Source organism: Tachypleus tridentatus, chromosome 10 (genome assembly GCF_004210375.1).
Source record: "Tachypleus tridentatus isolate NWPU-2018 chromosome 10, ASM421037v1, whole genome shotgun sequence".
NCBI lineage: Eukaryota > Metazoa > Arthropoda > Merostomata > Xiphosura > Limulidae > Tachypleus > Tachypleus tridentatus.
This window is the reverse complement of record NC_134834.1, coordinates 45,146,318-45,257,848: the sequence shown is the minus strand read 5'-3', so window position 1 is coordinate 45,257,848 and position 111,531 is coordinate 45,146,318. Positions and strand designations below refer to the sequence as shown.

General features: G+C 33.7%; 1 protein-coding gene across 16 annotated transcripts; it reads left to right on the top strand.

The window, feature by feature from the left end:
- The first annotated feature begins 3,089 nt into the window (after positions 1–3,089).
- Positions 3,090–111,047, top strand: Sms (spermine synthase). 16 transcript variants are annotated; one of them, XM_076461122.1, is made up of 14 exons: positions 3,485–3,632; positions 3,896–4,010; positions 17,872–17,975; positions 28,296–28,416; positions 60,310–60,397; positions 68,252–68,307; positions 68,643–68,818; positions 70,807–70,963; positions 79,265–79,352; positions 91,330–91,441; positions 98,094–98,173; positions 105,752–105,780; positions 107,070–107,187; positions 108,634–111,047. In XM_076461122.1, exons 3-13 carry the CDS (start codon positions 17,915–17,917, stop codon positions 107,167–107,169), a joined length of 1,068 nt encoding a protein of 355 aa, XP_076317237.1. In that variant the 5' UTR covers positions 3,485–3,632; positions 3,896–4,010; positions 17,872–17,914; the 3' UTR covers positions 107,170–107,187; positions 108,634–111,047. The 16 variants fall into 16 exon arrangements, with proteins under 16 accessions (XP_076317234.1, XP_076317231.1, XP_076317235.1 ...); XM_076461116.1 differs by lacking the exons at positions 3,485–3,632; positions 105,752–105,780 and adding an exon at positions 3,091–3,235; XM_076461114.1 differs by lacking the exon at positions 105,752–105,780.
- Positions 111,048–111,531: the final 484 nt, after the last annotated feature.

The window sequence follows — 111,531 nt, the reverse complement described above, 5'->3', positions numbered from 1 at the left end:
ATATTGGCATTAGGGCTTACAAAGGATATTCATTTTAAACATCGAAATCTAAGGAAAAAGATATAACATGCATACTATTGGGTCATTTCACGAATACGGAACAAATAACAACTAAACACAGTTCAACATTACGAACAACTGCTCTGCGGCATTGAAATCACCAAATTATATTAATAGCACATGAAAATCCAGAACATATATGTGAAATACTGTTAGAGAAAGTGTTTATCTTTAACCATATAGCACAACTATTTAATTAGAGGGTAATGATAATGTAAAATTACAGGGCTAATTAGAAAACACAGCTTTGATAGGGCATGTTGTAAAACTGTGAGCAGCTAGCTAATGGGAGTGAGCAGGGGGAGTGTGGCGTGCGGCTGGCATCTTGTTCTCAATCGGCCTGAGCCGTTCGTTAGCCGTACGCAGAGCGTACACCATGGTCAGCGGCTCGGTGATCATACGCTTAAGGCGTTCGAGGCGGGAATCGCGCACTCGAACAAAGCAAACCCGCGACCTGGATATTGAATGGTCATAGTAGCACCAAATCAAAATGTCTAAATTGCAGTTAACCTTCACAGAAAGGCTGGTTTCTTCATAAATTCACATTATTCATAAACACCAAAAAGTGATTGTGATATTGTTCTTATTATCATAAGTGTGACAAGCACCTGTTACAATAGTGTAACTACTACATGACATTAAATTAGGGTGGCCTGGCATGGCCAAGCGCGTAAGGCGTGCGACTCGTAATCCGAGGGTCGCGGGTTCGCGCCCGCGTTGCGCTAAACATGCTCGCCCTCCCAGCCGTGGGGGTGTATAATGTGACGGTCAATCCCACTATTCGTTGGTAAAAGAGTAGCCCAAGAGTTGGGGGTGGGTGGTGATGACTAGATGCCTTCCCTCTAGTCTTACACTGCTAAATTAGGGACTGCTAGCACAGATAGCCCTCGAGTAGCTTTGTGCGAAATTCCAAAAAAACAAACAAAACAAACAAAATTAAATTAGGCACTTCTAAATAGCCCAATGACAATTTCAAAATTCATTCAAGAATTGTTTAGAAATATTATTTGATCAGTTAACATGTAAGGTTATTATCTAATCATAAGTATAACATTAATTGGATTGTAAGTCGCAATTTTAAGTGTATGCCACAATCATCAGTACAATTTTGGATGGCTGATACACAATGGAAAATGATCTCACAGAGGACACAACACTGGCTAAATGCTTCATAGTTTTGACCTATACACAATACACTTATACATGGATGCTATGTTTTACTTTTCAATAAAAGACAAATGAAATTAATGGGTAAATACCTATGAAACCTTTGGTTTATCAAGTAAAATCCCTGATGATCTGTTGTAACTTGAAATCAACGTGGTTGTCTAATCTTCGTCAAAGCTCAAGATGGAATGGCATTACACATGGAGCGGCAATACAGTGCATGAGTTTCAGTGCATTCAGTACATTGCTATGGGACGCATAACACATACTTCCGTCTTAATGAAGACGTTGAGTTCTACAGATCTATGTCTCTTTGATGTTAATTGTTAAGCAACAACGACGATTGAGCTTTCCATATTTTATGAATAAATGTAGGTAACTATATTGGGGGTCTGAGGGGGACTCAAACCTTCCCTTGGCGCCGCCACTGGGGGTGTTATATGTACTCCAATGATAATTTCGTTTTTTGCAAATGTTCGTTCAAAGAATGTGAAAGGGTAGATATTTTTGGCAAAAATCTCACTGATTGATTCGAATTAAGTGCAAAGCTGCACAAAGGGCTATCTGTGTTCTGCCCACCTCGAGTATCAAAAATCGGTTTCTAGCAGCGTAAGTCAGCAAACATAACGCTGTGCCATGGAGAGCCAAATATGTGGAATAATATAAGACTATTCTGAGAAAGGGCAAACGTTACCTAATACGTATTGGTTGTCGAGCGTTCATAATTACTTTTACGTTATCACGTCATCAGCGTCGGTCGCATGTCTCAAATATTCAACACTGGATTGCATAATCTGACTTTTTCCAGGCTTAAGGTAAATACCGTAACGCTGTAGGTGTTTGAAAACGGACTACAGACGTTCTACGTGCTGATCACGCACTGATATGGTGACCATAATATTGTCAAGGTAATATAAGATGCCTTCGAGACTGGAGTATCAGCTCTACCTTATTCTGGAAAATTGCTGGGGTTGTTGGCGAGACCAAAGAGTGTTCGATTATACTGATAAAGCCTCCTATGCATGTTGATAGTTTATCATGTGCGAGAATCTTCATCGAAGGCTAATTGTTGACAAACGTAGCTCACACCCAGCTTGTAGAAAATTTTCCGCAAACCAAGGCGGCAAACAAATCTTCTGGATTGGGTAGTGGATATTTATTCGCATCTAAGCGTTGGTGCAAAGGCATAATAATAACCTAATGTCCCAATGTTGTCACCACATAGACGAATAGTTCTGCCTGATTTCAACACAAAGGTTGGAGCAACCTATTCTAAATGCATCGCTTTACTTATGATCTTTAATTTCTTTAGAAGTAAAGCTCATCATTAACACATGATTTCAGTGAATAAAGTAGTGAACGAGATTTGTAAATGCATCAGACTTCATGAAGAGTTTTGTTACGTGCCCTTTAGTTGTTTTTAGACCATCTCTGAATAAATATTCATATTTGTTCATCAAAACTTCACACAAAACATCTGTAACTTGAACAGTGTGTTTCAGTTCAGTTTGATGCTGCGGGGTCGTTATAATGTTATGATCAATCCCACTATTCGTTTATAAAAGAGTAACCCAAGAGTTGGCGTTGGGTGGTGATGCCTAGTTGCTTTCCTTCTAGTCCTACACTGCTAAATTAGGGACGGCTAGCGCAGATAGCTCTAGAGTAGCTTTGCGCAAAATTCAAAACAAACCAAGCTACAGAAAGTTTGATTTTTAAATTTTGGCCATTATCAAATATTGTTTTTAGATTTTGAACTTATTTTAAAATTTATTGCAAATCTATAACTGAAAACTACAACGCTAAAATCAGGGGTTCGATTCTCCTCTGTGGACTCGACGGGTAGTGCGATGTGACTTTACTATAAGAAAACACATACTCGACTGAAAACCTGTCTTGAGATCACTCTAGTTATACGTCATTCGGTAATTTAAAACTTTGTCTTTCTATTGGTTATAAATGATGTAATAGCAAACGTATGAAAGAAATGATGTAAAAGGAGTTGAGACAGGTAGGTCTAATTTGATTTTTCATATTTCGGTGTAAAAAGGAGATTGAACGCGATAAAAATAGGTTATTTCGTACTATACTACAAAAGTGTAATGTACTCAAAGAATTCTCATATTGAAGGGAACAAGTCACGTGATAAAGTTTGTTTTTATTTAAATCATTCATGTTAAGATTAAAAACAGATCTTATACAGTTATTAAAATGTAGTTTGAAATGTACATTTTAATACAAAGTTGATTAACATACATTGGAAATAAAGTTGTTGTATTAGAATTAAATATAACTTTGTGAAACGTCGTGACATGCGCTTTTGGCTCTACTACATCACAGGGCTAGAAGGATTATTTAATAAATAATTATAGGTTATGTTGGAAGATCAGTATTTTTGAGCGTGAAAGGTAAAAGTTGGATAGTTTTTAAAGGTCAGGATAGAAATTGGTTTTTATGACCTAGCAGAGTGAGAACTTAGTAATTTTAGTTTTATTGTAGCAAATACTCTACTGGTCTATAGTCTAGGCTGTTGCGTTGGTTATAGTTTACAATAAGTGAATTATAACAAATTGCAGTTTTACACTAATACATTAAAGTGCTATTTTTAAGTAAGAGTATGAGTTTTTAAGTTAATAGATTGTAATAGGATTACATTTTATCTTGTCTTTAGTTGGCTTTATACGGTTTCTGCAGTCTGAAGTTACCAGGTAAACTTTAAAGCAATAGTTTGATATCAAACGCTGACATTTTGTTAACGTTATTCCGATAGAAAGGCTGATTTACAGGTACGAATTTTAATTATTTTTCGTAACGTATTAACTGTGTGATTGAACTTGAGTAGAAATGTACTAACTTTTGTCTGTGGAAACCATTGTTGTGCGATCTTTTTTTTTAAATATTTTCATTGTTTAAAAGTCACTCAAGCTTCCTAGTACTACTAATACTTTTCTTTTTGTGTAATAGTTCTTAGTTGATGGAAATACATTTAATAATACGAATATGTACAGTAAATTAAGTAAATAAAACCAGTCACTTATGAAAATAAGTAATTTTTGTGTAATACTTTAAGTTATATAATTTTGCTGTCCATTCATATAAAAGGTACTGTTATGCCATTCCATTGCATTCCACAAGAAAAAAATATGGCTTTGTTTGTACTTTATTTCCTTGACAACGTTTGAAGCAGACATTTTAATCCAGAAATAAGCCTGTCAGTTAATTGCAATTACCAGAATGTTTAGAAAGGAAATAATATACAAGAATGCGTCTTGGAATGGCTGGTAGCCTAAAAATGACCTAGGAAGGTTGAAACGTTGTTCTCTGCTTATCAGTAAAAGTATCAATACTCATTGGTGCTATTCTAAGATCCATTTTTTCAAGTAGGCTTCTCATCATCAAGGAATAAACAAGAGTGGGATGCAACATGATATAGAACTATGAAAATTAAACAATTCAGTAAAGGTAGTATAAAAAGTTGACAAAAAGAACTGTTGATTAAAAATAAGGTAATAAAAATTATAAAATATATAACACAGCACTGAAAGAATAGTTTTAACAATTTTTAAGGTAGTGAATATAATTATATGAAATACTGAAACATTTGTTAACATCTGAAGGACTTAACCTTATTTACAAATTATGAAAATGGTTTTTTTTTTGTTTGTTTATGGTTCTGTTGATGTTGGAGGAGGTATGTTGTATATCATATACTTTAAAATGTTGGAGGAAATGAACAGCTTAAGTGCTGAGCTACAGAAAAGGCTTATTTGTATCTTTAATCTCTTTTTCACTTGAAAAAAAACTGTTTGCTTGAAATGTCTCTAAGGAAATAAAATATAACAAGTTTTTAAGGCAATTTATCTCCAAGAGTCTAATTTGTTTAGTACTACTAGTTCTTGTTTGTAGAAATGTAATGTTAAGCAAGAGCATCACTTTAGTTTTGGAGCTTTTCCAGGTGCTGTTTGAAATTTCAGTGAATTTGTTGGTTCCATAAAAACCATTTGAATCAGCAATAGTTCCATGTGCTAGGTCTTCACCAACAAAACAAAAGTATCAAGAAAACTAAAGCTTGCATATAGTTAAATTTTTATATATATTTTTAATACTTTATACTGTATACATTCATTTCACGTTTCTGAAAGTAACAAAAATATTGCTGTTTAACATTTAATGAATGCTATTGTGAGATGAAGGCATATATTCATCCTGGAGGTGTTTCTTCTGAGGTTTCTGAAATTGCTTTTCTTGATGATCCAGGACATTCTAGGAGGAATTTTAACTTGGTGTTTTTTTATGCTTCCTTTACTAAATAGCTTTTTCATGAGGCCAATTTGGAGCAACCACCTGCTTTTCCTTTTCACTTAGTCTCTCAGGTGTGCAGAATTTTTTTGCTTTCCTTTGTTGCTTTTCAATCTTCTCCTTCCTTGACAGTAGAATGGTTAGGAGGGAGTGCTAGTTAGAGTTTCCTTTTACACTTGATATTGCTTGTTCATGCAGGGTGATATACTGTTTTATGTGATAGAATAGATATACCTTGTACCTTCATTTGTATGTTTATGTATATGCTAGGTTTATGTATGTTTTGTTTCTATAAACTAGATTCACTTTTGGATGTGTGAGGTTTCAGACTGGATTCTGGAATCCCTTTTAACAGATCATAATTCTTTTGTTTGTTTTATCCTCTGAAATATTCCTCCACTCCATTCAAAAGAAAAAAAAAATTGTTGGAAACTTATCAAGGGTCCCCACATCAAGTTGAGGACGAATGATGTCTTCAACTGACCTTTACCTTGATCAAATTATTGGCTTCTGTTCTTTCTTTGCTTTCCTGGCTTGTAAGCAATGGGATTTATTGAGTAGAAATACCTTGTTAGAGGAAGCTTATCTATTTGCTATAGTTGTTTACAAGTTACATGAGGCTCCTTTTTGTCATTCCTTGATATTTGTGAGCTTCTTAGAGGCATTGGAATCCTGAAATGATGTCCCCCATTTGTTTTGTTTTCTCTATTATTGCTAGCCTCTAGACTATCTTTGACTCCTATTGGTAGTCAGACCATAACTATGGCTTATGTGTCCCAACCCCTGATCTCTGTTCCTTTCTTCATGAATACTTAGAATAGATTCTGTCCTTAGTTTCAAAGCTTCTTCACTTGGGCCAGCTATTGCCAACGGAGTTGGTATTTACCATAGGTGGTGGGGTTTTGTAGGAGTGAGGTTACAACAGTTGATAAACATGTTATTTCTTCACTGCAATTCTATCTGTACTTGAGGTTGTGATGTTGGGGTTGGTCTTTTCAATAACTTCTCCACCTCCTTTATCTTCCCAACCTGTGATATTTCCATTCCCAACTGATTAGGGAAGTGTGAATTTTTGTTCCAAGGTTATCAGAGTTATTGTTCATGGGAGTGGAAGTGCAAGTCAGTCTTTTCTTCTGGAAATTTATTCCACTTTGTTTGTGCCAGAGATGACAGGAGGCTTGTTTGTTTTTTGAATTTTGCACAAAGCTACTCAAGGGCTATCTGTGCTAGCCATCCCTAATTTAGCAGTGTAGGACTAGAGGGAAGGCAGCTAGTCATCACCACCCACTGCCAACTCTTGGGCTACTCTTTTACCAATGAATAGTGGGATTGGCTGTAACATTATAATGCTTCCACAGCTGAAAGGGTGAGCATGTTTGGCGCGATGGTGATGTGAACCCGCAACCCTCAGATTACGAGTTGCACGCCTTAACATGCTGGGCCAACAAGAGGCAGGGGAACAATTTTTAATCTTTCTTGTCTCATCCAATCCTTTGAGCTTCCCAGGTTCATAATGGAGTCCTTTTCTCACCCTTTGTTGGCATCTTCACTAGGTTTTTGGATGATAAAGATTGATGTTACTGATGCATTGCTAGTAAATTTGTCCTGCTGCTATTTATGATTCATTCATAGGAATCAGGTTCTGCTATTCAGTGATCTGTCCTTCAGCCTAGCATCTGTACCATATCTTTTCTGCAGGGTCATTCAAGTTTTCTGACAGGTTTTAAGCAGGTCTCATCAAATGCCCATCTGGCTTCAAGCTGTTGAATGGGCATTCAAGCTCTTAATTATGTAGATGGTTCTGTTTCTTTTGGGAATCCCTAATTCCTTTGGGATGAACACATATGGAATCCCTTAAGTGTTCTTCTCAAGTGATGGTTAGATTGGTTCAACACTACCATTGGTATACCTATGCTACCCCTGTGTCTTGAGTTTCATGTTTTTACAGATTCATCACTTCAGGGATAACGTGTATGTGTATTGAAGATCGGGAATTCCAAGGTTTATGGATAAAGGTAAATCTTTACACATCACTAATTTAGAACATCTTACTGTCCAACATATTATGGTTGAATGGGAAGCTGCATGTAATTCCAGCTCAGATTTTATACAAAGCTGTCTGGTTAGGGAGTGTATGTCCTTTCTCTTTGATCAGTGTTGGTTTCATAACCTATTCATAGAAGGTGGTCCACTATATTTCCATAATTCTAGAGGTAAAGTGGTCCCATCCTGGTTCTTTCAGTTGAGCACAGGTTCCATGTCCCCACCATAATTTCAAGGACAAGTGGAATACTCTTTGCCCACTTGGTATGGGAGTAAGGATGAATGTTTATAAGTCCAGACTGTATAAGTTCTGATCCTTTGATTGCATGTGGCATACACAATCCTGTCATTCTGAGACTGGCACATTGCATTTTGGACTTCTTCAGGGAGAGGAAAAGTTTGTTCAATTCAGTGATGCTTACTTTTTTGTGTTGATTCTAGTGATGCACAACACATCACTCTATGGCTACAGTTTGGGATCCACTCAAATGTGTGTGTGTGTATGTGCATGTCTATGAGATCCACCCCAAGTCACCAAAGTCAGATATATAGACCAAGACCACTAAATTTTAAGTGTGCAGGTTTGCTTTTAGGTTTACACTTTAGTAGGTATTGTAAAAACTAGTGTAAAACAAATAGCAATTCCCAAGAAACAGATTGAATGAAACAAAAACAATTGGTAAAATAAGTTTGCAAACTGTAAAAAAATTACTACTGGTGGTAACTTAAGTTTTTCATTTTGTTGGTAAAATGAAATATTACTGTACCTTAGAATCCTCTCTGAATTTTAACTTTGCATATGGAGGGTAAGGGACTGTTTAGTCTTAAAGGAACATCCTTCCACACCCACCCTACTGTCAAAGGAACTTTTTGCATAAATCAGTCATCACATTAGTCTTTTAGACATAAAAATTTCTTAACCAGGAGTGAATTCTCTTACTTGAAATTATTTGTGACCAAAATTGTCCCACAGTCATTTACTACATTTATTGGTAAGTGCTCATATATTAAAGCTAAAACATTGCATTGAGGGTAAAATGATAGCTTATTTCATTAATGGGAATTTAATCTGCAAACACCACACACAGTTTATTGAAGACATTTATAAAATTGAAGAAATGACTGAAAGGTAAAATATATTTTAAGATTATTTTGGTTTGGCTATCATCATATGTTCTTGAAGACAAAATTTGTTTCTTTGGAAAGGACTCAATTTCCTCTACTATTCAAGAAATTTTATATACAGTGGAGGAAATATTTGGCCCAAGAAATCAATTTCCTCTTTTCATGAAGAAACTTGTTTTTTGAAGAAGTTTAAAATGATGTTTTAAGAAAGTGGCTCTTTTGGTCCATATATTTTCTCTGTATCATGAGGAACTTTTATTTGCCTCTTCTATATGAAGACATTTAAGTTGGAAAAAACTTTCTCTTCAGAAGAAATTTTTAAAGGAAACTGAGGAACTGTTTGGTTCTTGGAATAACAAAAAATATTTTCATTTACTTTACTCCTAGACAAACATACTCATTATTAGGATATAAGAATACACAGTTTCTTACCTCTTTATCTTAGCCAGTATCATCCCAAAATTAAACTTGTGTTCTGTAATCCTGTTATCTTCACAATATAATGCAGAAAAATTGGATGCTTTTAGCTTATCAATGCCTTGGATAATTCTGTAAACTTCAGAAAGGTCACTAACCTGTTTACATCTCTAAATAGTCGTAGTAACTTTCTCTGAACACTTTTTAGTAAATCAGTATCATATCTTAGATACGAAGACCAGAAATATACACATTATTCCAAGGGAAAACTATCTAAATAATTTGTAGAGAATGTCTGGTTTTTACTTTTATTGAGAATATTTATACAATTATTAGTATATAAATGGGAATCAACTTGTGTCTTTGTTCTGTGGCTTCAGAAAAATGTCTTTGCTTAGTGGTGAATAAGTTTCGTAAGTCATTGAAGTGGTGCTTCATTTCTAGTAGTAAAGCTAATATAATTTGCATCTTATTTATGAATATATTAAATAAATATCAAAAGAGCTAATTTATAATTATCTCTGCAATTCACTTGTTTAAGAAAGAATAGTAACTTATTCAGAATGGTTCAAAGGAGGGTTACAAGGATGGTTCATGGTTGGAAAGGCTATCTTAAATGGGTAAGATCTCTAAATTCTTTCATCTTGAAAGAAATAAAGTATATTCAGATTGTCTTGGAGGGTGATGGTAATATGAGAATACCCAGTCATAATGTAAAAATGAAGTTTAAGGGATGAGAGGACACATTTTAAGATTTGAAAAAAGAGATCTGCATTTTTATTAACAAGGTAGTTGACTTGTTGAAAGAGTTGCTATTGGACTTAGTGGAGATCAACATTTTAGATGAGTTTAAGATAGAAATTGGTGATTTCCCAAAAGTAAAGGATATTGAATAACTTTTTGCTTTTTTGTTATCCAACCACACCATATTTCAGTTTGCTAGTCACTTCTCATTCAGTGTGACTCCTTTACTAATGGTCTGTGAACCACCATGAACCCCCACTAAATCTATGATCTTTGCAACTCTCCTTGCAGTATGCTGCTGAACTATGTTTTTTGCCCCAGTACTGCTCAGTTCTTAGTGGGTTGTTATGTTCAGTGAAATACTATCAATTATTCCATCTTTTGGCTTCTGTATTTGTGCATACATGACCAACTTGGGTCTGGCATTGGACAACATTTCCAAATCTATTGTTCAGCCCATTCATCCATGGCATTTTACCATTTCTATGTATAATCTTTCTCTGAGTCACCTGAATAAGGATGATACTCCAGGCTGGAAATACCACCTTCTCTTTGCTGAACATTTGAATCATCTCTCTGTAGTTATTTATACAAATTGTTTGAGGTGCCTCTGTAGGTTCTGCTATGGTTTGTAATGGCTCTGTGGTTGCACACAGATTCCACTTTGCATTTTCTGTGTTCACTACTAAGTTGTATGCCATCTCTCTTATCCTGTATCATGTATTTGCTAACTAGTACTTTAATACTTTTGCTAACTACCAAGGCACATTGGCATATGAGGGAATGAACTTGCCAGTTATAAGTGTGGCTCTGTCTGCTTTCTTGGCTTACATATGCCAGTTTTTTAAAATTAATTTTCTCACCAATTTATTGCATTTTCTCCAGTAAAAGACTTTTACACCAGTATGGGGTTAATTGATCTGGCACTTCTCCAGTATTTCTTCAATGCAGATTTTCATCCCTCCTCATTCAGGTGGAACACAAGACTTATGACATTTCTAATTGTGCAATTTATGTTCAAGAATTTGAGTTGGCAGCACAATGCAATGAGAAGTAGGTCATGAGTGTCCATTTCAGTGTAATGCAGGTCAACCTGATTGTATATGTCAATTGTCTAGTGGTTTGGTCAACTGGATGGGATAAAATATTCTCCTTGCATGACAGGAAGGAACTTGCCTATTTTTCTCTATTTAAGGTTAGTAAATTCTACAACATATACCAAACCACAAGTCTGATTGCTATAGTCACACTACACCTCATGTTAAGAGATAACTTGTTTGCAAGTAGTTTGTTGGTCATGTTTTGTACCCATCCTGCAGTATATTAGCTTATTTGCCTTTTGCCCAAGTAAAAAGCATACTCTGCTGAGATGGATTCAGTTTCCCTCTTACCTGTAAAGATCTACTGCTTCATGGTCATTATAGTTTGCACTTGTGTAGTTTTGTTATACCACATACCTTAGGTTGGAGATAGCTCAAGGCTAGTGGCATACACAAGATCTGAGGCAGACTTTTAAGGAATAAGAAGTGTGTGGATAGAAGTAAGTTTCTGTAGAAAGTATATTTTCAGGTAAAAATAAAATATTAACTTTGACCTCTTGAGTTGATCTTGATTAAGCATAATTTTTCTTTCAAATACAGTTCTCTGAAAAATATCCTGTTTAGCTTTCAGAGGTGCATATCAATCCATTAATAGAAAGTTGTGAAACTGATATGATTTGCCTGACCTTCTGTTTAAGTTACATGTCTAACAAATTCTGTTGGACCATCAGCAAGGGTTGAAATTAACCTTAGCATAAAGTTGTTCTCCATCCACAAAAATCAAACATTTCTATTGAGTGTCACAGAATAATTTTTTATACATCAGTTATAAGCATGTTCATCAACCAAGTAAATTTGATTTACTCAATGTGAAAAGTAGATCCAAGACAATGTCTTGCCTCCATGGTTACTGACTCTCACTTTAAAACAAACTTTTGATATTGCATTCCTATTCATAAATACATATTACAGAAATTTAGTACTTTGTTGCAAAAAATTTGGCATTACTTTGATAAAACATAAGTTGCATACCTTGTGAAAAATTATAAAACTTGAATGCGATAATCAAGTGAAGTCAATCGCTAAAATTTCTAATTTTTATAAATATTCAAGAAGTCTTTTGAACAGTGTTTCAATTATAGGCAATTACTCTAAATTTTTCTTTCAGTATTGTCATATGTTTTGTTTTGTGTTCTGTCAAAATTGTTTCTTTTGTAATTTCCAATCATTTTTTGAAAATTTTTAGTCTTGTATTTGACTGACAAATGTATTTGACAGTTGTTTTATTGAAATAGAACCATTTCTTTCTAATGAGATGCTAACTTTGTGCAACAAAGTGCTGAATTTTTTGCAACAATGTGTAATGTCTCATCTTGAAAAATACAAGCTGTAATTACCAAAAGATAGATTATATAAAAAAAATATTTGGGTGAGACATTGTCCATATATCATGAAAAGTGAGAAAAAGCATGGATTTGGCTAGTTTATTGATATCTTAAATTCAAATTCCATAGTTCATGTTTCCAGTTGGTTTAAAAAATACAGAAACCTGTTTCAAAAGTTATATTCTGTAATGAAAATTTGGAGCTTTATATTGTGACGTAGAAAAATGAGGATTGAAAATTTTCTAAAATATATTTTGTTTTTTAGCTTAAGGCACTAAAACATAGGAATTATGAAAATTGATTATAAACTAGTTTTGATGTCAAGTTTATTGAAAAATCATTATTAAAATTGTTTAATTAAATTTTGAATATTACACTAAAAAAGTCAAGACAATGCATACCTTGGTCTGTCTGTTATGGTAGAGCTAAATACATTGATATTCATAAAACATTTTCTTGATTTGGTCATGAAAAAATAAACTAATTTGCTCATTGAAAAAGTAGTATTTTCATTTACTCAGTGTATGCTATTTTACCGTCTAATAAATAGTCAACATTTTATATTTACACAAGTTTAAAATTTTATTGAAATCATCAGTGACTTCCACTTTAAAAGCACACAATACATACATGTTTCAATGTTTCCTATGTCACCTTCAGGAGCTATTTATAAGACACAATAATTTATATTTTTCCCATCTCATATTACACTTATTGTTATTTACATTAATTTTTACATGAGCTGCTTTAGCTTTTAAGAAGCAACAAAACTTTTATCCAATCTTTAAACTAATGAGATTAAAGAAATGTTAGGCAATATTAATGATAAAGTTCAATTGGAAGATAGTGTTTTACAAAATAGAATGTGAGTGTTTGAATACATATATTGTCAAACTAAAGGAATTTTTAATACATATTATAAGAAAATAAAGTGTAAATAATAAAATGGAAAACTTTGCTACAGCAGAACTCAAGCAAAAGAACACAATTTTATGGGGGTAAAAATACAATTTTAGCACAATCTTGCAGAATTAGCTTTAACAAAATCACTAAAAATAATGAAATAAAAAAAACAGTATCGTACAGTGATGAAAGGTCATAAAGTCAGTGCTTTCATATCTAGTGTGATGTATTATGAAGGTTGAACAAGGAATTATTTAAATAACAATGCAGTTTAATATAATATAGTGTGTGGGGGAAGAAGTATAAATTATTGTCTTGTAAATAACTCTTAAGGGTGACAGAAAACATCAAAATGTACTACTGTGCTTTTAAAGTTAGCTATTGATGGTCCAATGAAATTTTAAATTTGTGTAAGTATAAAATGTTGATTTTAATCATTTATTAAATTTAAAATATTATAGAAGTGTTGATCATTAATATTTTATTAGTTTTTAACAGTTTATTTTTCCAAGACAAAACCAAAATTACAGAACATATAATATTGTTTGCACACAACATCCATGTGCAACTTTACATTTGTATGTACACGTGACAGAAACAAATTGTGAACAGCACATAAAAACATAATTAGTTAAGTTTTATTCTGTAAATTTAAATTTAATTACCATCTGCAGTAATACATTTTTCAATCAATTTCTAACTCTCCAAAATCATTATCCAGCTGTGCCTTATCACTGAGTTGTGGTCTTTCTGATAGTGACTTATCATTTTCAGATTCTATTTCTTTAAATTTTTTCCATTATAGTGTTAAGTGAGTTGTAGTGTGGTGCATCTGTATTGTAATAAGTTCTTAATTGTTTTCTCACTGCTGTTATTAGTTTCAATTAATTTTTTCTTCTATCATAACTTAGAGATCTGAAATAATAATGTTGCATTTTAGTAAAAGTTTATGAAATGTGCTTTTGTGTACTATTACTTTTTATTTCTGTTGTGTGCATCAAAAGTTATTGGGGTTTAAAGTTGCACTAGGACTTTATGAACATCTTATATATATATACATCTCCCTAACCAACTTCTCCAGATACACTGTATTGAACAGAGAAAAAAAACATCAGTGTTTTAAGACAGGATAAATATTATATTCTGATCTAGATTTTTTTGTTCTGGATTTTGGTCATAATTATACTCACATCCAAAAGATGTCATTTCTCTGCAGTGGTTTTATGTTATCTCTTTATGCATTAACAGGCATTGTAAACTTTTCACAATTTTATTGTATTCTTTTATCATGTGTCCATTTATTCTGTTTGAGCCAACTTAGGATCTAGATCAGTGGTTCTTAACCTTGTTGGAGGTACTGAACCCCAGAAGTTTTGCACTTGCATTCACTGAACCCTTTGTAATTGGAAAAATAAAATGATTTTTTTTTCAAATTCAAACATAAGTAGATATTTTATTAGTGCACAAAATGAACCATGCATCAGTTGCACACAATATCACTGTGTTCAAAGAACAAAACCAACAAAACAAGAATTTCGCACAAAAACATAACTCTGTGAATATTTACTGCAAATCAATGTGACTTTTGCTGTTGCCTTTCAGAGACAAGTTCAGAAATGCGTGGCTTCACCTTGGCAAGTGCCACTCTCGTATCATTTTTGCAACAAAGTCTGTTCCTTTTCTTCATTTTTATATCTACCATCCTCAAAGGATTGCTCGCAAAGATACGTTGTAACAAAGGGTATGAGTATCTCAAGGGCTTTCTTAGCAATAAGAGGGTACGCTACGATTTGGTGACACCAAAACGTTGAGAGTGTTGTTCAGAAAAGTTACTGTTGAACCTGGCTCTGCTGAAGTTCAATGATTTTGTCAAGGTATTCATCGTTGACATCTGCTGTCACAACACTAAACATGGACGGCTGTCTCACCCATGCTGAATATGATTCTCTGGTGGGGAAATATCCGTCGAGAGACTTTGCGAGCTTATCTAAGTGCATGGCAATTGCTTGCTTCAGTTCCCCGGGTACAGAAATGTCTCCAATTTCAGACACATCTTCGATTTTACTTACACAGTCGTCCAGCAGGGGAAAGTTTGTGAAGTTTTCATTCTCTGTTTGTCGTTTACATAACGGTAGCTTTTTCTGAAAAGCCTTCAGGTTTTCTACCGCTTCGATGATGTTGACTCCACCACCCTGCCTCTGTTGATTGAGAGCATTGAAGATATCAGCCATGTACGCCAAAATAAGAATGAACTCAGATTTTTCGAAGCAATCTGCATGACAATGTTAATGCTCTCGCAAAAACAGGGCTAATTCCACACGCATGGCAAAAACACGATTCAGCACCTTTCCCTGGGATAACCTCCAAACATTAGAATGGTACAGAAGTACCTGGAATTCAGAGCACATTTTATTACACAGCTCTTTGAAGATGCAGTGCTTTAGGGCACTATTTTGTACAAAGTTCACGCATTCCACTACAATTTTTAATACTTCTGCCAATTTTGAAGGCAAGGTTTTTGTTGCCAATGCATGCCTATGCATAACACAGTGCGTTACAATGATGTGTACTGCATCGGCTTTCACCAGCACACTAAAACCAGAGTTTCGTCTCAACATGACTGTTAACTTCGTCCGAACAAACTGCAGAAACCATATCCCATGAAAGATCATGGTCTCTGAAGAAGTCATCCACAAGTTTCTTCACGTCAGCTGCCTTAGTTGTTGTTGTAAGAGGTTAACAAAATAAATCTTTTATCTTGTTCTTCACATAGCGCACGAATACAACAAGCTGGCTCAGATTGGAAACATTGGTGGTCTTGTCGAGTTGAAGACTGAATTTTGCTGGGCTTGAAATCAGATCTGTAACTACTTGAGCCAAGATGTCATCACTCATGTCATCTATTCTGCTGCTGATGGGGTCATTTGTAAGAGGAATTTGGGATAACTTATTTTCAGCAGCTTTTCCCAGCAAGATATTTGCCATCTTCAATGCAGCTGGTTGTACAAGTGCTTCACTGATGGTGTGTGGTTTGCTCTGCTTTGTGATCAAGTATGCAACTTCATACGATGCTGTGAGGATTGGTTTGTCAATGGGTACAAAGCTGAGAACGGGCAAAGTAGCCTTTTCATTGAACATGGCTCCCTTTACCTTGAATTCAGCAAGCGTTGTGTTCTTGTATTTCCCATCTCCATGCAGCTTTAGGGAGTGTTCTTTTAGTTTGCTGGTGATAGACTAGAATTGCTTAACTTGGCATTGCAAATCATGCATTGAAGATGCTGACTCCCATCATGTTCTTTTTTACACGTGAATCCATAATGTACGTATTTGTCCAACCACTTTCTGTTAGTATGACATAGTTAGTATGAAGGGATTGAAAGATTAGGAAAAAATTTACAAATGACGCACGATTACTACAGTCACAAGTCGACTGCTAAGCACACGAAGTTCCCTGCAGCACAGATATTAAGGCCAAGTGATGTGATATGATCAGCCGCAGCCAATGATGGCCAAGTGGAACATAGTCATGAATCATACGAGTGGGGTGAACAGAAGAGACGCACACACACACACACACACACACACACACAGTGTGTGTGTATTGACCTCTGCCGAACTCCTGAGACTTAACCCAGGTTAAGAACCACTGGTCTAGATAGACCAAATTCAGTCCTTCAGCATTTGTTAAGTCATGTCAAATACATCCCTTGATGGGTAAAATGGTCATGGAAAGTTATATAATCCTGCATTTACATGATTCAAGTCAGTTACAACATTCCTACAGAATGCTCAGGGTGAGATCTATTAATATTTTCTTTTGTAAACAGATATAAAAGAGAACATTTATCTTCAACCATTTATCTTCATTATTTAAAGACCCAGTGACTGTTCTAAGAATTTTCTTTTGTTTAATATCCTTAAAAATATATACTTTTCTAATATTATAAACTAGTTGCTTCTTGTCAGCAAATTTTTATTTTCTAATGTACTTTTTTAACAAAATTCTACTTTCCTGTAGTTTTAAATCATTCATATCATCTGTTAGCTGAAATCCCTTAAATTACGGTGTTTATCCTTTCCTTAGACTTTTTCATCTTTTTTAAACAGATGTTTATCTTGGATAAAAGCTTTTATAGATTAGTTCTTTTTTACAAGTATCACTTTGAATAAGGGAGTTGTTGCCCTTTTTGCCTTTTGTACCTGTATATCATAGTTGCATTTTCAGAAATCTTTTTCCTTTATTGTTGAAATGGTGGGCTACTAACTTTGAAAGTGTCTTCTTTTACCTAAAAATTTGTCAAATGAAAGATTACACAATACTGAGTATTTATTGGCATTAGGGATATTGAAGCTTCTACATTGCGAAGAAATAAACTCTTTAGGTTGTTTTCTGATAAATAAATATTAGATGTTATGTGTATCATTAACTTGATGTAACTTGAGATTGATAGTAGAATATTCCTATAGCAACATCAGATCTTTCATTCAGTTGTAAAATTACATAACTTTATTACAAAAGGGAGTACAAATTATACTTTTTTGCTAGGTGTGCTTTGGAAAATTGTTTCTGTGGATGAAAATATTCATTAACTTTTGAATTTGTGCAATTTAGTATGTTGAAAATGGCTTACTGTTTAAAGTAAAGAACTTTTAATAAATTACTACAAAGTTTCATTTATAATTGTTTATAGGTATACCCTGTACTGTGATAAGAAAAGAGAATAGGGATGCAAAATGTCTGCTAACACTTCTCTCTTGGATTTATATTTGGATGCTTCCATAATTGCTAACCCAGGTGATTTGATTTTTATTGTATTTCAAATTTGACATTATATTGTTGATAAAACTTAAAGAAATTAGTGTTAGTTGCTGATACAATATTGAAATTAGGATAAACTTTTGTTGAAACCATAGCTATTTTGCAAACATTACCAAAAAGTGTGAAAATCCATGACTATAAGGGGATTGGTTAAATTATTCCCACATGTAAAGAAGTTTAAAAAACAACTGGGACACTGAAAAATTAGAAGCTTAAACAAATACCTATGACCTTGTGTTTTTGTAGTTTGCTTTTTTAAGACATGTAATTCCAGAAACAGAAACCAGAGTTTTTAATAAATTCTAGTCACATTCATGACGTAAGTTTTGTTTTTATGAACTGTTTTTGCATTTCCGAATGAGAGTTAACATTGTAGATCTTATTTTCACAAGACCTCATACATTTTTTTAGTAAATTGTTATTTGCATTTTCAGGGCATAGTTGAGAAGATTAAGAGGTGAATGAAAGATTTGTTTAGTGTTAGGGAATTGGGCAGTAAATAAGCAGTGTTTGTTGTGCTTAGTGTAATTTTATAGGGAAAATGTTTTGTACAGTTGGCCATTATTTTACTGGGCTGACAGTTATATGGATTGTAAGTTATCTTAAATTATATACAATATGTAAAATAACTGGAGAGATACTGGACTGTCGAGGGTCAGCTAGTGCAGATAGCCCTCGTGTAGCTTTGCAGGATATTCAAACCAAACCAAATTTAATTAAACTACTTTGTTTTATTGTAACGATGATAATCCATGTTTTAATAGTATATAAGTTTTAAGTTCTTATTTTTATGAGGCAGTATAAAACAAATCTAGAATTTCCCCTAGTGTGAAAAATTTGGCATTCCCTCATGTCTAGTTTGTATATCATCCTTTTAATAAGTATGAAATTTAACTGAAATCATTTGTTATAATATTTTCCTGGCTTTCATTCCTACTAGGTTATATAGCTATGTAAAATGTTCATAGTTATCTGACAGTCAGTACTATATTATAAACTACCAGAAAGCCAAGGTTTTTCATCTACCAAATGCTCTATGATATTATGCTGTTTTCTGTAAAGAGAATTGTCAGATTCATTTTCCATTCAAGATTGTTTCCCACATGAAACACATCAACAAGCTCAGATTAAGTTTTGATAGCTCTTGTCACATAAATACAAATTGTGATAGTTATTGGAATTTGTTAGCTTTTTGCACATTATAATTGTGTTTTTTGCTGGACTATTTAATTAAATAAAATTTAGTGATGTTTAAACATTAGTATATAAAAGAATATAGTTTCAAGTGTTATTGTCAGTTTATAGCAAAAAACAAACCCAGGAAGGTACCTTATTTCTTGTTTTTCATGTGTATTCTTTATTTATTACTATACAATTAACTAACATATAAAAATAGAATAGGTGAAATAGATAATAAAATTTTCTCAGAGGTACGCTTGCAAGTACCTCTGGCATAAGGCAGCTATACACATTTGTCAAGTGATTTATAACTTGTAATGGCAGAAGTAGCAGTTAGTGTTTTAAAGGTCAATAAAACAATACAATTTAAGTATAAATACATTTGTACTGTTATTAGTTTAATACTATTTATAATAAGGAAATATAGTTTCATATTACAATTTGAAGTCATTCTAGAAAGAAAATAAAAAGATAATTTGAAATATTTATTTTTTTGGGGTGTGTGATGAGGTCAGTCAAATTAATGAACCATAAATACAGTTAGGATAGAAAAACATAACAGAAAAAATAGTTTTACTGAAAAAAAACATTTAAAATTTATTTAGGAAGTTTTAAAGATTATGCAAATAAAATGAGATTTTTGTGTCAAAAAAAGTATTTTTAATCTAAATGTGGAAATCACTTTGCACATTAACTGATGTATGAAAATTCTACATATATTCATGGACAAATCGTTTTGTGGACAATTCAACTTATAGCAAGAGAGTTAAAAAGACCAGAACATCATATGCAGTGTAATATTCAGTTTAAATATATTCTAAAGATAGCTAGTATGGATATTAAAATTTAAAGTACAGAACAGTGTTATGACTTTTTAGGTAATATTCAGATTAATAAAAAGAGTTTATAACTATCTGTTGCTGGGTGCATGACTTAGGGAAGAGAGTGTAAACGGGTATGAGATTATAGGGGACATTGCATAAAGCAGCAACACAGTCCACAACAAACAATAATAAATTCAAAGAAATAACAAACTCTAAAACCTTACACTTCTGCATACAATGTATTCCCAATATCAGCTAAAAATTACAAGACATAACATTCCAGTAAATGCTAAATTTATTCAAGAACTAAAATCCATGGTATACAGAAACTACATGGATAAACATAACTCAAATATTATTTATAAAATACAATGCAATAACTGTCATGATTTTTATATCTGAGAAACGAGCAGAAAAATGGAAACCAGATTCATAGGACTAAAAAAACAAACACCACACATTTTTAACACTGCAAATCAAATATGCACAACATAACCATAGAAAATGCCAAAATACTAAGTGGAGAAACAAATGTAAAATTAAAGAAACCCTACTTACACAAGAACTCAAACCAAAATTGAACCAATATAAAGGAACATCTTTATACCTATATTAATTAATAACCTAACATCTAACTGCAACACCCCCTACAATGTGATACCCATTTACACTCTTGTCCCTAAGCTGTGTGCCCAGCAATGGTCAGTTGCAAACTCTATTCGTTAGTGTTAGATGACCTAAGAATGTTAAAATTTTGTTCTGTACTTAATTTTAATACTCCTACCAGCCATCTGTAGAACACATTTTTACTTCAAGTGGGTTTCTTGTCATCATGAATATTTAGTTTTCTTTATTGGAAGGATACAAATTACTTTGAAATGAGAACTACAAACATACTTAACTAAATAAAAGTTTCACAATGTGAAAAAGCCTAATTGTTGCATTTATTTTTTTTTTTATTCCATAGAATTAAGAGTGATTTTGGCACCATTTGGTGTGGATTCCTGTACGTGGTGAGGGGACCTCCCAGGGAAGGTTCTGTTCTGTCTGGTTACCTTCTCTGGGATCTAAACATCCACCCACGTGTTTGCCGTGCGTGGCGACCCGTGAAGGGGAGGAGAGGATCTTGGTGGTTGAGGGTCCAGCCCTAACATACCACTTTGGCCTCGTATTCCTGTAGACGGGCGGCCTTTGGGTGGCCCCCCTTGGGTCAATCGGCTGGTCTACTTGGGCGAGAGTCAACCAAGTACCAGTGTTGGAAGTTCTCAACAGGTGTTGTGGACATTGTACCTGATGCTGGTGTTTGGGTATAGTGCTCGCAAAACCCTGGCGTTGCTGCATTGTCCTTGCATGACTTTGTAGTGTGTCCCCTTGTAGGGCTCCATGGTGGGTGTGGTCAGTGGGTACCGAAATCTTTCCTTTTTTCTATGGATCATCCAAAAAATTTAAATAAAATTGTGAAAAAACAGTCAATGGGTAAGCGACCACGTCTTGAAGACTCTGAACAGCATTCTTCAACATCAGTAACACACGTACCTCATTTTCTTTAGGGCAAATGTCCCCTTTTTTTATTCAGGAGGGACGAGAGGGACTTGCTGGCTCTCCAAAGTCAGTAAAGAAGCTTCGATCTGGTGACATATTGGTTGAAACATCCACATCCCAACACAGTGAACTCCTCTTGAATTCAAAGGCAATTGGGGATATACCTATTGAGGTTACACCTCATGCTACTTTTAATTCTTCACGAGGAGTTATTGTTGAAAGGGATTTGAAGAACGTTCCCAAGTCAGAGATTCTCGCTGGTCTCTCCACTTAAGGAGTTTCTGCAGTGAGGTGCATCTCCACTCGCAAAGATGGAGTTACACTGCCAACAAATACCCTCGTCTTAACATTTACTTCACCACGTGCACCTGTCACCATCAAGGCAGGTTATCTCATTTGCAGGGTTCGGCCATACATTCCAAACCCTCTTGATGTTTCCAATGTCAGAGATTCGGCCACTCGAAGACATCTTGTCGTGGTTCCCTGACATGTGCTTGTTGTGGAGGCAAGGACCACGATGCCTATGACTGTGACATGAACCCACATTGTGTCAACTGCAATGGTTCTCACCCCTCTTATTTTCATTCTTGCCCAAAATGGTTTGAGGAAAAAGAGGTGCAGCGTTTGAAAACGATACATAACATTAATTATCCTGAGGCTCGGAAATTGCTGTCCACCACTCCATCTTGGACATATGCTGCTGCACTTCATTCCACAACTACAGTGGGAGTGCAGACAGATCTCTCTGTGCCTCCAAGAGAATCGTTTTTAAAACAAATTAAAAGCCTTTTGACCTCCGTGGTTAAAAAGGTTGATGAATCGACTTCCACACCCATCTCTGTTCCTCCCATACCTTTCAACAAACCTCAAGATCCACGTCCTTCAGTTTCAAATACAGGCATTTCTTCTGATACATCTTTTCTTCCACCACAAGAGACAAAACAATTATTCGTTCGCGTCCTGGATTCCCCTTCCAATAACAAAAACCCGCCCACTCGACCCAGGGCAGGATCCATGGAGGTTGACAGACCTTCTCCGACTAAAGACAGAAAAGAAAAAAGACGTGGTCGAAAACCGAAGGGTTCCCCAGCCACTTCACCTACCCGTTCTTAAAAATGGCCACCTTGATACAATGGAACTGTCGAGGTTTACGTTCTAATCTGGATGATATCAAAACGCTGATTGCTTCCTACCATCCTGTTTGTCTTTCTTTACAAGAAACATTTCTCAAATCTGCTGATAGTCTCCATTCGGCAGTTTTCTCTGTACAGAAATGACGGGTTGTGTGATGGTTGAGTACATGGAGGGGTGGCACTGTTGGTTGATCAGCATGTGCCCACCCTGTCTTTGTCACTCAACACACCCTTGGAGGCCGTAGCCATCCGTGTTTTCTTGGGTCATACCATCACTGTTTGTTCTCTGTACCTGTCCCCTGGAGAGACATATGATCAATCAGACCTTGATGCTCTCGTTGAACAGTTGCCATCTCCATTTCTAATCCTGGGGGATTTTAATGGACATCATCCCCTCTGGGGAAGTGCTGTTATTGATGGGAGAGGTCGATCTGTAGAGCGGATGCTCTCTGATCACAATCTTTCTCTTTTCAATACTGGTTCTTCCACTTACTTTCATGCACCTAGTCAGTCCTTTACTGCTATTGATCTCTCGGTTTGCTCCCCTTCATTATTCTCCCATTTTTCATGGAGGGTTGACAGTAATCCACTAGGCAGTGATCATTTTCTGATCCTTTTGAGAGAGACTGGCCATGGTCGATGCCACCCTACCCGCGTGCCCCAGTGGAAGCTAAATCAGGCAGACTGGTCTACTTTCACTGCTCTCGCAGAACTTGATCCTGCCATCGTAAATCAGCCATCAATAGACGACTGTATAGCAGTGGTAACTGACTGTATTATACAAGCAGCTGCTCAGTGTATTCCTAAAACCTCAACACATTTTCTACGGTATCCTCGTTCGTGGTGGAATCCTGCTTGCCACTTAGCACGGAAGGCTCAAAAATGGGCCTGGGATACTTTTCGTAGATATCCCACACTTTCAAACCGTGTTGCTTTCCAACGGGCCCGTGCACATGCTAGGTGGGTAAGACATCAAAGCCAGAAGGAATCTTGGATTAAGTTCACAACTAGCATATCTTCTACCACCAGTTCCAAGATCATATGGGACAGGATTCAAAAGGTTAATGGGCACTACAATTCTGTCCCCCTCTTGATCTTACTCTCTGATGGTCAAGAGGTGACTGATGTCCAGAGCATCGCTGACACTAGGTGAAAGCTTTTGCCGGGTATCTAGCACTTCTGCTTGTTCCTCCACCTTCCTGGCCATCAAGACTCGGGCAGAGCAATCACCTCTTTCCTTTCGAACTGACTGTTTCTTTGACTATAATTGTCCCTTTACCCTGGTGGAACTGAAAATGGCCCTTCATCGGTCTGCCAGTACATCTGTTGGACCTGATGATATTCATTATGACATGATGCACCATCTATCTCCTGCTTCTCTTGATGTCCTACTGATGGTCTTCAACTAGATCTGGCAGGAGAATGTCTTTCCTGATGCCTGGCGCCAGGCTATTATTTTACCTTTCTCTAAGCCAGGGAAAGATCCCAAGATTCCTTCAAACTACTGTCTAATTGCTTTGATGAGCTGTCTCTGTAAGACCTTAGAAAGGATGGTTAATGCTTGTCTTGTTTGGTTCCTAGAATCAAACAACCTCCTCTTGCCCACCCAGTGTGGGTTCCGTTGACAGCACTCCACCGCAGACCACCTAATTCGTCTTGAAACATCTATCAGAAAAGCCTTTCTCAACTGCCAACATCTTGTATCAATATTCTTTGACATAGAGAAGGCTTACAACACAACATGGAGGTATGGCATTTTGCGAGACCTCCATACATATGGATTACGTGGCCATCTACCCATGTTTATAAAAAAAATTTTTAATGGACAGGAGATTCCAAGTTCGTGTGGGTTCAACACTTTCCCGTTCTTTTGTACAGGAACTTGGAGTCCCTCAAGGCTGTGTATTGAGTGTCACACTTTTCAGTATAAAGATAAATGCCATCACTTAACAACTCCCTCTCACTGTTGCGAATGGGCTGTATGTCGACGACTTTCACATCTCATGTCAATCGTCAAACATGAGATATATTGAGCGGTAACTATAAACTGTGAACGGCTTTAATTTCTCTCTCTCTAAAACCATATGCATGCACTTTTGCCGTCGACGGGGTATTCACCCTGATCCTGAACTTCATATTGGTGAAATTTTGCTGCCAGTGGTCCTGGAGACCAAGTTCTTGGGGCTTATCTTTGATCGTAAACTGACCTTTATACCACACTTAAAGCAGCTTCGGGTCAAATGCACAAGAGCACTGAACATCCTCCCACTGGACACTGAAGAGTGTCCTCTCTTCTACCAGTTGGGGGGCAGATCGCTGTTCAATGTTAAAGGTATATCGTGCTCTTATTTGATCGAAACTCGACTATGGATCAATGGTCTATGGCTCTGCCAGACCCTCGGCCTTAAAGATGCTGGACTCGATTCATCACCAAGGACTTGACTCTGCACTGGGGCTTTCCGTACCTCTCCAGTTCAAAGTATATACATTGAATCTCATGAACCTTCTCTACACCTTCGCCGTTTGCAACTATCTTTACAATATACTTCGAAACTTCGTTCCTTACCAAAACATCCCACCTGGGAATGTGTTTTCCTACCTCGGAGGACAGTACTTTTTTAGAACAGACGAACTGTCATTGCTCCGTTTGGCCTTCGCATCCGGGCGCAATTGGATGAATTGGGTCTCTTTTTGGATAACATTGCAGATTCCACAGGTCGGCCCATCCCACCATGGCTTATTACAGCCCCAAATGTGACTTTTCTTTCAGTCACCTAAAAAAGGCAGATACTCCAGATTGGAAGTACCGTCTTTTATTCAATGAATATCTTTCAAACAATCATTCAGTTCCCATTTATACAGATGGTTCTCAAATCAGGTAATTCAGTGGGCTCTGCTATGGTTTGCTGTGGTTCAGTAGTTGCGCGCAGAATCCCCTCTACAGCTTCTGTGTTCACTGCTGAACTGTATGCCATATCTCTTGCCCTGGATCATATTGCAGCTGAGCAGTACTTCAACTGCACTATTTATACTGATTCGCTTCGTTCTATACTGGCCCTGGAATCGCTACACATTGGCTCACACCCTGTTCTCGCTAATATTCAAAGCCGACTGGCCCATTTTTCATTAACTGCTACTTCAATCCAGTTTTTCTGGATACCAGGCCATGTTGGTATTCGCGGGAACGAGCTTGCAGACATGGCAGCTAAATCTGTCTTCTCCATCACCATCACCCCTATGCCTATTCCGTACATGGACTATGGTCTTGTCCTCAAGGCTCGACTCCGTGCCAGCTGGCAGTCCACTTGGAGTGAGCAACGCGACAACAAACTTTTTGAAATCAAACCCTATATTGGCCATCTAGCTTCCGTAAAGTTCGGAAGGAGGAAGTTGTTCTCACTAGGCTACGCATTGGTCACAGTTTTTTAACTCATCATTTTCTTATATCTGGAACTGATGCACCAATGTGTAGTTTGTGTAACACTCAAATCACTATCAGCCACGTTTTACTTTCTTGCCATCGTTACAATTCTCAACGACGGCAATATTTTAAACATATTTTTCCCAGGGTCAATCTGTAACATTGGACAGTGTTATTGGTAATGGTGACTGTCCACCTTGATAACGTTTTTAATTTTTTAATGGCCATTAATCTTTTTAATCTGATTTAAGTGTTGCATATTTATTCATTACACCTTTAAATTGTGGTTCCTTTTTACAGTTTTAATCTCTCTCATTCAATTTGACATTGGACAATGGCCAGAACATTAAATAACTCGACACCAGGACTGGAAAGGCCAACTTCAGGTGACTAACGCTACTGTTTGAACTATCTGTTTGAACTACTCGTCAGTCGTCCTGGCGAGTTGTTATTATACTTTTGCTGCATATCATTTAACACTTTTATTACTTTACCTTTTAGTGCTGGCCATATTGACTCATACCCCGGAACCAGGACTGGAAAGACCAACTTCAGGTGACTGACTGTGGTTTTTATATTTACCTGTTAGTCTTCCTGGTGGGTTATGATCATTACTATTCTGCTACAGGTAGTCCTTTACAACTTTGTTGACTGGATGTCAACATTGGATTTTGTGCCATTTTATGTTTTAATTGCCGTTTTGCTTTTATCTTCAATTACTTTTACAAATTTTACTCCATTTACTTGACTTTTATCTTCCTACTGGATATTTGGCTACTCATTATTGTGATTTTGCTATGTGTCTTTTAAAACTTCTATTCTTTTACATTTTGATTCTGGCTGCTATGACACATAACCCGGAACCAGGACTGGAAAGGCCAACTTCAGGTGACTGACGGTGGTTCTTGAACTTATCTGTTAGTCTTCCTGGCGGGTTATGATCATTACCATTTTGCTAGAGTAAATACCTTACAACTTCTTATACTCTGCTTTCTCTCTTAACATTGTAGACTAGGTGTCAACATTGGTTTTATACTTTTTTGTTTTAACTTCATTTCCATTTGTCTTTTGCTACATTTACTTTATTTTTACATTTTTAACGGATGTTTGGCTCAGATAGCCTCGCTGCTTTTTGCCATAAAACACTAAATCAATCAATTGATTTTGGCATTTAAAATTATCTGAAATAATGGGATTAGTAATGATAACTAATATGATAGCAAGTAAAACCTTTTGAAACTCTGACATGATCTAAAGTAGAATTGTCTCTAACTAGAGATTATATGTAATGATATTGGGATGTGCCTATTGATAGACTTAAGATTTATTGGTTTATTGAATTTCTTTAACATCTATTATTCATGTAATGTGATGGGATGAATGTTAGTTTTTATTGATACTTTTTTAATCATACTTTAATTTCATTTAAGTTTGGAAATGTTGACTTTGATAAGCTGAAGACCATTATATCTAAAAATTTATGCAAAAACTGAGAACTCGTGAGAAAATTCAGGAGCCATTCCATTTTAGGTGAAATGGTGCCTTCACATTTCTATTGCTTGTAGTTTTGGCTGATCAAGTTATTTGAGGTTCTATTTGTGTATATTAGTGAAAAATTAGTTTTCTCTAGCAGTGGTATGAATGTTTATTTTGTAATTTGCATAATTACAATAATTTAATATACATAGAATTTATTAGCTATGACTAATAATTAGGAATACTGTAAATAACTTATAGAAGGAAAATAACTAAATTAGAATTGCATTTGTGTGCCTTTCTGTCATTTGTATATTCCAAAAACAATTTTATATACATACTGAGAATTTATTCCAAGTTTACTTTTGGATTATTTCTCAAATCTTTATAATCTTTGACTACTAATTTCAAAACCAAGATCATTGCTTTAATTGTTCTTTCTACAAGCTTTATAGTGGAGAGAATTTAGAACCTAAAATCTTGAAGGTGTTTTCAGTGTATAAATTCATGTATGGAATGATTATTTTAAATTCATGGGCTATTTTATACAGGAATAACCATTATAAAGAAGTTGGAATAAGTATGTCACACTTTTTCACAGTTCAGAAAATTTCTTGTTTTTATAATCAAATTTGTGATTTATTTCAAAACATAGAAACTGAGATAATGAAAATCAGTATTAATTTGTATTCTTTTAAATTGTTTGCTTTTTTTTTATTAGTTGAGAGATCAACAGTGATCCAGAATATTGTCAATGTGTTGAAAGAGTATTCGTTGGATAAAAAGTATGAAATGAAAATGAGTGATGGAGTATTATTACTTCTGACAGTTGAGAATGGAAGGTAGGAATTTGTTGCATTAACAACTAGCAAGAAGTTTAAGAAGAAGCATTACTATGTTTGTAAATAAAGTAGAAATTTGATTAGAAGGAATATGTAACCTAAAACTGAGATTAATCATAACTGAAGGCAGTTTTGTTTATGTAATTATTAAACAGAAAAAAAGTTTAACTGCAAACCATACATGTATCTATGAACATAAGAAGTAATTTGAAACAGTAATTTATCAGAAGCTTATAGAAAGCTTGTTAAAAATTTTTTTGCATGCTCCAAAATGCTGTAGTTAATTTGTTGTGACATAAAGAAATATCCCAAAAATATTTAATGATCAAACTTATATTTCAATATTTCAACATACCATGAACATAAAAGTTATCTGAATACAATAGCTATCTATTATTCACTAATATTTTATAAAGTGGGCCTCTGTTTTTGTAATGATGCATTCTTCAGTATTTGTACTGTCCTGGAGGAACCATTTCAGCTTAACTGATCTTCATTGTAGTCCAAAATTAGAGAAATAGGCAGAACTGTTATTACATAACATTTAAATTACAAAAATAAAACAAATGCTCACTTATCAACCTACTTCAATGAAATTGTTAAAAGGGGGAGACAGTAAAAAAAAAAAGCAAAAGTATGATGTAGGGATGTTAATGCCAAAAATTACAGAAACAAGGTTGTGTGCTATACTTGTTCCCAACCTCAGAGTTGTCCAAAATTTAACATATTTAATATTTTTGCTGAAGTTAATGATACTCTTAACTGTATCATTATAATCTTCATGCAGCAAATTACTTAAGGAAATTACATTTGCTGGTTGCTTAATGTAGAGCAGTCTTCCTCTTCTGTTAGTGTATTGTTAAACAATACATCTTCCCATAGTCTCCCAAACACAAGTTTGGAAACACCTCCTCAAAACGTGTGGCATCTCTTTTTACCTTGAATCATTTGTTAGTAAGATGTTTTCATGAATAGTGCTCACTAAATGACTGTATTGACCAGGAAATACTATAATGAAAACTGAAAATGGACAGCCAAGTTAGGATCCAGAAATGAGTAGGAAAAATGAAATGTAGTAAAGCTTTCCAAGTTGCACCAATTTTTCTATTTCTATCTGAAAGTAAGAGAGAAAAACAATGTTTTAATTAAGTTCTTATTTTAAAATAAAAAAACAAATTATATGTGTAGATGGTAGAATTACCTGGATCCTGTTTTTCAAGAAGTACATTGAAAGAAGATAGAAGTGAATGACACAGTTCACTTAGTTGGAGCGAGTAATTACATCACCAGACTTATCAACACTTAAGAACATCAGAGTGTATATATTTGAAATGATAAATATGTTTACATATCATAGTCTTTTCTAGACTTGTGAAGTTTCATTGATGTCCCTTTATTTTTGTATAGTTAAAATTCTTAACTAAATTACATGAAACTTAGAAAATTTTCTAAATGGTGAGTATCTTTAGTTCAAAAATTAATATGATTATGTTTTTATGTAGTAATTGTGGTGAAATTTTCAAACTTTTATAGAGACGTGGTTTTGAAAAATACTATAGTTTCTTGTAAGTATAATTTATCAATTCTTATGAATGTTTACATTTAAATAAATGATGTAACAATCTGATACATTTTACATTGTGTTTAGGAGTTATTTAGGAGAATTTTAATACTTATACTTTCTGCATGTCACCAGCCAGTGTTTATCTCATGACATGCAAAAAAGTGTAGAAAAACAGAGGTGTTGAAACATTTAGGTGGCATTTTTGAGATGATAACCATTGAAAGCTTTAGTAAACATATTTATGTAAATAACAAATGTAGCATTTTAATTATTTATAATTCCTGTCTTTTGAATTTGTTATTTTATATATTGATCAGAAATATATTTTACACAATACATGATCACATCAAATGCTAGTAACCTGTTTTGGTACTTTATTTTATCAATTCCATTAGCATCATTCATGAATCTTAGACACCATGGAAACTGACAGATTTATCAGAAACATAGGTCAGACTTGATAGTATTATATTTCTTAAAAAAGTATTTGATTGAAATCAACTTTAACATTTTCTCTTGAATAAATCATAAGTTATTTAATTTATGTGCACTCTTTAAAAATGATAAATTGAACAATACTAAATAAATAAGGATTTGAGTTACCAGAATATTTTGTCCCCTACTGTTTTTCTAAATTTAAAGAATTACCTCATGTGATAGAAGAAATTTTCTTTATCTTTCAAACAAATGAAGCTTAAAATAGAAGTATTTTTGGGAATGAAAAATAGATCTAAATAAAGTATAATTTTTTTATAGGTATATAGTTTGTTTTGTTAGTCCTATTACATCCTGTTTTTTTTTTCTGTGCAAGATCTTGTCACTTTCCTGTGAAATGAGAATATACTTCTCTCACTAATCAATTCATTGCAAATTGACATAATTGCTTAGTCTGATCTATCCAGTAGTATTGAAAAATTCCCTGTAGCTATTTTGAAAACTAAGTTTAGTTTTTATATGTATTACCAAATTAAGAGTTTATGGGGATTTCAGAATTAAAGCAAAATGAATATCTAACTTTTCTAGGGGGTAAGAAATCCTTAATTTCTCAAAAAAGATTTTTAAATAGGATGCATTATTTAATTTTTCAAAAAGATGAAAATCAGTTTTGCATGAATCAGTTGCTGAAGTCTGATACAAGTGTTTTACTGCCAGATATTGGGTGAGGTTCACCTCATAAGTGGAGTAGGACTTTTAAAGAATTTTAAAAGGTAGTCTCATATTTGTAGGTTAGATTTGGATAAACTAATAAAATAAAAATAATCAAAGGTGCTGTTTTCAGTTAGTACTGCTTTTAATTATTATGGTAATCAGTGAATGTCAGAAAAATGCTACTAAATGAGGGGAAGCTGGCATCATCCATTGCTTTAGTTACTAAATTGAAATAAAGGCTGTCTTATCGCTGTCATTCATTTTTAATTGTTGACTAGAATTAAAGCAACTGGCTGACAGCACCCACTTGCAACAATGGTTAGTAGTGTTAAATAAATTTTTAATGTATTGTTTTTTTACTGTTTGATGTTTAATGTTGTATAAACAGATATGGATCTAGGGGAAAGGATCCAGTGAGTCTAGATCTCCACCATTTTTTTTCTCGTAAATTAACCATTCTCTAGTGTTATATTAGCATATGAGAATCTGTGGGAAAAGGTCTGGATCCCATCAGATTTTTTGAAATAAAGTAATTTTGTATAAATGTGTGGATTTGGAGAAGGGTCCAGAGGGTTAAATTCTTTCCTTGTATTCAACAGTACTACAGTGACATTATTGTAAGTTTATAATTATTGCTAGTAATGGTTTAAGTGGGGGTCCTCCTTCCTTCTATGGCCTGGCATGGCTAGGTGATAAGGGCTCTTGACTTGAAATCTGAGGGTAGTTGATTCAGATTCCCATCTCAATAAAAATTGTCTTTTCAGCCATGGGAGTGTTATAATAGGATGGTTAATCCCACTATTCTTTGTTAAAAGAGTAACCCAGGAGTTGGGGGTAGTCTGGTGCCTTCCCTCCAGACTTTCATTACAGATTAGAGATGGCTAGTGAAGAAAGCCCTCATGTAACTTTGCACAAAGTTCAAATTAAATCACTTTCCCAACATAGCTCGGGATCAACTCCTGATAATGTATAAACAATAAAAGCTTCTTTTTTGACATTGTGTCATAGTTTATAATGTAACTTTAATGTCAAATAAATTATGAAGTTTATTTTTTAAAATTGTTTGTTATTTTTGTAACACCTTACCTCTAACATTCCTGAATTTGTATTCTGAGGGAAGGTATGATAAGCCCTGCCATGTTTTGGTCATTGATCTTTCTAATTGTGGTGCAAATATTACTGATTTTGCAAACCCTTTCTTCTATTCTGAAGCAGTTTTCTTTATTCACTTTCTCATGCCAGGTTTATAACAATGCAATACTATAAAAATGTAAATTCACTAATAAATTTTCATTACTAGTGTACAAATCATATTTTTATAATTAGTCTAATAAATGAAATAATAAGTAGCAATGTTAACTTGTGTTATATAGTTAGCCTGTTAATATGAACAAAACTCCAATTTGATAATGATTAACTGTACTGCGTGTATTATTTAGAAAGTAATGAGAAGTAAAAACATAACTAGAGCTATAGTCTTGCAGCTTAGATAGATCCTATAAGTAGTGATTCTAAGAATGTCTACAATACAGAAATCTCCTGAAATGATTACTGAAGAGCAAGTGAACAGGTGCATTGTGTGGCAATTCTGGATTTACAGTGTGTGTGATCTATTGAGATTTTGAGCATATAAAGCCCTTTTGCATCCACAACTTATTGAGACTTGATTGTCTGCAATATTTAACACTGTTAATTGTTGACTTTGTGATAACTAGTCATTAACACTTTTAATGGAGTGATGTTAAACTATTCTTAAGTGAGAATTTAAGCATTATTGTATTGAAGTTATGCTTGTACTTTCTTAGGTATAACTTGTGTTAGGTTTCTCAGTTTCTGTAATTGTAAATAAACTAGGTGTGTATATTTTTTTAATTCTGTTACTTTGTGTATGTTGTGTTTGTAACACCAGATACAACACTGAAGGCCTCAATGCTGCCATAAAGATATAAAAAATTCAGGCAATACTGAATGGTCTAGATTCTAGAATAAGAAATTTGGAAAAGTGTCAACACTGCACAGCATTGTTCTAAGTTTTAACAAAGTGCAGTTCTCCTGCATATATGAAACATTTTCATATACAAAATGGAGGATCAGAAAGTAAAAAGTAACTTCATTCTAAATTACTGTGTCTAAGTCTGAAAATGCAATTTCTTTTGGCTTTTGATACTTTTTGCTGCTTGGGAAAATTTTGAGACAGATTATAAATTCAAGTTCATATTTCAGTGCTTTAACCCAAAAACATTTGAGAATCGGTATTTTATTTTCTGATATTTGTTTAGTGAAAGCCATGAAGAAAAAATTGTTTCAATTCTTAGCAACTGCAGATAGTTTTGCCTGTAAACAAAAGCAACCCATTTATTGATTAGTTTTTCTGACTATTCCAAAGTAATCCATTAATTCTGCTTATTGCCACTTGAATATATTTATCCTTTTTATGATTTTCAAATGCTTCTCTTAGTTTTTGTATAGGATTTGGACCTTAGTTGATATTTTGTTATGGTATCACATCAAATGTTTTGATCATTCACTAATGAAAGACAGCTCTAAAGAAAGTTTAAATATCACTTGGTACAATGGATGGAGCAAACATTAGACTATCACTTAATAACAGAGTAGATATGTATACATAGTTTATAGATTCTGCCATTTCAATTTCTTTTGTTTTGATCTGTGAAAATAGCTGTGTGTTTGAAAGCTACAAAAATTTTCTTCAGTGAGAAGAAGTTGGATAACTTGAGATAAGGTGAGATTGTACATTTTTGTAGACTGAATGAGTAATAAAGAAAGCTTAAAAGATTAATTGTAACAAATGTGTAATGTTTGGAAAAGTTTTGGGATCATCAGGTACAAGCAGACACAGAAAAGATGTACAGCTTGAAATGAAAGTCATGTAACTGGAGATTTATTAAGGCTTAATAATATCTTGTTGATTTCTTGTTCTTTTAAGCTATGGTGCATTGTTTGATACATATACTATGGTTTTAGTGAATTATAATGTTTGTAAACATAAGTGTTTTTGTTACTTTTACCAAATAAGGTTGGTTAAAATTTACTGTTGGGTGGCATGAAAGGTATGGTAGGCAGGTGTGAAATGTTATGATAACTGAACTCTGTATTGAGTATTATTTTTGTGTTTTTCAAATCATGTATAATCACAATCTTTTTTTATAAAAAAACAATATTAACTTTACTGGTGAGAAAGTTAAATACGTCTCCATTTTATTTGCAGTATATTAATGTGAGATTACTATATATTTTAAATAGAATCATAATGGTGGTGATCATTTGATTTTCTGTTCACCTACTATTAAAATTTGTGCAAGAAAATTCCACAAATAAAATCCTATTGAAATAGGTTGTAGCGCATCCTCTCGTAGGACTCCGTGGTGGGTGGGGTTAGTAGGTACTAAAATTTTCTTTTTTCCAATGGATCCTCCTTATACAAATTTAAATAAAATAGTGAGAAAACAGTCAAAAGGTAAACAACCACGTCTTGAAGTTTCTGAGCAGCAATCTTCAACGTCTGTACCACCTGTTGTACCTCATTTTATTTTCTACAATGTCCCCCTTTTTTATTCAGAAGGGACTGGAGGGACTTGCTGGCTCTCCAAAGTAAGTAAAGAAGCTTCGATCTGGAGACATATTGGTGGAAACATCCACATCTCAATACAGTGAACTCCTCTTGAATTTAAAGGCAATTGGGGATATACCTATTGAGGTTACACCTCATGCTACTTTGAATTGATCATGAGGAGTTATTGTTGAGAGGGATTTGAAGAACATCCCTGAGGCAGAGATTCTTGTTGGTTTCTCCACTCAAGGAGTTTATGTAGTGAGGCGCATCTCCACTCGCAAAGATGGAGTTACATTGTTGACCAACATCCTAGTTTTGACATTTACATCACCATGTGCACCTGCCTCTATCAGGGCAGGTTATCTTAATTGCAGGGTACAGCTGTACATTCCAAACCCCTCTGATATTTCCGGTCTCGGAGATTTGGTCACTCAAAGACGTCATGTCATGGTTCCATGACGTGTGCTTGTTGTGGTGGCAAGCACCGCGATGCTTATGAGTGTGAAGCAGACCCACAATTGCAATGGCTCTCACCCTTCGTTCTTGCCCTAAATGGTTGGAGGAAAAAGAGGTGCAATGTTTGAAAATGATTCATAATATTACTTATCCTGAGGCTCGAAAATTGCTGTCCACCACTTTATTTCAGACATATGCTGCTGCACTTCATTCCACAACTACAGTGGGAGTGCTGACAGATCTCTGTGTTCTTCCAAGAGAATTGTTCTCAAAACAAATGAAAAGCCTTTTGACCTCCATGGTTAAAAAGGTTGATGAATCGACTTCTCCACCCATCTCTGTTCCTTACATACAGTCCAACAAATCTCAAGATCCACATCCTACGGTTTAAAATACAGGCATTTCTTCTGATACATCTTCTTCTCTCACCCCAAGATGCAAAACAGTCATTCATTCACGTCTTCAGTTACTGGATTCCCATTCCAACAACAAAGACTTGCCCAATCGACCCAGGGCAGGATCCATGGAAGTCAATATACCTTCCCCACATAAGGAGAGTAAGGAAAAAAGATATGATCATAAACAGAAGGGCTCTCCAGCCAATTTGCCTTCACGTCATTAAAAATGGCCACCTAGATACAATAGATACAATGGAACGGTCAAGGTTTACGTTTTAATTTGGATGACATCAAAACACTGATTGCTTCCTACCATCCTGTATGTCTTTCCTTACAGGAAACACTTCTGAAACCTGCCAATACTGTCACCTTTCAGCAGTTTTCTTTGTACAGAAATGACAGGCTGTGTGATGGACAAGTGCATGGAGGGGGGTGGCATTCTTAGTTGATCAACATGTGCCCACCCTGTCTTTGCCACTCAACACATCCTTAGAGGCCGTAGTCATTCGTGTTTCCTTGGTTCATACCATCACTGTTTGTTCTCTCTACCTGTCACCTGGAGAGACATATGATCAATCAGACCTTGATGCTCTCATTGAACAGATTTCGTCTCCCTTTTTAATCCTGGGGGACTTTAATGGAAGTGCTGGTATTGATAGGAGGGATTGCTCTGTAGAGCATATGCTCTCTGATCACAACCTTTCTCTTTTCAATACTGGTTCTTTTACTTATTTTCACACACTTAGTCAGTCTTTTACTGCTGTTAATCTCTGTTTGCTCCTCTTCATTATTCTCCCATTTTTCATGGATGGTTGACAATAATCCATAAGGCAGTGATCATTTTCCTATAATTTTGAGAGAGATTGGCTGTGGTCGATGCCACCCAACCCACGTGCCCCGGTGGAAGATGGATCAGGTAGACTGGGCCACTTTCACTACTCTCACAAAACTTGATCCTGCCGTCATCTGTCAGCCATCAATAGACAAGTGTGTGGCAGCAGTAACTGACTGTATTATACAAGCAGCTGCTTAATGTATTCCTAAAACTTCAACATGTTTTCCACTATATCCTCGTCCATGGTGGAATCCTTCCTGCCACATGGTACAGAAGGCTCAAAAACTGGCCTGAGATACTTTCTGTAGGTATCTTACACTTTCAAACCACATCGCTTTCCAGCAGGCCCATGCACATGCTTGATGGGTAAGACGTCAAAGCCAGAAGGAATCGTGGATTGAGATCACAACTGGCATATTTTCTACCACCAGTTCCAAAGTCATATAGGACAAGATTGTAAAGGTCATGGCCAATGCAGTTGTGTCTCCCTCTCGATCTTACTCCCTGATGGCCAGGAAGTTGCTGATACTCTAGGTGAAAGCTTTTGTTGGGTATCTAGCACTTCTGCTTCTTCCTCCACCTTCTTAGTCATCAAGACTTGGGCAGAGCAATCACCTCTTTCCTTCTGAGCTGATAGTCTCTATGACTGTAATTGTCCCTTCACACTGGTGGAACTGAAACTGGCCCTTCATGGGACTGGCACTACATCGGTTCGACCAGATGATGTACATTATGACATGCTGCACCATCATCTATCTCCTGCTTCTCTTGATATTCTTCTGTTTCTAACTGGATCTGGCAGAAGAATGTTTTTCCTGATACCTGGTTCCAGGCTATTATTTTACCTTTTTCCAAGCCTGGGAAGGATTCCAAGATTCCTTCAAACTACTGTCCAATTGCTTTGACAAGCTGTTTCTGTAAGACTTTAGAGAGGATGGTTCGAATCAAACAACCTACTCTCGCACACCCAGTTTGGCTTTCAACAACAGCACTCCACCATGGACCACCTGATTCGACTTGAAACGTCAATCAGAGAAGCTTTTCTCAAACGACAACATCTTGTATCAATGGTCTTTGACATTGAGAAGGCTTATGACACAACATGGAGGTATGGCATTTTGCGAGACCTCCATACATATTGGTTACGTGGCCATTTACCCATTTTTATTAACAATTTTTTAATGGACAGGAGATTCCAAGTTCGTGTGGGTTTGATACTTTCCCATTCTTTTCAGGGCTGTGTTTTGAATGTCCCACTTTTCAGTATCAAGATTAATGCCATCACTGAACAACTCCCTCTTACTGTCAACAACTTTCACATCTTGTGCCAGTCGTCGAACATGAGATATATTGAGCGGCAGCTAAAAACTGCCCTCAGTCGTGAAATGAAGTGGACCATGGCAAATGACTAATTTCTCTCTCTTTAAAACCATTTGCTTGCACTTTTGCTGCCAACGGGGTATTCACCCTGATCCTGAACTCTATATCGGTGAAGTTTTGCTGCCTGTGGTGCTTGAAACCAAGTTCTTGGGATTTATCTTTGATCATAAGTTGGCCTTTATACCACGCATTAAGCAGCTATGGGTCAAATGTACAAGAGCATTGAACATCCTTCGTGTCCTCTCTTCCACCACTTGGGGAGTGGATCGATGTTCTATGCAAAAGATATATTGTACTCTTATTCGATCAAAACATGATTACGTATCACTGGTCTATGGCTCTGCCAGACTCTCGGCCTTAAAGATGCTGGACCCCATTCATCATTACACAATTTGGCTCTGCACTGGGGCTTTCCACACCTCCCCAGTTCAGAGCTTCTACATAGTCTCATGAACCTTCTTTGCAGCTCTACTGTTTGCAACTGTCTTTACTAGGTGCTTCAAAACTTTGATCCTGACCAAAGCATCCAACTTGGCATTCGAAATCAGGTGACTGTGTGGGCTGTGCCATGGTTTGTTGTGGTTTGGTGGTTGCTTGCAGAATCCCATCTACAGCTGCTGTGTTCACTGCTGAACTGTATGCCATTTCTCTTGCTCTGGATCACATAGAAGCTAAGCAGTACTCAAACTGCACTATTTATACTGACTTGTTTAGTTCTCTACTGGCCCTGGAATCGCTTCACGTTGGTTCACATCCTGTGCTTGCTGATATTCAAAACTGACTGGCCCATTTCTCTTAAACGTCTACTTCTATCCAGTTTTTCTGAATACCAGGCCACGTTGGTATTCATGGGAACGAGCTTGCAGACACGGCAGCTAAATCTATCTGCTCTGGCACTATCACTGCTGTGCCTATTCCACACATGGACTATGGTCCTGTATTCAAGGCTCAGCTCCATGCCAACTGGCAGTCAACTTGGAGTGAACAATGCGACAAGCTTCTTCAAATAAAACCCTATATTGGACTTTGGCTGTCTAGCTTCCATAAGGTTCCAAAGGAGGAAGTTGTTCTAACTAGACTACACATTGGTCACAGTTTTTTAACTCATCGTTTTCTTTTATCGGAAACTGATGCACCAGTGTGTAGTCTGTGTGACACTCAGGTCACAATAAGCCACATATTACTTTCTTGCCATCATTGAGAGCTGTAACGATGTCACCATTTTAAACATGTTGTCCCAAGGTTTGTCCATAACGTTAGATAGTATTATTGATGATGGTGACACTGTACACCTTGATAAAGTTTTTAGTTTTTTAAAGGCTATTAATCTTTTTAATGCCATTTAAGTTTTTTAATTTATATATTAAACTTTTTTTAATGTGGTTTCCTTTTGAGAATCATTGTCTGTCTAGTTCAATTTGAAATTAGAAATGGCCGTAACTTTAAAAAACTCGACACCAGGTCTGGAAAGGCCAACTTCAGGTGACTGACGCTGCTGTTTGAACTACCCATTAGTCATCCTGGTGAGTTATTAAAATTGTGCTACACATCTTTTAAAACTTTTATTACTTTACTTTTTGACAATGACCATGATGACACATAACTCGGAACCAGGTCTGGAAAGGCCAACTTCAGGTTACTGACAGTGGTTCTTGTCCTTACCTGTTAGTCTTCCTGGCAGGCTATGATAATTACCATTTTGCTACAGAAAGTCCTTTACAACTTCTCTTACTGTAGTTTCTATCTTAACATTGTAGACTAGATGTCAACATTGGTTTTATGCTATTTATGTTTATAAATGCTGTTTTGTTTTACCTTCATTTCTTTTTATGAATTTTAGTACATTTACTATACTTTTTACCGGAGGTTTGGCACAGATAGCGTAGTTGCTTTGTGCCATAAAACACCAAACCAACCAAGAATAGGCATCAGTGTGAGATAGGCTGTAGATGCAGCAGCTATATGATGCAACATGAAACATGGAAGCTGAAATTCTGACCAGATACTAACAGTACTAGACTGGCTGCAGAATTACTAGTTTTATTCTATGTCTACTTGATGTATCTAGCCATTCTTGACAATTTAACAGCAAAGGTGAAATCAAAAACAAGATGCATCCACTCTCGGACCTTTTTGTGAATGTTACAATGATGCAAGAATGATCATTAATTATGTCAAAGCCACAGCCATATTCTACACGCATAACAAAATGCATGTTGATGAGAATGAATATAGATTGTCACCATTCTTTTTGGACTTGTCATGTTTCATGAAGAAATGCTGAACTATTAGTGGTTTATGTTTACCAAATAATTCTGCTTCCCTAACTACATTAATACTGATAACAAAAGGCATAAAAGACATCAGTGCACCAAAAGTTGCAGCACATAGTGGAACTGTAGAACATCTGTTTATTCATGATGCTGGATTATGCAATACAACCAGTGTGAGTACTATACAACTAGATAAGATTGAAAACATACAAAACAAAAAATGCTTGTTCAGGGCATAGGATGTACTTCAGCCAATCTTTGGGGCATTTTAACACCTTGCGAACCTCACCAGGATCAAAAAGCACCAGTATCTCTTACTAACATTATTCTTCAGTTGCGTCTTGAAGTGTGAAGACTGCATTCCGTTATCAAGCCACTGCTGTCTTAATTTGGATAATAACCCCCACAGACACCAAATAAGTGTGGGATATCTTCAAAAGTACTTCGTGGGGACAGTCATGAGTGGACAGGTGCTATAGATTTACAATTAAGATAATCCTAGATCACAAACTCTGTGTAGAATAGATGTATGGTACCACAGGGGTCTTTGGAACCAGTCTAAACAGAAAATTTGGATGTTGAGTAGAGATGAAGCAAAAACAATGCCTGTCGTACCATGTGAAGAGTCACCTGTCATCATAGCCATAGATTGTTCCTACACCATAAATAATTAGAGCCAGTGGAGCATTCCATTTTATTCCATTTTGCATAAGGTTTATGGAACAGTCTGACTTTCCAACAAGCAGCAGGAAGATGAAGCTGGAAGCCAAAAGCAAGCTATGCTCTTAATTGCTAATAGCAGTAAACCATAAATATGCAGTTTCACCAATATAAAATTTGCAACTGATTTAAAGTACATACTTAGTAAAATTCAGAGTGGTTTATTATCAGATGAATGATGAAACCCTGAATAACTTCATGGTAAGACCATAATCTCTAAGTTTTCAGAACTTGCAAAAGTAAAGCTAAATGAGGAAGCTAAGAAACTTGCAAGAGAAGGCCTATGAAATCCCACATAAGACATCTAGTAGGATATTGGTCTCTTCTGCTGTGGTGCTGTAGTGAACCAAAAAAGTGTGTATGTGTAAGGTTTTTATCTATATTCAGAAGTGAGATTGCAGAAATCTAAATACCATATGATATTATTATATAGCTATGAAAACAAAACCAAGAGAATTGACAAGACACCAGTAATGTACAGCCAGATTAAAGGTAGAAACATTGTTAAAGGAACTTTCTTCTGCCTTCTTTGGGACATTTGGGCTACAAATGAAAGCTTGTGTCGATCACTTTAACCACTTAGATTGTTACTTGGTACTCAGTGTTATATTTGCATCAGAACTTATTTAATGATTAATTTTCTTACCTTTTTTTAATATACCAGTATGCTTTCCCATTCTTCTAAAGCATTAAACAAATAAAGTTGTCTGTTTTTCATTACACTTTTTATTCTTTTAAATAAAAATTATGAAACTGCACTTCATTTGGAAGTAGCATTCTGCCAAAATAAAATTTTCAATTTGTTTCGCATTTCACATACAACCATATGCTAGACAAAATACAGTGATTATGTTATTGAATTATCCAGTAAGCAGGGTAAGTATGAAAAATAAATGTTCTGAGGTGAATATACATATATAATATATGATAGTCCTTTAGACAAAATTGGTGGAGTAAAACTTGGATCTGTATCTTCCTGCACTTGTAAGTTTGTAATAATCTAATGAAATTATTTAGAATTAAATGGCTAAAGATATACTCACTTCGTTTCTTTACTTTAGAAATTTTTAATGCCAATAAAAAGTGTAAAGTGACACAACTTGATGCAGCATAGCTCTAATCTTAAGGATGTACAACACCAGACAGTGATACCTATGTACAGAAAAAGGGAATGTAGGTAATTTTACTATGTTATTACAAACATGAATGATCTGTAATGAATTCAATACATTTAGATTATGAAGCATAGACTTAAAAATTGACAGACAACAAGAAACCAAGATAAAATTTACCATGTTTTAAAACTTCAATCTTTAAAAGAGAAGGAAAATTTGAAGAGTTAGTATAGAATTTTAAGAAAGTAAAATATAACAGTTGTAGATTTAAATCTGATATGATAAATGAGTCTACAAGCATCAGAGTATGTAAGGTTATGATAAAGAATGTTATATCCTATATAGATTGTGTTAATTATGTGATCTATAGAGGTGATAACAACACTGTTGTTAAAGATCAAACCAGCATTACTTTAATGAAATTAAAAAAATAAGTTTGAATGGTTTAATGCTTGTGTATGTATTGCTTATATATGTCTTAGATGATAAAAGTTGTATTCTAGACTGATCATGCTGATTATGTGTTTTATGCTAAGTCAGTGGGCTCATCGTGGAAAAAAATCCACTCACATGAGTTATGTTTCTTAAAAAAACGATAACTTTAAAAGGTGGAATGGTTTGGTTTGCAGTAGATGATGTACAACAAGACAGCTCTGCATAGTTTTTAGCTATATGCTAATTTATAAAATCCTTACTGAAGGTTTTATGATTGTTTCTGTTTGAGGAGAACAAAGCTACACAATTAGCTATACCTTTTCTTCTCATCAGTTTAAGTCCTCAGACATACCACTGAGTCCTGGCATGGTTAGATGGTTAGGGTGCTTGACTCATAATCTGAGAGTCACAGGTTTGAATCCCTGTCATGCCAAACATGCTTGCCCTTCAGCCATAGGGGCATAAAAATGTGATGGTTAATTACATTATTGATTGGTGAAAGAGTAGCCCAAGAGTTGTTGGTAGGTGGTTATGACTAGCTCCTTTCCATGTAGTCTTACACTGCTAAGTTATAGATGGCTAGCATAGATAGCCCTCTAGTAACTTTGTGTGAGATTCAAAAGAGAAAAAAAATTGATATACCACTGTGCCACTGGGAGTCAGATTGTATGAAAAATAGTGAAACTGTCAATGTTACACAATGTTAAAGCAGACTTTGTGACATTATTTAGGTTTTGGTTTTACCAATTGTAGTACCTTTTATAGCATAGATTTCCATTACAAGTTGCAATGAAAAAGCAAAGCTCCATTGTTATAACTGTTGTACGTTTTGTTTGAAGACAAATGACATTGATTTTAGCTTTTGCAAATATTTATATAAACAGGAAGTGAAAATTTATTCAAGTTATATAAATACATTTGAAATCATATGGAAAAAGTTCTTGAGCACTGTATTGAGTTATTTTTAATTCTTTTATTGGCCAGTAAACAGTTTTAGTGACCGTAATCTTTGGGTTAAACTCTTCAAGGTAATAGTTTCATTATTTTATTCTGATTTAATTGCTTCTTATGTTCCACATTAATTCAAGCTCTAGAATTTTCTGGTCTTGTTTGTATTCTTGTTCATGTACTTTATTCCAGAGACATATAAATAACCATTGATAATATTGGCTAGGTCATAGACTATGGTTACTTCTGGTAAAAATACTGGTAATGTATAGTCCATCTGGAGTAGAAGTTCTGTCTCTACAGATTGGAAATTAACATTTTTGCAAATCTGGCAGAAGCTAGTGACACACATGGTTTGCACTTATTTTTGGAGAAGGCAGTCATTACATCAATGTAGTTGGTAATAATATAATAGTTTAGTTTAAAATTGCAGTGATTTGTGTGACCAAGAATTCATTATTGGGGTCAGTTTGTACAAAGTTTGGGTGGGAAGAACTCGGTGATAAACATTTTTTCTAACTGGCCTCAATGCTGTTTCATATGATCAGAATAGCATTTGTTAAATTTAGAAATTAGATGGATAATCAAAAATTGTATACATAAGCACAATTCATTAGTGGAAACAGACAAGAGAATAAAAATCAAGTATAGTGACTAGCCTACAGGTGATGTAGCGAGTATTCATGTAGCTGTCTACACAGATTACTGTCAACTATGCTAAAAAACTGAAACAGAATGCAAAGAATGATGAAATTTCATGGAATGGATGGCAACTGCCTGTTGTGGAGGCACAAGTGTAGAGGACAACATTTCAAAAGTCTTCTGCCTTTCATCTTGAACAAGGCAAAAAACTTAGATTGACTGATTTTATATAAGAACCCATGCTATTATTTTCAATTGAAATGGGAATGGAAAAAAAAACTATATGCATGTTGTGCTAAATTTTGCATACAGGCAGAATGCTGTAGAAAACAAAACCTAAAACTAATGTACTTGTTGTTACCTGATATTCTCATATTTTTTTAATCCAGTCGTATTTAAATTTTTTAAGAGCTGTTTTAAAAGCTGTTTCAATAGTAAATGATCAACCCACTTGATGTGTCATCATAGTAATTGTTCAACTAGGACATCTACAAAAAAAATTTTAAACTTTTGAAAATTGTAAAATGACTTATTTTCAACTGGTAGTAACTATTCTTTATGGTTAAAAAAATTTCTGTTAAAACTGTTTTTACGAATGTTACTTTTATAACTTTACATGATTAGTAACTTATATATATAAAAGGAAAAGAAAATGGTTAAAATCAAACATTTCAAGTTCTTAAATTAGAATTAGGGGTTTTGACATCCTTGATCCTTGCATAATTATATAACATTTAATAATAGCTAGTAATTTCTGAATTAAATGGGAGGTAGGGGATTTGCATCTCTGAATTCATTCCTTAACTCCATGCCTGCTTTTACAGCAATAAATAACAGTTAACTCCTTAAAAAAACAAAAAACAAAGGTGAGGGTCCAGACTCCTAGATGCCCCTTTCCTAAATATATGCTTGCTGGAACATTACATCAAAGTTATTGGAGTTAGATTCCTGGACTCTTTCTTAGTGCCTTGTCTATACAACATTAAACAATGAAGAGGTTACATGTTAGAAGTATATGTGAAAAACAATAAATTTACTATTTATTTAACATGATTAGAGAGTTGACAGTGTGTGTGTGCATGCTAGCTAGTTTTCTCTTTACTCAGCAGTTCAAAATCAGGGACAGAGGCAGATAGTTTCAGTGGCTTTTCAGTAACAGAGTGAACAAGTTCAGTGACAATGAGATTCTAATTCAAAACCTTCAATTTGCAAGACATACCTTACTCCATTATGTAGCTTTTTGCTTAACAGTAAACAAACATGGCAGTATTTCCAATATGTGGCTGGCTGGAATAATATACAACATTAGTTTAACCCTTTCAGTGCTGAATAAAAAAATGTTACTGTTTGGCATGGTGCTGAATATATATTTTTGATACTTCAACTAATTATGGTATCAGTAGTAAAAGCATGGTATCTGGACAATAACTCAAGAAAAAGTCCCTGAAATTTTCAGTGATTGTGCCCAATACTATATATGTTAAATTCAACACATAAGAATAACAGGAATAAAGGAAGACACTCTGATACACAATGAAGAAGTGTCATGTAAAGCACAAAAATTTGTTATAAATTGTATACAATTTGTGCAGCAGCCCATCAATAGTCTTTGTGGTTATATCTCATGGCATGGTAAAAAGCACATGGGGAGATTGCACTGTTTGCAGAAATAATTAGTTTGCTTTCTTTTCCATCCAGTTGTGTATCTATTGATGCAAACAGTACAATCAGGTTTGTGTTTTTTGTAATCGTATTGTCCAATACTATGTCTTTCTACCAAGTGCTGACCTTTATCAGTACTTGGTTTACCTTTTCGTTTGGCTTTGCTGACATATCTCTCCAGCAAATAGTTGAATAATCTGCTCACTGAATAGTCTTGGAGATACCGGGTTTTCACCGCTGCTCTTGCAGTCTGCACAAGATATTATATATCCGTTAACAAGAGCTACTTCTCTAAGCCAATGGTAAATGGTAAAATACCACTTGGTACTTTTGTGTGGATACATAAAGGTTCCCAGCTTCTGGTCCATGATGTCTACTCCACCCATGTTGGTTATCTATTTCAGCAATCAGTGGTTTTCTCACATTACAAGACGCAATCTTGTAGGGTGGATATCTGATGGCATGTGTTTCTGTCCAGCCTTAACTGTACCACAAGCCCCAGTTCCATTCATCTCTAAGTTTTTGAATAAAGAAGGCAAAGAATAAAAGTTGTCTGTGAAGACTATATGTCCCATATTCCAAAACTCCTCCAGTAGATTCAAACATATAGTCTCTGTGACTGAGTATCCAGCCACAGGCACTATGGTATTTTTCTCACAATATGTAATAAATTTCAAAGCATATCCAGATTTGCTTTCACACAATGCAAATTCTTTGATGCCCCATCTTGTGGGTTTTCATGGTAAATACTGTTTGGGATGAACTTTCCCTTTGAATTTGATGATACTTTCATCAATGGACAACTCACGTTGTGGGGCATATGCTGCAAGGTATTTTGATTCACAGAGACTCGTCAGATCCCGAATTTTCCACAGTGGATCATAATTTGGATCTCCACTATTTGGCCGATCATGCTCATTGTTAGCAAAATACAGAAATGATGTCAGGATTTTGTAACGATCTCGTGGTATTACCTCTGTAAATGGCACACGAGTTAGCCAAAAGGAGCCCCAGTAATCTTCCAGTTCATGTTTCTGGCACAACCCCATTGCTATTTGTAGTGCAATATATGCTTTGAGTTCATTGACATCGGTCTCAATCCATTTCATAAAAAGGGAGTAAGGTGGCAATTCAGTGGTGCAGTCGAAATACTGCAAAGCGTATCTATTTGTTTAATTACAAATCAACTCAAATGCTTCATCAGGAAAGAAAAGTTTGAAATACTGAAATGGAGTGAAATTTGCTGAATCAATCAGGGCTCCAGTGCAAGTGGTAAAATCTGGCAACCAGTCAGATTCAGAATTATCAGTGTCACTGTAATATTGCCATGGAAAATTTGGGTCCTGGTTTTGGTATTCAGGTTCATTATCACTTTCAGGGGGAGCTTTGGGCTGTGCTATACTAGCTGGTCTACCTCTCTACTGACTTCTCCTTCTTCATCTAGACCTCTGGGAATATAAACTCCTTGATTGTCCATGAGGACTACCACTGGAAGTGCTAAGGGCATCTACAAAATAAAAAAACTCTTGTACATAGAGATATAGCACTTTTCCTATCGACAATATATGAAAATGTAGAGAACCAGCCTTGGTCAGTCTGTTTGTGCAATAAGTTATATGACCCTAACTACACCATGTACTTACCTAAAGCAGGGACAGATTCCAGACCATGAATGTCTTCATTATCACTCTCGTCTGTTACAAGTTTGCTTTCATTGTCATTTGGCTCAAACTCTGTCACTCTCTTCATCGTTAAAAATAATATCGGTTACTTCTTTAGTGGTATAAGCTTTTCCTTTTGGCATTGTAACAACGTCACAAATATCAACAGAATATGCAAGAAAGGCATCTTCTAAAACAATGAACAATTATGATTTACACAAGCTAGAAAACAAAGAAATCGCATGACATCTGATTTAAATACCTGCTGGGAATCCCAAGTAAACAATGAATACATGTGATTCTAGCCTCAAGTGGGTCTACAGGCCTGTGTGATTATAATTACCCTCGAGGATATGTTGTTTACATCTTGTCGACAAAGATCACCTGCCACGCTGAGCCTTCAAGTCGACTGCAGTCGCCAACTGCGCTCAAAGCGTTAAGTTACTTGATTTAATCATAAATTCAATTAATCAGTCGTAGGAATAAATGAAAATGGTAATAGTTTCTAAACTCTTTTAACGTGATGATGACCTAAGAAGATTAAACATTGTTCTCTGCTTTATTTTAGTAAAAGTGTTAATATTCATACTAACCGTCCTGAGATACATTATTTCAAGCGAGTTTCTCGTCATCACAAACTTTTGAAAGATATTATTTCAATAGTATAGGTCACTGATGAGGCTTCATTTAAAGTTTTTGTTCAGTATTTTGATTTCTGTTCATAGAAAAGACATTGAATTATTGGAAAAGATTTCAAGGAGAGCTACTAAGATGATACCTGGGATGGATAGGTTGAAATATCTGAAGTTTTCTCTTGAAAATAAGAGCAGAAGTTTAGATTATTAAGGGAATTGATAGCACCAGTGATCATATTTTATATAATTATTGGTAAGAATGTTAGAATAGAAGAACACATAAATTATAATAGGCTAGAAATCATCTTCAGATTATAATTTTATTTTTTTAACTGGGCGATTGGTCTTTAGAATGGATTTTCTTTAAATATGGTGAATTCGGTAAATTTTATGTTTGATGAAAGCTAGGATACATTTGTAAATGATCAGTGTTGGATTTTGAGGTTTTTTTTTAAATAGGTGGGATATTTTCAGATTAAAGGGCACCTTGTACTTCCGTGTTATGTTTATGGGAACCAAAGTGAAAGAAATGAATGTTGCATCCTTAGTATTAGAAAACAGAGGCACAAAATTCACAAAATAGGTAAAAATCCTAGTTGTCAGATGTACTGAAACAGTTTTTAATTTGAAATATCATTCTAAAATGAATGAAAGTGAAAAATAAGTTAAATCTATAGCATTCAATATATTAATCTAAGTGGTGATATGGAAGAATAATGAATTTAAGGAGATTACTCTTACTGCTAAAAACATAATTATCTTGTTTAAAACAATACATGACAATTTATAACTTCAATTTTATAATAAATATTAAAAACATGCTGATACCTAAAAGCATATTTAATATGGATTTCCTGGAGTTTTCTTAAACTACATCACAAGTATTATTATTTCAAAAAGAAATTAGTTAATAGTATTTTAACTACAGAAATCAACATTAGCATCAAATGAGTTTTTATATTTAATCAGAAACTTAGAAAGAGCAAGTCTGCATGGTTACACAATAATGGAATGTAGGTTAAAATATGTTACCTGTATGTGCAAGTTTGGAATTAAGAATTTTAAAGTGTTCTAAAAGTATGTGGTGGTTGTTTTTCTTGCTGTGCATTCAGATGCAAGACTCAGGTGAAATAGTTAACTTCTATATACTTGTTGAAATTCTCGTGTGTTGGTGTCCATGCATTTGCAGGTGAGGTAGTTTTTACAAGTTATGAGAATTTATATGCATCCCAGGAGCACATAGAAATGAGTGGTGTCTTTGGGTTTAAACATATTTTTGATTCTAGAAATTGATGTAAATACTAAATATAGCTTAATTTGTGGGTAATGTGTTATAATTATTGTTTGAATTTAATATTTGAGTTTAAAACTACTGAAAGGAGTGATGAGAAGTGGTGGATATTTTGAGATTGTGTGATTATTTGTTCCCCTCGAGGTGAATTCCTGTATGTGGTTAGGGAACTTCCCACAGAAAATTTTGTACTTTAAGTTTACATCCACCCACATGTTTGATATGCATGGTGACCTGTGTAGGGGAGGGGAGGATCCTGGTGGTTGAGGAGTCTGACACTAACACACAACTTTGGTCTTGAATTCCTGTAGATGGGCAGCCTTATGATAGCTCCCATGGTCAATCAGCTAATTCACTTGGGCTTGGGTCAACCAACTATGAGTGATGGACGTTCTTGGTGGGTGTTGTAAACATTGTGTCTGATGCTGGTGTTCAGGTATAGTACTCATGAAACCCTGGCATTAGTGCATTGTCCATGTTTGGCATTGCAGTACATCTCCTCATAGGACTCAATGGTGGGTGGGGTAGTGGGCACTAAAATGTATTGTCTTTATTATGGATATACCCATTCATGAAAAAATAAATAAAAATGAAAGATTTGAAAAAAACAAAACAGATTATTTGAAAATGGCCATGCATGGATGACTCTGTACAGTTACCATCACAGTCAGGTTTTGTACTCTGATTTTTAATTGTGCATTCCTTATCCAAGAAATCCTTAGGGCAGATGTCTCCCTTTTTTATTCAAAATGGATTAGAGGGGCTTCCTGACTTCCCTAAGACAATAAAGAAGTTGTGCACTAGATCTTCACCACAACATACCAAACACTATTTGATATCAAAAGCCATTGGAGATATACCCATCAAGGTTACTCCCCGTGCAACTTTGAATTCTTCCAGAGGAGTCATAGTTAAAAGGGATTTAAAGAACATTTCAAAGTCACAAATCTTTGCTGGTTTCTCTAGCCAAAGTTTTTTTGCAGTGTTGCCAAATCTCCATTTGCAGGGACAAAATTATGGTGCCTATTATTGTTCTATTATTGACATTTACTCACCATGTTTTCCTGCTGCAGTCAGAGCACATTACCTGAACTATTAGATACAGCCATGTATTCCCAACCCTCTCTGATGTTTCCAGTATCAGCGGTTCAGTCGCTCAAAGATATCGTATCATAATTCTTTGACATGTGCTCATTATGAGGGCAAAGACCAAGATGCCTATGGGTATGAACTGGAACCACACTGTTAGCTGTAGTGGCTCACATCGCTCTTACTCTGTTTCTTGTTCTAAATGGGTGGAGTAGAAAGAGGTGCAATGCTTGAAGACTATAAACAATATCTTCTACCCAGAGACTAGGAAGTTATTGTTCCCCACTCCCTTCCATTGCCATAGTGGGAGTGCAGACAGATCTCTCCATGCCTCCAGCAGTGCTGTTGCATAACATCTGAAGAGTTTTTTGCCTTCTATGGTTAAAAGAATTGACAAATCTATGTCTACTTTCATTTCTCTCCCCGTCACTCCTTTCAGTGGTTGCTCGGGTCCACTTCCTTTGGCTTCAGGTTTGGGTCCTTCCTTAAGTACATCCTTTTCTGCAGCACCAAGGTGCAAAATGATTATTTGTTCATGCCTTCATTTGTTGGAATCTTTGTCCACAGATCGACCTGCCTACTCAATCCAGGGCACGATCTATGGAGGTTGATAGACCTAAGTCCAATAAATGAAAAACAAAACGTGGTAGAAAACAGAATGGTATCCTTGCCCAATTCTTCTCCACTTAAAAATGACCATTTTGATTGAGTGAAACTGCCATTTTTCTTTTAACATAAATAACATAAAGGATTTGATTGATTCGTATCCTGCATGTCACTCCTTGCAGGAAACATTTCTAATACCTGCTGATACAGTAACCCTTCAACAGTTTTCTTTATACAGAAATGACAAGATGTGTGATGTACAAGTGCATGGAGGGATGACACTGTTGGACAATCAGCACATGCCCACCCTCACTTTGCCATTCAGTACACCCTTGGAGGCAGTAGCCATCCATGTTTCCTTGGGTTGTACCATCACTATTTGTTCTCTCTACCCGGCTCCTGAAAAGACCTATGATCAGTAAGACCTTGATGCCCTCATTGAACAGTTATAATTCCCTTTTTAATCCTAGAGGGTATTAATAGACATAATCTCCTCTGAGGTGGTGCTAATATTGATGGGAATGGTGGTTCCACAGAGCATATGCTTTTGGACCACAACCTTTCTCTCTGTACTGGTTCTTGTACTTATTTTCATGCACTTAGTCTTTTACTGCTATTGTTCTCTGTCTGCTTCCCTTCAATTTTCTCTTACTTTTCTTTGAGGGTTGACAGTAACCAACAGGGCAGTGATCATTTTCTTGTAATTTTGAGAAAGACTGATTGTGGTTGATGCCACTCATTGCACATGCCTTGATAGAAGTTGGACCAAGCCACCTGGCCCTCTTTCACTGCTCTCTTGGAACTTAAACCTGCTGTCATCTGTAAGCCATCAGTAGATGACTGCATTACAACAGTGACTTATTGTATATTCCTGGAAGCTGCTTTGTGTATTCCTAAAACCTTGAGTTATTTTTCATGGTATCCTGATGGAATTCTGCCTGCCACATGGCAAGGAAGGCTTCAAAACAGGCCTGTGCACATGCTCAGCAGGTCAGATGTCTAAGCCAGAAGGAATCTTGGATTAAGTACACATATAGCATCTCTTCTACCACCATTTCCAAAGTCACATGAAACAAGATTTGAAAGATGGACAGTATACTTCTGTCCCCTTTTCAATTTTGCTATATGATGGCCAGTAAGTTGTTAATGCCCAGAGCATCACTGATACTCTCACTGAAATCTTTTCTCATGCATCTAGCACTTTGCTTGATCCCCCACCTTCTTAATTGTCAAGACACAAGCAGAGCGATCACCTCTTTCCTTTTAGGCTGATTGTTTCTATGACTAAAATTACCATTTTATGCTGGTGGATCTCGAGCTTACTCTTCATTGGTCTGGCAGTACATAAGTTTGACCAGATGATATTCATTATGAGATGCTGTGCCATCTCTTTTTCTATTCTTCTGGTAATTTTTATGAAGATTTCACTGGAGAATGTTTTTCCTGATGCTTGGTGCCCATGCTATTGTTCTACCTTTTTTTAAGCCTGAAAAAGACCCCAGTATTCCTTCAACCTACTGTCCAAATGCTTTGAGCTGTCTAATATCTTAGAGAGGATAGTCAATGCTCGTCTTTTTGGTTCCTCAAATGACACAACCTTCTCTTGAGCACCTAGTGTGGGTTCAGATGACAGTTTTCCACTGTGGACCTCCTAATTTGATTTGAAATGCCAATGAGAGAGGCTTTTCTCAAGTGAAAACATATTGTTTTTGTATTTTTTTTAACTTAAAGCTTATGATACTACATGGAAGTATGGTGTTCTGTGAAACTTCTGCTCATTTAAGTTGTTTGGCCATTTGCCCACTTTTATTAAACATTTTTTAATGGACTAGTTATTCACAAGTCCATGTGGGTTCAACACTTTCTCATTTTTTCCAACAGGAACTTGTAGTACTTCAGGGCTGTGTCTTGAGTTATCTCACTTTTCATTATAAAGATAATGCCATCAGTGGACAATACTTCCCTATACTTAAAAATGGTCTCTATATCGATGACCTACACATCTCGTGTAATTAATCAAGCATCAGGCTTATTGAGCGACAGCTTTAGGCTGTCCTCAACCATTTGTTGAAGTGGACCATAACAGACAATTTCACTTTTTCTTTCTATGAAACCACTTGCATATGCTTTTGCTACCAGTGGGGGTATTCATTCAGATTTCAAGCTTCATATCAGTGATGTTGGTCTTCATGTGGTTCCTGAGGCAAAGTTCTTGGGGCTCATATTTGACTGTAAGTTGACCTTTATTCCACACATCAAGCAACTACATGTCAAGTGTACAAGGGTACTGAACATCTTCCTTATCCTTTTTTTCACCTCTTGGGGGGCAGGTCGATGTTCTATGCTAAAAATCTATTGTGCCATCTTGTGTCAGAAACTGAACAATGTGTTTCTGGTCTATGGCTTTACCAGGACCTCAACGTTAAAGGTGTTGGACCCTGTTCACCTTCGGATTCTTTGGCTCTGCACAGGAACCTTCAGCACTTCTCCAGTCCAGAGTTTGTACACTGAGTCTCCTTTACACTTCAGCCATTTGCAACTGTCTTTACTATATGCTTCAAAATTTCAATCCTTACCATAGCATCCCATGCTTTTTCAGAAGTGATTGTCTGCCATTATTCCTTTTAGCTTTCTTATCCAGGTGCAGTTGGACAAGTCAGTCTGTCTTTGGATAATATTGTTGTATTCACAGGTCAGCCCATCCCACCATGGCTTTATTACCATCCCTAAATGTGACCTTTCTTTGAATGGTTTGAAGAAGGTGGATATTCCTGATTGGAAATACTGTCTTCTATTTGCCAAACATCTTTCAAACCATCCTTCCTTTCCCATTTATATGGGTGATTCAAAATCAGGTGACTCTGTGGGAACTGCCATGGTTTGTTGTGGTTTGATGGTTGCACACAGAATCCCCTCTATAGTTTCTGTATTCACTACTGAATTGTATGCCATTTCTCTGTCCTTGCATCATATTGAAACTATACAATACATGAATTGAATTATTTATACTGACTTGCTTGGCTCTTTACTGGCCCTGGAATCATTTCACTTTAGTTCTCACCCTGTTCCTATCAACAATATTCAAGATCAACTGGCCCATTTTTCTATCATCTACTAAATTCTAACCAGTTTTTCTGGATACCAGGCCACATTGGTATTTGTAGGAATGAACACTGCAGCTAAGTCTGTCTGCTCTGGTGATATCATGGTTGTGCTTGTCCCTTACATGCACTATGGTCCTGTATTCAAAGCTTGGCTCTATGCCATTTGGCAGTCAACTTGGAATGAGTAATGTGACAACAAGCTTTTCTAGATCAAACTTTCTATTGCTCTTTGACCATTTTGTGCTTTCATATGGCTGGGGTATACATTGGTCACAGTTTTTAAACTAAATTTTCTTTTATCGGGGACTGATGCACCAATGTGTGGTCTGTGTGACACTCAAGCAACAATAGCCCAAATGTTACTGTTGTGCTGTTATTACAACCATGAATAACGGCACCACTTTAGATATATTTTTACCATGAGTGTTCACCCTTGTTATTGGAGAGTGTCATTGGCAATGGTGACACTGTCCATCTCAATTGTGTTTTTAAATTTTTTAGGTCATTGGACTTTGTTTTATTTTAACATGGTTCATCTTTATGTATTTTAGTAATTTTACTTTTATTTTTACTTTTTTACTGGTTGTTTGGCACAGATTGCCTAATTGCTTTGCACCAATAAATGCCAAGCAACCTATTTTATTTGCTACAAATTTTCACTTGATAAGAGTGAAAGAAATTAAGAAAATAATTAATTTGTAATGTTATGAATTTTTGAAATTTCTGTGTGAAGGCAGTCAGGAAAGACATTATATACACTGTTTAGAAGATTTAGAAAAAGTTTGTTTGAAGGAGTCTGGTATAAAATTGTTAAAATGAGTGTATAAGCCATTAAATGTTTTCTTTACCATAAATAGATGTGGCAGAAAGGATTGCATATTTTATTTACTTGAATATCAAACAAAGCCAAGTTATTGTTTTCTTCCATTCCACTTTTTGTGAAAGAGCTTGAAAGGAAACATCTGATAAATAAAACTTGCTTTTTCTTTAACCTCCTTAACTTCTTAGAGCACTTTAAGAAAATTTCTATTCTAATTTATTATTTCTTAATTTTCAGAAATTTTTAAAGTTTATGTATATAAGGGTTATTAGAAAGGCTCATTATTATGGTAGTGCTAAAAGTAAATCTATGTGTTGGGCATTTAATTTCCTATTGGGAGTAGATTTGTTATAAATGGCCCCTATTCTGACTGGAGACCCTAAATGGTCTCTTTTGGGGTTTTTGCTCTTCATTATTATGATTTGAATATTTATTTATACACAGTCATCCAATATTGCTGATAATACTGAGGTGTCTGGTAGGATTTAAACAGTCTTTGTTTTGAGATGTACTGTGTTTTCCGCCCCAGTAATCAAAAGTCTCAGTATTATGTTGCTTTTCCCTTGTTGGTTATATGCAATACAATGGCATTTAAATTTATTTGTTTTTTTCATAGGGAGAACTAGGTTCAATGAAAATTAAGAAACCTTTATATCCAATTTTACTTTAATATTTATTTTAATTAACAAATTGAATTATTTCTTAGAATCAGACAAGATCTCTGAGTAAACTTACCCTTAATCTTCATTGCCCATTGGCTAAATGATTTAACTGACATGATTCGGTGTTTTCTTGAGTTAGAAACTTCAGCTTTTATTGACATTTGAGGGAAGTTGAGGCTTTGGAGAACAAATTTTTCATTAAATAAGGCTTTATTACATTTTACCTAGAGTGTTAGTTTTCTTTGTTTTTTCATATAGAACTTCCATTAAACTATGTAGTGTATTTGCAGTAGTTATATAATTTTAACACCTACACAAGAATTCTTATAAGGTTCTAACTTTTGATTTCTAGGAAGAGATTAATGTAATTTTTTGTAGTTTTATTGTCTCAGCAGTGTAGGAAGGTGTTGGAAAGTATGAATTCATTGCAAGGCATGCAGATTTCGTAAAGGAAGGTCGAAAGTATAAGAAGCTTCAAAAAGAAGTTCTATCTAAGGGGGTCTAGGGGATATGTCTCATAGAAAATCAATATAATTTACTGTTGGTTTAAAAGTCAAGTATGTAAGTATGTAAAATTAGAGGTGCTACAGTACTCCTGGTTCCAATGCCTTTGTGTCTGAGAGCTCCAAATTCTACAGTGACAAAGGTGCATTCACGGTATGGGATGTGTGTGAGCTTTTAGAATTAATTTGGGTGTACTAATTGATATCCTTGACTGTTGTTTGAAATTCACATTGATAGTAGCATGCTGTGCTGTTGTGATCAGTAAGTGTAGATGATGTACTTCATACTTCCATGCATATGTAAGTGAAACTGGATGGGCAAGATAAGATTTTATCATAATATTATTGCTTGAATAAAAAAGGTTGGTATAAGAATATTTCTATTCACATATTGCAAATGACTGCTAATATCCATTTAGTTGTATAATTTATATTTTGTAAACAAAATGGCTATAATTTTTATTTGGTGGTAGTAAATGAGCTTTTATCAACTACATTTGCAAGTAAATTCCCAGAAGTTAAGAATGTTTGCCAACAAATTGCAAAATTGATGTAAGTAATAAAATGATGAGATAAAAGTTCAGATTATGCAGTGAAATGGGAATATTCAAAGAGTGGTTCAATTTGTCCAGAATCACCCAGACTTTTAGATCTATGCTTCAAATTCTACCATAAAATTATTGATGTATTCATTATAAAATGTTTGTCATAAGTACGTTTTAGTTTTTATTTTTCATTTTCTTTGTGTATGAATAAATTTTGTTCACATCTTATCTAAATGTCTAGATATGCATGTGCATCTGCAGCACTTGACCTTCACAACTTATATAATTCTGAGGATGTACATCTGTGTCTTAAATAATAAAAGAAAAATGTAAAATTGCATGTTTATTGATAGTACTGCTGTTATTTCAATTATTTAAATTGAAAACACTATGGTATTGCACTACAACTATTTTCAAAACCGTACATGAATGATGCCAAGCATTGCAGCATTTAGTGTTTAAAGAATTAATTTTATTTTTGTACATGTGGGCACACTTTAGCTTTTGTTAAATTTGTTTGTTTGCCCTAAGTGAACCTTATTTAAGTTGCTTAAAAAGGTAATGGAGCATCAATTTATATTTTTAGTACAAGTTGTTACTTGTGTAGTAAACTTGAATTTCAGTGAGTGTTGACTTTATTTAACGTTTTAACATTTGTCATTTACATTTTACATAAGTTACAGGCAGAAGAACCCTGTACTAGCAAGATATCATTTGTCTATGAAGGGCTTTATTTCTCTTGATAGTGTTACACTCTTTATTTACACAGAAACATAAAATCAGTCACCTTCCTGTGAACTATATTAAGTGTATATTGTATTGTAGTGCATTGTTGTTTGTATGTTAAATTATAACATTTTTCTAATAATACTTGTTTTTCAAATAAATGTTGTTTCTCTTTGTGACTAAATTGTTGCAACTTGATATATAAACCTGAACTGGAAATCCCAGAACCTCCAGTTAGTGGGCCTAAAATTCTTTGCTCATCCTCAGGCAAGATACAACACTTTTAAAATTATTTTCTTTTATTATAATTTATTTAGAACAGACTTCAGCAATCTTAGTTAGTTTGTAATGAGTAAAATGAAAATGCTGCTAAATTAGGGTTCAACAGCAAAAGCACAATTATTCCTACTAACAACACTTAGAAATAAATTTGACACTTTGCAAACACTTATTAATAAACAAGTGCCTAGACAGGACTTCACACCAGTATTAATAGGTTATTTACCATAAATAGTAATAAATTGGTATTAACAATAATGTAATCAGAAAAAAGAACCAGAAAAGGAAAAACCTAAATCACAAGAAAGTACAGCAAATACAATATTTGAATTATACCTTGCATTCAATTCTATTATTCATATTGAAACTGATTTACTGTTGTACATTTATTTTAGTGCCTTTCTTGTTTCTGTATAGTTTTTTGTATGTGATGTATATTGTTAAGGGTGTATTGCATGTCACTGAAATTTGTAGAATGTAGGACATTATACATTTTAAACATTACAAACCATTCAACTTCAGTGAATTACTTTGGGTGTTATTTCTACAAGGACTTTGAAATATTTTCACTGCTAAAATCAGCTTTGTGAGGTTAGATAAAAAGGATCTCATTAGCTTAAGTGAGGTGCAACAATATCAACTAAGAATTAATTTGCTCATTTTGCACCTGGAACATCAATAAAATATTCAGTAATATACTGGATGTAAGACTCTATTGTTTGTAAGGTTGTAAAACTTCTATATAAACAATCATTGGTAATAACTCTTAGTCATTTGTTTTTGCTTGCTTATTAAAATATATTTGTATTGAAAAAGGAAATTGTGTGTATCAGTCTTGTTGATAAGTAACTTAAATTTGATACGTATTAACATTTAATTAACTTCTAAATTCAAATTTCCAGTTATTTGAAATTGTAATACATTCGAGATAAATTATAATGTGTAACATAATAACAAATTGTAGTAATTATACTTTTCAATAAAGCTATCTTTTGACTCCCCCTCTCTCCCAGTGAATTTTCTATCAGATCATTTATTCATAGAGTATGTAAGAAGAGTACAATGTGTGATAACAAAGTACATATTCATCTACATTAATAGTATCTGAATGTTGCTGCTAGGGAAGCTTACTCAAAATACAAATTATTATACAGAATGTGAGTTAGCAATTTAATGCAACAAAAATTTCATAGATAAACTAAATGATAGAAGGAAATGATGAATGATAAACAGAATCGTAACTAAAAAAAACAAAATGGGTTTGCTATCTCAAGTTGGCAAGAATGTGAAAAATGTATTTTAGTGTTAAGAATTGTAGAAGTAATATTTGGAGTATCTAAAAAATATTGTGAAATTATAGGTCTTTTGGAGAAAAGTATAATTTAGATATATTTATAAAAACCTTGTAAAGTTAAAATGCATTTAATGAAAGCTTTACGAATAAAAAGGTTTTTGGCTTTTATAAGACTGGTGAGGCTTTTTTGCTTTAAGGGTAGTGTGTCAAGCATGGTTTCTTATTATGGAAATGGTATTTTGTATTGCTATGCTATATAGAATTCAGAAAAAAGTTAGAATAACATTATTGAAGATATGTATTTTTGAGAGAAAGTTTAATAAAGTGAAAAAAAGCTTAAGGTGATTTTAATCAGTATTTTAAATATATTATGATGTACATAATTTATTCATTTGTGGGGGTAGATATGATGCTTTTGCTACATTTAAGATGTTGTTGATTACATTTCTAAAGATTACTTTTCATTGTTGGTGTAGTGTATTTCCACTTGGTAATTGAATCTTAGGAGAGTAAAGTATTGATATTACAAATAAAACATCATGAAGGTATACCTAATTAATAGTTCACTTCAGTCCAAACATTCTAAAGTGTGTATGATGTATATAAAAAAAAAAAGCCAGTGTGTATAATGTCAGTATATAGACCATCAGAAGTAACAAGGCCAGTATTAATACCCTCACCCTATAATATTTATTAACCTCACATTTTGTAGCTGAAATAATTAAATTTTGCAAAATCAAACTTGACTGACAGAGGCAGAAAACTAGTCAAGGCAGTCAAATATCGGTAAATTTCATTGTGAGCTGGTCAAAGTTAAAATCATTCATGAAATGAATTTGTAGCATATTCATAGAATAAGTATTGATGAAAATCACTTAGATCAACACACCATTTGAAGAATGGCTTTAACATTATGTTGATCAGCAACAAAGTATAACCTAAGTATAAAATGCAATGTATAGACTATAAAACTGGAAAAAACGTTGATTTGTTAATTTAGAGTCTGTGGATTATAGAGGCTTGCTTTTTATTAAAAACATTGGTGATATATCTGATCCCACACTACATCTTTACTTCAGGCTTATACGAACCTTCACTACATTGATGAGGTCTCAGACACCCTTCTAGCACCTCCTTCATCAAAATTATAATAGGCAGGCAGTAATTAAACTATTCTATGTGAATAAATACATTTTTGGCTTTTATGGCTCTTCCTATGTCAAGAAATCAAGCATCATGTGACACATACACACTGTCTTTTATGTAGGTTAGGTATAATATAAGTTCATTTTATGTACAATAATATGATCATTACTAATATTTTTCAGTTCTGTTTTCATAACTGGCAGATATTAAATTTGATGGATTTGGTTAATTAATGTTTCTAATTTGTCTTTGATATATATTTTATTTCCTTGTTTCTTATAAAGTTTTTAGAACACTAGTTTGTGTATGTTTATAGATCTCTTATTAATAATAATTGTGTCATTTTTCAAATAGAAAGTGTACTGTATTTATTTATTACAGCTTGTCAGCAGTTTTAAGAACACACTTGAATGGTCTTATTACATTAATCCTGGAAGAGGGTTCATTGTCATCCTTTCTAACAAATGTTGTAAGTTTCCTGCAGTAAAATGCTGTTGCAATGTTATTTTTATAGTAAACATAAACTTAAGGTGGGTTTCAGCTTTCATCAGTGAGTTAAAAAATCAAAATGCATTTTAAGGTTTATCTGAAGATGTAACAAGTATAAAATGAGTATTTTAAACTAGTAATTAATTACTTAGTGAAATTACATCAGCCTTTGTGAAGACTTATGATGATTACAAAAGTGACTGATGCTTAACATTTTTTTAGGCATTAAAATGTTTTGATTTTGTTCTTTCAAAACGAATTTTTTTATTAATGATGAGAGAAATACATACAACTAAAAGGTTGCAACTGAAAGACAATAAATGAATACATATTTTATGTTAAATATGAATGTTAAGTTAGAAGGTTTTAGTGCTATGTGAAAATAATATTTAATCGAATTCCTGCACTTTTTGCCATAATAATATATTGATAGTATTTCCTACTATCATTATTAGCTTATTCCAACAGCTTGAAGATTATATAACCTTACACACACTGGCTAAGTAGTAAAACTGGGTTTCTATACAAATGTTGGAGACAGCACAGATAATCCATTGTGGAGCTTTGTGATTAAAAAGAAACAAATTGAAAATTATTTTGGATGGTATAAACTTGCCTACTGTTGTATTTATTTGATCTATTTAATTTTCAGCTTCTCTATTGCCATTTTAAAAATGTTAACACATGACCAGTGTATTGCCAGGCCATCATTTTTATAGGACATAATTGGCTGCTTTTGGTGTGTACAAAAGTATGTAGGCAGTAACATTACACCTTATGATAAAACTTAGCCACATGTACTGACTGCTTAATTGATATACCTTACCTTGGCTCAAATAATAGCTTTTCTTTGTTCAGTGCTGCCTTCTGTATGCACAGTTTGTTTAACTTGCCACTAGTTTTTAAGCTTCTATCTACCCCATGTTGTTTTGATGTGTCTTCACATGAAACAACTCTCCACCAATAGGAACATGACACTCTCCTAATGTAGCTGGCTCCCTTCTCTCAGATTAACTCAATCTCTACTTCTCAGTTTGGTACAGTAGTGTTAAGATGTGTAAATTTTTGCTCTTGCATTTATTTCAATATTTTTTGTGCTATTTATGAAGTTGCTTTGTTGTCCCCTCAAGGTGAACTCCTGTATGTGGTGAGAGGACCTCCCAGAAAAACATTCTGTACCTTAGGTTTACCTCCTCTTGAATCCACCCATGTGTTTGCCATGCATGGCAACCCATGAAGAGGAGGAGAGGATTCTGATGGATGAGGGATCCAACCCAACATGCCACTTTGGCCTTGAATTCCTGCACATGGGTGATCTTGGAGTGGGCCCCCCCAAGGTCAGTCAGCTGGTTCTATTGGACTAAGATCAACTGAGTACCATTGTTGGGCATTCTCAACAGGTGTTGTGGATATTGTGTCTGATGCTGGCATTTGGGTATAGTGTTTACAAAACTGTGGTGTTGCTGCAGTGTCCTTGTTTGGCATTTTAGTACATCCTTTTGTTGGGCTTCAAAGTGGTGGGGTCAGTGGACACCGAAACTTTCTTCTTTTATTATGGATCCAACAAGTCCAAATAAAAAATAGAATAATAAACAGTCTCATTGGTAATTGACCATGTCTTTGAGACAGATCAGTAGTCTACACCTACTTTTACACCTTTATTTTCTCACAATACATTCTATGTTAAATAAATCTGTTGGGCAAATGCCTTTTTTTTTTTTCATAAGGGACTAGAGGGGCTTGCTGGCTCTCTTAAATCATTTAAGAAGATATGCTGTGGGGGCATCTTGGTGGAAGCATCCACCCCAAAACACAGTAAACTCCTCTGGCAATTGAAGGTGACTGGGGATATACCCACTGAAGTTACCTATGCTACTTTGAATTTTTCAGAAGGAGTTATTGTTGAAAAGGATTTGAAAAACATCCCAGTTAGAGATCCTTGCTGGTTTCTCCACCCAAGTATTTTCTACAGTGGGGTACCTCTCCACTCTAAAGGACAGAATTATGCTACCTGCCAATGTTCTAATTTTGATGTTTATGTCACCACATCAACTTACCACTGTTATGGTAGGTTATCTGAACTGTAAGGTACAGCCATAAATTCCCAACCCTCTTGGATGATGCCAGTGTCAGTGGTTCAGTCACTCAAAGACATCATGTCATGGCTCTTTTATACATGCCTGTTGTCTACAAGTGCAAACTGGATTTTAATTGTATTAATTGTAGTGGCTATCACCCTTTTTACTTTTGTTCCTATCCTAGGTGGGTGGAGGAAAAAGAGGTATGGCATTTTAAAACAATTCACAACATTTCTTACCCTGAGGCTTGGAAGTTACTGTTCCTACCATTGTGCATGTGCATGCTGCACTACATTACACTGCTTCAGTTGGAATGCAACAGATCTTTCTGTGCTTCCAACAGTTTTTTGTTTTTGTTTTTTTTCAAACCATTTGCAAAGTATTTTGCTTTCTTTGGATGAGCATGTTGAAAAGTCCATGTTTATTCCTGTCTTTGTTCCCTCCATTCCTTCCAGTGACTGCTCACATCCATCTTCTTCAACCCTAAGATGTGGAACAATTATTCATTCTCACCCCCAGTCACTGGAATCTATATCCACTGACAGAGACCTGCCCACTCTATCATAGGCAAAATCCATAGTAGTCAAAAGACCTCCTTCAAATGAAGAAAAATAACATGGTCATAAATTAAAGGGTTCTCCCCCTAAACAAAAATAGCTACATTGATATAGTGGTATTGTTGAAGTTTCTGTTCTGATGTGGATGACATTAAGGCTTTGAGTGATTCTTATCATCCTGCATATCCTTCCTTTCTAACAGGAAACATTTCTGGAATCTGTCGACACAATCACTTTTGGCAATTATCTTTTTGTCAGAATGACAGATTGAATGATGGTTGAGTGCATGGAGGAGTGATACTACTTTTCAACCAGAATATGACCATCCTTGATTCCTTGGATTGTACCATCACTGTTTGGAGAGACCTATGATCAGTCAGACCTTGATGCTTTCAATAAACAATTGCTGTCTCCCTTTTTCATCCAGGAGGACATTAATGGATGTAATCCTTTCCAAGGTAGTGCTAATATTGATGGGAAGGGTTATTCCTTAGAGCACATGCTTTTAGATCACAACCTTTCTCACTTCAATCACTCGACTCATAATCTGAAGGTCTCAGGTTTGAATCCCCATTGTACCAAACATATTCATCCTTTCAGTCGTGAAAATGGTATAATGTGATGGTCATTCCCATTATTTGTTGGTTAGAGAGTAGCCCAAGAGTCGGAAGTGGGTGATGATGTCTAGTTGTCTTTTCTCTAGTCCTATGCTACTAAATTAGGGACAGCTAGTGCAGATAACCTTCATGTAGCTTTCTGCAAAATTCAAAAACAAACAAACAATAAAATTTTTTAAGTACTGGTTCTCCTACTTATTTTCATGCACGTAGTCAGTCTTTTAATACTATTGATCTCTCTCTGTTACTATTCACTCTTCTTTTACTTCTCTTGGGGGACCTGCAGGGCAGTGATAATTTTCCTATTCTTTGAGGAAGACTGGTCATGATCAGTGCCAGTTGGCCTGTTCCAACTTACACCAAGATGCAAGGTTCAAGTGGCACTGATCACTGCTGTCTCAGAACTTGATGCTGCTTTCATCTGTATAGCATTGATAGATGACAATGAATGACTGTATTTTCTAGGCAGCTGCTCATTCTATTCCTAAACCCTTGAGATGTTCTGCATGGTATTCTCTTCTTTGATGGAGCTCTGCTTGCCAAAAGGCATGGAAGGCTCAAACACAGGCATGGGATTCTTTATATAGATATCCCATACTTTCAAATCGCATTGCTTTTCAACAGGCCCATGCTCAGCAGGTAAGACATCAATTGAAGCTGCTAGCATCTCTTCTTGCACCAGTTCCAAAATTATATGGGACATGATTTGGAAGGTGAGTGAGAAATATACTTCTCTCCCCTCTTTTGATCTTGCTCTCAAAAGAGCAGGAAGCTGCTGGTGCCCAGAACATAGCTGATACTCTCAGTGAAAGCTTTTCTCATGCATCCAGTACTTCTGCTTCATCCCCCACATTCTTGGGCAGAAAGATTGCCTCTTTCCTTTTGGACCAGTCATTTCTATGGCTATAATTGCCACTTTACACTGTTGGGAATCACGCTTGCTCTTCATCATTCTTGCAGTAAATCAGTTGGACCTGATTATATTCATTTTGAAATGCTGTGCCATCTATCTCCTGTCTCTTACTATTCTTCTGGTTGGTTTTAACAGAATCTAGCATGAAAATGTTTTTCTCAGTGCTTGGTGCCATGCTGTAGTTCTCCCTTTATCTAAGACTGGGAAGTATCCCAAGATTCCTTCTAACTATCATCCATTTGCTGTGACAGCTGTTTCTGTAAGGTTATAGATAGGATGGTTGATACTCATCTTGTTTAGTTCCTTGAATCGGTCAACCTTGTCTCACCTGCTTGATTTGACTTGAAACATCAATCAGAGAAGCCTTTCTCAAGCAATGACATCTTGTTTCTATATTCTTTGACCTTGAAAAGGCCTATGATACTATGTGGAGGCATGGCAATTTGCAAAACCTCCACTTTTATGGGTTTGCAGGACTTTGTCTTTTACTGTTGCAAACAGACTCCATATTGATAACTTCCACTTCTCATTTCAATCATCAAGCATGAGTTTTATTGAACAGCCATTTCAGGTTGTCCTCAATCATTTGTTGAAGTGGATCACAGTAAGTGGTTTCAACTTTTCTTTCTCTCAAACCTTTTACATGCACTTTTACTGCCATTGTTGTTCTTTTGTTGGTCCCTAAGGCAAAGTTCTTGGAGCTTAATTTTGACCATAAGCTGAACTTCATTCCACACAGTAAGGGAGCTGATCAGTGTACTGTGCTAAAGATCTAACATGTCTTCATTTGATCCAAACTGGACTACGTGTCTTTGATCTATAGTTTTACCAGGATATCAGCCTTGAAGATGTTGGTGTTTTAATGATAGCATCATTTTAGACTTTTTTTTTTTTCATAGGTTTACCCTTTGACATTAAACAGTATCATTGGTGATGGTGACACTGTCCACCTTACTTGTGTTTTTAAATTTTTAAGGGCCATTGGCCTTTTTAATTCTATTTAAGTATTTTACCTGCTTTTTGAAGTTTCTTAAGATCTACCTTGATTAATTTTTATTTTTTATAATATTTTTAATTTTACATTCACTTTTTTTTTCAACCAGTTGTTTGGCACAGATAACCCAGTTGCTTTGGACCAAACAACCAATATACATGTTTTGTGTTATTTCTAGTCATACACTAACTATAGTTTATTACTTTCTAACTTCATTCAAGTTGAACATGAATTGTGATTTGCATATCATTAAACTTATAGTACTTGTAGAAAAATCTGTGACTAGTGGTTGTCAAAATTTTGAGCTTAACGTAATCTGACCTGATTTCATAGAAAATAATTTGCTAATATATATGACTTTTGTAAAAAATATGTATGTAATGAAGAAGAATGGATACCATTTTTGGATTCAACATACAGGAATTACTATAGAACATCTACAAGTTCCACAACAACAAAATCATTGGAGGCCAGTGTTATTGTGATTATTCTTTTATTTTGGTTACAAATCATTTGAGTAACTATGTACCTATATGTACAACACTTAAGTCCATCAAACAGACTCAGTAAGAAAATAATAGTGAACAAATATTTCATCTTTTAAATGAATGCATGAGGCTTAGATAGTGTTATATTTTTAAGAGCTGTCCAGTATCCCATATAACATTGCACGTGTGTGTTTGTTGGCATTAGGCTTAGTAGGTGACTCATTACTGTTTGCATGGTAACCTAATATAGAGTAATGTTTATTGAAAATTAATTATTTTGTTACAGTATGTAGTTGATATGGTTGAAAATGTAGCTTTTGAGAAAGTATATGTTAAAAACACACATTTTGAAAGACTAGTATGACAACTGAATTATGTTAGTGTTTTTTTGAACTTTCATCTGTCACCAACAATGTCTTGCTTAAAAACTTAAGGTGTTATTATGTTTATAAAGCTCTCCATTGTTAATTATTTTTAAGTGTTTCATATTATTTGTGATGGATTTGATAAACAATATCCACAACAGCTAATTTGTGACGATCTCTTTGTTTGTTTGTTTTTTTTCATTTCTTACAATACTTTGATTTCCACCTTACACAAAGAGAACAACAAGTAACACCATCATCACAAGTTTTCTTTAATTCCTTGCCAAATAGTAAATGCTGTACTATCTGATTTTCTGGGATTCAAATCAATTTGTTTTCATTGAATTATATATTATCACACAGTAACAATATTTACAAGAATATGTTATAGTTTTATCATATGAAACTGAGGACAGTTATGTTTTAACAAAAAAATATTTTATGTAATAGATAGTTAACTAAATTCAGATGCATCAGTGCTTTATAACAGTGTTATACTCTTCTGTAACAACAGTGATGTGTAAATGCAGAATTAGATTACTGAGTAATAAGTAAGTATCCTAGTTTTCCATAAAATTCTGGATTCTTTTTCCTATCTTTTTGTCTTGCAGTACCTCTTTAAGCAAGTAATGACTAAACATTAGCAGTCTCAAAATATTTTGAAACCTCAATCCAATCTACAGGCTATTTTATTTGCTCATAAAAGAGAAATTATGTGTCGTATGTTAACACCATGGTCGTAAAGTGATGGTTTGTACAAAAAATGGTTATTAGCAACAGCAAAGCTATGATTGAGAAAGACATTGATCATTTTTCAAAGAGGAATCTTGCAAAATAATCTACTATATAGTAATACTTCTGCTGTCAGGATGGTGTTCAGGAAATTTAGGTCCTCATAATTTATTTAATTTTTTTCAGAAATCACTCACTATTGTTTAATGACATATTAGCATTCAAGGATATAGAAGAATGGTCCGGACCCTCCTCCGTATTTAATAGTAGTGCAGCGACGTATAATATTTAACACCATAAATTTGTGTTACGTTATTAGCCTACTTATACAACCAAAACTATAACTTAATCATGACTAGCTATTCTACATGGATGTTACAGGAAGCAGTGAAAAATGTGACATACATACACATTGGTAAAATAAATTATGTATGGCTGAAAGTCAGACCAAACATTAAAAGTATGGTATACTAGAATTCAAAAGTGCCACATCACTAACTATTCCAAATAACAATTATAGGGAAGGAAACCTCAAATTCATATTGATTTGTACAAGTATCTGAACCAACTTTTGAGATTGGTTTATCTCTCTCCAGAAAATTTGGGTATAGGGAGAAAGTGGTACCTAATTTCTAGCTATTTGCATAATATATATACTTTATCAAAGCTAAAGGATTAGTTTGTGCATATGATCTTTCAAATTTGGTTAGCAGTAATAACATACTTCTTGCAGAACACCTGATCAAATATTTTAAACTCAATATGTCTGAATACATCTTTATTCCAAATCAGTTTAGGGAAAAGATAAATTCATGTACACTTACGTCATGACAATTCTGATCAAGAAATTAGCATACAGGATCACATACAAAAGTTATTGTTTTCAAATAAGACCCAAAACTTAAGTGCTTTTGAATATTTCACTATTCTTCTTCAAGAACTATTCAAGAGTGCTCAACTTTTGGGTCTTGTTGCTTTTTCTATTGTATTGTTGTATTTTCTTGACACGTTCATATTAAAGTTTTATCAGTACACTCATTTGTTTAATTTTGTTATGATCATATTTTATTCTAATGAAAAGATATTACAGGAAGTGGAAGAGCTTAGAAAAAGATTGAACAAAGCAGTACAGAAGAGAGTAGACAGGTAAGTAAGTTTTCACAGACTAGACTTAATGTTGGGTTTCTGAACACCTAAGTTTTGTGATTATGAAAAAAAAAAATTGAAGTTTGTATTCAGAAACAGAAAAATACACTATAATATCACAGCCCTTATTAAAGCTTAGAATTTATTGAAGCATCTTTCTCAAAAGGTAATATATAAATGTATATACATGTTATCAAAAGGTAATATATAAATGTATATACGTGTTATTTTGATCTTAAGAATACACAGCATTATCATTTATGCAGTGATAAAGATAAGAAAGAACATTGAAATTTGAAAAGCATTTAAGTATTTCAGAGATCTTTCTTCTTTAGAATTCCTATCTTAAAAAGAGGATTAGAAGTTCCCAATTACTTCTCATCATCTGACGAGCGTATTTTTGAGTATGATTTTGACAAACTCGTGTTCCAAGCTGACTCTCCTTTCCAGAATGTGAAGATTCTACATTCTCCAACATTTGGAAATACATTATTTCTAGATGATTTGCAAAGTAAATAATCGATTAAATGTTTAGAAATGTCTTGTTTGATGTTAGTCAGCAAATTAATAACTCTATATCATATTTAAACCTCTCACTTTGGACAAGTGAAAGGGTGTGTTTTGTTATATTTCAGTTATTTTTTTATATTTAAAGAAACAACTTTATATTATATTAATATATATCAATAAAAATTGACATTAAAACATAGTTTATTATTCATTTTATTTGAAAGAAAATATTCAAAACGAATGCATGTTCTTTTGTCTTATTGGTCAGTTTATAATCATATGTTTACTCTACAACATCTGTGGTTAATGAATTAGAAAGTCAACTTTAAAACATTGACTAGCCAAAAACATAAAGAACCTCCAAACATTTGTATTTGCTGAGATATCAGGATATTTTAACAAACCACCAGAGCATTCTTTCCTAATACCTTTCTTAAAATATCTTGTATATTCATGCCTACTTCTCTTAGAAAATGTTTATGTCCAGTAGAAAGAGCACATTTACAAACTATGTGCATCTGATAATCCTTCATAATTTACTTGAAGTGGAAAGCTGAAGTTGTACAGGAAATGTTGAAGTCTATGGAATAAGTTGTTTTAACCCACACATAGCTTAATTAAAAAGCCAGTTAAATTACAGTGGTTTTATGTGGACCAAGGTAGTTATCTGATAATTCTTAGGTTTTCTAAGATGTGTCTTTGAAATCTACAAAAGTTAATTTGTCTTTCCCCTTTACTTGAAAGAAAAAAATGAGGCTTATTATGAGGCCTAGCAAGTATGATGGGCTAGTATGAATTAATTTCTTAACATTTTAAGTATTAGAAAATATTGTTTTTTATATATCTTTTTTTTACTGTGTTTTGAGAAAAATAACTAAAAATTTAATGCTTGCAAGTAAATAATGATATATATAAATATGTTCATAAGCATCTTCTACAGCTATACCACTAAATTCTAACTATCCCAAGAGAATAACTAACATCAAAATAACTATCATGTTTATTGGATTGGCTCAGACTTTGTGCAGAGCTGTTTCACAAACATTTTCTCTCACTTACTTTAGACAGTTCTCCTTGCAAGCACTGTACTGTAAAGAATAAAAACTCGAAACTACCAGAACAAATACCTCCATATCAATTTTTTTTGTGAGCTTAAGTAACAAACCAAAAGCAAAACATCAAACTGCAGTTTACCATATATTCCTTAAATCAACTGAAAAGTAATTCAAACTTAGATATGTCTTGCCATTGAATATGAAAGTCCTGATTGGTCAAAATTCACCTAAACAAGAGTAATTGCCAGGTACAACTTGCTTAGAATTGCAATATTAGTGTTATAACATAATGGATGTAATAACTTGTCAGTATTTGACATCAGAGCAACAAGAAGAAATATGGGAAATAGATTCACTGATCACTACTTTTAAACAATAACAACGAAAAATACTTTTCACGTTTAACAACCATTACAACTCAAAAAATAATATCTGATACGTGTGTGTTGTGTATCATTTATAGCTAATTGACAAATAAACAAAATTGTAGAAATTGTTTTAATTGATCAACATAACACTGGAGTGCACTTGGGGTGACAAAATAACTATTTAGCAGTCATCAGTTTCATACATGCATGCATACATACATATACACACATGTATACGTGTATACACACACACACACAAACTACTTGAACTTCATTCTAACAAAACATTTTGGAAACATTTTACATTTTGTGTGTTAAACTTACATTGAACTTTGTAACCCATTAAAAAACTTTCTAAACCTTACTTACAAAACTAAGTTTATTGAAAAAGCAGGTTTCTCCATTTCTTTTGCTATTAATTGTTAAAGTTATGAAAATTATATCATTTTTGTTAATATTATAATGTTTTAAGTGCATCTATACATTGATTTATCTGTTGTTCATTTAACATGCATGTAGGATTTCAGGTAATAGATGTATTATTATTGTCTAATATGTCCAACTAGATCTTGCAGAGAGTGACTTGAGCTACACACATGGACTTATGAAATATGGAGAGTTGTCATACAAAGACCAGGAGATCTTAATTCTTGGTGGTGGTGATGGTGGCCTTCTTCATGAATTGCTGAAAGAAAAGCCAAAATTTATCACAATGGTTGATATATCCTTTTTCAGATCTCAAAGAACATTGTTTGCCAATAGAACTAGTAAAAATAAAGGGATAAATCCTTTTAGAAGATATTACTGTGTTTTATTTAAGTTGTATGAATAAAAGAGTATTCCCCTTGAGGTGGATTCCTGTATGTAGTAAGGGGACCTTCTAGAGAGGGTTCTGTACTTTCATTTTACCTGCTCTGGGATCTAAACATCCACCTACATGTTTGCCATGCATGGTGATGCATGAAGGAGAAGAGAGTAACCTGGTAGTTGAGGGGTCCAACCCTAAGACACCACTTTGGTCCTGAATTTCTGTAGATGGGCAGCCTTGGGGTGCTCCCCCAGGGTCAGTCAGCTGGACAAAATGGCTAGGATCAAACAAGTACCAGTGTTTAACGTTCTCATCAGGTGCTATGGACATTGTGTCTGATGCTAATGTTTTGGTATAGTGCTCGCAAAACCCTGGTGTTGCTGCAGTTTTCTTGTTTGGCATTGCAGTGCATTTCCTCATTAGGACTCTGTGGTAGGTGGGGACAGCAGGCATTGAAATGTTCTTATTTTGTTATAGATACCACCATTCATGAAGAAAAAATAAAAGTGACAAATCAAAAAGAAAAAAAAAACATTATTGGAAAACGACCACATCTGGATGACTCCATTATACAGTCACCTTCAAAGTTGGGCTCAACACCTTGATATCTCATTCTCCATTCATTGTCTGAGAAATCTTTAGGGCAGGTGTCCTTCTTTTCCATTCAAAAAGGACTAGAGGGGCTTGCTGGGTCCCATAAGTCAGTTGGGAAGCTGGGCTCAGGAAACATCTTTACCACAATACTAAACTCCTGCTGAGGTTAAAGGGCATTGGAATGTACTCATCAAAGTTACTCCCCATGCTATCCTGAGTTCCTCAAGAGGAACTATGGTTGAGAGGGAAGAACATTCCCAAATCAAAGATTCTCACTGGTTTCTCCAGCTAAGGTGTTTCTGTGGTGTGCCAAAGCTATACTCGCAAAGATGGAATTATGATGCCTACTAATGTTCTGATACTGAAATTTGCATCACCATGTTCTTCTGCAACAGTCAAAACAGGTAATGTGAACTGTAAGGAGTTGCCATACATTCCCAACCCTCTCAGATGTTTCAGTGTTAGTGGTTTGGTTACTTGAAGACATCATATTGTGGATCTTTAAGATGTGCTCATTGTGGTGGCAAAAATCATGATGCCTACAAGTACAAACTGGAACCACACTGTGTTAACTGTAGAGGTTCACACCCCTCTTACTCTAGTTCTTGCCCTAAGTGGGTAAAGGAGAAAAAGGTGCAATGCTTGAAGACTAAACAGTATCTCCTACCCAGAGGCTCAGATGTTACTGTCCCCCATTCCATCTGAGACGTGCTGCTGCAATTTGTTCCTGCAGCAGAATCATTTGCAAAACATCTAAAGAGTCTTTCGCACTCCATAGTTTAACCCTTTCGGCGAGGTTGGCAACTACAGTCGACTTGAAGGCTCAGCGTGGCAGGCGATCTTTGTCGACAAGATGTAAACAACATACCCTCGAGGGTAATTATAATCACACAGGCCTGTAGACCCACTTGAGGCTAGAACCATGTGTATTCATTGTTTACTTGGGATTCCCAGCAGGTATTTAAACAGGATGTCATGAGATTTCTTTGTTTTCTAGCCTGTATAGATCATAATTGTTCATTGTTTTAGAAGACGCCTTCCTTGCATATTCTGTTGATACTTGCGACGTTGTTACAATGCCAAAAGGAAAAGCTTATACCACTAAAGAAGTAATCGATATTATTTTTAACGATGAAGAGAGTGACAGAGTTTGAGCCAAATGACAATGAAAGCAAACTTGTAACAGACGAGAGTGATAATGAAGACATTCATGGCCTGGAATCTGCCCCTGCTTTAGGTAAGTACATGGTGCAGTTAGGGTCATATAACTTACTGCATAAACTGACTGACCAAGGCTGGTTCTCTACATTTTCATATATTGTTGATAGGAAAATATATAAGTGTAACATACATACATACATACATACATACATACATGGAATGTCGGAAAAGTGCTATATCTCTATGTACAAGAGTTTTTTATTTTGTAGATGCCCCTAGCACTTCCAGTGGTAGTCCTCATGGACAATCAAGGAGTGTATATTCCCAGAGGTCTAGAGGTAGAAGGAGAAGTCAGTGGAGAGGTAGACCAGCTAGTATAGCACAGCCCCAAGCTCCCCTTGAAAGTGATAATGAACCTGAAGACCAAAACCAGGACCCAAATTTTCCATGGCAATATTACAGTGATACTGATAATTCTGAATCTGACTGGTTGCCAGATTTTACCACTCGCACTGGAGCCCTGATTGATTCAGCAAATTTCACTCCATTTCAGTATTTCAAACTTTTCTTTCCTGATGAAGCATTTGAGTTGATTTGTAATTAAACAAATAGATACGCTTTGCAGTATTTCGACTGCACCACTGAATTGCCATCTTACTCCCTTTTTATGAAATGGATTGAGACCGATGTCAATGAACTCAAAGCATATATTGCACTACAAATAGTAATGGGGTTGTGCCAGAAACATGAACTGGAAGATTACTGGGGCTCCTTTTGGCTAACTCGTGTGCCATTTACAGAGGTAATACCACGAGATCGTTACAAAATCCTGACATCATTTCTGTATTTTGCTAACAATGAGCATGATCGGCCAAATAATGGAGATCCAAATTATGATCCACTGTGGAAAATTCGGGATCTGACGAGTCTCTGTGAATCAAAATACCTTGCAGGATATGCCCCACAACGTGTGCTGTCCATTGATGAAAGTATCATCAAATTCAAAGGGAGAGTTCATCCCAAACAGTATTTACCATGAAAACCCACAAGATGGGGTATCAAAGAATTTGCATTGTGTGAAAGCAAATCTGGATATGCTTTGAAATTTATTACATATTGTGAGAAAAATACCATAGTGCCTGTGGCTGGATACTCAGTCACAGAGACTATATGTTTGAATCTACTGGAGGAGTTTTGGAATATGGGACATATAGTCTTCACAGACAACTTTTATTCTTTGCCTTCTTTATTCAAAAACTTAGTGATGAATGGAACTGGGGCTTGTGGTACAGTAATGGCTGGACAGAAACACATGCCATCAGATATCCACCCTACAAGATTGCGTCTTGTAATGTGAGAAAACCACTGATTGCTGAAATAGATAACCAACATATGGGTGGAGTAGACATCATGGACCAGAAGCTGGGAACCTTTATGTATCCACACAAAAGTACCAAGTGGTATTTTACCATTTACCATTGGCTTAGAGAAGTAGCTCTTGTTAACGGATATATAATATCTTGTGCAGACTGCAAGAGCAGCGGTGGGAACCCGGTATCTCCAAGACTATTCAGTGAGCAGATTATTCAACTATTTGCTGGAGGGATATGTCAGCAAAGCCAAACGAAAAGGTAAACCAAGTACTGATAAAGGTCAGCACTTGGTGGAAAGACATAGTATTGGACAATATGATTACAAAAAACACAAACCTGATTGTACTGTTTGCATCAATAGATACACAACTGGATGGAAAAGAAAGCAGACTAATTATTTCTGCAAACAGTGCAATCTCCCCATGTGCTTTTTACCATGCCATGAGATATAACCACAAAGACTGTTGATGAGCTGCTGCACAAATTGTATACAATTTATAACAAATTTTTGTGCTTTACATGACACTTCTTCATTGTGTATCAGGGTGTCTTCCTTTATTCCTGTTATTCTTATGTGTTGAATTTAACATATATAGTATTGGGCACAATCACTGAAAATTTCAGGAACTTTTGTTGAGTTATTGCCCAGATACCATGCTTTCAGTACTGTTACTGTAATTAGTTGAAGTATCAATAATATATATTCAGCACTATGCCAAACATTAAAATTCATTTTTATTCAGTGCCAAAAGGGTTAAAGAGTTGACAATTATACATTTACTTCTATCTGTTTCTGTCACTCCTTCTAGGGCTTTGGGTGTTTTCTTGGATCCATTATCTTCTGCAGCTCCAATATGCAAAATGATTGTTTGTTCATGCCCTCTCTGTAATCTTTGTTCATAGATAGATACCTGCCTACTTGACCCAGGACAGGAACTATGGAGGTTGATAGACTTCTGTCCAATAAAGAAAAAAAATGTGGTAGAAAACAGAAGGGTTCCCTTGCCGCATTCTCCTCCACATTAATAAAAATGGCCACTTTGATACAGTGGAACTGTAGGTGTTTTCATTCGGATATAGATCACATTAAGGATTTCATTGGTTCTTGCCATCCTGTCTGTCTCTACTTACAGGAGGCATTTCTGAAACCTGCCAATGCAGTCACCCTTCAGTAGTTTTATTTGTACAGAAATGACAGGCTGTGTGGTGGACAAGTGCATGGAGGGATGGCATTGTTGGTCAGTCAGTGCATATTCATATTGACCATGCCACTTGATACACCCTTGGAGGCTGTAGCCATCTGTGTTTCCTTGGGTTGTAACATCAGTATTTGTTCTCTCTACCTGGCTCGTGAAAAGACCTGTGGTCAGACCTTGATACCCCTATTGAACAGTTACTGTCTACCATTTTAAGGGACATAATCCCCTCAGGGGTGGTGCTGTTATTGATGGAAAGGATTGTTCCATAAAGCATATGCTCTTGGATCACACCCTTTCTCTCTTCAATACTGACTCTTATACTTATTTTGATGCACCTAGTCAGTCTTTTACTGCAGCTTTTCTCTCTATCTGTTCCCCTTCACTTTTTTCTTACTTCTCTTGGAAGGTTGACAGTAACCAACAGGGCTGTGATAATTTTCCTATAATTTTGAGAAAGACTGGCTGTGGTTGATGCCACCCATTGCACGTGCCTCAATAGAAGTTAAACCAAGTCAACTGGTCCTCTTTCAGTGCTCTCTTGAAATTTGGTTCTGCTGTCATCTGTAAGCTGTCAGTAGATGACTACACTGCAGTAGTGATTGACTGTATATTCCAGGCAGCTGCTCCTCATATTTCAAAACCTCAACACATTTTCCACAACATCCTTGTCCATGGTGGAATCCTGCCTACCACATGGCATGGAAGGCTCAAAAACTGGCCTGGGATACTTTTAGTAGATATCCTACACTTTTAAACCATATTGCTTTTCATCAGGTATGTGCTCGGCAGGTCAAATGTCAAAGCGAGAAGGAATCTTTGATTTGTACACATCCAGGATCTCTTCAGCAACCAGTTCCAATCTCATATGGGACAACATTCGAAAGGTCAGTGGACAGTATTCTTCTGTGCCCCTTTCAACCTTGCTGTCTAATGGCCAGGAAGTTGCTGATGCCCAGAGCATTTCTGATACTTTCAGCAAATGCTTTTCTGATGCATCTAATACTTCTATTTCATCCACCACCTTCTTCACCATCAAAACAGATGGGCAGAGGGATTGCCTATTTTCCTTTTGGGCTGATTCTCTCTATGACTATAATTGCCCTTTTATGCTGGTAGAATTCAAGCTTGCTCTTCATCAGTCTGGGAGTACATCAGTTGGGCCTGATGATATTCACTGCGAGATGCTATGCCATCTCTCTTCTGCTGCTCTTTCTGTTCTTCTGGTTGTTTTTCACTGGATCTGACTCGAGAATGGTTTTCCTGATGCTTGGTACCATGCTATTGCCCTCTCTTTGCCTCAGCCTTGGAAGGATCCCATTATTTCTTCAAACTGTTATCCAATTGCCTTGATGGTATTTCAGCATAAGATCTTAGAGAGAGTGGTCAATGCTTGTCTTGTTTGGTTACTCGAATCAAACAACCTCCTCCCAGTTCCAATGACAGCGCTCCATTGTGGACCACCTGATTTGACTTGAAATGTCAATCAGGGAAGCCTTTCTCAAGTGACAACATGTTGCTTCTGTATTTTTTTTAACTTGAGAAAACTTATGATACTTATGGAGGTATGGCATTTGACGAAGCCTCCATTCATATGGGTTGTGGGGCCTTATGTCCATTTCTCTCTTCCACCTCTTTGAAAGCAGACTGATGTTCTGTGCTAAAATCTATCATGCCCTCATTTGATTAAAACTGCACTATGGGTCTCTGGCATATGATTCTGCAAAGGGTCCTTCTGTGTGCTCTAATCCACAGTTTGTACACTGACTTTCATGCCATTTGCAATTGTCTTTACTGTATGCTTCAAAACTTTGGTCCATACAACAACATCCCACCTGGGGTTGTGTTTTCCTTCCTTGGTGGGCCATACTTTTTCAGAATAGACAGTCTGCCATTATTCCTTTTGACCTTCATATCCAGATGCAGTTGGCTGAATTGGGTTTATCCTTGAATGATATTGCTGTCTTCAGTGGTCAGTTCATCCCACCATGGCTTATTTACCATCCCCAAATGTGTCTTTCATTGAGTCATCTGAAGAATGCTTATACTCCCAATTGGAAGTACTGCCTTCTATTAGCAAAGCATCTTTCAAACCATCCTTTCACTTCCCATTTATATGAATGGTTTAAAATCAGATGACTCTGTGGGATCTGTCATGGTTTGTTGTGGTTTGGTGGATGCACACAGGATTCTCACTACAGTTTCTGTGGAAAATTGTATGCCATTTCTCTTACCCTGGATCACATAAAAGCTATGCAGTACACAAACTGTACTATTTATACCAACTCACTTATCCCTCTACTGGCCCTGGAATCGCTTCATGTTAGTTCTCACTCTGTTCTTGTCGATATTCAAAACTGACTGGTCCATTTCTCTCTATCATCTACTGCTATTTAGTTTTTATTTGGATGCCAGGCTACATCAGTATTCATTGGAACGAGATCACTGACATCTCAGCTAAGTCTGTCTGCTCTAGTGCTATCAAGGCCATGCCTGTCCCATAGACAACTACTGTCCTGTGTTCAAGGCTTGGCTCCATGCCACTTGGCAGTCAACTTGGAGTGACCAATGTGGTAACAAGCTTTTCCAAGTCAAACCTTTTATTGCTCTTTGGCTGTCTTGCTTCTATCAGGATTGGAAGTAGGAAGTTGTCCTGCCTTGGCTGCACATTGGTCGCAGTTTTTTAACTCATCATTTTCTTTTATTTGGAACTCGTGCACCAATGTGTGGTCTGTATGACACTTAAGTCACAATAGCCCACATTTTACTGTCATGCCATTATTACAGCTGTGAGAAATGACACCATTTTAGACGTAATTTTACCACGGGTTCACACTTGATGTTGGACAGTGTGATTGGTCATGGCGACACTGTTCACCTTAGTTTCATTTTTAAATTTTTAAGGTCCATTGGCCTTTATAACTCCATGTTTTTTTAAATTTGAAAATTGGACTTGGTTTTGTTTTAACATTATTCCTTTTTACGTATTTTAGTGGCTTTTATTTTTACTTTTTTACTGGTTGTTTGGCACAGATAGCCTAGTTTCTTTGCACCAATAAATGTCAAACAACTAACCAACAAAAGTTTCAACAATAATATAAGTATAAAATGTAATTAACTTTTATTTTTCTTCACATTTGACAATTTTTGATAGCACTAGATATTTATGAAGTTGTTTATGTGTAGAAACTTTATAATAAATCTAGTTTCCACATGCGACGTTCATAATCTGAAATGTTGGGTAGAGTAAATAAATTATTTAAAGTTTTCTTTTTCATTGAAAATATTATTAAAATGTGTTGCCAAACTGTTATGAACAAATAACTGATAAACTGATAAAGGCTAGCTTACATATTAGTCTGTGCATTTAAGAAATTTCAAATTACTGGTCCTCATACATTTTTAGTACTTACTACACATCATATAAATGTTAGTTAAATCTCTAATGCAGATTTCTGATTATCATCTCAAGATGCATATATGACACTTTCTATCATAGTGACATTATTTCAAAACTTTTAACTTTTTCTTAAATGGAAGAGAAATTTGCTAAGAGATTTGATCTTATTACAGTTTTGAAGTATATATATGTATGAATACTGTGAATCTGAAGTGTCATTGTTTACCCACCTTGCCAAAAAAAAAAGCTTTTCTCTTTTGGGTCATGGGTACATTAACTGATTAATGACTTAATACCACTCTTTGATCAGAAAGGAGTAGTCTAAGAATTAGCAGTGGCTGCTGTCCCTGTAGATATCTTTCCAAAGTTAAGGACGTCTGTATGCAATTAGACCTTGTTTAGCTTTGTACTAAATTCTACAACAAAAATCTTGGTTAAGTGATAAATCTTGCATATGTTTGAGTTTGTTTATTACCTGAACATTAAACACATTGACCAGCTGGTGGTAGATGCTTGCCGAGAACATCTTCGAGGTGTTTGTTTTGATTCCTTGGATAAATTAAAGGGTGATAACTATGAGGTAAGAATTTTGCATTCTATAAAATTTTTCAGAGAAAAACTTAGATTATTCCCAGCTATTTTGCCCCCTCATTTTGTATGGTAAGTTTGATAATTTTATGAATAGTATTTTGATTGTGACATTGATGTATTGTATATCTGGCTAGCATGATGAACTCTTATAAATGGTGACTAGAACATTATTAGTAATGGGGGAATTTTTTTTGTAATAATTATAATTGAAACCTGGTTAAATGTAAACAGTTTCTATGATATAAATTTCTTTGAAACAGGGTTATAAGTTGTTTTATAGAGAAAGAGTGGAAGGAGTAACTTTATGTGTAAAATGTGAGTTACATATTTTTGTTAAGGATGTCAACATTATCTATATCAATTCATGGGGGAGGCAAATTTTTAGAATGTGTTCAGAAAGATTATTTTCATCTTAGACCCTTCTTGATCATGTAATTGACGGGGAGTGCAGCAGAGGCATCTGCTATTTTGAACACCAAGCTTTCTGCTGTTTTGTGGTCATGGTAATGATAAATCTGGGAAAATATGGTTAGGATTTTGAAAAGTATGCCAAAATGTTTTAAGAAAATATTTAAGCTAAGCTTTATATAAATTATTCTGTTGCTTTTGATCTGTATGTAATTTCACAGGTGGTTTTGACTTCTCTTCATGCTGATTAAAAAGTGATCATGATGGAAAATCAAAATGATTAATTTCAATATGTTTTGATATTTAAGTGTATTTTGTTAAATCCACCAGTAGATTGACCAGTGAAATGCTATACAAATGTGGTTAGTTATTCTTTCTAGCAAATGTGGGTATCAGACATAAAAAAAAAAACTGGCTTGTGTCCTTGAAACTGTTAAGTTGTTTTTTGTATATGTATGTGCAAAATGATATATCTCTATCTGAATCTTGTCTGTTGGATCAGCCAAAATCACAACAGTGGAAAGGCATTTTCAGGTTCCTTTTCACTGCCTTAATATGCACACACAGTACTGTTCAGTACCACAGAACTATGAAATCTTGGTTCTTTATTTCATTAAAAGCACATTTTGAAAATATGTCACAAGAGTTACTGTTGTGAACTGGGCAACTGAATTAATTGAAAATACTAAACAAATATGGAAAACTTAATGACAAAGTTTTAAATATGGGCATGTTCATCATGGAAATAAAAGGTAGCTGTAAGTAAAAATTCAGTTTGAACAAAGGTGTAAGGGATAAAATTAAAAAGGCATTATAAATTTATGAAATTTAGATCAACTGTAACAATGAGAAAGTTAGAGAATTACAGAAGGTCAAGAGAGTTGGTCAAATGAGAGAACAAAAAATGAAAAAAAAATGTATGAAGAAAGGTTGGTTGAAAATGCAAGATTGATAATAGATTTCTTTAAATATATTAAAGAGCAAACAAAATGTTAGGATGAGAGTAAGGTTTTTGAGGAATGATACAGAAAGGTTCATATCTGATGACTGAGATAACAGAGCTGTTACAGTTTCTTCATTTTTTGCTGATGAATATTTAAGCAATATTCCTCATGCTGAACTGCTGTTAGATGGAAACAACAGTGAAAAAGATTATAAATATTTGAAGAAAATATGGAGAAGAAAATATAAAGAATAATAAAGCTCCTGACCAGATAAAATTATTTTTTCTTTCAAGGTAACTGACAGAAAAAAAAAAAATGTTGCAGTAATTGTAGGCCTTACATCAGTGGTTGGAAAGTTTTTGAAAGCCTCATAAAAGTACTTTAACAAAATTTAAAATTTTGTTGCTCAGTTAACCTGGTTTAACTTGGGGAAAATCGTGTTTTACTAATCTTTTGACATTATTTAAAAAAGTAGTTACTGTTTTTCTAGATGAGAGTAAGGGAATGTATAGATCTAGATTTTCAGAAAGTATTTGACAAGGTGTCATATAAAACGTTTGTTTAAAAGGTTATCTTTATACACATGAAGTATATGATATCTCATTGGATGGAAAAATTGGTTGGGTGGAAGAAAGAAAGTTGTTATAAATGGAACTTAGTCAAACTGGATTAATTTTGCAAGGAGATACTTTAGGGTCATATTTACTCTTTAATTTACATCAACCACCTGAAAAGAAGGAATGGTCAGGTCAATTGGTTATTTAAATTTGTTGATAATATTAAGGTTTTAGGTGTTGCTAGTTATGAAGAGGATGCTGCTGTTGCTTTGTAAAATAATTTGGATTATTTTGGAAATTGGGGAAATAAATGACAAATGGTTTTTAATTATAAAAATTACAATGTCTAATGCATGTGGAATATCAACATTTGAATTATGAAATAATTTTGATGGGAATAACCTTAACAGTGTTGTGAAAGAAAAGTCTATCAGTCTCTCAAACTATTTAAGTTGTGTGCTTTTGCTAGTGACAGGGCAATTAAGAGTTTATTTTATTTCTACACAAATGTTGATCAAGTCTAAAAAGGCTGTATTTTATTATGTGTGTTACTGGTTAGATGGTATTTGGAGTATAGTGTTCAATTTTGGGTGCATTACCATTGAAAAAACATTGTTGGAGAGGGTTCATAAGAGGGCTGTATTGTATACCTGGCATGAAATGATTGTTGAATGAGGATAGGTTTTAAGAACTGTGAAATTATTTTCTCTCAAAAAAAAGTGTTAGAGAGGATAATTCAATTTTTAAACTTGTTGAAAGAATTAATAGTGTTGGTGAGAATGAATAAATGTCAAATACAAATCTTTACAAGGTAGGAGAAATTTTTAGGTAATGCAGCTTTTGTTTAAACAGCCCTTTGGCTGTTTCTGGTGCATCTAGTGGATGCAGTTGATTTAACCCTATGGCTTTGGACACCCTTGTCTGAGTATGACATAAGTTTATACTGAATTACATTAAAAATTTAATTAATCCTATGAACACTGGTGCCATTTTACAATTCCTTTCTGTGTGTGGTATTGCATTACATTCAAAATTTAATTAAACTACTTTACTATCAATATATGTCAATGAAAGTAAAACTAACATATTTTATAATTTGAAATTTATGTTCTTTAAGTTTTAATTATTTTGTTCCAAAGGAAACATTAAAGAAAGTCTTAAACTTCAGTTTTATTGTTAGCTAAAACACAAGTTCAAAAAAATCTTAATTATTTTTCTCTGTAACTTGTATACTTCTTCACATACAATATATTTCCTTTCTCTGTTCAGAGTGAAACCAGGTTAATGGCTCTGTTTACACATCCTTCTTTCTAATTCCTTTAGGTTATTTTTTCCCTACTAAAGAAACTAAGCTTTTCTGGCTCTTGAAAGATGTATACATAACTTTTACACACAGAAATGAATTTTGAAGCTGCTAATTATCTGACATATGCATTTATAATCATTCAAAAATGCTCATTTTGAACTAAGTTATATGTCAGTTTTCCTAAGTTGTTGATGTAGAGAAAGCCATTGTACCAGTGGAGAGTTTGTAATGTGATAATCGAAGAAACAGTCTGATCAGTAAGTGTATACTTTCTTGCAAATTGATTGCAGCACTGCTACAAAATTCTCTTGGATAAATGGATGTTTGTTATGCTAGTACTAGAGCTGAAAGAGACCAAGTAATACTTAGAAAATTCAGAGTTGTTCTGTTAGTCCATACTTGCTGTTTGTCAAGTGAGGAGACAGCTCCAAAGTGTGGTTAAGTGACTCGGAAATTAAATATATTAACAATATCCACCTGAGTATTTTTTACTGCATGACACAAAATTTTAGTGTCTTACATTCAGAAGTTTAAGGTACTTTTTGTTTGTGTTATACCAATTAGAATAGCATACAATATTAGTTAATCCATATTTTAATTCTACATGTTTTAAATTCTTGATTCTACAAGACAACATTTACATAAATCCTGAACTTCTCCTAGTGTAACACATATGACACATTTTCTCTTAGCATATCATCATCCCTATTTTATATACCACCCCTCAAGAAAAGTATGAAATTAAATGTAAATTATTCTTTATAAAGTTGTCATTGCTCAGATAAACCACATTCATTATAGTCTTCAACTTTATTTGGTTACAGAGCTATCTTATAGAAAATAAGACCCCTCCTGTACACCCACCTGACACATCCTTTCTTTCATAATTTGTCAATAGTTCATCCTGACATTTAATTATATATTACTTATAACCAATAGAAACTTGAGGCTTTCATCTATCAAATGACATATTGTATAACATTATGTTTTAAATTTGGCCATTTCACTCAGAGTGCTAACATCATTCCCATGAGAAAGGTAATGACTAGCTTGGATGAATCTTTTTTTTTTTATAAGGACTGTTTTTGAAGAATTAAAAAGTGAGAAAAATTTTAGAGGTGAGAGTCTTCCACTTTTTTTGTGTTATTAGTTTTGTTTGATATATTATGTAATTAAATATAAATTACTAATTGAAATCCTATGAGTAGCATAAAACATTGAGGTTAACTCTCTACAACAACCAAGATCAAGAAAAAAGATTTTATAAGTATTTTGTTTCATATTTTACTTGTTTGTTCTTTGTAATTATAAAAGCAACTAAAATGTAAAAATAAAGATATTTTTAGGGTAATTAAAATTAGATTAAGTACAATAAATAATAATAGTAAAATAAAAATGTTTCATGAGTCAGGCACATGAGCTGCTTGTACGAGTTGTAGTAGTTTGTGGGTAATGTAGTTAGATAACATTATGTGAGCTGCTTGTTTCCCCAGTGATTTACAGTCACTGTTCAAAGGGCAGTAAAACAAAATTTAATTATAAATAGATGTATGCTGTTATGAACTTAAAGCTCATTATGTTAAATAAATGTAGTTTCATATTACAATATGAATTCATTATAGAAAAAAATAATGATAATTTAGATTTATTTCAATTTTTTTGGTGGTTATGAGGTTGGTTATATTGATCTATTCTGTTTTCAGTTAGGTTAGAGAAAATATAAAATAGAATGTTTGAAATGTATTCAGGAGGTCTTAGGGATTACACAAAGAAAGTTTGAGATTTTTGAGATAAGGAAATGTATTTTTAATCTTAACATGAAAAATACTTTGCACATGGAGTATTCAAAACAAATGCTCTACATATTCATGGACAAATCTTTATTTTGTTTTATTAAAAATACTTCACTAAAAAATATAATTTTTCGTATGTTAAATACTTAAGTGAAATATTGCCAACTTTTGTGAAGATGTAATACATCTAATTTTCAATATAGTGTGTACATCTAAAAATATTGCTAAATTTTGTAAAGATACACTGCTGACCAAAATCTTAAGGCCAATGAACATAAAGAAAAAATATGCATTTTGCATTGTTAGACTCAACCACTTATTTGAGTAGAGCTTCGAAAGATGAAAATAAGAAAAGGGAAAAAAAAACATTTTTAGCATTTAATAGGGAAAATGTGAACACTATGAAATTAGCCTAAATACTAGCTGGTCAAAAGTTTAAGACCATACAGAAACAAAGCGTTAATCAGAAAACATGTAACAAAATTTAGTCATTTGTGTTCAAGCACTAGCATTGTCAACATATCCCACTGGCATCTCCTGTGTTACATTGGGTAAAAACATGGCAAAGGCTAAAAAGTTAACAGAGTTTAAATGTGGCAGAATTGTCGAGCTGCGAAAGCAAGATCTCTCAACGTTCCATCTATAAGACGGCATCTACGAGAGAAAGGCTTTAAAAACCATAAACGTCTCCAAAGGCCACACTTCCTTCCAGTTAAACTTTGCTGAGAAGCACCAAACATGGGACGTAGAAAAGTGGACGAAGGTTTTGTTCTCTGATGAGACAAAATTTAACCTGGATGGTTCACAAGGCTTCCAATATTACTGGCATGATAAGGATATCTCACTGGAGACATTTTCTACATGACACAGGGGAGGAGGTTCCATCATGATCTGAAGTGTTTTCTCCTTCCATGGAACAATGGAACTTCAGGTTATACAGCAGCTGGCTACATTGGCATGTTGGAGAGAGCATCCTTATTGACTGAAAGCCCTTGCTTGTGTGGAAATGAATGGATCTTTCAGCAGGACAATGCTGCAATCCATAATGCCCGCAGGACAAAGGACTTTTTTGTGGCAAATAACATGATTCTTTTGGACCATCTAGCGTGTTTGCCCGAACTGAACCCCATTGAAAATGTTTGGGGGTGGATGGCAAGGGAAGTCTGTAGAAATGGACACCAATTCCAAACAATACATGATCTTTGTGAAACCATCTTCACCACTTGGAATAACATCCCAGCCAGCCTTCTCCAAATGCTTATATCGACCATGCCAAAGCGAATGTTTAAAGTTATTCGCAATGACTGCCGTGCAGCTGACTACTGAGACTTCTTGTTGGGCATTTCCTACCCTGTTTAGGACTTATTTGTGGTATGATCTTAAACTTTTGACCAGCTAGTATTTAGGCTAATTTCATAGTGTTCACATTTTCTCCATTAAATGCTAAAAAAGTTTATTTTTATTTTCATCTTTCGAAGCTCTACTCAAATAAATGGTTGAATCTAACAACGTGAATGCAGAATTTTTCTTTATGTTCATTGGCCAGCAGTGTTTACACACTATTGAAAATTAGAAATATTAATTCTAAAGATACTTTAAATTAGTTCAAGAGTTTACACAATTGATCATATAGAACAACTCTTTGTTGTGAGAGTTAAATAAAAGAACCATTCCAGATTTTTTTTATGTATATATTCTTGTAGCATGATAGCTTGTTGTAACAGGATAGTATACTTAATAAGACTGACAAACACTCCATATAAACCAAAATACAACTATATTACCTACATTGATCATTTATGCCTGTCACCATAGGATGAACACAGTAATCTATTGTTGATTAATGGTATCTCTTCTGATTTCTCTATTTCATCACGAGTAAACCCAATTCACTATACATAGTGATTATGTAAAAATGTATACCTACCTACCCACACCAAATAAGGCAAGGTTGGTAAAGGGGGAAATAATTTTTTTAATTTTTGTCTCGTACATCTTCATATTAAGAAGAAACTGATCAAAATTAATTTTTCCTTAAATATTCAAAAATGTAACCAGTTCCTCTTTCTTTGTGTGTATTAGTGTGTGTGTGTGTGTTTCCTTAGAGCAAAGCCACATCAGGCTATCTGCTGAGCCCACTGAGGAGAATTGAACCCCTGATTTTAGCATTGTAAATCCAGAGACATATCGCTGTACTAGCAGGGGAGGCACATGCATTAGTTATTTAAAGTAGTTGAAATATAATGTATAAAGAAGTGCAAAAAATCCTATAGTAAATATTAAAGATCATTGTTTTTTATATATTTTATTTACTGTTGTATGTTGTAAGAAAAACAGCTGAATTGTAAGAATTTACAAATAAATAGTAATACACACACACACACACACACACACACACAACATATTGTAAAAAAAATTTATTGTTGGGGAAAGTTTTGTACAAAACATCTGCTTTTTACTGTCAAAAGTACCTCACTACAGTCCATGTAAATAGTAACAGCACCAGAGTGAATAATTTCCTTATGTTTTGCTAGTTTCTAAGTTTGTTGCAAAAATTCATGAGCAAATTCCCAAACAAATCTTTAGTTGAAAATACCAGGTCATCCCATAAGTAATGTCCAAAAATTTAATAGTGAAAGTGCATCATCGTTTCTGTCTTTGTAGAAGGCGTTATTGACTAAAATGTGTAGTATGACGTGCAAAAATGTTCAGAAAAATAAAAGAAACTAACCCAACTCCACTTTTTCAGATCATTAATCAAATAAACCATTATGAAGGTGGATGTGTCTGAGCACATTAGGCATATAAAGCTTTATGAGTTTAAAAAAGTCAATAGTGCAGCAGAAACTACACAAAACATTCAAGGTGTTTATAGTGCTGTGTCTCTCAATGAATGAAAATGGTGAAGGTGGTTTCAGAAGTTCAGATCAGGTGAATACAACTAAAGTGATGCACCGTGTTTAGGTCATCCTGTTGACTTTAATGATGACTTACTGCTGGCTGCACGTGATGAAGATTGTGCTGTAACAGTTGAACTAACTGTTTGACAGAAGCCAACCTAAGAGCAAGAGTGGACATTTGCACTTCACTGCACTATCGTGAACATAACTCACTTTTTTTTTGGACAGGCTAGTGACTGGAGATGAAAATTGGATATATTAAGTGCTGCAGGTAATTGCTCGGTGCAGGTAAACTGGCTAAAATGGGCCTCCACCCTAGGAAAGTCTTGTTAAGTGTTTAGTGGGATACTGTTGGTGTGATCCACTTTGCGTTGCTGCCACTCAATGTAATGATTACATCAGACTTCTATTGTCAACAGTTAGAGCACTTCAATGCTGCACTGAAAGAAGAGGGGCCTGCTTTGATCAATTGTAAAGGTGGTGTGTTACACCAGGATAATGCACAGTCCCATAGAGCAAGGATCACATCTGCAAAGATTGAAGAGCTAGACTGGGAAAAACTTCTATATACACCTTATTCTACAGACCTTGCCTCTATAATCTATTCTGAAGTTTGCAGAACTATCTTGATGAAAAAGAGCTTGGAATACATGAATGTGCCCAGCCTACTCTCTACATTCTTTTCCTTCAAACCCCAAGAATTTTATAGAAGTGGCGTTCAGAAGCTTGTGAATCTTTGGCAGGAAGTAATTAATAATAATGGAACATACATTATTGATTAAATAACCATTAAAATGGTTTGAAATCCTATCTCTTTTTTTCTGAACTTAAAATTGGACATTACTTAAGGGATAACTTAATACATAAATTTTTTAAAAATCTAATTTTCTGTGTGAGAAAGCCTTGTAATATATTTTCTGATATTCTAAAAACTTCTTACAAAGATGTACATACAATAGTAAAAATTGTTGTATGACTAATCTTGTGGTTACTTTGGTGATTATACATTAATCCATTTGGACATCCATTTCTCGACATCATTTGGATATAACCTGTAACATAGGGTTAATGGAGCTTAAGAGATTGCTTGATAATTATTTGAATGGTAAAGCTGTTTTATATTATGTGGATGGGCTAAAAGGTCTCTTATTGCCCTTAAGTTGTATAGGTGCATGTGTGAATAGTGTTGAGCAAAACTTATTTTTGGTGGTGTCATGCAAGGTGTGAAATTGAGATACTATTATGTTGTTACTGAAATCTTATAGTATAGGGCTTGTAAAGGGGGAATTGTAAAAAAAAAAAAAAAAAAAATTATAATTAGTGTTACTGTGATGTCATATGAACCATTGATCAATAGATCATGCTTTGGTACCATAAGGTATCGTATACCGTAATAATTGATACACGTTTTATAAATGACTTGCATGAAAAAGTATACATGGAAAGGTTGTTAATTTCCAGCTACTATAATGAGATCTGGTATTGAATGAAAGTATTTTTGGCTGGAAACTTGCATTTCAGTAGTAGTGAAGAAGTATTTCTAGAAAATTTACTTATAAGGTGTATGTAGAGCTGGGTATGTCATGGTATTTACCAACTAATTAATGGATGAGCTAATTATTCAAGCCTAACATTCCTCCTAGTCTCATACTTATAGAAGTAAACAAAAAAAAAGGTTAATGTATTACTCATCCTTTTTTGTCTTGTTCTTTTCTTTATTTGATTGAGATATGTCCATCATATTTCTGTTATTTTAAAGTTTTAAACATGTGGAGAAACAACAAGTAGAGTATATAAATATGTAATTCATTTTATTTAGATATATCTTTTTTTTCTTTTAAGTTTTCTTATAGATGTTAAGTAAATGTAAGTTTATTACTTACTCAAAGATGTACTCAATTCACAACAAGAACACAACTTTAATTAGGACTGTATGTGAGTGTTTGATTATATCTTTATTTTGTGGTAACATTGATTCTGTTTGCTGTTTTGTGAGTTGTAATCACAAATATTAATTGATAATACTAATCAGTGATGACGAGAAACCCACTTGTTGAGAAATTTATATGCAAAAACGGCTCGTTTTGGGCTGAGAAAACACTTTACATAGAAGAGCGAACAACGTTTCGACCTTCTTCGGTCATCGTCAGGTTCACAAAGGTTCAGAAAAGTGTTTTCTCAGCCCAAAACGAGCCGTTTTTGCATATAAATTGATAATACTGTTGTGCTATTTATTACTATTATAACATTATAATGCAACTAAAAATAACAAAGTTTGAGTACTTTATAATAGTAATAATGGACTACCATCTCGCTGTGGTTTCGCTAGATAGTAGATAGGGTCAATGGGAATCACATACTCCAGTCATGCACGTCACTAAGTAGATGTCGAGGCATTTGGCTACCTTAAGAGAGTCATAGTTATTGTATATTGGCATTGTTTAAATTTTTTTTTGTTCAATAAATAAATTTCAATAACATTATAGTTTGTCTGCAAAATTTATGAACACTTTTAGCTCTGTACATTGAATCACTTTGTAATGAATTGTGTATTACAAAAGAGCACAGTCTGAACACTTTCCCATGCAGTACTTCCCAGAAAATGTTCAATTTTTCTAAAAAAATTTCAGTGTCATGGTAACACAATTAGTAATTGCTTGCATAAACAACCATTCATAAGGTGTTTCTGCTAGTTTATTTCAATAAACAAAATTTTGCACAACTGTATTTTTAAGTATAAATTATGATAATAAATTATAATAAATGCATTTGTATAGTTGCACATCTGTAGTTAGCTTGGTTATTAGTTTTCTTATAATGCAGATTTTGTTAAATCTATGTCCTTAAAATAATGGACACTGTGACCTACAGTGGTTTCATGGCCTGATATTGGGTACCTGTACATTTACTTCCTTTTTTGAAAAGTGTTTTCTTTACTTGTTTTCTTAATGCAGTGTTTCAATAGACATAGAGGTTTATTTATAACCAAGTTCTAAATACAGTGATGACCTGGTGAGGAGGATATTTAAAGTATCATTTCAATGAAAAGTCTTAGACATCCCTGCATAGGCAGGACTACCACCTACATGGTAATCATAATTTAACCCTGGTTGTAACTTACTAGAAACAATTGTTCAGAAACATTAGATATATATATTTAGTAGGCATTTGATACTCAAATGTTGATTGCTTTCAACTTAGAATTTATTTTGCCCTTACCATACTTGGGACAATTTGTTTTTTGCTGGAAAAATTCTTGTTTACCATGTTATAAATCTTTCTTCCTTACATAAAACTTCTGAAGCGTCTCACATAGTTCATGGAAATCCTTATTGTTATAAAATGTTTTTCACTTCTACTTAAAATCTGTTAAAGTATATTTCTAATGTACAATTTTATTTAGCATGTGGTCTGTGAAATTCCCTTATGAAATTTATCATGAATGAGTTAAGTTCTTAGACAGAACTTTTGATGTAGAATAGTTAAAGTAGTATTTGTATATTCAACATTGTTGCGCATAGTACGTATTCAGTGCTTGCTAGTGTTAGCTACACTTTATGCCATAATAAAACTATTACAGTGGTAACAAATAACTTGATTTTGTATGTTATATATCAAAATAAAAATGCTTTCTGTTTTCCTTATGACCATATTTTTAAAAACTTGTGTTTATTTATTCATAGAAACAAAAACTTTGCTCTGTAAGCAAAAAAGCTTTGTCTGCAGAGTTTAATGGCTCTTATCACACATTTTAGTTCTGCACTGAGTATAAGGTCTTGATCATACTTGTCAAGAAACATTGATAGTTTACATCTTCAGTTTTTCTGTTGTATTATTGCCATCCTCACAAATGTCTCATGTAGATTTCCTCAAATAACAGATTGAACTTCATTATATAACTTGAGACACTAATTTACTTTGTATATTCTTACCAACTTCATTGTTCAGAAATGATGTACGAATCACTTAAGAATGTTTTTAACAAATATTTTACTATTTGTTTGGAAAATTGTTGGTCCAGTATTTAATTCTTAATTTTTAATAATTGTACCCTTTAGGTAATCATTGGTGATTGTGTGAAGAAAATGGATGAATATATGAAAGAAGGAAAATCATTTGACTTTGTGTTCGGTGATTTAACTGATATACCCATAGCAACAGAACCAGAAGGTAGTTCATATCTGTAATTACTTCTTTTAATTATTTGCAAGATGTTTCATACTGAACTTACAAAAGTGGTCTTCCAACTTAGTTTCTGATAGATGTTCTGAATAAACTTTGGTTATTGTTTTTATAGTGATATGTCTATATTAGGACAGAACAACAGGTTATAATAAATATTGCATTCTGGATTAACTTCAGTTATGCAATTATTGTATGGGTCAAACCAACACAGAGTCTGAAAAGTGTGGTGCTCTCAGTTCATATTGGTTGTTCTTAAATATATCATATAGTGCATATCAACTGTTTTTATAATGTTTCACATTCTGGTTTCAGTTATTTATTCAGTACAGTCATTTCAGTTTTGTAGGTGTTAGATTACTAGGCAAAGTATGTTTGTTTTTGAATTTTGCACCAAACTATGCAAGAGCTATTTGCACTAGCCATCCCTAATTTAGCAGTGTAAGACTAGAGGGAAGGCAGCTAGTCATCACCACCCACTGCCAACTCTTGGGCTACTCTTTTACCAATGAACAGCGGGATTGACCCATAACATTATAATGCCCCTACAGCTGAAAGAATGAGTATGTTTGGTGTGATGGGTATTCGAACCCGGGACCCTCAGACTACTAGTCAAATGCCTTAACCCACTTGTCCATGCTGGGCCAGTAAACAGAGTAATCTGAACTGACTGAGAGCAAAAAAAGACCTGGGTAAATACTTTATTCCTTGTTGTTCATGTGTATATTCTTTATTTATTATTTTAGAAGTAACTAAAATATAAAAATTTACAATTTTTTTTATGAGTAATGCTCACGAGTAATTCATGCATTATGTAATTCTATACTGTAATGCAAGCTGTATGTACATCACACAGCTTGCAATTTATATGGTGCAAATAGTAGTTAAACATGGCTTAAAGACAATGAAGCAATAAAATTTAGGTATAAAAGATGTATATTGTTACAATCTTTAAGCTGTTTAGGATAAAGAGTTGTGATTTGTTGTTTCAATTTACTGTCATTCCAGAGAGAGAATAGGGGAAATTTTAAAATTATTTTCTAATTTTTGATGGTGGCTACAAGATCAGTCAAGTCAACTGATTTCATATAGATCTTGGGTAAAGAAAATAACAGATGAAATGTAGTTTTTCTGAAAAAAAAAATTGATATTTACTTAGGACAAGAAAATTATTTTACTTTGCACTTAAAGGAAAACAACCTACAGTGTAAATGGTAAACAGTTTTTCATTGAACATTAATTTGGTCTTTTCCACTTGGAAAAGGTAAACATGTAGTGTACAATATATATATTTATAGCTTTTCATTGACACTAAACTGCATTTTTCATTTTTTGAATATATTAAATTCTATCTATGGGACCTTTTGGAAATCTCACTGGGACTCTTGAAAAAAAAAAGTCATTTTAAACTTGATTGTATTAAGTTTTTATAATAAGGCTACTGTTTGTTTTTTATGTTAGGTTTTGTTGGCCTTAATTTTCGTTTGAATAGATAAAGGAAAGCACAGAAAATAAGTGATAAAAAGTACATATACTTAAAAACCCCCATAAAATAAATGAAATCTTTTTTTTCCTACTATTTGTTTAAAAATCAGCTTGTTAATCATTTTGGTGTGGTTACAGTTGGTTCAGTGATTGAAATCTAAAAGCTGAATACTTTTGTGTTTTTAAAAAATGTATCATAGTGATATAATAGTTTGACTTTTAAAATGCCGCATATAAAAATAAGTTTTTATCTTGCATATCCTGTAGGTGGTTCATCTCAACTTTGCAAATAAATTTATTCTGTAGATTTTCAAATGAAATTGAAGAAAATAAAACATTTATCAAATCAAGATACCTGTCATTCAAATGTTATGTGGAAACCTCTTTTATCAGATTTCAAAACCTGTTTGTGAAAATATTGAATGTGTTTCATTATTAGTCTGAGTGTGAAGTGATTTCATGTTATGATTTTAAAAAAATCTTCATCCCAAAAATTTCAAGTACTATTTATGTAATCCCTAAAATCTAAATATATTCCAAATGTTTGTTTTCAGTAACACTGTATTTTGTCTGCTATTTTTTCTTCTGTACCATAACTATATGGGATCTGTCACTTTGACTGACCTCGTCACCATCTTGAAAAAATTAGTTGTCTTTTTTTTGCTAGAATGATTACAGTTTATATATGCATATAGATTATTACTGTATACAAGAGCAAATTAAACTTATTTTCCTCATACATAAAACAATAAATAAAGTAATAAAAAGCAAACAGTTGTCTTTCTTAGCTATGATCTTTGAACTTGGTTGCTAAGCATTTTAAACTTTTGCATGTGGAAGATATGAAACAAAATAATTTTTGTATATGTTATATATGTAAGTTGAATAACAAAAAAAATTATAAATAATTATATTGATACCATGGAATTTCACTATAATTTATCAAGCTTAGTAACTAAGTCATATTTAAAATTACAAAAATATGGAACTTGAAGCAGATGAAAGATGCAACCTTCCTAAATCATTCAGGTCATTTTGATTGGGGTAGTATGAGTTTCTCTCACCAGCTGCACCTCTCAAATCGTAATCTGGATCTTCAATGTCTATCTCCTCTTTTGATTTGCTGCTCTTTTCTGAGGATGGCTGCTTTCTGTCTAGCAGAGTGGGTACAGGGAGCTTAAGGCAGTGTGGCACTGGGGTGATGGATGATGGAAGGTCCAGATACATAATAGCAGATGCATTCTTGCCAGCCCAACATTTGGAAGGGTCCACTATGTAGAAATAGCAATTGCTTGAGTGGTCAGTGGGTTCACGCCAAATTCTTGGAATAGCGAACTTCATGGCTCTTTTTCCCTTCTGTACCATCTTACAAAAGAGCAAAATAAAATTGTTATTATGAAGAATAAACTTGTTTCATCCACAACTAATGTGTAAGAGGTTTGTGCAAAATATTTAATATGTGATATTTTTTCTATACTATTGGAACTGTAAAAAAATTAAAAAGATGTTTAAATTTTAAAAGGTCTAAAATTTGTATAATATAAAATATTACTATTCAAGCAAGCAAAAATTGTGCGTTTTACTTTTTAGAGTTTTCTTGCAGTGCTTGCAGGTAGAATGAGGTGCCCAGGGTTTGTCTTGATCCCCGACAGGCATGCTGAAATATGCCTTGTAGGCTTCACACATTGTAGCAGATGCTGTCACTGAGTATTTTTTCCCTTGATAAATTGGCCACACACACAGCAGAATGTATCTGGGGAATGCTTGCAGCTTCTTGATGCCATCTCTGATAAAATCAGATAGGTCTCTGTGTCCACTCAGGCAACTAGAACTAAACTGAAGTGATGAGTGGTGAGGTCCTGTATATATATTACTAAGGAAAGTTCTAGAAAATTGTAAAAGGTTCTAGAAAATTCTCACAAGTTTTACAAAATTCTAAAAAAAATTTTGTAAGTTCTACAACATTTTAGAAAGTTCTTGAAAATTCTTTATCTGCTACTCAGCCCTGAATCTACCTGGAATGTTTGGAAAATGGGTAAATTTGAAAATTTCATTACCCAGGTCACAAAAGCAAAGTTTGAATAGAAAAATAGGTCTTTTCCATCAATTTTAGGCATAAGCAGTTGGGAAATAGCACTTTCTGCCCAGGAACAAGAAAGAGTAAAAATTTTGTTACTTAGTGATATTGGTAGTCTGAGTTCCTAATTTATACAAAACTATAGACTTGGTATTTCCATGTCATAAACATCTAATTTTAACTGGTACTGCATTCATTATACCACATGACTCACAAAAATAAATATTTAGATGTGTTCTTTTAATACTTACTTTTGAAAGGATGACTCATATATAACAATAAATTTTGAATTATAATCTATAAGTTGATAGCAAACTTATTGACATAAATTTGTAAAGTAGTAGTTCAAGAAAATTTTGAATACAAGTTACTAAACATGATGATATGGCCTTTGACCCATCACGAAAGGATTAAATCATATATGAAATCTATAGAAATTTTATTTTATAGTCATAACCTTAATTAGGTTTAGCAAGTACAGTCAACCACAACAAAATATTGCAAAGGCTAAAATCCTTGTTTATTGAATTTCATTGTTAGGTTTATTGCATTCAACTAATGCTTACAAGTAAAATAACTTGTTAGTTTGAAACCATACTTATCAGTTAGGAATTGATCTTAACCAAAAATATTGTTAGGAAAAATAGTTACATAGTTTGAAAAAGATACTAGTGATGCAAGTGTAAGCATTAGGGTGTAGGTAACCATTAAATCTTCTAGACTTGAAATTTTTTTTATCATTTGTAGGTAAAAATTCTGACTACATGAATAATAGAATAGATTAACATTTATAGAAGTGTTTGTTTTTGACAAACCATTATGCTTAATTTAGTGTATATTAGCTAATTCTTTATAAATGAAGACAAGCCTTTTACCCCTTACAGATCATAGAGATTTACATTCATATTTCAGTTAAACTACTTTAATATCAGGGTATATAAATTAACTTGGGATAAAAATATAGTTGATAATCCAAGTTTTGATATTATGCAAAGTTCAAGTCCTTATTTTCGTAAAGAAATATCTTTAGAACTCCTAAATCTCACTCTAATATGAGAAATATGAGATTGCTCTCTAGGTGTCCATTATCTAATTTTTTACCACTCCTCCAAGAAATACAGAATTTAATGTAGGTTACTCATTATAATATTTTATTAATCAGGTAAAGTATTATTTTTGTAGACTTTAATCTTATTTGGTTAAAGAACTAGAAAATACAAAACAAACCACTCTGTCACATGTTCTCTTCAACAAATTATCAGTAGCTTTTTCTGAAATTTAATATTGTATTACTTGTGATCAATAAAAAGCCAAAATTTTAATCTGTTAAATGGTGTATTATATCACATTATTGAATGTACAGAGAATTATCTAGTTTGCTTCCAAATCAAACTTTATTCCCACAGGAAACACAGCAAAGAGCATACCTTAATTTAAAATAACAAATAAAATATAAAGCTTTAATAAAAGAAAAAGGTTTAAAATTTATTTAGGAAGTTTTAGATATCACTCAAATTTGACAGTTTTCAGCCAAAGAAAAGTATTGTTAATCTTAAAATGAAAATTACTTTGCACTTGGAATGGTCAGCACTTTGATCATTTAATCTTGAAGAGATTTAAGTAAAAATACTTCATTAACCTTTAAATGGCAGCTATCATCAAATAATACTGCTACCTACAAAATTCCTGCTGTCTAAGGGTTAAAAATTCTCATTTTTTGTCAATAAGACTTGTTATTCTCACTGAAAACTAGTAAAATTTTATGAATTTTAGAGTAAAATTATAGTGTGGAAACAATTTAAGGTCAAGATTTAGGTCAAATTGACCAATCCCATGGTAAGAGAGTTAAATAAGGAAATGTTGATATTGCTTAAAAGTATTTTCACGAATGTTTTTTTACTGTTAAAAGTTGAAAATATAGTGTATTTTATTTATTGTTATATTTAAAAACTTGATCATTAGCAATAATAAATTACATAATTTTACTGAATAAATGAAGTTATTTCTCTTTTTGTATACTTAGGATATTAAGTGAATAAAATATTCCTGGTTCTGTGCTATTCTGAGGCCTGGGATGGCTTTGTGGTTAGGGAACTCACCTTTCAACATGTGGGTTGTGAGTTTGAATCCATGTAACTGAACATACTTGCCCTTTCAACCATAGAGTGCAATAATGTGATGACCAATTAATTGGTAAAAGAGTAGTTCAAGAATTGATGATAAGTGATGTTGACTAGCTGCCTTATCTCTATCCTATCATTGCTAAAAGCTAGTGCAGATAGCCCTTGTGTAGCTTTGTGCCAAATTCAAAACAAATAAATTTGTACTGTTTTGACAGTTGAATATGTCCTCCACTATCAGTTGTACTTTATCTGATAGCCATGATTACATTGAGATTTATGTTGTAGCAAACTTCTGTGAATAATCATAAAGTTATTTTTAAAGCACACATCTTCTACAAATTATTCAGTAATGTTGATTTCAGCTTTATAAACTCTTTCAATACACCAAATATGTGGAAGTGTTGGGTTAAATTGGGAAAGTTGACAGTTATTTCTTTTTATGGGGCTAATGGGATTACAGTTTTTTTCAGCCATCATCCTCAAAAATGCTGTTGATTTTAAAGTGTGACTGTAAATTTATGAACTTTTAACTTCCATGAACTTTAGATACTTGTTTATTGTCTTTTTAACTCTCTTAGCATGTAGTAAACTTTAATGGAAGACTTTTTTTGAAATAGAATTCTTTTATAATCATATGATTATTTTTAGACGAGGTTCATTGTTCTTGAAAACCTTATGATGTACTTTTGGAGACCTGTTTTGTTTTTTCCAGAAAGGATCTTTGTAAATTTGTTTTTCCACCTCCATGGAGAACATTTAAAACTTCTTTCTTCAAAGTACTGGTACTCTATATTATATCATATACACAAAGGTTGAACACTTGCATAAAAAAACCTAAACACTAAATTCTCTAATGTAGTTTCTAGTTTTTTTTAAATAAATGGTAGTGCATTGTGCTAATTAGCTTACTTGCTGCAGACCCATGTTAACAAAAATAATAAATTTGGTGTTGCAGGAGAGTTATGGAAGTTTGTAAAAAAAATTGTGACAATGGCTCTTCAGGTGCTAAAGCCAAGAGGACGATTCCTTAGCCATGTAAGTTTTATTTGTTAACTATAATGAAGTGAACAGCTCCTATGTTAAAGTTAATAAAATAATACATGTTTGTTTCTTTTTATTCTTTATCTTGAGCAAAACTTGTGCAAATTTCTTTTTCTTATAAACAACATATTTGGTAGACTTAATACTCTGGGCAATGTACATGTATTCTGAAGATGCATTTTATTGAATGATATATGTGACATAACTATGTATTAAATAAGGGTATTAGTTTAACTATCTTTCTGGTAAAATCTGTAATGAACATGTATTGTAAAGAATGTTTAAAGCTTTTCAGGCAGATCAGTGCAATCTAAAAATCTAGAATTTTTACTACAAATGATTTTTGAAATTAATTTGCATTTACTTTTCACATCATGAATTTTTTGTCAAATATTTTTGTAATTATACTACTTGATATATAATTGTAATAATTTATTATATATCTAACAAAAATTGCTAAAAGTGCTAATGTATTTCATGATGCTATTGAGGCAAGAAAAATTCCATTATTAAGAAAAACTTTTTATTATAAGTTTATGATTGCTTTGAATAAACATTTCAATAACAAACTATTTTTAATGTTAAACTGTGTATGTTTCTATGTTTTATTTAGTTGTATATTTGATATTGTGTAATTTTCTTACAATGAGAATGTTTAGCTCTTATTATAAAGTATGAATTAATTTATAGAACTCTATTTATTATATGCAACAAGACCTAGAGTGACTGAAGATTGTAACAGACAATAACATTTATTTGTCTCACTAAGTTTTGAATTGATAACAAATTAATGTCAGCTTTTATTTAATCCTGTTCCATTGCTTCTTGAACATTGTCTAATTAACATAAGTAATAAATCATCTAGCAATAAGGTATAGAGTTTAGGATGAATAAGGTATTAGGTTACGTGATGCATTTCTTGGTTCTGTGTTCTTTTTTAGCATACAGTGTATTCTTTACTGAGTTATAATTTCAATGCCACTCTAAATATATATATTCAAAAACTACTTCATTTTGAAAATATTTATGTTTTGTATACACTTCTAGAGCAGCTGAGTAGTGGTCACTGTTAAAACAAGCTATTTGAATTTTTTTGTTACAGTTTAATCTGGGAGATTAAACATCAAACAAATCATCTGCTTTCTTTGGTTCCTGTCAACAATTCCTCCTGTAGAAGTAAACCCTATTCAGGTGGAGGCAGAGTTTGATAGCCTTTTTTCACCACCAGATCTCAAGTGTTTGATTCTCTATTCCCAGTATGGATATTATATGTTCTTTTTGCTAGTTTATAATGGCTTTCATTCATGTTTCACCACAGACAGTTTCTTCCTCGTTTCATTGGAAGTTTGATTGTCTGTTGCTTGGACTTTCATCAGACCTCACCTAGTGCTTCATGGTCCACCAATTGTTATACAGTCTGTTGACTTTGGAGAGGAAATGTGTTTTACAATATTGTTTTCTGTAATTATTTGACTTCTATAACATACTCTTATTTAAAATTGTTAATATTAAATTATGTTATGATCCATAATTATTCTTTAATATGTTTTTTCTTATATACCATTCAGTTTGGCTTAACATTATATGTCTTTCATTAGTTTGACTATCTTATTTCCTTACTTTTACATTATAATTTCTGTTTCATTTCAACAGCCATGTTGAATTATGCTCTCTTCCATGATTTCACAATGTTTGCTGGTGAGTTGGGTTGTTCCACAAGATCACTTTAAGGTGAATAATCTCATGATTGTTTTGCTTCATAAACATGCTCATTCTAGCACATATCACCCATGGATTGTATGGCTAAAACAAAGTGGGATATCTGCCCATCTTTGCTATGGATCAATTGAAGAAATTGGTATAATATGCTTTTCAAAATAGTTTCATTGTACTTATTCCTTATAACATTCCTCTGGATTCTTCACTGCATAGTTAATCTTCTTTATTATTGGAGTGTGGGAGTTCTTACCACTTTCCATTTTAAAACTGCTGGAATGGTTGACCATGGAGGCACCCTCATGGATGTGTTTCACCAAACAAATGGCTATAACCATTCAGTCAAGAGTAGGCAAATGGTGTTATGCTGTGGAAGACGAGATGTGGACTCCCAATACATACACAACTACTGGAATTGACCCATCAAAAATGTAATTCATCTCTTTGACTGGGAGCCCTCACTCTACCCTCCACATGGATGCTGGTACCTGTTTATTGTTTCTTTCTTTCATGAACCCTTGCTTCATTATTCACTATTTGGATTCCACTTTGTGATCAGTAGTGCCTATCAAGTATCCTTCGCTTGAAATCTGCACCATACATACATGTTGAATCATGCTCTCTTCCATGATTTCACAGTGTTTACTGGTGAGATGGGGTGTTCCACAAGATCACACAGATTTGGATTTAGAGTGAACCAATCAACACAAGTCTTCACACAGATGTCAAGTTGTCTCTTCCTCCCTCAGTTTCCTGTATTTATGTTGTGGGTTACAGTGGCAGTATGTGGGATTGTTCTGGTTCTATACTTGGCTGGCCCGGCATGGTCAGGTGGTTAAGGCACTCGACTCGTAATCTGAGGGTCACGGGTTCAAATCCCCATCACATTATAATGCCCCCATGGCTGAAAGGGTGAGCATGTTTGGCTATATTCATTGGTAAAAATATAGCCTAAGAGTTGGCAGTAGGTGGTGATGACTAGCTACCTTTTCTCTAGTCTTACACTGTTAAATTAGGGACGGCTAGTGCAGGTAGCCCTCGTGTAGCTTTGTGCGAAATTCAAAACAGACCAAACCAATTCTCTCCTCAGCTATCCCTCATTCTTTCTTATTATAGGGATGTTACTGCCATTTTGAATGTTTCAGCCTGTTTTACGGGTGGAGGGACTTTATTGCATGAGATAGACATTCTTTCAATATCAACGTCAAATTCCTTCATCAGTAACTCAAAGCTAATCGTTGTTATACCTTGGATTTGGAGTGGTTCTCAGTTTCCTGGTTTGTGGGATTGAAGTATAAATGGTATGATTCTCATCCTTCGATCATGCTGATGTTGGTACACTGTGTATAGTCCTCAACACCCTTGCCATTTTGCATTCTGGGATGCATCCTCGTTTGCCCATGTTTCTCGTTGTGGGATTGACTTATTACATCTTACTATGGCCAGGATTACATTCCTGCCACATTCTCTCTCACTCAGATGTGCTATTCTTATTTTCTGCCCTTATAATCTTGCACATTTTGCACACATATGAAGAATACACTGGCCTCAAAAGTGGATGTGGTTTCCCTCTTCAGATCTGACTTTCTTGTATGAAAAGAGAAGAAGTTTTATCTATTCACTAAACTGTGATGGCAAACATGTAAGATGGAGCTATATGCTTTTTCATGAATTTGAAGAAAATGTTTGAGTTGTTTTATCATTTAACTGCTAGCTCTAAACTGAAACGCTAATGCTGTCACAATGAGCTGGGTGTAATATACACAAGTTTATCTTCACATTTGTACATGTTAAGTAGTTGCAGTTCAATCTTTGATAAAGCATGTGTATCTTCCAAACATCTGATAGATCTTTAGTAAAAAGCACAAGTATTTTGTATACAAAAAATCAGGTTTTTAATGAAATATTGTTACTAAAGGTTTGTTTGTAAAAATATTCTGTTTCATTATTAGTCTCAGTGCAAAGGTATTCTTTATCCCCAAAATCTCAAATATTATTTGAGTAATTTCTAAAACCTTCTAAATGAATTTTAAATGTTTGTTTTCAGTGAAACTTTATATTTTATTTTCTGTACTCTAACTGTGTAGGGTATGTCATTTAAACAACCTCATAAACATAACAAAAAAATTAGGAAATGAATATAAAATATGCTTTTTCTCTGACAGAATGATTGCATATTTAAACACAAAGATACAAATGTTTAGAGTAAGTAGCATAAATCTTATTATATATATTATTATTATTTTGTATTATTTTGATCATCCAGTCATGCCTACCTAACATTACGTAGCTTGCGCTTCACGTGTGAAATTGACACACATGATTAAAAAAGCAAACAAAAAAAAAACATGCTTGACATAATTTATTCAGAACACACATTAAATGGATATATATCTTATATAATCTCCCTTGATGTAAACAAAATGTTCACAATAAGGTCTCTGGAACTTAGACAACTGGCTTAAAATATTTATATACACTTTTATACATGCAAAATTCCATTGTACTGCCTGGTATATTAGTTCTTTGTACAATATTACTGGCTGCCAGGATAGAGTGGGATCAAAATACATCTATACTAGATGAAAGCAAGATTCAGGTGAAATGCAGAATCATAATTAAAAACCTCATTTTTAATTCAGACCAAGATTCTAGTGCAGTATGTCACAGTCCATAGAGTATCTACTTACTAATCCATTGGAATGTATATAAGTGAATCCTTGATGGGCATATCAAAAATAAGACTAAACAAATATTAATACAGTGAATCAGCACTGTTATATGTGGCCTATAAAGTAGAAGATTGGTGCAAATTAAAGGCTTCACACATCTGTTTTACGAGATTTTTGCAACTGCGTAGAGAGAACACGCATATATGTGTATGTATCTTGTTAATTAACGAAAGATGAAATTAGTTTTTCGAAAATTTCAGTCTTAAGAGCCTGTAGTTTTCAGCATTTAGATCTCCACTGCTTAATTGTAAGTGAAAAATGAAATGAACTTTCCAAATATGTAGTAATTTGAAATGTAAATGGCAGTATGATACTACAGAAATTTGTAATAAAATTAAAATTTGTAAATGCATGTACAAAACTTAAAATCTATTTCACAGTGGTTTCCTGACACTCTTGTATTATCTCTGAAAATTAGTTTTTTCTATGCTATTTATGGATAAAATGCAGTTGGACTATGGATCTACATGCTGTTGAGCCCTGTTTAAAGTCTGAAGGTTTTAACACTAAAAACTGGGTTTTGACAACAATGGTACCACAACACAGATAGTCTATTGTTAGCTTTGTGCTTAACAAACAACCATCATAAAATTTTAAAAGAGCATTTCCTGAACTATACATTTCTATAATATTTAGTAATATATTTGTTATATAATAAAGTAGAAATATTTTAATTTTAAATCTAAAATAATTTATTTAGAAAGCCACATTATTATTTCTATGTTCAATGAAGTTCAATGAATAAAATGTTGAAAAATATCAGAATAAAAATTTATGTATTAGAGTATAACATGGAACAAATGCTTTTTACATTCTTCTAAATTTCTTCTTTATAGATTTCTAAGTAAGTATTTGTGAAAATAAAATTCAGATCATCTGAAGTATTTTGTTTAGTTGTAGATCACATTAGCTGGGCTCAACAGTGAATGTTCAATTTGAATAACACTATACAGCACATAGGTGAAATAAACATGTAACAAACCTTAAGCTCAAACTTTGCCACCTCTTATTAAGAGAGAGAACACTTAATCAGCAACTCTTTCCTCTTGAAGTGTCTGTTATTAACTGAATAGTAGACTGAATGTCAGATTCTTAACTCTTAATAGCTTAAAGTGCAGAGTGTATTCAGTATGAATTGCATTTCAAACCTTGGTCTTTGAGATCTCCAGCCAGGCAAGATAACTGCTAGAGTATGGACAATATATTTGTAATACAATAGTTATTGTATGTATGTGATTTGTGAAAGAGAAAAGACAGATTTTTATTGAAAACAAGACAAAAAAAGATAGTGACTAAATGATTTAGAAAAACATGAAACATACATAGGTCAACACTTATAATTTTAGTTAAAAAAAGTTTTGTAACTGATATTTACTGTTTTCATCATTATACAATTCTTAAATTTTTGAAACATTGTTTTCATTGGCTGTGAATAAAGTTTTTGTTTTAACATTTTAAATCGGCAAAATTTAGTAATATTAAGGCCTTTATTATTGTTGTTGAGAATTGTTTTTAAAATACTGTTTTATTGAAATTTTATTTCAAGAAATATAATTGTGAGGTATGTTAATGGGAAAATTAATTGTTAGAAAAAGTGCATAAACTGTATTTCTAGCAGTGACAATTAATTTTGAAAAATAATTCACTATAATGTTCTAGTTCTGCAATGAATTAGGTAAAAAGGTTTAAGATATATTCTTGGGAAACATGTTAGTTATATATTTTGATAGAAGTAGAAAATGGTAAAGGAAACACACACACACACACACACACACACACTTTTAAGTAAATGTATGAATCAATGTCAAAGAGTTTTGAGTCTTTAACAGTTTTGTTTAAACTATGTTGGTTTTTTTAGCATAACTGCCATAAAGCTATTATTCATAAAACCAACTTGCAGTCAAAAAATGCACTGAGAAATCATATTTCAAGAGCAAAGTTTACCCTATGTTATGCTAAAGAAGAAAAGACCAGTTTTCCCTTTATTTATTTAAATTAATCTTACTGTGAGTATTTAGTTCAAAAGGGTCATAAGCATCTTTTTTAATTGCATTAGTAAATATGTTGTGTAATTTAAGTTGTGTAAAGAGAACGTTAGACAAGTTTCAGTGTTGAATTGCAGATATATGGTTTCAGTGTAAAATTTTTGTTCAAGGAGTTTTGTCTGCTTGCTTCATTGCATATGGTCTGAGAAAAAATTCTTACTCAAGTAACAAAAATTAAGAAACTGTAAACATGTAGTTTTGGTTTTCTTGTAATACTTTGTCATTAGCTGATATAAAATAAAAGATATGATAATCAGATTACCAGTTTATTAAATGTCAAAATTTTATCAATTTTCTAACATTAGATTGATACCCAGTTTTTTCTAGTATTGATTCATTATATTGCTTGTTCTGTCATTAAAAGCTGTTGCAGGTAAAACAACTTCACATATCTATTGTGCAACTGAATTCTGAATTTTGTTGGTTTTCTTGTTCTCATCAGAAGGTTTGTAAGAGGATTCATCTTTCTTTGGATGGAAAGTAATAAAATCCTACGTAGAAGCTTCTCAAATGGATGTTGTAGTTATTGTGTATGCACATGGAATATGGATAACCACAGTTATTGCTCTGGTTTTGGATCCTTTTCAGGCTTCCAGTTGCATGTCATATCTCATAAAGAACTTCATATGTATACGTGCTTTAGTATTACAGGTCTAACTAGCTATCCTTGAATTAAAAAACAACTTATTCTGAAACTCCTACTCTTATCCTCTATGGCTATGTTATATTAAGTACTTATGACTACAACTAACTTTGTCATTTATCATATAATATAGATAAAAAATCGTTTTGATGTTTACTTTTGCCATAGATTCACTTCTTGTGCTTTGTTGAGTAAGCAACTTGTGTTTGATATATTAGGTGTAGCATAATGTTTAGGCAGAAAATTTTTGTAATAATTTTCACGTGCATTCTTAAAATTGACATTTATTACTCGTGATCAACTTTCTTAAATCTTTAAGTAGTAGTGAATGTTAATTCAATTTGGTAATGTATCACTAGATTACATGAATAATTTGATTAAACTAACAATAAATACTTCACATTTGTTTTTATTGTATTTCTTTTTTACTTGTTAGGTTATACTTGGTTTTCCTGGAATTGTCAAGTATGTTAAAGTTTAGTCCCTTAATTAATGCAATCACTTATAGTTTCATTAATTGCTTTCATGCGAGTTCATCACTGTGCATTTAGGTGCTTTGTAATATTAGGTTTCCTGTTTCGAGAATAATGACATATTAATTTCTTCATGGAAACTTTTTTTTGTGCAAGTTGAAATTTTGTTCATGTCGCATACATTTTAAGAAAGTGTGGTTTATTATATATTTTCAGTTGTATGGTGCTAGTATAATTTCTTCTCTTGTTTATTTTTTCTGTAGATATTTTTAATCCTATCTTGTAACAGTGCTGTCTTAGCTCATTTAGATTTTGGCAGAGATGATGAAAGATACCATGACCTTTAGCCTATATATTGTATGCATTTTTAAAGAAGAAAAGGAATATTTATCTGTTTTAACTAATCAGTTTATTCACTTTTGAATCCTTACAAATTCCAGATCATATTGACTAATGAAGTTCTTAAAACAAAGTACTTTCAGTTTTTAGTAATCTGTACAGTTGTTGTAAGTCTAGTTACTGAATAATTAAGTTCAATCAGTTTTTAGTAGTCTATACAGTTGTTGTAAGTCTAGTTACTGAATAATTACTGACTTTATTCACTACTTGAATCATAAGTGCCTACTAATTGTTCCCTTGCATTTTCACATCTGTTAATCAGCTGCCACCTTTAGGTGAGTTCTGTAAAGGATTATATATGATGGTAGAAGCTGAAATTTGAACCTGAGCCTTGTTAGAAAGACAATTGAGTGTAACCCATTCTTCTAGGTTCTTCATTTAGGATAACTCAGCTAATTAATTTTTTTCAAGAGGTGTTTCACAGTTTGATTAATTTTGTGTTAAGTTGCCCAGGTATGTCATTAATTAGTTGAATGTAAGTCTTTTCTTATCTGTTGTTTCATTGTTTGTTTTTTATATCCCACTCTTTTTTCATTTATTATTTCACTTTGTTACTAGCTAGTAAAAGTAAAAATTTGTGGAATGGACTAAATGATTAATAATTAAGACTCAAAAGGTAATCATGACAACAAAGTTGATTTTGTTTAGATGCTTCATTGTTATCAAATATCAATCAAACCATATTTTAGTAAAATAATACATACTCTTTGTAAAATGATAACACTGATCTTATGGTTTAATATATAAATAAATATCTTGGAATAATTCTTTTGGAAGTTTTGTTTATATTTCCCTGTTTTAACATTTTTTACTTTACAAAGTTAATGTATAATCCATGCTTGGCCATGTATTCCTAATTAATAAAGTGTTGAATTATTATAGGCTACAGGAATTGGTTGTGTTGATGCTCTACAGGAATATGAAAAAATGCTCTGTAAACTTCCAATTAAAGTTGGTTTTAGAAGCCATTCAGTATTTGTGAAGTCATTTTTGGAAAAATATCCTTTGTTTTCTTCTTTCTCTTAGGGTAAATGCATAAGCTATAGACCATATTAATGTCCAACCTTATTGAATAAAACTTTGAAACACAGCGTGTATAGCCTTGGGAAAAAAAAACACGCAGGTTAGCTTATTTAGTGTTTTATTCATGACAACAGGAAAATGTGCAAGTTGACAAATCAAAGACAAAAATACAAAATCCTATAATCTGCATTTTCTTTATTAAAGGTAAACTGTTACTACTGCTATAGTACAATAAAAAATTTTGTTCAGTTGTTAAAGTTGAGTTTTATGTAGTTGTTAAATAATTAGAAATCTTTAAACCTCCACAAACTTGAGAGTAGTCTGTGTGTCATAATACACAACTTTTAATAAAACTCAACAAAAAAATTACCTTTGTGCTCCAGTTAGATATAAAAGAAAAATTTTATTTATATCAGCATTTTGCCTTTGTGGCTTCTTCAGCATTAATACATATATCTTATGTATGTTAACTCTGAAGAAGCTGTATGGGCAGAACATTAGTTTAAACAAAAATATATTTTTTTATATTAATCTGGAGTGTAAACGTTTTTTCTTAACTTTTATTAAAAAGACATACAACTGGTAATCATTTATTCATTTTTGACAAATTACCATTTAGGCCGTTAACAGTGTACAGAATGGCATTATGTAATTATATATATCTGTTGTTTATCAGTTATATTTGTTGTATGCCTAATACTATTGTATCAGAAATATAATTTGTTATAATTATGCTTCACCTTCATAAGGTATTAACACCAGTATGTCTACTTGTTTTATCTTTAAGCATTTTTTATTGATATATAGCATGTTCAGCTTAGTGTGGAGATGTAGAGCAAATCTAACTTTCCTCAGTGTCTGAACATTGTGAGATATTTATTGGGATTATGACTGAAAACATTCATTACAACCAGGTTACCCAAATAAAGAAACCGTGCATTCTTTTATTGTTTGAAAAATTTTATTATGTGGTTTAGATCAGAGGGAATGCAATCTGAATTGACAGTTTAGCTAGTGAAGTACAGTTTGAAACCACAAGTTCCAAAAGTGTTATTTGAAATTATGGTATAGATTAGAAAGATTGCAGTATTTAATTGATTACTAAGCCAGAAGAAAATGTTTATTTAGACCAGGGAAGGTGTTTTCAAATTCTGACTTACCCAGTGAAGTTGTATTATTCTAAGCTTAAGACATCTTAGAAATGAAAGGTGACAATGTACAAGTTTTACTTATTAAAAATCAGTAGTTTAAGCATAATTCATTAATTTCCTTCACTGATGTTTATAGAAGTACTGTAACTTTGTATAAAAATAATGGATTTATTCAATAGTTAGTTATGTTGTTATTTCATTAATATTTGTCATGTTGGTACTGTGCAAGTTAGCTGATTCATATTTGGCAACTACCTTAACTATATTTAGATGGGTATTCTATGAAATTTGGAAAATTTAATGAGCCTCCAGACTTCCACCAACCCAACTAGTCATTGATTTTTTTTTAAATTTGTATCAAACGTTTTCATTTTGCTAATTTAGTTTTTAGAGTGCTTACATTTTTGAAATGACTCATTTCAGTAATTGCTTATGAACTATAATCAGTAATAATTCATGACCTTGACCTGCTTGTACTCTGCTATCTTCAAGAGTTTTATCAATTTACTCTCTGTAAAATGCTTAATTTTTTTTCTAAGTGAACAGAAAATTATATTGTGAAGGAACGGAAAGAAACTAAACTTTCAAAACAAAATATTGAAACAGATACTTGAAAATAATTTTACAACTTTTGTTTGAGGATAATGATAATGTTGAAACTAGTTTATTAGTCTTTGTGCTGATACTTCTTTCCAAAAGTGTGGTTTATTTTTCATTAATTTAGTTAACAGTTAGTACTGTGTATTTTAACACCATTTATACTCACCATTATCTTGGTGAGTAAGATTGACTGATATTTTGTATGAATAAAGACGTGTATTTTTATTCTGTATACTTAATTACAAGCTTGGATATTCAGTTATCTAGCTCTTGTTTTCATCATTTTTATTAATAAAATAACTTTTTTCCTTAAATTTTGTTTTGATAAAAGTTACATTAATTGTATTATTTTATTGCTTTCTAAGATTGTTAAAATTATGACTTACATGCTGCAGGTTTTCTACTCCAATTTGTATGATATATTATTAGGTGTTTTGATGACCTAGTCATTTAATAACTTCATGGTGTAAGCAGCATTTAAATGATATGCTTTTATATTTTGTTTTCAAAGATGAATTGCTGTAGATTTTTTGTTCAGGCAGCAGGAACTATTTTGAACATTTTTTATTATTTGTAAAATTGGTGTAATATATATATATATATAAGCTCAAGTTATTATTCATTAATTTCTTACAAATTTTCAGCTGTCTCCTTAGATTACATTCTATTTATTTTAATTTGTACTGAAGTTTGTCAAGTTTCATGCAGTGTATTGTTAACATTGCCAGCATTATATTTTTCAATAACTTTGACATTTTAAAATCCATATTTTTTTCCAAAGTTGTGTGTTCAAAAATGAAAGCGAAAACTTGAATATGTTAGTTGAAAGATATCTGACACAACCAGCTTTTTTTTCAGTTTTCATTAAATTTCTGTTAAATTCTTGATTCATATATACAGCTAACATATTTTTCTTCAATTTGTCATTTTCTTGAATGGTGACTAATATTAAACACATTTTTATGTTGATATTCATACAATATCAAGATCTCTCTCTGTGAAAGAAAAAAGGACCCACTTTTGAATATTTGAAAATTGACAAGAAGTATACCTAGAAACTATTCTGTTTATGTAAGCAGGAAACTTATAACAGGTTTAACTAAAAACCATACTTAATTAAATACATATTCAGTAATATGATTTTTTGAAACTTTTTTTCTATTGCTTATTATGTAATTCAGAAGAACAATATTGTGTTGATCAGGCAAGTGCAGAACAAGGTTAAATGATTCTCAGCCACAGGGTGTGATGATTGATATAAGCAAGGTGAATATTTGCATAAGTTTTAAGAAAACGTGCTTCTTTGCTTCCAGGTTTTTATAATTTTTCTGTTGCCAAATTTAAATAAATATGTGAAAGATGATAATTACAGGTGATGTTTGATAAATTAATTTTCTTATTTTGTTTTATAATTTTTCATTAAATAATTATACATAATGTAATTTTAAAAGTTGGGAAACTAACAAAATTCTGAGATGATTAACAGCCAGGAAAAATGCTTTATCTGTTTACTACCAAAAATTGTTAAAGGTCAGAATAACTAGTCATTTCAGCTACATTTTCTAGTCAGTATCTTTGCTCATAGGATTATACTTTTTGAACATAAACCTTTTAGTTTCCTTTTTTTTTATATTTGCATGAATGATTCTAAGTATTAAATGGGAAATTAGCACTTTTAAAATTGAGTGTTATATATTAAATCAATATGATTGATCATTTTTGCTCAAAATTTAATGTGTTTAAGTTAATAGGTTGAAGTTTAGTTGCGAATGTAATTTCTTTTCTCTAAACAAGAAGCAATATTGCATGTTTATAGAAAAAAACTCCAGTTAATATCACATATTGTCTTATTTCTACACAAACAGGTGATAACAAATGTTAATTACTTAAAAGTAAACATTTATGAGTAAACTGTATAATGTATACAACTTAAAAAATTATCAAAGAATATACTCTTTCATATCTGTATCAGGTACTGTGAATCTGAGCAAATAGTGCTAGCTTTCCATTACTTTATTAGTTGTACAAATGTTATTACTGTATTTTCCATCTAACAGTTACGAAAAATAAATTATTGAACATTTAATGGCTTGTTCATATTTTATATTTGTAGTTAAAGTACATTCATTGTTCCTTATTTTGGTTGTAAATTGGGGTTGTACTCTGCACCAAAAATGAAGACCATTGTTCACAATCTGTTACTATCATATGCAAATTTTTATATTACAATACTTAATTGTAAATGCTTAGTACTTTCCAACCTAACTAAGTGTATCTGATCTTTTGTTATAACTATTGTGGTTATAGGAATTTTGGTTTAAAACCATGTTTTTTGAGGTACTTGGAATTAAATGCCTTGCCACCTCAAGCATTACAGAAAAACCATGAAGAGTAGACCAAACAAGTTGTTTCAGATATTTGTTGTTGGCCTGACCACATAATGAAATATTATAAATAGGTAAGATAAGTGTAGTAAGACGATCACTAATAGAGAAGGAAAACATAATGTGAAAAACAAGATAAAGATAATTGTATTCTCAAATAATATTATCTGTATTTTTGGACAGATA

Coding starts and splice junctions, on each gene's coding strand:
- Sms (XM_076461119.1), top strand. CDS start 17,915: ATGTCTGCTAACACTTCTCTCTTGGATTTATATTTGGATGCTTCCATA. Junction 98,174..107,069: donor GAGGACGATTCCTTAGCCAT/GTAAGTTTTATT, acceptor GAATTATTATAG/GCTACAGGAATTGGTTGTGT. Junction 107,188..108,633: donor GAAGTCATTTTTGGAAAAAT/ATCCTTTGTTTT, acceptor CTATATTTAGAT/GGGTATTCTATGAAATTTGG.